At 38.2% G+C, this 138,012-nt stretch overlaps 17 protein-coding genes, 3 long non-coding RNA genes, 2 other non-coding genes and 2 pseudogenes across 27 annotated transcripts; 7 read left to right on the plus strand and 17 right to left on the minus strand.

Moving 5' to 3' along the window:
• Positions 1-4,494: 4,494 nt before the first annotated feature.
• TRNAL-CAA (transfer RNA leucine (anticodon CAA)) lies at positions 4,495-4,578 on the minus strand. The gene has a single exon. It is a non-coding gene; the product is annotated as a tRNA-Leu (tRNA).
• Positions 4,579-4,665: 87 nt separating this feature from the next.
• On the minus strand, positions 4,666-4,738 carry TRNAR-ACG (transfer RNA arginine (anticodon ACG)). Its single transcript has one exon. It is a non-coding gene; the product is annotated as a tRNA-Arg (tRNA).
• A 983-nt stretch (positions 4,739-5,721) lies between these two features.
• Positions 5,722-6,285, minus strand: LOC114825265 (protein SRC2-like). The gene has a single exon (XM_029103676.2). The coding sequence runs from the start codon at positions 6,283-6,285 to the stop codon at positions 5,722-5,724; it is 564 nt and encodes a 187-aa protein (XP_028959509.1).
• Positions 6,286-7,620: 1,335 nt separating this feature from the next.
• Positions 7,621-9,748, minus strand: LOC114825007 (uncharacterized protein At2g34460, chloroplastic-like). The gene is made up of 5 exons (XM_029103085.2): positions 9,467-9,748; positions 9,169-9,387; positions 8,910-9,029; positions 7,987-8,259; positions 7,621-7,880 (listed from the first exon to the last, which is right to left on the minus strand). The coding sequence occupies exons 1-5, from the start codon at positions 9,623-9,625 to the stop codon at positions 7,716-7,718; spliced, it is 936 nt and encodes a 311-aa protein (XP_028958918.1). The 5' UTR covers positions 9,626-9,748; the 3' UTR covers positions 7,621-7,715.
• A 579-nt stretch (positions 9,749-10,327) lies between these two features.
• On the minus strand, positions 10,328-12,004 carry LOC103434983 (uncharacterized protein At2g34460, chloroplastic-like). The gene is made up of 5 exons (XM_029103575.1): positions 11,969-12,004; positions 11,464-11,646; positions 11,218-11,337; positions 10,798-11,070; positions 10,328-10,678 (listed from the first exon to the last, which is right to left on the minus strand). The coding sequence occupies exons 1-5, from the start codon at positions 12,002-12,004 to the stop codon at positions 10,508-10,510; spliced, it is 783 nt and encodes a 260-aa protein (XP_028959408.1). The 3' UTR covers positions 10,328-10,507.
• LOC103434984 (DNA replication licensing factor MCM3) lies at positions 11,793-16,470 on the minus strand. Of its 2 annotated transcripts, none has more exons than XM_008373367.4 (16): positions 16,260-16,470; positions 16,063-16,160; positions 15,734-15,942; positions 15,321-15,451; positions 15,003-15,241; positions 14,670-14,906; positions 14,371-14,525; positions 14,077-14,285; positions 13,781-13,943; positions 13,498-13,700; positions 13,217-13,276; positions 13,042-13,131; positions 12,693-12,871; positions 12,517-12,585; positions 12,258-12,399; positions 11,793-12,101 (listed from the first exon to the last, which is right to left on the minus strand). In XM_008373367.4, exons 1-16 carry the CDS (start codon positions 16,323-16,325, stop codon positions 12,042-12,044), a joined length of 2,310 nt encoding a protein of 769 aa, XP_008371589.2. In that variant the 5' UTR covers positions 16,326-16,470; the 3' UTR covers positions 11,793-12,041. The 2 variants fall into 2 exon arrangements, with proteins under 2 accessions (XP_008371589.2, XP_028958919.1); XM_029103086.2 differs by having other exon boundaries at positions 12,258-12,402.
• Positions 16,471-17,127: 657 nt separating this feature from the next.
• LOC103434985 (3-oxoacyl-[acyl-carrier-protein] synthase I, chloroplastic-like) lies at positions 17,128-20,423 on the minus strand. Its single transcript, XM_008373368.4, has 7 exons — positions 19,742-20,423; positions 18,734-19,165; positions 18,364-18,537; positions 18,165-18,278; positions 17,975-18,076; positions 17,788-17,854; positions 17,128-17,698 (listed from the first exon to the last, which is right to left on the minus strand). The coding sequence occupies exons 1-7, from the start codon at positions 20,201-20,203 to the stop codon at positions 17,631-17,633; spliced, it is 1,419 nt and encodes a 472-aa protein (XP_008371590.2). The 5' UTR covers positions 20,204-20,423; the 3' UTR covers positions 17,128-17,630.
• Positions 20,424-22,291: 1,868 nt separating this feature from the next.
• Positions 22,292-25,371, plus strand: LOC103434987 (high mobility group B protein 14-like). 2 transcript variants are annotated; one of them, XM_008373370.4, is made up of 7 exons: positions 22,325-22,511; positions 22,905-23,074; positions 23,187-23,369; positions 24,116-24,173; positions 24,273-24,317; positions 24,829-24,909; positions 25,020-25,371. In XM_008373370.4, the coding sequence occupies exons 3-7, from the start codon at positions 23,191-23,193 to the stop codon at positions 25,074-25,076; spliced, it is 420 nt and encodes a 139-aa protein (XP_008371592.1). In that variant the 5' UTR covers positions 22,325-22,511; positions 22,905-23,074; positions 23,187-23,190; the 3' UTR covers positions 25,077-25,371. The 2 variants fall into 2 exon arrangements, with proteins under 2 accessions (XP_008371591.1, XP_008371592.1); XM_008373369.4 differs by lacking the exon at positions 22,905-23,074 and having other exon boundaries at positions 22,292-22,511.
• Positions 25,372-25,550: 179 nt separating this feature from the next.
• Positions 25,551-27,961, minus strand: LOC108173472 (uncharacterized protein ycf23-like). Its single transcript, XM_017332522.3, has 9 exons — positions 27,557-27,961; positions 27,320-27,385; positions 27,052-27,126; positions 26,905-26,967; positions 26,686-26,745; positions 26,498-26,587; positions 26,306-26,413; positions 26,010-26,132; positions 25,551-25,763 (listed from the first exon to the last, which is right to left on the minus strand). Exons 1-9 carry the CDS (start codon positions 27,758-27,760, stop codon positions 25,632-25,634), a joined length of 921 nt encoding a protein of 306 aa, XP_017188011.1. The 5' UTR covers positions 27,761-27,961; the 3' UTR covers positions 25,551-25,631.
• A 5,756-nt stretch (positions 27,962-33,717) lies between these two features.
• LOC103434980 (agamous-like MADS-box protein AGL29) lies at positions 33,718-35,647 on the minus strand. Its single transcript, XM_008373364.4, has 2 exons — positions 35,066-35,647; positions 33,718-33,990 (listed from the first exon to the last, which is right to left on the minus strand). Exon 1 carries the CDS (start codon positions 35,629-35,631, stop codon positions 35,104-35,106), a length of 528 nt encoding a protein of 175 aa, XP_008371586.1. The 5' UTR covers positions 35,632-35,647; the 3' UTR covers positions 33,718-33,990; positions 35,066-35,103.
• A 2,331-nt stretch (positions 35,648-37,978) lies between these two features.
• On the minus strand, positions 37,979-38,608 carry LOC103435128 (agamous-like MADS-box protein AGL62). Its single transcript, XM_008373517.4, has one exon. The coding sequence runs from the start codon at positions 38,606-38,608 to the stop codon at positions 37,979-37,981; it is 630 nt and encodes a 209-aa protein (XP_008371739.4).
• A 3,237-nt stretch (positions 38,609-41,845) lies between these two features.
• On the plus strand, positions 41,846-47,917 carry LOC103434981 (tobamovirus multiplication protein 1-like). Of its 3 annotated transcripts, none has more exons than XM_070821441.1 (13): positions 41,846-42,383; positions 43,322-43,372; positions 44,305-44,338; positions 44,695-44,781; positions 44,864-44,915; positions 45,720-45,894; positions 46,031-46,126; positions 46,456-46,516; positions 46,683-46,747; positions 46,917-46,991; positions 47,088-47,163; positions 47,252-47,418; positions 47,528-47,917. In XM_070821441.1, the coding sequence occupies exons 1-13, from the start codon at positions 42,279-42,281 to the stop codon at positions 47,555-47,557; spliced, it is 1,074 nt and encodes a 357-aa protein (XP_070677542.1). In that variant the 5' UTR covers positions 41,846-42,278; the 3' UTR covers positions 47,558-47,917. The 3 variants fall into 3 exon arrangements, with proteins under 3 accessions (XP_070677542.1, XP_070677543.1, XP_008371588.2); XM_070821442.1 differs by having other exon boundaries at positions 47,534-47,917; XM_008373366.4 differs by having other exon boundaries at positions 44,891-44,915.
• Positions 47,918-47,934: 17 nt separating this feature from the next.
• LOC103434982 (mitochondrial ATP-independent inner membrane protease subunit 1a-like) lies at positions 47,935-49,695 on the minus strand. The gene is made up of 4 exons (XM_029103088.2): positions 49,478-49,695; positions 49,145-49,372; positions 48,894-49,004; positions 47,935-48,391 (listed from the first exon to the last, which is right to left on the minus strand). The coding sequence occupies exons 1-4, from the start codon at positions 49,619-49,621 to the stop codon at positions 48,329-48,331; spliced, it is 546 nt and encodes a 181-aa protein (XP_028958921.1). The 5' UTR covers positions 49,622-49,695; the 3' UTR covers positions 47,935-48,328.
• A 7,669-nt stretch (positions 49,696-57,364) lies between these two features.
• Positions 57,365-58,051, plus strand: LOC139196266 (uncharacterized). The gene is made up of 2 exons (XM_070821947.1): positions 57,365-57,631; positions 57,773-58,051. Exons 1-2 carry the CDS (start codon positions 57,365-57,367, stop codon positions 58,049-58,051), a joined length of 546 nt encoding a protein of 181 aa, XP_070678048.1.
• A 12-nt stretch (positions 58,052-58,063) lies between these two features.
• LOC139196267 (uncharacterized) lies at positions 58,064-60,977 on the plus strand. The gene is made up of 8 exons (XM_070821948.1): positions 58,064-58,499; positions 58,579-58,667; positions 58,771-58,895; positions 59,040-59,256; positions 59,408-59,474; positions 59,789-60,101; positions 60,485-60,575; positions 60,627-60,977. The coding sequence occupies exons 1-8, from the start codon at positions 58,064-58,066 to the stop codon at positions 60,975-60,977; spliced, it is 1,689 nt and encodes a 562-aa protein (XP_070678049.1).
• A 7,150-nt stretch (positions 60,978-68,127) lies between these two features.
• On the plus strand, positions 68,128-71,544 carry LOC103434979 (beta-xylosidase/alpha-L-arabinofuranosidase 1-like). Its single transcript, XM_008373363.4, has 7 exons — positions 68,128-68,596; positions 68,800-69,105; positions 69,209-69,378; positions 69,465-69,565; positions 69,687-70,028; positions 70,122-70,529; positions 70,682-71,544. Exons 1-7 carry the CDS (start codon positions 68,138-68,140, stop codon positions 71,290-71,292), a joined length of 2,397 nt encoding a protein of 798 aa, XP_008371585.2. The 5' UTR covers positions 68,128-68,137; the 3' UTR covers positions 71,293-71,544.
• A 12,514-nt stretch (positions 71,545-84,058) lies between these two features.
• On the minus strand, positions 84,059-86,526 carry LOC103438208 (senescence-specific cysteine protease SAG12-like). Its single transcript, XM_070822777.1, has 2 exons — positions 84,918-86,526; positions 84,059-84,790 (listed from the first exon to the last, which is right to left on the minus strand). The coding sequence occupies exons 1-2, from the start codon at positions 85,354-85,356 to the stop codon at positions 84,204-84,206; spliced, it is 1,026 nt and encodes a 341-aa protein (XP_070678878.1). The 5' UTR covers positions 85,357-86,526; the 3' UTR covers positions 84,059-84,203.
• Positions 86,527-88,848: 2,322 nt separating this feature from the next.
• LOC103453737 (transcription factor bHLH144-like) lies at positions 88,849-89,767 on the minus strand (annotated as a pseudogene).
• Positions 89,768-94,212: 4,445 nt separating this feature from the next.
• LOC114824580 (uncharacterized) lies at positions 94,213-96,203 on the minus strand. Its single transcript, XR_011580824.1, has 4 exons — positions 95,939-96,203; positions 95,769-95,837; positions 95,185-95,244; positions 94,213-94,422 (listed from the first exon to the last, which is right to left on the minus strand). It is a non-coding gene; the product is annotated as an uncharacterized lncRNA (long non-coding RNA).
• A 626-nt stretch (positions 96,204-96,829) lies between these two features.
• On the plus strand, positions 96,830-104,914 carry LOC103453734 (beta-xylosidase/alpha-L-arabinofuranosidase 1-like; annotated as a pseudogene).
• Positions 104,915-105,747: 833 nt separating this feature from the next.
• Positions 105,748-113,331, plus strand: LOC139195796 (uncharacterized). Of its 2 annotated transcripts, XR_011580825.1 has the most exons (7): positions 105,748-105,967; positions 106,069-106,137; positions 106,714-106,777; positions 107,549-107,618; positions 107,947-108,208; positions 112,143-112,875; positions 113,016-113,331. It is a non-coding gene; the product is annotated as an uncharacterized lncRNA (long non-coding RNA). The 2 variants fall into 2 exon arrangements; XR_011580826.1 differs by lacking the exon at positions 106,714-106,777.
• A 4,693-nt stretch (positions 113,332-118,024) lies between these two features.
• On the minus strand, positions 118,025-119,421 carry LOC103408954 (senescence-specific cysteine protease SAG12-like). The gene is made up of 2 exons (XM_070821443.1): positions 118,906-119,421; positions 118,025-118,778 (listed from the first exon to the last, which is right to left on the minus strand). Exons 1-2 carry the CDS (start codon positions 119,342-119,344, stop codon positions 118,192-118,194), a joined length of 1,026 nt encoding a protein of 341 aa, XP_070677544.1. The 5' UTR covers positions 119,345-119,421; the 3' UTR covers positions 118,025-118,191.
• A 13,139-nt stretch (positions 119,422-132,560) lies between these two features.
• On the minus strand, positions 132,561-133,046 carry LOC114825178 (secreted RxLR effector protein 161-like). The gene has a single exon (XM_029103576.1). It carries the CDS (start codon positions 133,044-133,046, stop codon positions 132,561-132,563), a length of 486 nt encoding a protein of 161 aa, XP_028959409.1.
• Positions 133,047-136,969: 3,923 nt separating this feature from the next.
• LOC139196560 (uncharacterized) lies at positions 136,970-137,565 on the minus strand. The gene is made up of 3 exons (XR_011581612.1): positions 137,340-137,565; positions 137,093-137,195; positions 136,970-137,014 (listed from the first exon to the last, which is right to left on the minus strand). It is a non-coding gene; the product is annotated as an uncharacterized lncRNA (long non-coding RNA).
• Between the last annotated feature and the right edge of the window lie 447 nt (positions 137,566-138,012).

Consider the following 138,012-nt stretch of genomic DNA (forward strand, 5'->3'; position numbering starts at 1 on the left):
GAAATTAAGGGAACACTACCTCAACTTACATGCTCCACTCACAAAGCTTCAACATACAAGCTTCAACAAAAGAAAAATTCAAAGAACTTAGTGAAGAAGGCTTTGGTGTATTTAACACAATACGTTGAAATGAAACAAAGCTTATTTATCGATATCTCTAAGAAGTTACAAATATGTACATATACACGAGTCAAAATAAACAAACAAGAGGGAGCCTTCACAAAGATTGCTTAGGAGAAGTCTCAGCAGTCGGCAGAGCCCCAGAAAGAGAAGGTACCGGAGGGGGATCATTCAGAGCCTCAGTACTGGACAGCACCCTAGAAGGAGGAGGCATCGGAGGTTGATCATTTGGAGCTTCATTACGCGGTACAGCCCCAGAAGACGAAGGCAATAAAGGCCTTTGGAACAAACCCACAAACCTCTGATAATCATGTAAAATCTGACCATCAGATTCCTTCATCTGGTCAAGCTTCCTCTTCATGTTTGTAGCATAGTCATGAGCAAGCCGGTGCAACTGTTTATTCTCATGCTTGAGCCCTCTAATCTCCTGTTTGAGACTCATCACTTCAGCCGCCAATGATTCAACTTGGCGAGTTCGAGCAAATAGACGTTGGGCCATATTAGACACAGAACCTGCACACTGAACACTGAGAGCCAGAGAATCCTTAACAGCCAACTCATCAGACCGTTTGGAAAGTAGTCTGTTATCTTTGGGAGTGAGAAGGTTCCTGGCCACCACCGCAGCGGTCATATCATTCTTCATCACGGAATCCCCAACGGTAAGAGGACCAGTAGGGGATAAGAAGGATGTGCGCCATATGTTGTCTGGAGAAGGCGTGGCTGCCTCTTCTACAAGGTTCAAGTCAAAACGACGGTCGGAAGGGTCAGACATTTTCAAAGGTGTTGAAGAGAAAAGAGGTCGGACAAATCAAGATCTTAGAAATGCAAGAATGGAGCTTCTACTGGTGGAGATTCAAGTGTGCTTTGGAGCTTCTACTCGATGGAGCTTCAGAAATCGAAGAGGCGCCTGCTCAGAAATCGAAAAGACGTTTGTTTTCTCAAAAGCTGGGCTGCTCAGAGACCACAAGGGCCGATATCAGGAATCAAAGAGGCGTTTTGCTTTCTCAAAAGCTGGGATGCTCAAAGACCACGAAGGTCGATCGCAGAAATCGAAGAGGCGCTTGCTTTCTCAAAAGCTGGGCTGCTCAGAGACCACGAGGGCCGATCTCAGAAATCGAAGAGGCACCTGCTTTTTCAGCCTTGTCAGCACCTGTCACATGCACACTCAACTTTGCGGAAATTACAGGCATTATGTCGAAGATTTCTAGTGAAGTAGAAAGCACGTGAATGTTACTTTTCAATCGTTCACTTTCCACACGCAACATCAGCTCACAGGTACCACATATAACTTTGCCAAAAATCTCTGACAAAGTTTAGACACGTGAAGCTTGCAGCTCCCATTACATCGCTATGACCAAGAAGGGTAAAAGAATAGCAAAGAAACAGCACTAATAAAGTTTAGACACATAAATTTTGAAGGTCTAGCTACCATATTATTACCCACAACGGTAAAGGAACATGACCATTGCTAGATAATTGGAAAGTCCCTGTGGGTCAACCTCTGTGCTCCGTGGCAAGGTAGACTAGCAAACAGGCCTAACCTTTACTCACATTCAAGAAAACACTCCCAACAAGATTGCTTACTTCAAGATCGAAGAGGCACCGTCCTCCGAATCTCGAGAGCCAGACTCCCAACATGATTACTTTCTCAAAAAGCGACGAGACACCGCTCTCCGAATCTCGAGAGCCAGACTCCTAGCAGGATTGCTTTCTCAAAAATCGAAGAGGCACCGTTCTCCGAATCTCGAGAAACAGATCCCCGACAGGATTGCTTGTTCGAAAACCGAAGAGGCACCGCTTTCTCAACTTCGAGAGCCAGATCTCCTTGGATAAAGCTTGTCTATAATCTTCACACGTAACATCAGCTTTCCAGATACCACAGACCACTTTTTCAAAGTGCTCTGACAGAGTTAAAACATGTGAAGCTGGCAGCTCCCACTACCGTGCTATGACCAAGCAGGGTAAAAGAATAGTATTACTCCTTGTTAGGGAGACTTCTATATATGTCGACCTCCATTCTCAACGGACAGGCAGACCTGCAAAAATGCTCAACCCTTCCTCATATCTGAGAGGGCACTCCCAACGAAGCCTCTCGAAATACTCAGCTTTCTTTCCCCCCGAGAATACCTCTGCAAACAAGCTACACTAGAGCAAGAATATCTCATATCATCAGGGTTAAAAGCAAGAGTATCTCATATCATGCTTTTTCCCTGTCTTTTCCTTTGGCCTTATTCTTACCTGCAAGACAAGGAGAAAGAGAGCAATCAGTCAGCACTTGGAATCAAGCTTCCAGTCCGGAACTGACTGCCTAGAACCCCATTGCTCTCGAGTACTCATCTTCAACATCTTATGCTTCCCGAGAAGATACCACATCTGCCTGAGGAACAAATAGGGCAAGTGAGAAGGATACAAGGAAGCATGTGGAGACAAGCGCAACAGAACATGTGCCGATACATCCACTACTTTGTCAACAGCAAAAGTATCCCATATCAGCAGGGTCGAACGTACTCTAGATTTGATGGACTTGTTTTGACCCTAAAATTCTTCAGGCGGCCTTATACTCTAGCGGAAACAAGAAAACCCTCCAGCCCAGTTCAAGAATAAGCCTGTGGAAAGTTACTTCTTCAAAAGCAAAAGTATCTCATATCACATTTTCTCCTTTTCTTCTCTTTATCCTTCATACTACCTGCAAGATAAGGAGAATGATAACAATCCGCCGGAACTCGAAATCAAACTTCTGATCTGAGACTGATTGCTTGGAGCTCTGATTGCTTACCTTGTCTGTCACCTCTTTCAGCAGATCCCCTAGCTCGGCGACTTGGGAGACTCCTACTACATGGTTTGTATCGCGCTTGACCAAGCCTGAAACTACAAGTAAGCGTCAAGTGAAATTGATACATTACCTTGTGCATCTCCACCAGTTAAAGATACCACCCCTGGAGGGAGGAAGAGTACTTCCAAAGAAGATGCCACATCTACCTATGAGACAGATAAGGCAAGTGAAGACGATACCACACTTCGGTACTTAAAAGTTTCGTGATTACGAGATCATTCTTCCACAATATTTCCTAATGTCATTTGTACTAAATCATTCACTTGTACTCACTAAAGGAGAGCTTGAACCTATATACTGTGTAAACCCTTCACAATTAATGAGAACTCCTTTACTCCGTGGACGTAGCCAATCTGGGTGAACCACGTACATCTTGTGTTTGCTTCCTATCTCTATCCATTTACATACTTATCCACACTAATAACCGAAGCAATCTAGCGAAGATCACAAACTTAATATTTAAGATGATATTCTTTGGTGTATGTTTTTCGCAAACGATATAGTGTTGATAGATGAAACGCAGGAAGGGGTAAGCGCGAAGCTTAACCTTTGGAGAAAAGTGTTGGAATCTAAAGGTCCTCGCCTAAGCCGATCAAAGACAGAATATATGGAGTGCAAGTTCAGTGCAAACGGAGGCCAAAATGAGTTAGGGGTGAGGATCGGAGATCAGGAAATACCAAAGAGCGACCGTTTTCGCTACCTATGATCTATCTTGCAAAAGAACGGAGAATTTGATGGAGATCTCACCCATAGAATACAAGCTGGATTGATGAAGTGGAAGAGTGCATCTGGCGTGTTGTGTGACCGTCGTAGGCCACTGAAGCCCAAAGGAAAATTTTATAGGACGGCAATAAGGCCGGCAATGTTGTATGGCATAAAATGTTGGACGGTGAAGCATCAACACGTAGGTGTAGTGGAGATGAGGATGCTTCGTTGGATGTGTGGGCACACGAGAAAAGATAAGATTAGGAATGAGGATATCCGAGGTAAAGTAGGAGTAGCCGAAATTGAAGGAAAGAGGAGAGAAAATCGGTTACGGTGGTTTGGACATATGCAAAGAAGGCCTACTGACGCTCCGGTTCGAAGATTTGACCACGGGACAGAGGTTCAGGGCCGAAGGGGTAGAGGAAGACCTAGGAAAACTTTGGAAGAGACCCTAAGAAAAGACTTAGAGTACTTGGATATAACGGAGGACATGACACAAAACCGAGCGCAATGGCGTTCTAGGATTCATATAGCCGACCCCACTTAGTGGGAAAAGGCCTTGTTGTTGTTGTTGTTGTTGTTGTTGTAAATGGAAGACCATGTAAGGAGAAAGCCGCCAGCACTATTGTGTAGCTATCCAATATTAAATTCTCAATATCTCATTATGTGACTGAGCCTAATCCCGTTAAATTATTGTCGTATAAAAAGAATTACAAGATATTCCCTAGTTTTGACTTTTAAAGGGTGAACTAGACATGAAAATTGCAAAATTGGATTAAAAAAGAGAGCTATAAATACAAAACAAAATTACAAAAAAGAAGATAATTGTCGTATAATGTCAGAAGTGGGATTTGAACCCACGCCCTCTTTCGAAGACCAGAACTTGAGTCTGGCGCCTTAGACCACTCGGCCATCCTGACATATTGTTTTGAGATCTCTTTACTTTATTTTATTTCAAATGCATTGCATTTAAAATAACAAAAAAATAAAAAAAGAAAGGACGACGACGACTCTGCTGGGGATCGAACCCAGAATCTCTGGTTTCGTAGACCAGCGCCTTATCCATTGGGCCACAGAGTCGCTTGTTGATGTTTGTGGTTTGTCCTAGTGATTTATCACTTCGTAACTTGGCCATTATTTTATCTTTATCGTTAAAACTCAAAGTTTTTAAACCCTTTTCATTAGTTTTCCTTTAAAAATAACTTTAAAATGATTGTGAATTGCGTATTTCTTAATACTTTTATTGAAGAATAACCTAATCGTCAAAAAATTATTGGGAATCACGTATTTCTTAATACTTTCATTGAAAAATAGCTTAATCATCCATTCATGTTGTAATATGTGAAAACAAACACAACATGACACGACCAACACATGTTATAATGTATGAACAAAACAAACATCGGATGACATTGTTCTAACAATCTTTCCAATTTCATACAACCTACTAATTAGAGTCTTAAAAATAATAATGTTATTTGAACCACATTTATTCATTTTACCCTTTATTTTGTCTTTATCATTAAAACTCAAATTTTTCAAATCATTTTCATTAGTTTTCCTTTAAAAATAACTTAAAAATTATTGTGAATTGCGTATTTCTTAAAACTTTTATTGAAGAATAACCTAATTGTCAAAAATTTATTATGAATCACGTATTTCTAAATACTTTCATTGAAAAATAGCTTAATCATCCATTCATATTGTAATACGTGAAAACAAACACAAACATGACACGACCAACACATGTTATAATGTTATAATGGCACCAACACATCTTTCCAATTTCATGCAACCTACTAATCAGAGTCTTAAAAAAAATAATGTTATTTGAACCACATTTATTCCATAAAACAAAGAAAGTAATTAATTGTAAAGTAATTAAATGTACGTAACTAAGAAAAGATAAAACTATTTAAACCACATTTACTTACTAATCACCTCCCTAATATGGTGAGAGTGATCCAAACAAGTACTAGTCCATTGCATGCACGAAAAACATAAACATTTGCTCTACGTGTCACATACACTTTTATACAAGTGACACATCGAAAGTTCAAAACCTATGCCTCGTCGCCACCTTTCACCGCCACCACTGTCTCGTCCTCCTCCGCCTCCTCTCTCACACTAAACGACAAAGACTCCCTCCTTATCAAGAACCTCCCCGTCGGCGGCACCCACAGGTTCAGCAGCCCGTGGGGCCTACCCGACGGCCTCCACACCTGCACCGTCATGCACTGTATCGGATTATCCGCCGGCTCCCGTGCGTCCCCGCCCTTCAAAACGTCGCACAGCAGCACCCGCGCGCTCCCCACCGGCTTCTCCCTCACGAGCCCGTGCGCGTAGATATCAACGTTCAGCGCTGCCAGCACGTCGTTCTCCAGCAAGTCTTCCCGGAACTTCACTTTGACGACCTCGTTCCACATGGGGTTGGTCCCGCCGTGCTCGTCCACGCTCGTCCTGGCCGCGTGGTAGTCCTTCTCCACGTACACCACCGCGTACGCCCTCACTTGCGTCACGTGCTTCACGTTCTTCAGGTCCTGCGCCGAGATTATCAGCACTTCTATTTCTCGGAACTTCGTCGTCGCCGCCGGCACCGCTCGCAGATATTTCGGCACCTTACTCATTTCTGTTCTAAATTTCTAATCAAGTTGAGAGAGATGAGAGAGGGAGTGGAGAGACTCCTCTTGCAATTAATTTGTAGTTACATTGGCGTTATTTTTAATAAATATTTGACACGTTAAAACAAAATTATCCGTTTAATAAACGCCAAAGGATGTACATTGAAATTGAAGTGGTCCAGGATTATTCGAAGTTTGAAAAATATACATGTGAAGGTTAAAGATATTTTTAATGTTTAGTACGAGTTCTTTTTATGCCTACCAAGTATTTGATAGGCATAACGTATTGGGTTGACAATGCTCGATATAAATTCTCTCGATATTACTCATCAGATTGCTCAACATTTTGTTGAAATTTGTTGATATGTGCGCAACATCGTTTGGCTGACGACAACAAGCTAACTAAATATTCAAAGAATACCTGAGTGAATAAACTAAAATTTTTTTGCATGCTTCCCGCTCTAAATCCGCCACTGCTTGACGCATGATGAGAGCATTTGTGTTTGTGCTAAAAAAGAATTTAATATCTTTAATAATATTCTAAACCAATCACGCACTATTACAAAAATGCGTAACTTGTTTCTCTGGATGAGTTATGTTTCTCTCCTCTCCATTATGTGGGTCTCAAATTTGAAGGGTCCAACTTCTATCTTCCATTGTGAGCTTCAATTTTGAAAGGCCCAATGTGTAGAGCAATCCAATGACCTCAATATTCAATAATTCGTGGACAGCACATTGCCCACAAACCTCGAAAGCTCACATGCATGCCACTAAAAATGATTCAAATATTCCAAGTAATTGCCTGTAAAGAGATTATATTCTCCTAACCTTGCAATTTTAAACACAGGCCACACCACTCCCAAATCATTTTGTTTGCGGTTAAAGTAACATAATTTGACAGGTGTGAAGCTCCCATTTGCTCAGCTCCTTAATCCCCTACCTATAAAACCCACTTAAGCTTCCTCATTTTCCTCAAACCAAAAGCATTAGCACACTTCTTCCACTTGTGACTTGAGAATTAGTATCAGAAGAAGAAGAAAATATGGAGGGGTGCAAAATGGCCATGGTTTTCACCATCTGCATGATTGTTCTTGTGAGCTTCGCGTCGCTCGGAGCTGCTGAAGATGTTGGTGTTCCTGCACCTGCACCGATGGAGAGCGCCGCAGCTGCTCTAGGTGTTCCTGCTGCTGCACTAGGAGCCATGGCTTCTTTGCTGGCCTTCTTGTTTTAAACTTGTTCATTTAAGTTCCCCATCATGTTTTTTTCCTTGCTTATTTTCTTTTGGAAGTGATGTTCAATTTCTTATGATTAATTAAATTTGGTTTCAAGAAATCAAGAGAATTCTTCATAATTTAGTTTCAATTCTTTCATATAACCAAATATAGGCAAAGCAACATAGTAATCTGGTTCCGGAATGAAACTGAGTGAGTGAAAGATCACCGTTGCTTGATGGAACCGAAAAGATCCTCATAAGAACGCTTAGGGGCATCAGGCCGCGAAACTATCTCCACAACCTTGTAAGACGCTTCAGGATTCCGTAATGCCTCTACAGCCACTTCTGCAACCAGGTCTCTAGAGATGCTGCCTTCCGAAAGAGTGTCCTATCAAGAGGGATCATAGGCAACATCACGTTAAGGCAGCTCGGGTTTTCGTACTTAACAAGATTAAATGGGGAGAGTTCTCAAAGTGTGACAAAAATTGTGTTACCTCTGGCTCCATTACAAGATTTCCGGTTGGAGGGTCGTTTCTCAACCCACCGGGCCTTATAATCGTGTAGTTTATGCCAGACTTCCTGATATAATTCTCTGCCTGAAGCTTTGCTATTAAGGTGAGCCCAAAAACATTGAGGAAGATGTAAGCTGGGTTGAGAATCTGCCCCATTGCTGCTCCATTGACCAAGATGGAACTCACAAGAATAAACCGGTTCACACCAAGTTTACGGCATGCTTCAACAAGGTTTACTGTGCCAAAATTATCAACCTGCACTAAAATAAACCATTTTCAGACATCAAAACATGTTCGAATAACGAATGTTCTTTCCATTACAACCTGGACTAAAATTATCTTATTTCAGATAGCAGAACACGGGGCTAGCCGCTTTCTAGTGTGCATATACAGAACCATCAAATATTTCGTGCCATTCGAGTTGCATTATGTACTGAAGCCAAGAAAAAGTATGAATTCATTTCCCACTCGATGTTCGAATAATGATAGTTCTTTACATTACTAGCCAAAGGCTAAAACTCAGGATTTTAAAGGCATGAATTTGAAGCATCACTCATTTGCTAAAGTAAAACTCAAACAAGAAACTACTTAAAGATTTAACTTAATCAAACACCAATCGAAAATCAACGGTGGACTACACAAAGATAGAAGTAGTATTAAGATTACAGAAAGATGGACTACTGATCAACGCCGATACCATCCCCAACTCAATCACTTGCACAGTCTAGCAGGCATAGGGTTTTATACAAAAGGCCTCGATGCAATTAGCTGAACCACTCGTTAATATATAGTCTATTTTTCGTTTGCCAGGTTTCTGATGTGGGAAGTTTACATTTTTTCAACAAGTTGCTTCACAAAGTAATAGAAATAGATGTTAATTGCACAGATAAAAGAATCAAGGTGACCTTCCATGGAGCAAACACATCCCATCCGTAGCTAAATCCAGTGGCACAAATCACAGCTTCTGAATCATCACTTATCACTTCTGCTAACTTAGCAGAACCATCTGTCACATCTGCCTTCACCTGAACATTCGCAAGAAATCGTTTCATCGAGGACCCGAAAAAATTAAACATTCTCCAAAAAAAAAAACACAAAACGAAAAACCCAATTGAGTTCCCAGCATGAATCAATACCAGCACTTGAAATTCTGAAGAAACTCACAATTTGAAGAGCTGGGTTGTCTGAGGGAAGGCTAGCTTTCGCTTTCTCCAAGTTCCGAACTCCGGCTTTAACTGAGAAACCCTTGGCCAGCAGCTGCTCAACAATTCTTTTACCAGTATTTCCAGTGGCACCAGCCACAAATATTTTCTTCTTCCCAATCACATTGGTCTCAGTTGAACTTATCTCTGTAACTTCCTCTGTAATTTCACCCCCTTCCATCTAAACCAGAGATTGACATGTTAATAGTTAAAAACTAACATTAATGGCATTGGGGAGAGAGAGAGAGAGAGAGGGAGACCTGAGCGGACTTTAGGATGGGAAAGGACCTGGTGTTGGAGGAGGAGAAGGAAACCAGAGAGAAGGGTTTGATGGTGGTGGTGGAAAGAGGAGGGAGGAGGCGGTGAGTGCAGAGACGGTGAGGAGGGTTTCTGAGAAGGAGAGGCAGAGGAGTTGCCATTTGCTTTATCTTGCTCCCTTGAAACTTCTACTTATTTCTTGTCCTCCAAGTCCAACCAACAGCGAGACCCTGTCCTGTCTTGGCTTCCCATTTGCTGTGTGCGACTCTGGGTGGGCAGCTTCCACATCAGTGTTTCTAGGGCCCCTTTCCTCCCTTTATTGGGGTTTTTCTTTTGCCTTCTTACTGGAGATATTTTTCACTGCTGCGACGGAAACACAGGATGATACACTATATGTCATTATACAAATGGTAAGATATGTGTGTTAAAAAATTAATAACTTAAAATATAAAATTTTGCATCACTTGTATAAAAACACATAGTGTACCAATCGTGTTACAATCATAATAAAAAATTTCGCTTCTTATTGAGTTGGCTATGGACGTCTGTTCTTTTTTTAGGTATGTTTATAAAGACGATTTGAATTTTAGTTGTGCAAGTTAAGGATTTAAGTTGAGGATGTCCTTAACTTCATCCTATTTCTATTTCTAGGGTGTTGTTTGACGATCGAAATCGTTTAGTTGAAAGATTTTCATTCAAGCATTACCGATGCAAAGAATCGAATAAATCAACATTTTTTTAGCCATTCAATTGTTCGTAATTTCATTTCAATTTTATCTAACGAACCATGGTTTTTATGCTCGTTTAAGAGGACCGAACATGTTCAGATTTGGATGATTTTTTTTGCAAGGATGATCTTTGAATGAGGTGCTAAAATGTAGACCGTTCTGATCATTGAAGATATTACGGAGAGCCTTAAGAAATATAAGGACATGAGTAATAGGGTCATCATAACATATCTGCATTAATTTTGATCAAGCATGCTATCTGCAATCTCAGAATCAGAAGGCTTCTAAACTAAAACTTCTGTGGAACCAAACTGATCAGAGGTCACCGGCGAGCGATTGAACTAAAAAGTTCGCCACATGAACGCTGGGGGCGTCAGGCGGCGAAACTATTTCTACAACCTTGTAAGATGCTTCAGGGCGGATTAGTGCCGCAACTGCTACTTCTGCAACCTGATCTCTTGAGATTGTGCCTTGATAAAGAGTGTCCTATACCAAGAGAGAGCAGAGATAGAACATAGAATTTGAAGCAACGACTAAGGTTTTAGTACGGAAACAAGACTAAATGAGAAAGAACATAAAGGCTGATGAAAATTATGTTAACATACCGCTGACTCCATCACAAGATTTCCAGTTGGAGGCTCGTCTCTCAACCCGCCAGGCCTGATTATCGTATAGTTTATGCCCGACTCCCTAACATATTGTTCTGCGCGAAGCTTTGCTATCAAGGCGAGTCCAAAAACATTAAGATAGATGTAAGCCGGATTGAGAATCTGGCCCATTGCTGCTCCATTGACTAAAATGGAACTCACAAGGATAAACCTAGTCACACCAAGTTTCCGGCATGCCTCTACAAGGTTGATTGTGCCCAAATTATCAACCTGCAGTGAATTTACCTCTTTCAGAACGCCGGCTAATGTTATGCGTTCATAAATCAGTGGAAAACCAAGTATGCGCAACGTAAAGATTTTGCTTCATAAGCAGAATGGAGATAAAGGTCGACTGCATAAATAGAGAATCCAAGTGACCTTCCAAGGAGCATACAAATTCCATCCAGGGCGACATCCCGTGGCACATATCACAGCTTCTGAATCATTGCTTATCGCATCTGCTAGCTTCGCAGAACCCTCTGTCACGTCTGCTTTCACCTACAAAAAAAAATGCAAGTCATTCTTTCATCCAAAACCCCATACATTAAGCATTCCCAAAAACAGCAGAGACCCGATTGAGTTTCTAGCATGAGGCCTGCACTTGAAATATTTGAAGAAACTCACGATTTCAAGAGCTGGGTTGTCTTGGGGAAGGCTAGTTTTCGCTTTGTCCAGGTCTCGAACTCCAGCTTTAACCCGAAAACCTTTAGCCAGTAGGTGCTCAACGATTCTTCTGCCGGTACTTCCAGTAGCACCTGCCACAAAAATCTTCTTTTTCCCGATGGCACTCCACTTGATTTCGTTGCGCTAATGTAAGGTGTTTGATTTGTAGTGTTATTCAATGCTCGTTGCGCTAATGTGGCCATCGCCCTCACTTGTTTAGTATCCCATCAGCTCATGAATATTATGCAATAGATTATCCAACATCCATAAAAAAATTAAAAAAATAAAAATTATGCAAATAAAAACAGATTACATTAATAAAAACCAGATTCTTAATTCAAGGTCTAAGAACTACAGACAACAAGATACACGAGGCCAACACAGAAGGTTAAATCAGTATTCCCCTCCAGAGATGCGCAACGGGTCAAATCTGTTGCCAAATTTTGCTCTCCCTGGAATTCAAGACTTGGAAGTGATGCAAATCCATCTCAGCAACATACATTCCTAGCATTACATATTGCAGGTGATCCTTTACCAACTCATGATATTATGAACACTGTTCCACCATCTACCATCACTATGTTTCTCTTTCGGAGTTCCTGAACATAATCAAGTTCGTGAGTTAATGCTTATCCTTCCGCAAAAATACTAGCTCGAAAAATAATAATAGGAAGAACTAAAAAGTCAATGATTTTGGTACAGAGATTGCAAGATGCTCGTCCAGTATGTCTTCCGTGAATTTAATGAAAATTTACCTCTAATAGGAAGGTTATCTCTGTACTTGAGTAAGGAACACTTGCTCCGTCATTGACAGCATTCTCTAAGGCCTCAACAGATATGCTGTCGGAGCGCTGTACTGTACGTACTTGATTTAAAACATCAGTAAGTGCTTTTAACCTGCTGGTGCAGAAGGAATAAAGAAATTGAATTGGCATTAGACACAATTGAACCAGATGTGAATTAAACAAACTAGAAAAAAGAAGAGCAACTTGGGTTGGTGCTACTAGGCAGAACCTTTCGGAAGAGTTATCAGCAGCAGCAGATTCAGTGTGAGGGTCGACATCCATGGGTTCAGTTGTTGAACTAACACAGGCAAAACAAGAGAAAACAAGTTAAATGACTGTCGTGAATTTGAGAGCACAGATAACATCAATTTATGGATACAGGCAGTTTCTGCAAAGTACACTTACCCTTCATTCCCAGTACCATTGCCAGACCCATTATCTTGACCTGCGGGATGGTTAGCTCTGCCGTTCCTCTCCAATTCTCGCTCTCTTTCTTGCTCGCGCTCCTCCATGTCAGTCAATTCTTTGTGATAAATTGCAAAATTTAAAACTTTGAGAGCAGCGTCAACATCTGACTTTGAAACCTGTTAAGGTAGATTTATCATTACTTTTGAGTTTGATGAATGTTACAATTGACAGTCACAGAACACATAAACTGATGAAGAAACCATAGTTTTGATTCCACAAATAAATGAAAGAGCAGAATGAACGTGTCCCGTTTGGACTTTATTAATCATTAAAGTTGACAAGGTACCTTTCTGCTCAACTTTAATTTTGCATGAGCAGTTGAGAGACGAATGATGGTTTCTAATGTTCTGGCGGTGATTGGAAGTGTTCCTCCAGTCTGAATAACAAAAATGATATCAGATTATAGTCAGAAAGTCATTGCATTGACCATGCCTAAATATACAATGATGACAAATGCTGACCTTTGCATTTGAACTGGCATTTCTGAGTTCTGCATACGCTGTTGCAATTTGTTCAGAGGCCTGTGGAAAAAAAAATTGTTATTAGCCATCAGACAGATTCATAATGCACTGACCAGGTCAGGAAGACAAGTTCATAAACTAACTGAAAAGGCTCTCCACAAGAAAGATATTATATGGCAGATTGCACAAGTAAGATTCTAAGATAAGCAACAAATGACGTGACCGAGGGAAAACATACGTATATTATTGAGTATATAAATCATCAAATAAAGAACCAGTACCTCATCAGTCAGATCAGGCTCAATCCTATTCTTTGCATAATGAATATACTTTTTAAGAAACTTGATTGTGAGCGTATCACGCTTTCGACCCCTATCAGTTTTTTTCCCATGTAGCATTCGGTTATACTTAACAAACACAGATGAGTCATTATCAGTTTCATCTTCTCTTCCAAAAGCCGAGCTCCCATCAAGCATTGCCTCACCTACACTTATAAATTAGTGAAACTTATTTTGTACTTCTCAAAGATCATAAAACATAAACAGGAGATTTCTGCTTTAGTACCTCCAGTTGCAGAACGATACCGATGCATGCGCAACACATGCTCTGAGACTTGACGGTCAATGTCAGGGTCCATTTGATCCAATACGATAAACAGTAAATCAAAACGAGAGAGCAAAGAGTCTGGAAGTCCAATATTCTTTGTTGGTGTCAATGAGCGATCATACTGCATGATTATTAAAAAAACCAGCGTTAAAAAAATTTGACTAAATTACTTAAATAAAAAAAACGCGACAGTCAGAACAACAAATTGCAAATATGTTATCAAATGGTTGATGACCATTAGCTGTGTCACTTACAGAACCATATATGGGATTTGCAGCAGCCACCACACTGCACCGTGCATTGAGGGATGCATGGATACCAGCTTTGGCAATTGTTACAGTCTGCTGCTCCATAACTTCATGTATGGCAACACGATCTTGATCATTCATTTTGTCAAATTCATCAATACAGACAACACCACGATCAGCAAGAACCATCGCACCAGCTTCTAGCCTTCTCTCCCCTGATAACAGACAGATTTGTATCTTCCTCGTAATAACATCATATAATGCAAAAGTTGAACTGCAAGAGATGGAATATGTTATTACCCGTCTCTTGATCCGAAGTAACAGCAGCTGTCAAACCAACACCAGAAGAACCCCGGCCTGTAGTTGATATTGCCAATGGAGCGATGTTCATAATTGCTCTTAGAAGTTGAGATTTGGCAACAGAAGGATCACCAACCATCATCATGTTAATGTCACTAAAAGAAAAGAAAAGACATTTGTGATCAAGATTCAATTTTGTCTAGAGGAACACTTAGGCAGGGCCTTAGAAAAGAAGGGACTAGATAGATAAGCATTATTAGGATGGTAAAATCCCCGGAAAATTTTGAATCATAACTTACCCTCGTAAGTGAGTACCATTCCTTAAGTTCTTTTCCATTCCACCAAGCATTAGCAATATTACTGCTTTCTTTATCCATGAATGTCCATAAATAGAGGGTGCAATTGAATTCCCAAGCAGGTCAAATGTATCACTTCTTTCTGCTATCTTTTTTATGTTCTTTATGTCATCAGGACTGTAAATTGGTGCATTTGCTTCTTTGTTGAGCAGCGAAACGCTGTTCGCTATGAGAACAGTCCTACACAAACAAGGCCATTAAGTCTAAGTATTAAACTAGAATACATTATTGTTTAAACAAGATAAGAACTTTTGCACTCCTCGTGGTTGAAGCTACCTGAATACTCCATTCACGCTTCCCTTGCTTTTACCAGGAAGAGCTTTGTAAATCCCTACAATCGCCACACGGTCTCCTGGTTTGCATGAATCAACGAGGTCATCCTCAACTATGACATCCACTGTCCGCGGAAGCTGACCAGGAGCAGAGTTCTCAGGAACTTCTTGCATAGATAAAGTTTGATGATCTTTGTATTTGCATAGTCCATACTCAGTCACCAATAAGTTACCATTTTCGTCCTGTGGCAATATATTTTCATAAAAAGTCCCTTCTCCAACGATAAAATAAGATACAATTAAAGCGAAAACTTGAGATTACCCTAGTAGGATAAACTGCTCCCGTAGGCAAACCCATATTGGATGTAATGTCTCGGTATTCTCGAGAGGTGAAGTTTCCGGTACTAGGGCAGAAGTGAACACTCTTAACAACTTTTGGCCTCACAAGAGAACCTACAAATGAGTTAGTTACCAGGTTAGACTCACCCATAGCCAACATTCCCAACAAAAACATATTGATATGTTTCACTAGCTGAACTGAAAGCTAAGCAAACGAAGAATCTTAGGGTTTATGATTTTCTAGTCTAAATCAACACCACTAACCTTGAATTCCCCATAAAATTGTTTCTTTTATTTACGTTTTTCCTCAAATTTTAATCAAGAATGGCCATTTCCGAGACGTAAATCGAGCATGAAATGAAAGCAAAAGTAGAGGGCAGGGGAGGAAGAAGGTACATTTGGTGACAATGCCCTGGACGCAAACCATGGAACCAATGTACTCGGAGAGCAGATCTCTCGGCGTGACACGGCGCGAGACGAAAGCACCTTCAAACCCCACCAGAAGTTGTTCTCCTTGCTTCAGGTACCTCGGGTCGATCCTGTTGGCGATTTCAGTGGCCGCGTCGTTGAAGGATTGCATATAATCACTTGGATTTCTCAGAATCCTGAAAATTGAAAACCGAAGGCAAAATTACACTAGGATTCTTCTGAAATCAATTTGGCGATAGTAGAAGTTGAGCAAAGCTAGCTGTGAGGAGTTTGGTTGGTGAGAAAATTGAATGAACCTGGAGCCAATTTCGCCGTAGGAGTGGAGATCGGAGATGTCGACGATGAGGCGACGGCGGTTGTGGTTGAGGACGGCCTTGATTTCGTCCATGTATATCTGTGCAATACTTTAACTAGTTAGAGAGAGAAAGCAAGAGAGTTGGAGAAAGAGAGAGAGAGGATGAGGATGAGGAGGAGGAGGAGGAGGAGGACATACGCCATCTTCCAAGAAAGCAAGGAGCTCTCGGCGGTGATTTGCCCTAACTTCTTCGCTGATGTCCATTTCGCTTCGCGCTCGAGTTCTGCAGAGAAGAGAAGAGAAGATCGGCGACGACGGCGATTGAGAGTTTGAGATGGCGAGCGACTGCTCAGTGCTATCGAATCCCCTTTTCTCAGTCTAGGGCTATTTATTTTGGCGGGAAAATGATGGAGCTTTACCCTTCCTTTGGCGCCAATATCATCATCCCATGCCACGCTGTCGCTTCCCCTTTTTTTTTCTTCTGAAATATTTTTTCAATTTTACCTGACTATTAATTATATGGTCATTATATTTCTCTTTCCATACGTAATGGAATAAGAGTTTCCTCATTCTTTGTGCACGGGAAATTTTTTCTTATACCCGTAATATAAGTGGTATATTATGTGTTATTATATAATTGATGAAAATTTTTATTTTGTATGCTGTTAACTTTTCAACAAATGAATCTCACTACTTGTATAGAAACACATGATGTATCATCCTATGTTTCAGACGCATTAAAAAATTTCTCATCGTGCGCATGATTCGGATGGATAGTGTAATGATCATATATTAATATAAAAAATGTATCAACATTTCACTATTAATATGACAGGAATACGTCGTCAATACAGGTGATGCACAAATCATTCACACAACCCAACTTCGAGGAATGAAAAAGATTATTCAAAAGCTTCTGAGTTCTAGAAGTTTTATTTTTTGGTCAAATGATAATTTTGATTAAATTATAATATAAACGTCTACATCTTCAACAAGAATATTAAATAAAAACTTCAGACCAAGAGCATCTTAACAGAAAGCACCTTCGCAAGGTAACATATGAGGCTACAGCATAAGCAGCGGCATTTTCATTCCTCTTGACAAACACAAACCTCACCCCTCCTAATTGTCGTCATCCAACTTGAAGGTTACACAAGCTGCTAATACAAAATATGCAGAGAGGCAAATCCACGCATAAGTCTTCATGATATGGTAACGGGAGGACAATTCGAATTTCAAATTTAGATGCGTAGGGGAGAGCACACTGCTCTAGCAAATTGGGCGAAACTTGGCTACACCCACGTCTGCGTTGCCTCTATCTATATTAGTCACACTTCTTACTAACCATCAGATAATTTGAAGAAAGATAAAAAAATATAACATTCTAGTTTTCCTCACAGAACCAGGTATCTAAAAACGACTTGCGTCCATAAAAAAAGAACATTTCTGAATCATTACAAAACTACAGATGGACTCAAATGTAAACTGATGAAGCTTGCCTCCGAAATAAATTATGATCTCCTCTAAGCATCGTTGATGTACTACAAAACTTGAACGCAAGTCGGATGATCAGGGCTTGAACGCAGAGAAGGCGACGACAGAGTTATGTCCACCAAATCCAAATGAATTCGATATGGCTGAAAAAACACACGAAAGTTTATTTGAACGGTATTTGAGCAATTGGAAATGTAAAGGCACTGGGAGTTTCAAGGTTTGGCCTTCTTACCAACATTCACTTCATGCTGCTGCTTTACATTGGGAACAGTGTCAAACTCCACTGAAGGCTCTGGGTTCTGTTTCATAAAGGACATGCCACACATCGGAAACCATTACTATAATGTTTCAAATACGAGAGATCAAACTACCGCTATGCTGTAGAAACCAAGTCCAAAATCATAGCAACAATAACATACAAATTGGTTTATGGAAGGATGCAGCCATCCAGTTGTTATGGCTTTAATGACAGCAATAGCTTCCAAACCCCCAGAAGCACCAAGACAGTGGCCTATCATAGACTGAAACAAAGTAAAGGCAAGAAAAACGTAGTCAGGAAAGAAACATCATATGAATTATAGAGACAGAGGATCAGAGAAGAGAGATTGCCTTAGTTGCATTGATCTTGATATCTTTAGTGTTCGTGAACACCTTCTTTATAGCATTTATCTCGGCAAGGTCACCAGCAAGGGTAGAAGTTGCATGCGCATTGATGTAGTTAACCTGATAAAGTGAGGGAGTTCACTAAATGATGATGAGGAACAATCACTATATAACACAAGAAAGGTTTACGGAAAAGAGAGAATACCTCCTCAGGTGACACACCAGCATCTTCAAGGCATCTCTGTATGCATGTAGATACACCAAGCCCATCAGCTCTTGGATCAGTCATATGATACGCATCACAGTTAATACCACCTCCCAAGTACTCGGCAATAATTGTAGCACCTCGTTTTGTTGCATGTTCCAAGCTCTCCATTACCTGTCAAAACAAATACCCTTCTTATGTTATGATTAAAATCATAAGACCAAAACTGGGTCAACTGCAGTGTATACATTCAACACTTCAGTCATCGTGAATTCATGATTAGCTGAGATAGAATTTTGTAGCATTCTGTCTACTAAAAATTAGATTACATGACCATTTTGTTTCAAAATTAAAATCAACGCAGGCTTACCAATACACCAGCACCTTCGCCCATAACAAAGCCATCTCTATCTCTGTCCCATGGCCTGGAAGCCGTTTTTGGATCATCATTTCTCTGAGACAAGGCCCTGCATGCAACAAACCCTCCCACCCCAACAGGAATTATGGCAGCTTCGGTTCCGCCAGCAATCATCAAATCAGCTTCACCCCGACGAATGTGATTTGCAGCAGCATAGAAGCAATAATTTGAAGTAGCACAAGCAGTTGAAATGGAATAATTGGGTCCCATAAAACCCAGATCAATAGCGAGCAACGCAGACCCCATGTTTGTAATAGCATAAGGAATGAAAAAGGGGGTAATTTTCCTGTGACCTTTCTCTATCAGTGCATGAACACCATCAGAAAAGACGGTAAGACCACCCATTCCAGATCCAACAAGCACCCCAGTCCGCGATTTATCAAGCTGTAAGTGAAGCAAAACCAACTATTTTAGATACTCATTTACACTACTCAGAACACAGAAAAACAAATCCAACAAACATTTCTGCACTGCATGTGTTTAAACACAACCAAATCAAATTATATACTCCGCACATGTTAACGATTCTTCCATGCATGTCCCGAAATAAGCAAACCATGAAATCCCAGATCCATAGTTTCTAACAGAACCCATTACTCTTACGCACAAAACTACATCAAATCAATCCCAGAAATAACCAAATTGTTCAAATCGGCAAATTAGCACATTCTGTTAAAAACCCATCAAGCTAACGAGCATAATTAAACAAATGCTTTCAAATCAAAGAAAGCAATGACCTAGGAGCACTTATCGTTACACATTCTACCGAAAGCCCCTCAAGCTAATGAGCATAATTGAACAATTAAACACATGCAAATAATAAAAAAAAGCAATGACCTTGGAGCGCTTACCTATCTCAGAAAGAACCAAATCAGCAGATTAACACATTTTGCAAAACCCCATTAAGCTAATTAATATACAGAAACCATTAAACACGTGCAAATGAAAGAAAGCAATGACCTTTGAGCGCTGATCGGCGCCAAGATCAGCATCCTCGAGAGCCTTCTTCCCAGCAACAATCGAGTACCGAAGGCAATCGTCCAGCCGTCGATCGTTCTTCCCATCAATGTATCCCTCCGATGAGAACCCGCGGATCTGGCCCCCGAACCGGGTCGGAAACTTGGACGCATCAAACCGGTCAATTGGACCCACACCGCTCTCTCCGGCGAGGAGCTTGTCGTAGTAAGTATTGACGTCGTTGCCGAAGACGGAGACGAGGCCCATTCCGGTGATGACAACCCGCTTCTTCGGGTCCATCTCGCGCTTAGGGGCGGACACGGCGGGGACGGAGGAGGCGGATATGAATGAGATTCGCCTGGAGGAGTTGGCTGTTCTGGTAGTGACATTAGGGAAATGGGGGGTCCGTTTCCGAATCGGGTCGAGCGGAGCGGGCCGGAGAGTGGAGGATTGGAGGGACTGCATGGCGATGAGAGAGAGAAAGTGAGTGCTTAGAGAGAAAGAGAGAGAGTGGGTGGCGACGCCAACGATGTGAGTTACTTGGAGGAGAATTTTGGTTTGGATTCAACTTTTGAGCTGCCTCTATTATCTATGTGATGCCACGTCACTGTGCGTAGGAGATGAATAGCTGCAGCTTCAAGCCTTCAACAACTGAGATTTTCTTTCTATTTTATTTTTTTCATTTATTTTGTTGTCAAACTTCAACAGAGATCTTGACTCTTTGCCACTTTGGTAACTGTACCTCTCCGATTTATTTTCTCCTAATCCATCAAATCATTATATCCGTACGGTTAAAATTTGATCCAACGGCTGAAATTATTATAATTTTTAAAATGGACCTCTCTGTAGTTGTTGAATAAAATTTCAATGGTACATATCCCCTTATTTGGTGGATTAGAAGGAAGGGATATGGAGATGATCCATTTCCCTGTACATGGATAATGCTAGCATCCTCACATTGTCACGTATTTTTTCATCAATAATGTTATTCTTACCATATTTTGTTCCACAATTGTATATCATTTTAGGTGGTATCTGATATAGATAACCACATCATCTAAATGAATTAGCATTTAATTTCAAACTGTTAATCAATAATTAATAAAAAAATTGCTAATTAAATGATGATTGTCGTGTACGAGAGTCTTGTTCTTCCTTTCCCTATCCCTTATGCTTCTTCTTCCTTTCCTTTTCTTTTTCACGCCAGTTTTTTTATTGATTTATGTTGATTTCCATGATTATGGTCAAGCTTTATAGAATTTACTTGTATATCACAATCACCATTGATTTCTATCTCCAACCTCATGCCCCGTAGCCCCAATCCTCATTCCCCTACAAGTATTTCTATCTCCAATCTTCATTGGTACTCCGTAGTTGTTCATCTCGTGATTTTTTTTGTTTTCTTTTCATACATTTTTTTTTGTGGTTTAAAAGAATGATTTCACCTAATTATTTCATTTAGTAATGCCTAGTAGCTTTCATGTGAATTATGAGTCATAATCAAATTTGTCTATCGGATTAAGGTTCATACCCAATTAAGTTACTAACATCAGAGGGAGATTTTGAAGTGTGCAATTTTCCTTATTTAAGTGTTTTAATTAATAAGAAAATTGAAATTAAATGATATAGCTTATCCAACTCATTTGCCACCTAAGATGGTAAAAAAATGTGATATAAAATTATGGTAAGAATAATATTACTTTTTTTCATTTGTGAATAAAATATCTTAATTAAATAAAGTCGAACATCATGAATTTGAAGATTATTCTGATAAAAATAAAATCATTCAATTGAAGATCGTTTAATCAATCAAATGTATCCAACAAATTGATCGTTGATCATAAATATGTAAAAAAGAAGGCATACATACAAAGTTCTTCAAGATAATTGGTATTTTATGAGATTATATTAGAAGACTGTTTTTATTTCATGGATATTATTTTTAGTTTTTCATAACAGGGATATTGTGTTAAAATTAAGTCAATCCGATTCCTAAACCTAAGTATTTATTTTAGTATTATTTGTGTTCACATATGATTAAGAAGAAATTGGCTTGTATTGTTTGTTGCCGTCAACCAAATAATTTACAAAACAAGTTAAGTTTTGATTTTACCTACAAAATCAAAGACAGAAAAACAAAATCCTTTTCCAGTTTATATATAATTATCGTCCAATGAGTTTTGAATTTTAAGCTATCATAAATTGTTGTGCGAAAAATTGAAACAGACATGATTAAATTGAAATATTTATGCCATTGGGTATTACGGTTTGGTAGGATTCCTCTTCACTTGTAAGTGAAATGTATTAAGTTCGATTATCGCTAAAGACGTAACCACATTAATGCTAACCAATTATGAGACTAAATCCACCATTCCCCCTTATAATATCGTTTATTTAAAAAATGCTCCGTTTCAGTGATTTCTAATTTTTGTTTTATTGTGATTTTAATGTTTGACGGTAGAAATTGGGCCCAGCCTAGTTACCTTGGGCCTGATTAAACCACACAGCCCAACTTCCTGGTGAGACTATCACTCGTTAAGCCGTCACATCAACCACCGTACCCCGCCAAAACGTCGTCGTCCTCTCAGAGTGCTCGCCACGGTCTAATCATCAGTCGTCACTGTGCCTGCCCACTTCCCACACCAACCCACTCACCCGACCCGATTCCACGACCGACGCCAAAAGCCCCGAAGCGAAGAAACATGGCAAAGAAAACTAGCAACTCCCAGCAGTCTCCCTCGTCTTCTTCCTCCGCCACAAAAGCTTCAACTGGGTAATTTTCCTCTACTTTATCTCTTTTCTCACCACATGTTCATCGCTGTTCGTTCAATGCTTTCTGAATTTTTGTTGGGTTTTTGAAAAAACCCATGAAATGATAGAATAAAATAAAATGGAAAAAGAAAGCAAAGATCGTTACTTTCTGCTATTTGGTTAATTGGGTTGTGTTGTTTTGTGTTGAAGAATGTGGGGAACTCCGTACTTGGAGTCTTGGACAAGAAGCTAGGTTAAGCTCAGTTGGGTGGTGGGGTTTGTTCTGTTAGTTTAAATTTGAGAAATTGGAAATTGGTGATTTTATTACTTCTAATTTCGTTCGGTTATTCTTTAGCTTTGTACCCTTTTGAATTTCGAGCAATGCTTAGCGTATACAGTGTATACTTACTCTCAGGCTGCTTGCTGAGGAATTGGGTGATAGAAAAGAAAAAGAGGAAATAGAAGAACTAGGAAGGGAAGGAGCTTTTCAGGGTTATGAGTTGTGTAACTTGTGTGGCTCTGAGTTTCACTTTCAAGAAAATGTTTAGTGATCGTGAGAGGCTGGACTCGATGGAGGGTTTTTAGGTCTGTTGTGCTTTTGATGGTGTGACATTGACGGTTGAATTGTTTGTTTCATTCCTTTTATTCCCGGCCGAGGCATCGGTGGTCGTTGAAAGAAATTCTTCAATCTTTTTAGGGAAATGGTGTTGAAGGTCCAACAAAGTGAGGGGACAAGGAGGTCAACAAGGTTAAGCAGTGTAAACGCGGAGGGAAAGAGAATCGTTTCAGTAAAGAAGTCCAAAACCAAGCAGAAGAAGAAAAGTGCAAAAGTTGATTCCAAGATACCCAAGAAACCGCCAACTGCTTTCTTCTATTTCCTGTATGTACCTCTTTTCGTTCCTGTTTAGCTTTTCATTTATGTTTATTACACATGTTTGATTGTCAACTTGCTGTAACTGATTAAATTTCCAACTTGCTCAATGATTTTGTTGTTTGATTGTCTTAGTCCTGCAAGAACACGTCATCCTTTTGGATTGCTGAAATTGAGTATCCAGATAATGAGACTGACCAACCTCAATCACCCCATGGCCTCAAATTTGGAATTTGCCCCCTCTAATAACGAAAGATATAGAAACTGAAGATCTCTCAACTATCCATAATATGAATACTAAGAACCAGAACCATAATCACGACTGATGATGAAAATTGATATTAAGTTATTTATCAAATCTACAAGGTTTCAGTCAATTTCTGAAATTCAATAGTTGTAACTTTCCATAGAAAATTTTCGGTGAAGTTTTCTAAGTATTAGTCCCCTCATTCTTGTTCAGTATTCTTTGTTTTATTTTCATTGGTACTTCAATCTGAAAAAATAAATCCACGGTTTCTTCGTTTTCAAATTGAATTTCCCTTACTTCTCACTACAGTTATTTTGTCAGTGTAAGGTCAGATTAACCAAAGCTGGTTCTTTGTTGTTCTTTATTTTTTTTGTGATTAATTATAATGTATGCCTCAATGAGAACGCTATTTATCAAGCTCACTCTGAGCACCTTTCTCATATATGAAGAACCAACCATAAACATCTTGAGGTTTTGCTGAGTTAAACTGGTTTTTCTTGTGTTTAAGGGAGGATTATCGTAAGGAACTTCAAGAGCAAAATCCAGGTATCAAGCAAATGCGCGAAGTAAGTTTATGATACGGTAATCCGTTTAACTTTTTGCATGTTTTTCATTGTTGCTCATATCATCAGTTCTCTTGTATATGAATATACTTTCTGATTCAGATTGGAAAGGTGTGTGGAGAGAAGTGGAAAACAATGACATATGAGGTTTGTGGTCTCTTTATACTTTAGTTGGCCTTTTATGTTTTCATTATATTTTTGCTTTACTTTCTCTAAAATTCTGTATTGACGACCGGATGAAGTATGACTTTCAAATCGTGGGTTCTATTTAACCTAATGTTCTGACCTATAGTTTTGGTTAAAATATATGACCCATTTACCAGTATGGACTTGTTTGATGTGTATGCAGTTGTCTTTTTTTACTTAAGCTAATTACTATAGTGGATCTCATCTCGCTTAAATACTGACCCGCCTTGGGTTCGTGAGATTTACAGCTAAGTGATACTGGCTGAATCATGCAACGGTTCTTTCCTAATGACTGTGCGTGGTTCTCACCATTTGGACTATCTTACTTGTTGATCATCTAGTGGCATGAAGCTTCAAATAATATTTTAGCTTTTTGACTGTTTACTAGTTTCCCTAACAATGGTGATTTGGCCAAAAATAGCTTATAGAATTTTGTTCTTCGTTCTTTACTCTCTCTTTCTTCTTATATTAGGAAAAGGTTCAGTATTATGATATAGCCACGGAGAAACGAGCTGAGTTTGAGAAGGCCATGGCAGAATATGCACAAAGAAAGGTAAACATGCTTTGAATGATCTTTATAGTTAATAAGCAGAACCTTATCTTACAAGCAATGCCGAGTGGTGCTGAATTGCAATTTACTAAGCAGATTTCGAACATTTGCAGGAAAGTGGCGAGGATGAAGAAACCGAGGATGAGGAAGAGGAAGATTGGTCTGTCTAAGAAATCATGTTTCCGTATGGTGGAAGTACTCTAGTTGTATGCAAGTCATAGGTCCTGGTCATGTGTCTTTTGTAAAACTGTCTATGCCTGTATCATTCTTGTCCATATCTGTTCACAATTCGAATTTAGTGGTGAATTGGGTATGTACTTTATTTAGTGGAAGATGACAAGTCTAAACCTTACTAGGAACTTCTAGTTTTAGCTGTCACCGGGCAATTGTATCGAATACACTCATTGTCGCGTCATGTTCTTGATTCCTAACAGTTTTCGAGAATATATAACTTCTTTTCCTCTCTTTCTGTTGATTTGTTAGTGTAGTTGGCGAGAACTTCTTTCAATTCTTGCGCAGAATAAGATTCGTCGAGGGCAATCTGGTTGAACAAAAAATGTTCTTGCACCCGATGCTCGGGTCCAAATCGTTCTTGTTCTGTGAAGTTCAGTTTATGCTGCCAAGGAAAACAAGACCCAGAAATCTGAAAGAAAACTGCTGCTCTTATTTATTTGGATATTGTTGCCAACAATGTATGTATATTGCTGCGCTATATGATTACTGGATTACAGTTTCAAAACTTGTTCTTCAGCTGCAGTGAGCCTACCAGCTGAAGCTCCTAATGAATTGGAAATACTCCTCACTTCTGCAATCATTGCAACCACATCATTGAGCTTGTTCACGGCTGAGCCGATGCCCTACATCCGAAAATGATGAAACAACCAGTAAGTTAACCACACAAAAATAGCTAGACAACATACTTCAGTGTTGACGGATTTGGACGGCAGGGCAAAGTGAGACGGGAAGTACGCTTATCAGGCGCAAAGTATCACGAATTCAGTTTCAGAGGGTTAAAGTGAGATTCGCGTTGAGTTTGAGAGGGTCAACAAGTAAGCTTTTGATGAAATGTGCATGTTACAGAAGCAGGTTCATGGTTTACATACCACACCAGCAGCTCCTGCTGCTATTGCCATTGGGGCTGTAACTGCACTCAGTCCGGATGAACACATTACCGGAATCTTGACAGCACGGGATATCGAATATGCTGCTGCCAATGTTGGTGTTGCCTAAAACATGAAATACTATCATCAAATGTGTCCTGGAATAAAACTGGTTGCATGTGTTCAATCCCAAGTTCTTGTTTTATATTCTCGTTTGGTCTACTCAGGCTCGTCTGGAGCCTAAGATTAGATTGGATAACTCGTAACAGTTAAGGTATGTGTAGGTTAACTCGTATTACCTTCTCGACCAAACCAAGAACACCTGATTTCGAAGGACTAGTACATTTTCCTCCTTCGGTTTGAATGATGTCAACACCTTCCTGCTCCAGCATCTCTGCAAGCTTGACCTGTACATTGATTCAACTACCTTGGTTAAACCAAATACATCGTACCAACACGCATCGATAGTCACTTTCAGCAATGATTCCGACCTGATCTGGAAGGCTTAGTGTATGAGGTACAGTGACTGATAAGGTCACAGATGGAAGAATCCTCTTGGTCTCCTTTGTCAGATTCAAAATCTGCAAAGGAACTCAACAGAATACAACAAGAGAATCCGATTAGTACACTTATAGCGCTATGTTTTTCGTAATTTGCAAGGTAACAAATGTGGTACCACCTGCTCCGAAGTGAAAACCACTCCCATCTCGTAAAAGGAGTCATAGTTTCCAATCTCAACCTGCAAAAGCCATCAAATTGATCATATCAACACAAACCGAAAAGCGCATAGCAATATTGTTCTGAAACGATTTAGCAGTCCCTCGGAGGGAACCAGGTCACATAATCAAATTCTTGGCCTGAAATGTATGGTACGAAAGGGGTTAGTTTGTAGTCGAACCATCAGTGCTCCTGCTTCAACCGCAGCTGGAAATGCCGCTGGATCCACAGAAGAAACACAAACCTGCACAAGGAAGACATCCTTATACATGCAACCTACGGTTGGAAAATGATGATCACGATACGCTTAGAAAGCATATGAAAATACCGGAAGAGAAGTTAAATCGATAGCAAGCTTCACCAACTCCGGGTCACAGGCTATATCCACATGAGTTGCTCCTCCCTATAGATACAATGACACATGACAACATGACATAAAAAGTTCAACATTTGCTCGGAAATTCGATGATATTTGACACCACAATCAATGTGGTCTAACATATTCAAATCCCTTGGTTCAAAAACATAATCTGTTTTTGTTTAGCGAGTTCATCATTAGTTCATAACTTCATCTATAAACGGAGTAAGAAACAAACCTGCTCAGCGGCAGTAACGACTGATGCAACATTTTCTTTGTCAAAATTCTGCAATCCTGAAATAATCTGAAAAAACACAGTAACATCAGAATTCTTGGATATCAAGACATGGTTATTAAATTGCAGAACCGAAAAGTATTTTTCTTTTTAGCTTCTCCACGTTCCCCAGCAACCAAACAAAGCAAAACACGATAATAATGCCACGGTACAGTCAACGGGAAGTAGGATTCGCTTTACCTTGAGAGCTCTGCGTTCATGAAAGTCCCTGAGGACTGATTCCTTGGTAGCTGACAGAAGTGCTTTTGTGGTTAAAGTGGCTCTTTTTTTGAGAGCCAAACATGGCCTTGAAGGCAGAGAGTTACCCAGAAGAGGGTTGTGGTGGGTAGGTCTGAAACTGGATAGAGAGGGTGGTGAAGTTTGTAGGCAGATTGAGGCCTGCATCTCTACTCTGGCTGTAGGTTTTCAGGGGGTAGAAGTTGGAGGGAAAGGGATAAGAGAGGTTTGGCAGTGGCAGATAAAATGTTTCAGAAGAAGATAATTTGGCTGCCACCTCAACATAAATACTATGCTATGTAATTATTTATACTTATTTAGCTTTTTAGCCTTGGCAATGAAAACTGATAGATGTGATTCTTGAGTTTGTTTACTACTCATTCCGTGAAAAATTTGTCAATATTGTTGTTAAATAGTCATGTGAACGATCACGTGACCACCTTTATAAGAGTATTTTTGTCAAACCAACATCTCTACTTAACGAGGATATTGAAAGTGTTTTCACAGAATAACCAAATGATTTATGATAGACAAACTCAGAATACCACTTCTATAAATTTTCAATGTTAAGTACCACTTCTATAAATTTTCAATGTTAAGTTCTAAAGTGAGAAGTTAAATCAATCTCAGTAATAATTTTAGCTAAAAAGCCTACATATGTTGTATCATTATTTGTATTTATAGAGATAAAAACCACATACATTGGTGGGCCTTAGACCATCTCCAAATGAAATGTCAAATTTTGAACATAAAATTTAAATTTTGATAGTTTATGTGGCACTTTGACATCTTTTAAAGTTTTTTTCTCCAACCGATATGTCAAATTAAATTATTATTTTATTATTTTATAAAATAAATTATTAAACTAATTAAAATTTAATAAATGACATTTAAAGTTTAATCAGTAATCTGTTCACCTTCCTTGATTAAAAAGAAAAAAAAAGTAGGATAATTGGATCGGTCGACTCAACATTAATTATAATAACTTATTAAACTAATTAAAAATTAATAAAAAACATTTGAAGCTGTTGTCAAACCTCTTTTGTTGTCAATCCATGTCATCGCCACATAGGATTTAACATTTTGGTTGGAGAATATTAATCTGATTTTTTTTTGCTGTTATAACTGATATGTACATTTTGACATCTTCTTTGAAGATGCTCTTACCTCTATTAGAAAGATAATACAAATAGGAGATAAATATAATATTACTCTTTAAACGATAGATGGAGCCTGGAGAAGATATTACCAAGTTGACAGGGAAAATTACCATAAAAAAGAAGAGGAGAACGTGACACTCCAATATTTCTATCCCTTATCATATGTAAAATTACATATAATACCCTTGTATCTTCCAAGATAAAATTAATAAAACACTCTTGGTTTGCTAATTTGGTTTTAGAAGATTCATTCTGTTCAAACTAAAATGCGGCAACGGCTTGTAGCTCAAAGAATTAAAAGTGTTTAACTTTACATACGAAGTCCTGCGTTTAATCTTACCCTTGCAATGTATATAAAAAAATTCTAACATATAATAATATCATCCGAGTAACGTTCTATGCTAATAATACATAGATATGTGTAGATAAATAAAAGTGGCACCGACATCCGTAGTCAAGAATTTCTCCAATAGAGTAGGCAATGACATTAAATATGTACAATTCAAAGTAACTTTGCAGAATGACAAAACGAATTTCCTGAATTAAATTGCAGAAAACGAAGTCAGAATTCATGAAGAAAACAAAGAGTTAACTGATCATTAACATTGTACATAAACATAATAAGCATATTAGCAACGCCAGCATGACAGAACCAATATCCTTCCCAGAAAAAGAAAAAAAAAAACCTTAATCCATTTAGCCAGCAACTTGATCTGTCAACTATACCCTTCTTGAAGCAACATAGAAAACCAAGTACAAAGAGAGTCGGAAGAACACCAAAATCCTCTCAAAAATGGCATCCGCAAAACAAGTAGAAGAAACAGATTCTGAGCAGCAAAACCACGGCCTCGAACGCCGCCACGATCTTGAAAACCACATCATCGTAAAAGGAAAGCTGCAGATTCAGCGGCCGGAACTTGAAGGCAGACCCCAAATACTTCCACCTCAAACTCCACGACTCTTTCTTCATCCTCTTAAAGAACAACCACCTCTTCTTTCCCCCACCCGCCATCTTCTGTTTCACTCTCTCTCTCTAGATTTCCGCCCTTCTCTGCCTTCTCCTTTCTGGTTTTTTGGTTTGGGGGATGTGGTGGTTTTATCTGGGGTGGGGAAATATTCGGTTTCTTAGAAGGCAAGTTCTCTAGAAGGTAGGGAGATTGAGGGAATTTTGCGGCGAGGAAAGGGTGTTTTGGGAAAGTTGATGGGGTGTGGGGTAAGCGATGACTGAATTGCTCCGCGTTTTGACGGTCAAGGGGAGTAGAAGACGTGGGGGAGTGGAATTATGAGTTGTATGGGTGCCTCCAGTAGAAAATTATACAATCAAGACCAATCTTAGGAAATGTCTTCATTCCACTCCAAGGAACCCTGGACTAATATATGATGAGCTGTTTCTTGGTGGCTTTTTTTTTTTTTCTTCTTCTTTTTTACTTTTTTTCTTTAATAAAGTTGTGAAAAGATGAGCAACGTCACCATAACGGTACACCGTCACAATGTTATCCAGTGTCAATAAAATATGCAAAAAATTTTGTCTACACATTATAATTTCATACGAAACGCCGCATGGCAATATACTATGTCCTGTAATTTTTTTTTAATGTCTTAGCTCCTCTCCGTGTATAAAAGTACAAGGATTACGATTTCATTATAATTTCTACCGTATACATGAAGGAATTGGCTACAACATTTACATAAATTGAATACAATCATTATTTGAAGGTCAGATAGTAATTAGATTGAATACATATAAATATTGTAGCTGAATCCGTAACGAAGAAAAAAACCGCAATTACAAACCAACGTAGATGAGTAAGGTGTGAAAAGAGAGAAAACATAGTCGGGGACAGAAAATTTGAGTGCATTAAAGAAAAGGGAAATAAAAGGAAAATAACTTCAATATTCATTTTTAATGTAATTAAGAAAAAATTGAGTAGGGTAACAATTTGGGTACCATTTCACGTAAATATAACTTTCAATATAGCACATGAGTTCACCTTTTTGTGAAAGTGGACTCTCTCCAAATGCGATAGAAGAAAGAAGTTATTGACTTAGCTAAGTTGGACAGAGCAATGTGCTTACCTCTTTGTACTCACATTCGATTCTCTTTTCCGTAGATTAGATGAATTTAAAATACATTCTCCTATTGTTTGTAAAACAACCAAATGCAATTGAAAGTTAATTTCTGAAAATTAGTTTAACTCAAAAAATTTGATGGCGATGTTTTATATAGGCCTGGTAAACGAATCTTGTTTATTGTGTTCATGTCATACTCGTTATTTTAATGAGTTTTTAATAGGTGACTCGTTAATAGGTTGTGGTATTTCGTGTCGAATTAACAAGTAGTACAAGAAATTGCCAGAACTAATTTTTTAGAAAAAGAAGGGAAAAGCAGACAGAATTACGTACACAATTGACAATTGGCATGTATGGAACTCCATTCAGTTCGTTCTAAAGTAATTGGGACGGTGGAGTAGGAAACAAATTACTTGGGCGACACATCACACATACTGTCATACATGAAGTAGATAGCTTAACTAGCTAGCCATATTATTCTCTTGGGATCTTATACTCCCGAAAGTGAAAAAGCAAGGGAATTTCACAGCCATGGTATTTGAAATTCCCTTCAATGATTTTTAGCTAGATGTGAGAGGATTTAGATAAACTTGAGCTTAATTATGAAGTTTTTGGGCATGAAAGATTCTTATTTTGCTTAATCTTTAGTTAACGAAGAAAGTTGATGTTCTATTATAAAACTAATTGACAATATGAGTATAGTTCAATTATTTATAAGCACATGTAAGACTTTTTTTTTCTCCGATGTGAGATCCATACTCTTAATAAATAGTGACACATGTCACATAATATTAGATTCGACTCTCGTAAATGAAGAGTTTGATACTAATAATTGATACATTTAGCTTGAATATCTTACCTGTTAATGTAAATATGTGGTCGTATCATAAAAGAAAAGTAGCTAACCACTAATACCATGCTGCCTAACTTGTTCTCCTAGCTAGCTAATCCAGGAGATCAGCAATATAATAACAGGCTAGCAGTAGTTAATTTGTATATTATTTAGATGCTCCAAAATAAACAAATGAAGAGTGTAGTCCAAAATATCTATAAAAAATGAAGTCAGGAAATAGATAGCTAGCTAGTTTGTCCATCCCATTGGAACTCCAGGACATATAAGAAATGCTTACTCTGTTTTGCCAAAAGTTTCAACAACAAAATATTCCGAGTATTCCATGTCTATTTCATCTATCGTCTGCTCATATGCCTGCAATTCCGTTTATATTTTGAATTATTTGTTATAGTTCCCACAATTTAGGTAGCTCCACATGTACGTTTCATTTGCCTTTGTAGGCTTTGGTCTCCCAGTGTCTAAGGGTTGGTTTGGTATTGCTGTGCTTTGAAAAAAAGTTGTTTGTGCTGTGTTGTGAGAATAAACAGCTGTGAAATAAAGCAACAGAGTATTTGGTAAATTGTTTTGTAAAAATGCTTTTGAAAAAAAAAGCAGTATTATAGTGTTTGGTAAACTTTTATGTAAAACAGATGTGAAAAAGTCGGTTTTTCAAAGCTGGGTTTTGCAGCTTCTTGTTTTTGGCTTTTTTCACCCAAAACTGTGAAAAAAAGCTGAAGCTGAATGTTTACCAAACACAAAAATAGCTCCCAGCTTTTTTTTATACCAGCTTTTTTTTTCAAAATCACCTCAGTACCAAACCAAGCCTAAGACACCCAGTTTTTAAAATATTAGTATGGTAAAAATATTGGTATCAGTAAAAATATTGGTATATAAATTTGTAGAAATATCGATAAAATTGATATCAGTTGCATTTGATGGAAATGATGGAAGTTTGCTAAAAAACTTGGAAACTTAAAATGAAAATTTAGGGAATGTCAACACTAGTTTAGAAGAAGTATAAGAGTTTCACTGATATTTAACCAAAATTAAAGATTTTCTCCGATAAGGACTTCACCCCACCTCCTCTCCATATATTTCTCTAATTTTTCAAACACATAAGACACCACATTATCATCCGTACCATGCATGTTCTTTTCTAGATTAAGGTATCAATTAAGAGTTTATATTTAAGTCTATCTTTATTTTGATTTACTATTCATTATATACTTGCTTTTCGAGATACAAAGCTACTAGGTATCTTTTTATTTTTCAATGTTTTCACCATTTACATGGATGATCCATATCTTTTTTATATATAAAGTCTTTTGTTTATTGATATCTAATTAAATTAGACTAAGCTATGGATAGAAAGATTCAAATTTGAGAGCACCACTGGCCTAATAGTAAAATTTTTATTAATATTTTGCAACTATTATATATAGGAAAATTAAGCTTACTAGTCCTTTTACAAATACACCAACAAAAAATAGTCCTGCTTTCAACATGCAATCTTTACTATTCGTCTTCGATGAAAACATTCGATATTGTGTCAATAAGCTATCTACCAATATTGTGTCGTGAATGTATTAATATTATGTCAATAATATACTAATTTAATTAAAGATATTTTTGTCAAAGAGGGCTAGGAAAGGCTGCATTTTTACAGCAGGATTATCTTTGGTTGATGGATTTGTAAAAGGGCCACTAAGCCCAATTTCCTTAATATATGTGAGGAAGAACTAAAAACTATATGTTTAAATAATTAGCTTAACCAAAACAAAAATGGCTTAAATAATTAAAATACATTACAAAGTGAAACATACAAAAGTATCTCTTGTTCGTGGTTGGAATGTAAGGGTATGTGTATGTGTATATATATATCCCACAATTATATATATTCTCTCAAATATATATGTCCAAACCATTACTAGGAGAGTTTTAATGCCATTAATCTCCGGTAAGTATACAACTAATTTACATACACCCGGGCTTATGAGTCTTGTAAGAAAACTCATCACGAGCTCTTATCAAATGATGAGTGCTATAGGCATAAAGATTTACGCACTACTATTTTTTTATTCAGACTTTGCGTCTGCTTATTATGCAGACAACACATATTTATGAAGAAATTATAGTACGGTACAATAGTACCACGTCACTTGTGATACTTCCATTCAAAATCTGACAGCGATAAACAGACACACACATAGGCTTCCCTCATCCTCAGTCTCTCCGCCGGCAAATAGCAGCAGCATCTGCAATCAGCCTTGGTTTGGTTCACTGGTCGCTTGCACGTGCCGGGAAGGTTAGGGGTAAGACCCCGAAGGTCGCCAACTCTGTTTATAAAAATAATTTTATAGGCATCAATCTTTTCTCAATTGAGATTAAAATTTACATAGAAAGAAAAAGATAAACAGGGGGAGACAAAGAGCAGGAGGAGAGAGAGGAAGGAAAAGAGATGGAGAGTCCGGTGTCCAGAGGCAGGTTTTTTACTCTATTTTCAGTTTTTTTTTTATTTCTTAATTTAATTTTTTGAAAGAGACAAAATGAATTTCAAATCCAAGTGTAAAAATAAATTACACATGTCAAAGTATCACATCCACGTGGTGATACTGTAGTAGTTAATAATTTCTCGTATAAATAATGTTAAGGAGATTAAATTTACAAACTAAATGATATGTCACTAAATGAGTAAGTCCAATATCAAAATATAGAGAAAATAAAATATAATATATAAGATTATGGTTTCACTCTTAATAACACCAAGACCTTTTGTTGAAAAGTACTATACATAGCAATAGTAAATAAGTTAGGACACTATTGGTGTGGTTAGGAGTGAGTCAATGACTCGTCTCTCTAAATATCCGACATGGTATCAAAGCGGGTTTGATTGTGGGTCTTGTGGGTCCATGTCGTGCTCGAGTTACTAGGTTTAATGTAACACCATGCTTTCGTGCTTAATGTCCGATGTGAGATTGGTTGCACGTGTGACCACTATGTAGTGATCTCACGTAAGGGGACAAGTTAAATATAAGTCTCACATCAAGGAATTGAGAAAATAAAATACAATATATGAGTGTATGGTTTTACTTCTAATAACACCGAAGACTTTTTGGTAAAACTCAATACTTAAGAATAAGTCATTAAATTGAGACAATATCAGTATAATTAGAAGTGAATGAATGATCCGTCTCTTTAAATATCTGACACCCACGACACAACCCAACAATAGAAGCACACAAAACATTTCTTCCAACAGACAATTGAAAATGATATAATATATAAGCAACCACATATGTCCTTCCCCCCATTTCACATATTAGGAAATTCCATCTCAGGTACAAGCAAAATTAATCTACCTAACACCAGCATCACACAAGCGCAGAAAGACATTCATTCCCTACAGTTTACCTAATTAAGGTCTGTCATTTTTAGCAACAGTAGTCATATCAGTCTCTCCTGTCATTTGCCAGGAGCAGTAGCGAAGACGATGCCTCCACCTCACTGGCTCTTTCTTTCACGGTCTCGCGCAGCGCCTCCAGCGACGCCTTCATTTTTCGAAGATCTGCCCGGCTCAGCTCACGAAAGCTCGGCGGTTTGCTTTTGAGTGGCAAACCCCTTGCTTTCAGTACAGCCTTGTCAAGCACAAGTCCTCTTTTCTTCTCAGCCTCCAACTGGCTGTCCATGTCCTCCAGTTGCTGGTTAAGCCTCCCCGCTTTTTCATCATTCTTTGAAACCCTAAATTTTGATTTAGGGCACTCCTCATTTAGAAACCTATCTGCGATAGACTCCACATTCGGGTGCCCAAACGAGAAGGGCTTACCTCCCGGAGAGAAAACAAGGACGGCAATCTCAGCGCCGCACAGGATGGCGAGCTCGTTTGCTTTCTTGAACACGCCACTCCTGCGCTTGGAGAAGGTCACCTGCCTAGAGCTGCTATCCTCCACCACTTTCATCTCAATTTTTCTCCTCCCCATGGCTAATGTTTTTTTTTGGGGGGGGGGGGGGGGGAGGGGATTTTTATTGAAAAATTTATGGGGAAGTTGATGTAAGTGAAGGAGTATATATAGGGCTTGAGATATAAGTACCCCAAGTAATGATTCAATGTTTCTAATATTGGTTTTTAGCCCTTAATTTTATGAGAAAATTGCTGATATAGAAAGATATTAAATTTTATATTATCTTTCCTTTTTCTTTTTGAAAATTTCCATATTGCCACTTTGGGTTGGCATCATTGAATTCAAATTTTGCACTCCATATTCTGGAATTGAATGAGGAAAAAAAATTTGGATTACAAATTAGGTAAGCTCTCTTTTTGTAGCTATCCAATTGTTTGAGTTTTCCAATATAAATGGCAGTTATAACTTAAAAAGGAAAATGAGATGTGAATTTTTTCAATGACGGACACGATAAACGCACAATTTTTAAAAAAATTCACGTAATTTTGTTGTATTAGGTCCGTTGTTTTCATTTAATTTATCTAATTCAAGAGCCATAAATTAAAAAATAGGTGTAAAAAGTCAAAAAGAGTGAAAATTATCACAAAGTAATAAATTTGTTAGGTCCATGGATAGTGTGATAACGCGTGGCCTCTAAACTGGCAAGGGGAAAGTCCAATGAACATGGTTACCAATTACAATTAACTTACCATTCTTTAATTGCCAACGATGTTTTTCCTTAAATGATATTTCCTTGACTGTCTTATAGTTTTTGGCAGGTGTTTTATTTTAATTTTGTAAATAAACATCTCTGTTTAATATTTTCATTTTATTCTTTATAAAATGATATTAGAAGTGAAGGTTAGGATTAAGCACCCAATGGATCAAAGTAAAAGGAATGTCACTTGGCTGTACTGTATTACTGGTTGATCTCATGTTTCATCTTAGAAACTTACTTTTTATCAACTAAATAATCTAACTGCAAAAGATTTGTAACTTAATTTGTTGGGCTAAAGGTCTTGAGTTCAGTTTCCCCTCCACTAATATTGGTTGTTAAAAAAAAAAAATAGTGGTGCTTTCTCTAGTTGGTCAGATGAGATTGCAATGTGTTTTAAAGTACATATTTTGGTAAACCTAATAAGTCACGTGGGGACCAATCACGTTTACAATATATATTTCTGTTTCATGTGCTACCAAATTATTTGATAAGAGAAAATGTCACTTGAGAGCCTAGAAATTAGACCATGAACCATGATGGGTACGTTCGGTGAAATATTTTCGAATTTCAAGGCATTTATGTAAATAAAGATGAAATGGGTCAGAAAAAAGTTTAACAAGAGGAATTAAAATACACTACATATTACAAAAAGTATGATAGAAGAATTTGGAAATGATTGCTTGAAAGAGTCATTTATAAATCTCTATACATTATTTTGTAATGCTTATACGTGCATTTTCTAATTCATCTATTCTAAAATTTTATGAATTTCTTCTTTGTATAAAACTTCAAACACGGATCCCAAACATCGGAAGTGATGCCCTTGAAACTAGAGTGACATGAGATCATCGATTGCATGTGTTGAAGTCAAGGGAAAAGAGGGCACATAATTAGAAACCAGTGGAAACAAGATCGATATTATGTAATTGGTGGTGGTGGCTTGGCTTTTAACGCTAATTCTATTTAAATACACAAAATAAATATATTTGTTGATATGTGGATATCCACATAAATGGTATGGACAATAAGTATGTAACTTTTGTGTATCTAGCTAAAATTATTCTAAAAACAATAGAAGCATATTTGACATTATTTATGCAACAAATTGGTATTTACTGGACTATATATGCAACAAATAAGTATTTACTCCTTACACGCATCATGTCTGCATGATGGCCTGTTTGTGACTATTTCTCCAAAAGAGATTTTTCTTGATAATTACAGTGCTTATGGATCATGCAAGCGTTTTTTGGAAAAACACATGTGATGAGATGCTTTATGGCAAAAGGCATATCAAATTTTTTTGAAAAAATGTATCCTCTTGAATTTTTTATAAAAATTACAACACTTGTCTCCAATAAAAATATGTTTAGCAAGACCGCTTATGAGCACAAGTCACAAATGTCAAATACATACATTAGTCATTTAATTTTGATTATGTTGAAATATGATCAAGAAACTTCTACTCCTGGTTCAATTACTCATATAACTGAATTAAAATGCAAGTAATAATTATAATTAAACAAAAAGTAAATCTACATAAACTCATGTGGGCGCAACAATTGAAATTACTAAGTAATAAAGGGGGCATTTGGATTTAGTAAAATAACCCACTCATGTGTCCTACTTTGAAAAACCCTAGCTAGCTTTAAGGAGGGTTTTTCAAAATTAATGGCCGTAGCCAGGAGGAAATGCATAAGAACCAGTCCCACTTGGATTTGCATAAAAGTTGAGATTGGTTTGTTGGACAGATCCAGAAGAGGAGGCACCAAAAATATTAGTACTCCTCTCCTTAAGATGGTTGGAGATTGTCATGTGTAGCTCCGCCGAGGATGCATAGACTTGTTTGAGCTCATCCACCCCAAGCTCATCAAGGGGTGCACTCCACCACAGGTGCTCTCGATTCCTCCTTCTCCTGGCTTTCCTTAGGAGCGATTTCTGTCGCTCCCGCACATCTTCTAACTGGTTGATAAGCTCGTCGTACTGTTCGATAGCCTCAGAAATTCTCGTCTGTCGATGAGCCTCCATGAACTGAATAGTGTAGTCATCGTTTTCGGGTGGATTTTGGTCCAGAAACCGATTGATGACATTGTCGACAGATGGATGACCATATGAGAAAGGCTTGCCAGATGGTGAGAAAACCACAATTCCCACCTCACCGCCACATAGTGTTATCATCTCGCTAGCTTTTTTGTAGACGCCGGATCTCCGTTTCGAGAAAGAAACGAGAAGATCCTCTTCGTTTTCGATCCTCTTCATCTCAATCTTTTGCCTACCTCTAGTTTGCTTTCCCTCCATGGCCATTTGGAAAATGATGAAAGAATTGTTTTTCTTGGTAATTGGCTTGTAAAAAGGTTTGCTTGGTTTGTTTTTCCTTACAATTCTTGTGCTTATATAGGATGAAAAACCGCATCTTCGGTCATTCAATGCTGTTGACCAACTAGATATGTTTTTCAAATTGTCCTCTCCCCCCTGTTTTAGAGAAAATTTTAATTGTGACGGGAACACGAGTGTTACACCACGTATTTATATGTAAGTAGTAGAAAATTTTATTTTTTAAGTATTAACATTTTTAACACATATATCCCACCATTTGTATAGTGACACGTGGTGTACCACCTTGTGTGCCGATCACATTGAAAAATCTCTTCAAATTTTCTTTGTTTTGGGTTTTAACTAATTTCCAATTAAATAGTCATATTAGTTTGTTACCAACATTTCCCCTAAAAGCTTTTATTTTTAGGAAAACTAATGAAAATAATTTGAAAACTTTGAGTTTTAATGAAAATGACAAAAAATAAAAGATAAAATGAATAGTACCAAAATTAACTTTTTAGTGTAAAAATGTGATTTTTCGTTAAAGTGAACAATACCGGAAGTTTTTCGTTAAAGTTCCCTATATTTTTTCGATGTATTCCAATATTATTCTAACCAGAAGTTGGACATTTTACTCTTAAATTAATGTGTTATTTGGCAATGCATATGTTGGTGCCACACACCTTAGAGAAAGACTCGTCACATGGCGCTACTGTTTCACAATTCAACCTCAATAAGATTTTTTTTTTTACTTTCAATCATTAGCTTGCGAGAGTAATGTCTTAACTAATTGTTAATATATTATATACTTTATTAACTCCTATATTAAAAGTTGGAATTTTTGTCTTTACGAAAGAGATACAATCACAATATTGTCGTGCGTTAGATGTGCGTCCACATTTTTGAGATCAAAGTTAATTAAATCTATAGATAGATGAAATCTGATAAAATTTTCATACAATGATAGCATGACAACCTAATATAAGCAAGCGATGGATTGTTTTGGTGATGAGAGTCTTATGCTTTAACTCACATCCTAAGTTCAAACATTCTCCCTTTTCCTTAGGGTAATTTACATTAGTAATATTGCTTGTATTAAAAAAAAAAAGAGTAAATTACAAAAAACTACCTCAACTATGGGTTGAACCACAATCTCATGCCTCATGTTTTAAACATTGCAATGTTATTATACCTCAACTTATGAATTCGTTGTAATGTTATACATTTGTTAAGTTTTTTGTTAATTTGGCTGTTAAATGTTGACGTAGCAGGAGTGGGGCCCACTCATTTGCCAACTGGAATGAATTAATTAATTTACAAAAAAAAATTAATAATTTGGCTGTTAAATGATGATGTGGCGAAGGAGTGGGTATCGCTCCAGCCACGTTATCATTTAACAACCAAATTGATAGAAAACTTAATTGAGGTATAACATTGTAACGAATTCATAAGTTGAGGTATGACATTGCAATGTTTAAAACATGAGGTATGAGATTATAGTTTGACCCATTGTTAAGGTAGTTTTATGTAAAAAAATAGTGTGATAGGAACATAACACACTCTTGTTAAATTAGTGCTACTAAATCTATTTACTAAATTTGTTTGCCAATTTGGAAAATCGAAGAGATAAGGCCACATCATTTTATGAACAAATTTTGAGATGCTCTAATAAATAATTGACCATAAGATGGTGTCAAAGTTATTAATGATAAAAAAACTTACTTGTAACGATAATGCTATTTAGACATATCAACCTTCTGCAAAGTTCTGTGACTCTGTCGATATATGGTTTCAGTTAAGATCATTCACACGGTATTGATATCCGTTTGGTTTGGACTTTTTTAGCTTAACTTCCAAGTTTGTTTTGGGATTGTTGTTTCGGTTCTCCCAATTGTCCATGCATGCAGTTGGGGGCACTCCACTTTCGAAATTAGTGGCAGTTCCAATCACCAGACTATTTTTTCTTTCCATTTCCACTGATCAAACAATTTGACGTTCTCAGATTAGTGGATTGTTATGTCTTTCTTTCTTGCGGTTGCAGATTTATGATGAAGGACGAGAACATGCAGATGGAAGCAGTTTAGCAGAAGAGGAGAGAAATGAGAACCGAAAATAAAGAACAGATGAAGAAAATTGTCAAGGATCCAACCTCCAAGAATTGAAAACGTAGACAAAGTAGGGGGTTACAACGAAAATCAATTGGCTGGTGGAGGCTTCGAGGGAGAGTTTGTCAACTGTGCTCTCAATCTTAATTTTACATTCGAGGTTTTATTTGACTATGTAATTGTTTAATCTGTGGACTTTTCATCTACTTGGTTCAAGCAATTTGTTAGAAATTAGAATAGTTTAACACTTGTTTGTGTTCAACTGGGTCTTCATCTTGCGATTTAGTATTATAGTTTAGTAGTATTTCTCTTCACATGTAAGAAGAAGTCTTAGTTTCTATTCTCGCCAAAAGCGAATTTAAATTACATTATTACTTGAACATTACGAGGCTTAGTATACGCCATCAACCCTATAGTGTAATATATCGTTTGTTTATATAAAAAAAAAGGTCCTCATCTTCCATTTTTTTTTTTGGAAACTTCCTCATCTTCCATTTTGATAAGTATATTTTTTAGCATGACCGTATTGTTAGGCAGGAACAAAAGCTTCTCAACATGGCGAAAATTATTTCTAACTTAACTGCGAATAATAGGAATACAAAATGGATATGCTTAGCGGTCGTAATAAATAAAAGACTTTCCACATGTGCCAGTGATGAAAAAACTAATGAACAATAACGTAAATATAAAAGTAATTATCAATCCTCAAGAAAATTATATTTTAAAATAAAAAAAAAGGGAAGACGAAGGCTATAGCTAACCTACTTTAGCAAAACTTTACATACCAAAAAAAAAAATAATTAAAAAAAAAGAAAAAGAAAAAGAAATTATAGCCTTTTTGTTATAGAGGTAGATTGTCTGTCCTTTTTTTTTTCATAGCCTTTCCATCATTTCCTATTTGTACGGTCACGGTTAAGTCACGTCAACATTTTATATTCATATTACCTTTTGTTTTATTATCTTTATTAAAAAATTAGTATAAAATATTGACGTGATTTAACCGTGACCGCACAGATAAAAAAGAATAAGAAAGACAAGGGAAAGGAAAAGGGCGGGCAGACAATCTGCCCTCTTTTGTTATTGGTTAAAATACCAAGTCAAACCCGTGGGAGTCAAAAAGGGCAAAAATTATGATTATGATATGTTGATAATGATACCATTCATGGGAGAATCAAAGCCGCCCGCGTGCGAGAGATTCAGACCGTGTGGGTCCAAACTACCGATTTACCCTCGACGTCGGGAGGTTATTACTCCAAATACCACCAAGATTTTGGTCTGTGAAGTTGGAAGATTTCGTTGTTGGGTTGTGGGGGCAACACCGCAAAAAGATGAAATCAAGGCTGCATCAGAAGCAGCGCACAGATCTGTCATGAAGGATACCGTCAAAGGCACAAAGGGTCCGTACGCTTCTCAGTCCCTAGACTTGCTCTTTTGCTTAACTGTCTAGTTTTTAATTAATCTAGAGCGAGAAAGAGTGGGTTATTGAGGGGAGAGAGAGAGAGAGAGAGAGAGAGAGAGAGAGAGAGAGAGAGAGAGTTTGGAAGAGGATGTTTGGATTGAGAGAAGCGTCTTGCTTTCCAAGGGTGTTGGTGGGAGTGAATGTGAGTCTTGCTCTGGTTGATGGCATTATAGCACTTCTTGCATTTTTTCAGGTTTGCTTCTTACTTATATATTTGTTTTACATTTGTTTTTTAGTTCAGTTTTGTGTGCATTTGAATTTTCCCAATTGGGTTTTGTTTGGTGAGATTTTATTGTGGGAAAGACGGTCAATGTGGGTTTTAAAGGAATGTGCTTTTACTGTGAAACTTGAGGAATGGGATTGGTAGCACTTTCTGGGGTTGAATGTTTTTGGACAAATTTGAAATGGCCATTTTGTTTGATATTTTTTTTCTGATTTTACTTGTCATTTGGTTTTCTCGTTGGACTGGTAATTGGGATTTTGCATAAATATGTGAATGGATTGATTTTAGACCAACCAGTAACCATTTTTGATAGAAAGAATGTGTGCTTCAGAGCAGGTAGTGACCCTTTTTGATTCTTAGGTTCTTGCCCAGGGTATAACTCTTCCTTTCAATACGCATGAACCGATTACAATGGGGAAATTGGAGACAAGGAATTATTTTGAATTCAACGAATAAGATATATAATTAACTGATACATGAAGGAGATCATATGGGATAGTTAAATTGTTCGAGATCATGTTTTGTATAGCTAGTGTAATGAATACAAATACATGGTGCTCAAAACTTTGTCGACCAATTGCTCTTAGCACAGGTTTGTAAGTAATTATACCTATAAATGTTCAGTGTTTTTAGATAAATTTATGTTCAGGATACTTGAAAGATCACATCATGTAGCCTTACTAGTCCTCACTCTGAAGAATAGCTAGGTTATGAGACTTGGGCGTGACTTTAAGATTACTGCTAAATCCCCATTCTCAATCTCCGTAACTTATTATCCTCAAGACACATTCTTATGTTTTAAGTAAATTTGGTAACATCAAACTTTTAAAACTGGGGAAGCCCATGATTGGCGTCTATGAGGTTCTTTTGTTGAAATGATTCTGAGTTTCTTTTCCTTGCTATTTCAGTTAATTAGAATTCACTCGAGGAATTCACAACTTGGCTGGACTCGACAAAAAGTAAGTGATGAACCATGCTTTACCATTCCTTGTTGATTTATTTTTTTGGTCAAGATTACTATTCCTTATTCAAATTCACATTTTATTTCTGTTTCTTTTTGTTTGTTTGTGTATGTTTTTTCTATATATATGCAGGTATGTAATACAAATACATACATATGCTTACATACATACCAACACATTTATAGGAAAACTAATGAAAGGGGCTTGAAAACTTTGAGTTTTAATCAAAAGGACAAAAAGGTGTTGTAAGTGAATAGTACCATGAGTGACATTTTAGAGTAAAAATGTCATTTTCGTTAAAAGTGAACAGTACTGGGAGTGTTTCGTTAAAACTCCCGACAGTTATACATGTGTTTGTGCGTGCGTGCATGCATGATGTAGCTAAATTTCAAAAGAACTTGCTGGATTTACCTATTTGTTCTGGATGTTGTAGTTTGACATCGTAAGGCCTCCTAGGAATCAGTCTTAATGTGAAGAATTTTGGTGACTGTTAGAGAAATTGTGCTGTCGCTGGATACATTAAAGTCATAGGTTGACAACTCCCAAGGTTGAGTCCCATAAAAAATTGCATCTATAGACATTGTTCCTAAGAATTTGGTAGGGAAATTCAATTTAGAACGGATGCATATATGAGGAGGAAAATGATGAAGGGGTACATCATACATGTGCATGATGGCTATACAGTAATATTTTAGTGTTTGGTGCTCCATAAAATGGGGGTAAGGCTAGCCGACATTCACCTCTCCCAGACCCTGCGTAAAGCGGGAGCCTTGTGCACTGGGTACGACCTTTGGTGCTGCATCTGCATGAATATGCTCACTTGTATGCATGTGAATATGTATATGTACTTACGGCATGACTAATCGCTATATTGAAGCTTACTAAAGCATGCTGGCATTGTCTTAATACATACTATTGCCTCGCTGCAGGTTTTTCATCTGTTGATTGGCTCTTCTAATTTGGGTAAAAATTGTTTATTCCCGATCCTGATGCACTATTGCCTTCTATTCTTGTCTGAGATCTGATATTCTCTTTCAAGAATGCTTCGCCCTAATTATGTTGCTTATCAAGAGCCTTGATATTTTGGCTCTCTTTTCCTGACTTTTGAAATCATTTGATGTTCTATGTATGACTGATTTTGCAACAACTTGTTGGTTCATGAGTTTGGACTCATAGCCAGTTGTTACACAACCAAGATACAGAACTGATGATACCATCTTAAGTAATGATTTTTTCCATTAACTTATGACTTCGACAAGCATGTTGTATTTACATCTTGATTCAAACTGATTTAATTTATTTGATCTTGTCTGTGACAGGTTGCTTAATTTATTTTGTATTAACTCTTTTTGCTGCTTGCAAGGGGTGGCAATGTTGGTCTAACTCTTGTGGTTTTACCCTCATGGGTATGCTTTCTCTTTCAATACACGCCATATATCTATCTTCAGTGCTTGGTCAGAGTATCTGAATGGTTAAAATGCTTTGCAGCATTACCCGAAATTCTGTTTTTTGCAGTGTTTCTTCTACTTTTATCGTTCTGGTAAGTTTTCTATTTCCTTTTCTTCTTTTTCATTTTAAACAATCCAAAACTTAGCTCACGAACTTTCATGAAAATGTCGAAAAAAGTGTAGAGATCTTAGCTTTTTTCATCTATCTTGGATACAACCTGCCTTTTATGTTTTCGATCAGCAGCACTGTTTTTTCCATTCGCAAACACAGAGGTTGAGGTGGGACTAGAGATTAAGATGGATGAAATGGAAAAGTGCATTAGGAGTATTGTGTGACCATAGAATACCTGTCAATTAAAAAGTATAATAGTAACATCATACATTGTGCTGGGCAACTAAGCAAAAACACAACCATGGGATGAGGGTAACAGAAGTATGGATGTGAAGATGCATAACCAGCATTACCTGAGAAGTAGTACATACATAACAAATCAACATCTATTGAGACATATAGTGCTCCCATATACTTTTATATTATGAATCAGTATTCAGCATATAGATGATCTCGTTACTTTTGTAGTTTTCTCTTTCTTTGAACAGTTTAGAAATCCATTGCTTATGGATTTGAAGGATATGTGGCTTTGATAGATCTGTGGTGTGCCTTTCCTGTTTTCTTTTCAGGCCATTCTGTTATAGTTAGGATCTGTTGTTGATTACTAATGTCTCTATAGTGTGTTTTTTATGAGCCATCAGAAAATAGAGATCTGGAAGTGCACTTTTACATGAATAAATTAAAGATATATCAACCATTCTTTACCTGAATATTGCCTTTCTCAAGTTGGTACTTATATTGAAAAGGGTGTTTCGTTTGAGCTATATATGACATCTCTCTTTAGGGTTGACCTGTGTCATCAGGCAGATGATGAGGATGATGAGGATGAAGGGAGTTTTCGTGAAGCTTTGTTGGAGCGGACATTCAGCAGACCAGATTCATTGGACAGAGATAGTCATAGGACCTGTTTTCCTCTGCGATTTATTCGTATTGGAAGCCGCCAGAGAATCGTAATTTTGGTATTGCCACAGTTCAAAGTTCCCTGTTATCTACTCATATATGATCTAATATTAGTCCTTAGCGTTGCATGATTTCCCTATGTCATGTTTTGTGAAATTAATGTTAAAATTTATTAACTTTGAGGTTGTCTACCAGGTCACCTTGCTAGTTTTTGTTATAATGATAGCAAGTGCAGTGATAATTTGGATCGGGATGGGACAAAATCCTATTGATTCTGCACTGGTGGCTCGGGTATGAACGCGTTGCTAATTCTAGATTGTTACATGTGTGATCACCTTCTATCTTTGGTATGCTATAGTTCCAGTTTTGCTATATTTAGATGCTAAAAGAAATAAAGTTTTGCTGCCCCAGTTTTGTGTTCAGACCATTAAATAATTCTTCGGCTTGGAACTTGGATGCCGACTGTTAGTAATGTAGTGGTGTTTAAAATGTGTATAATTCCTTTTTGATGATGTAAAGAAGGTTATCACTGTTGTGGCCGAATATGCAGTTTTGCATCGTACTTATTTCTTATTAACGAGTAGTTAACCTGTGGTGCAATGAATTTTATCATTATCCAGGTATATGTAGATCTCTTTGCAATAGCGATACTATTATTAGGAGGAGCATTAGCATGTTATGGTGAGTAACTATCGTTTCACTCTTTTACTTGCATTTCTTTATGTGCAACTCCGCCCTATTTTTATAGGGGGAGGGGCGCGCAATGACTATTTTGGAGTGTCAGTAACACCTCTATATACTTATCCTTCAATCTGAAGCGTCGTTTTGCTTTGTCTTGGATTTTCAGGGCTCCTATTATTCCTGAGAATGAGAAACGTTAGATCTGAGAGAGCTTCTTCTGAGATGTGGAAGGTATACTTTTATTTTGGTCTTTGTTTTCTTGATTTCCATAATCTCATGTTGTATATAATATCATTCATCTGTCCGTTAAAGTATCAGATCATTCGGAAAGTGTATTGTTCGGTGAACATATATCAGTGGCTTATAGTTTATCACTTGCTTCCGTCTTCTTTTTTGACAGGTTGCAGGTTTAGCTGTTGTTTCCGTTCTCTGTTTCGCCTCGAGTTCTTTGGTGGCTCTATTAACTGATATTCCTGTACGTGCTTGATTGTTAGCTCAAAGGTTTTTTTCGTTATTCAGACATCTAAGTCAGTTCAATGACTCTCCGAAACTTGACCATATCGTTCTGCAGATGCTTTACGATTGGCATCAACAGCGTATGAAGGATGCTTATACTTCTGTTTTACTGATTTTATATTATTTCGTAGGTAGGTCGTTCTAAATTCCTTTACTGTTCGTGGTTAGATGAATCCTGTCGTTTTTAGTATCTTTACGATGTTTATATTGTTTTTTCAGGTTCATCAATACCTTCAGCCTTTGTCTTATGGGTCATGAGAGATATACCGCCCTCTGTAACAGCTAACACACGAGAAGAACCGTCTACGTTAACCTTCATCAGCGACATTTCCACGACATTACAAGATCCTCAGAGCTGGAATGCTGCAATGAGCTTGCGGAACCAGGTTTGATTTCGCCGTGGTAGCTAGACGTTACAGTAGCAGACCCATTTGAAATCTCGGTTTGTTTTGTCGATAGTCGTTCAGGTTTGTGCTCACTGAGTTTGGTTTTCAGGTGCAGGTATCAAGAACAAGCCCCGTATAACACTCATCCTGTATGGAAAGTGAGTCTTACTAACGTTCCTGAGTGCGAAGCACGTCCTTGCTCGCCAAATCTATGGAGTGAGCTGGAATCAAAGAACGATATGCCAGACAAGAAGTGCGACACTGAGAGGACGAGATGAAGAGGGCGTCGAGTGACATTCTTGGCCGGAGCTGGAACTTTGTGTACAGCCATAAGTCGCCGTTGCCACGGTTTTTTGACATTTTGGGGATGTAAATAGCAACCATATGCTAATTGAGGGATTCTTTCCGCTCCAAAAGTATTTTGATGTGCTTCATTAAATTTTTGTTGAAGTTGAAATAAAAAGATAACGGCTTTGTGTTTGTTGCGTAAAAGTAAAAAGATTAATCTCTCAAAGATTCACACCGGAGAAAGTTTGTATAAAGAAATGCTCCGATCAACCCAAATCATGAAGACTGCAACCCCAAGACTTCTCAGGAGTCAGGACTACTGAATTATAAGTTTATGCAGAAAGTACGAATTCTTAGAGATCACTTCCATCGAAAGCCAATCACAATCCACGTATACAGTAAACCGTGACATCAATGGAGAAATCACTGAAACGTAAGTTGGTGGTGGATTAAAGATCTAACCACAAAAGTCTAGTGTCTTGGACAAGAATTTATCCGCTCAATGATTTTATCCGCTCAATGATTTAAAAGGAGCTTATACATCACTCAAACAGCAGCTTCAGAACAAGATTGTCTAGTTACAGATGGCTTACTAACAGTGTGCATGTTCAGTAAGTGTACCTCAGGAGTCCATATCCTTCCCTTTGCTTTGCTCCAACGATCCAAAGTCTTTAGGCGGCCATATCTAATGACAAAGTGATCAAACACGAGAAATCTTTAGTACCAAACAAGAAAATAAAACTACTAAAAGACACTTCGTTGTTCATTTCTATGATACCATACTAGTTCTACCACTGCCAGTAAATACATCTTCCAATTCTTCACAGTGAAAAGCATAACGACAATCACTTACGCACATCTTATCCCTTACAATTTTCACCATCACTTGATTTCTAGCTTCTATTGGAGCTAAATTTCATATACTTTCTGCAACAACAACAACAACCAAGCCTTATCACACCAAGTGGGGTCGGCTGCATGAATCATACAACGTCTCTGCGCTTGGTTTTCCGCCATGTACTCTCCTAAAACAAATAATCCTACAACTCACAAATTGAAGGGGCATATCTTCTTCACAATTCCACTCAACATGAATTCCTTTACGCATAGCAAGTCAATCCGAAACCAATCCAAACGATGTATATGCACATAATTCAAATCGAGCTAAAAGAAGAAAACTTTCTCACCCTCCAGAAGATTCTGCCTTCAACAAGCCCGTAAGGAACCGGCCCGAAATTCCTCGAATCACGCGAGGCATAGATGTTGTCTCCCTCCACCCAAACATGTCCCTTAGGAACCTATTACCAACAACAACATTACAATCTCCAAAATCCTTAAAAAAAAAAACCGAAGAACATAAACGAAAATGTCGAAAACCAAAAACCCAAAATCCAAAACAAAACCAACATTGCAAAGTTGAAATGGAACACGAAGATACCACTATAGTCTCCGACCGATCACCGTTCTTAGGGTCGACAACATAAGTAACAGACTGACCCTCCGTTGCTATCAATCTCTTGGCGACGGTCTTCCGAGGAGCCTCAGGCGACCGTACCATGACAATATCTCCGACACCGATTCTGTCGAACCGGGTCGAGATACGTTCAGCCAAGCACAAATTATTTCCGGCCAGGCCGATGGTCGGGAGCATGCTGGGACCGTAGCACTGCACACACGGAATCACAACCCATCCCCGTGTTTCTGTTCATTTTTGCTCTCAGCTCATCGAATTTAACGTAATTAAAAAAAAAAAAAATCAGTTAACAGTTACCAGAGCTACGGTGAGGAGGTGCGTCTTGGTGACTTGGACGAAGCATACGAACTTTACCAGTCTCGGACCGACGTCCCTTATTTCTCTCCCTGTATTTTTGAATGCCTCCGAAGCCAGAAACTGCCTTATGTATCCAAACGCCATGGGAGGAGCAGAGAGCAGAGATGTACAGTGAGAGAGAGAGAGGGGGAGACAGAGAGATGTCTTTTTTACTTCACTGTGTTTAGGCCTTTTGTTTTGGGCTTGGATATGACAAACCAGGAAATGGGCGTTTGTAATGGGCCTATTTTGGATTTTCTAATGGGTCACCGTTTTTGGAATGTTTTTAACTAACTGAGCGACAAGTTTTTGGATGAGCCACCGCTTTGTGTTCGAAAACAGTGTAAATGTAGTTGCGTCATCTTTATTTATTTATTTTATATGTATGAGATATTACCATATTAGGCTAGGAGAGTATCGAACTCAAAACTTTGAAAACAATTTTGATGATATGGCACAACGTCTGTTAAAAATGAAGCACGTCTTAGAGGTGAGCTCGATTGATTCAATATCGATGAACCTGGAAAAATGTTCAATGTTTTTAACTAACTGAAACAACTCCTTGTCGCATCATCATCTTTAAGATGCCAAAACAACTCTTAACTATATGGGTTACTAGTAACTTATTCATCAAATAATTATCTCACTTTTTTAATTTCCATGAAATATCCATTTCATGATGTTGTGGTCACATTTATTTGATGCCATATATAAGTAAAAATGAAATGACTATAGAACCTCTTATTACATGAAGTATGATTGTATAATGACTACCAATTCTTCTAACAATTTACAAGTATATACGTAACTGAGATATTGGCTAACAATTACAAGTACAAGTGTAACTGAGAATCTGAGATATTGGTAGAAACTAAAATATGAGATAATTTTCATTTTCTTAAATTATTTGCAATAACAGTAATTAGAAAAGAGAGATGTATAAAAATTTTCACCCAACTGATGTTTTTAGATAAATAATTCTAACTGAATTTTAACTTTTTTTTGTTTTTTTTGTTTTGTTGGTAGAATATATTGACTGCATATTTTTTTTATTTATTCCAAATTAAAAAAAAATTAGAAACCATGGTAACAAAATGAAAAATGTTGTAGATTAATACAATCCACTGGTAACACTACCATTAAAAATCTTATCATCCTGTCCAACCTGATGCCACCGAAACGAGTTGTCGATATCCATCACATTATAAACTTGCTGCAGATGAAATTCACTTTCACCGCAATCTTCTTTGTACCGCACTTTGTTAACACGATAAGCTTCAACTTATTTCTGGACTTGTTTCCAACTGCATGAAGCACCAAACGATTAATAGGAAAGAACTAAATGATGGCTTGAATTTTCTCTTTTAGCTTCAAGACGGTGTTGTGTTCGGCCTTTTCAATAGAGACATGCATTTTTGGACGTGGGGTCTTCGTGTTGAGCTGGATTTTATAGGCTTGTCCTCCATGATCTTCACATTGTTGTTACAATTACTATTATTCGTCGGTTCATCGAATTCAGATGCGACTAGGAGTTGGATGCGAGAATTGTTGTAGTTGTCAGTATTCAACGTCGCATTGGTCGTGTAGGACTTGGCTATTGAAGACTAGGGTTTGGTTGGAAATGGGAATCGCTTGGGTATTTTTGAACCTTCTCTTTGATCTTGAGAACAGTGTCGAAAAAAAAAAAGTTATGTTCTTTTTTTGGGACAACAGATGAGCCTATCGTTGACGTGGTAAATACTTTGAAGACTTAAAACTCAGAAGATACTCAATTCATGTGGAGAATTCAGACCAAAGAGCACGCCATTCACATGGTAACTAGTAATAAAATTCATAACAGAGAACATAACATTGACATACTAATTAGTAATTGTAGCAGAAAAATAATATCCAAAATAACCATTTGTATGGGAGATTATTTTTGGCTTATCTTACAAAATTGCCGCTATATAGAGTAGATGAATACAAGCCACCTTAGTCCTTACAGACGAGTTTCAATACAAGCATGAAACTGAGATAATGGTTAGGGAAGATAATGCCGGTAAAAAGGGATGGAATTGAAGTCCTTTTGTTTATTCAAACCCCATATTGTATCGCCGCAACTCAATGCCCGATCGGGTTTGCAACTCAACAGATCCTGAGTAGAAAATCTCATTCACCAAAATATATAAAAATCAAAATAAACCACTATATCTTGTCTCTTTCTTATTCTCCCAGTTGCTAACTGGATCAAATGTTATAATTTATTGATAACTGGTTGCCAAGTTATAGTTATAACAGTTTTCACTTTTTTCTCAAAAACACTTTTGATTTTTTCCCAAAATATTGTGCTTATAGTTATAACAGTTTCGATTATAAATAAGATATTTTGTTAATTGGCCAAGTTATAGTCAAGTATTATTCATAACCTTATGCCTCAGTCTAAGAAATTCGGGGGCTGATTGGATGGTCAACCAATCCTAACTCAGGTTAGGCTCGAGTTGTCCAATTTTATTTAGAGAGTCCTAATGAAAAGGGTTCTTCAAACCAAAACTAACCTAATAATTTTATTTAATTAAAATGACTTGCACTTCAATGAAAGGAGGGAAACAACCCAATTTTTGGCGTGCGTGGCTATAAGGCAACCAGCCAGCCAAGTGGGGACCAAGGATTGATTAATTTGTGCTTTTGTTAATATTTTATTATTATTATTATTATTTATCCTAATTATTAAATAAAGTTATTAAAGTGTGTTTGGTTAAGATTTAAAGTTTTAAAACATTTTTCATTATTTTCTTTTTTATATTCAAACTCAATTCTACTTTATATTTAAAGAATTTTTTAAAGTTAAATCAAATCGCGTCAACACCAGTTAAAATTCAATTTGATAAATCACTATCAATCACAATTCAAACTTCAACCACAAAAAATGTCAAAGCCTCAACTAAAAGAAATGCAAACGCCACTTTTATCCATTATCAAATGAAAACTTTGAATCTTGCCATTCTAGAACATATACATATTTTATTTAACATGAAGTGTGATGACCATGAATGATATGTTCTTTTAAACCAAATTGCATTCTTAATCTTTATTGGATGTTGCATTCTTAATCTATATTATCAATGGATATTGTACTAATGTTAAAAAAATTATTATTTACTATGCCTTGTTGTTGAAGTTACCCACTACATATTTATTATTGCAACGATGTAATTTATTTTCTACACCGTGTTGCGTGCTATGTTGCTCTGCACTATTATTTAATTTCCTCAACCAATAATAAAAAATAAAAATAAAGTCTTATATTATTATTGGCCCTTTCATTTGTTTTCCAGTCTTTGTTTGGGTGATGGATTGTTTGGCGACTAATTAGTAAGAAATGAATTACAAAAAAATTTCTCAAGCATCATCATCATTTTTAATATTCTCAACACAACGCCAAATGTACCTGAAACACAGGTGATATATCACGTGTCATTGTATAAGTGGGGAAGTTTTATTTTGTAAGTTGTTAAATTTTTAACATAAGTGTCTCACTACTTGTATTCTAGTGTATCACTTTGTGTTTTGAAAATATTGAAAAATCTCCTCCAGACGTGGGGTTACTTTCCACTGACGCCCCGGTCTGGGCGTGCCATGTGTATTCAGAACATAAAATTTCTCAGTTCTTTAATGCTAAATCATACCAAAACTGAAGTAGCATCCATAACAAATTCAAGACTGACCCCCACAAGGGATCTACTAATTTCCAAGCCTTTCTTAATAATCTTTCTTTTTTACAAGATATAGATGTAGTAATGATATTTAAACACTAAAATATGAACGCCAATCTCTAATTTGAAGCATTCCACTGTGTTTTCAGCGGTCGATTTCACTCTCGGAAACAAGATTTCAAGTCAGAGTCAGGATTGTGAGGTGCGTAAGACCAGTCTCCAAAAGCTCCCTTCTGTTCAAAAGTCTATCAGATGAACAATCTTCTTCCTGATGCAAACAGAGATTGCGTACATTAAATTAAGTAATGAGTCCGACTACTAGCATAAGATTAATTAATACTTCAACGAGACAGTAAAGAAATTTTGAAAATTTAAGGGTAAAGCTGCACATTTTATCGGATGATACAATATTCTACCACTTATGAACTCCTTGAAGATTTTATTTTTTGTCAAACGATAAATTTGTCAAATTAGGGAGCCGATAGGGTTTGAACCCATGTTATGGTGCAAAGGTCAACACTCCTCTCCACCACTGTGGTAGAGGGCCACTTGCCCTTGAAGAAGAACTCTTTTAAGTGCTATAGAATATTGGCCACATACTCTACTCCAAACTTGGCTCAACGCTTTCATTTCTTTTCTAGTCTTTGTCTGGGTGATGAATTGTCAAGTGGTAAGCGATAGTGACTAAATTAGTAAGAAATGAATTGCAAAGAGTTATCGGAATCACCAATTTATGATAAACAAATAAAATAATGTTTAATTAGATTAATAATCCTATAGTGATAGAGTAGTTGGAAAATAGCTCATGAAGTAAAAAACCTAGGATTTAAGCCCATGTGGTGAAGTCTGTTAGAATTTAAACCTAAAATTAAAAATTTCGTCAACTCTTCGTTAATTGGTAGCATATGAGGCTCACATGGGCCTAAATCCTAATAGACTTCACCACATAGGCTTAAATCCTAATTTTTATCACATGTACTATCTTCCAACTACTCTATCCTCATAGGACTAGCCATAAAATAATGTTATATTCAAACTCGAAAATAGAAATCTGCAGCCTGCATATGAGTGAGGCAAACACCAACGTGGAATACAAATCCAATCCAACATTCAAGAAAACAAAAAAAAAAGGGAGAGAGGGAGGGAGAAAACGGAAATCAAAATCGTAAATTTGAAGAGGAAAGAAAACTTACTGCCCAAATGGGAACGAAAAGTTACACACTCACCATTATTCTTGCTTTAATCGTGGACAAAAACAGTTTTTTTAGTTATTGTTCAAATTCCTGCTAAACTCATATCGAGTAATGCTCATCTAAGGGGGGTGTATTCAATTGAGAATGTGAGAGATTTTAATGGATTTATAAATCCATGGATTTTTATGGAGTTTAATTGATTTGTAGAGATTCCATATAAAATTTTGATTCAATTCTCTCGAAATCTCATGGGAAGAGGTGAGATTTGTGGATACTTAAAATACACTACGAAATCTCTCCAATTCCCTCTAATTCTTTAACTTTCTCAAATTCTTTAAAATCAATTTCTAATTGAATACACTTGGAATGTTATAAACTTCTTTAAAATCTTAATTGAATACACCTAGATTTCTAAGGATTTTAATAAACTATTTTGAAATTCTAATTGAATACACCTAGAATTTCAGAGAATCACTTAAAATCCTAATTGAATACCCCTGAAATTATTAATTCCCTGAAACTCTCTCAGAATCCTAATTGAATACACCCCTCTAAGATTCTCATTTTGAGGGTTTGTAAGGTTCCTTTTTATTTAAACTCTTAAATTAATTTGACATCAATAACTTTAATATTATTCTTGTTACACTCAAACAAATCATCTCAATCCCCTCTCTTCCCTACGCATCTCTCTCCCTTCCCCTTCCATCTTCTTCCCCTACGCGTCAAATGTTTTGGGCAGTTGGTTGGACGCGAGAGGCATTCAGCCTTCTGTATGATGCAAATGTTTGTTGAATTTCAATCACTAGGTGCCAAACTACAGATTGTTTCTGCGTTTGCTGTTGAGCACATCAAGGGTTTTGTTCTCATCGAACCTGACAAGAAATCTGATAATAATGAGGTGATCTTTCCTTGTTTAGCCAAATACTATTCTTAATCTTAATATACTAATATATGCACTGCTACTCACACGAAAAGCGTAGATGGAGAGGGAGGGGGAGAAGGGAGAGAGGGATTGATTGAGAAGGTTTTTGTGAAATTGGAGGGAGCGAAACCGTTCAGTTTGTGTTCAATGTTTGCATGAGCCGAAGACTCGTCAATTACAGTGCATACAATCATCTCACAATGGTCAAGCAGACACAATCATGTCCTGTTGATTTCATTTATTGCTAAATTTCACTAATACTTCCGTTCTAATTAAACTTCTATTGAAGCTTAGTTTTATGATTTATCAAAAGGTCACTAGTTTAGCACTCATGAATTCAAAGTCATATCTTGAAGAAAGCCATAAGTAACAGTCCCAAATTTGAGTGTTGAAAACCTTGTGTCAAATGTAGTCTAGTAAAAGTTTGTATCAGATTAATATGACACAGTATAAATGTCTTTGAATTAATTACGAAGGTAAGATATAGAAAATAAAATATTACATTTACTTCAAAATCAAAAGAAGGGAAATTATTTTAAGGGAGACTTTGGATGCGGTCCCTAGTTATGAATAGTCTTTGACTGAAACCTTGTTGGTTTTCAATTTTTGATCCAAGTCCCTGAAATTAATTGATAATTTATTTCTATGTACGTTACTATATTTTTTAAATTAAAAATTAAAATTTATAGTTGTTTATAGTAATGAGATTTTAAATAAAAAACCATAATTTGTGGGATTAAAAATATTAAAATATAAATATACTATTGTGTGTGTGTGTGTAAACATGGGTACATTCATAAAAAATAACCAAAAAATTATTGTATCAAAACATGGGTACATTCTTCAAAATGGGTACATTTAGCAAAAATAAAAATGGGTACAAATAAATAAAAAAATATGGGTACAATACAAATAAAACTTTAAAAAATATGGGCACAAAAAGAAATTAATATATGGGTACAAATTAAAACTGAAAGGAAAATTGGTACAAATTAAAAAAGGGTTGCAAATTAAAAATGGGTACAAACTAAAAATAAAAATATATGATAAAAAATTTAGCCACAAATATAAATATACTAATTGTAATATTTTTAATATTAAATGAATATATTTAGAAATAAAAAATATTTTATTATTGAAATAATTAATGATCTTATTAATACAAAGGACCTTGATCAAAAATTGAAAAGTAATAAGGTTTTAATCAATAGAGTAATAAAAATAAGGATGAAAACCTAATTACTCCTTATTTTAAAGGGTACAAATAATAAGGCTAATTAAGTTAGACAAATTTCTATTTACTTAAATATAGGGCCACAATGTTATAAATTAGAAAACATAAATTAAATTTCACAAAATTACAATTTCGGATATGAAATTCAAGACTAAGTCAGCTTCTATCCATATCATATCCACAGGATTTTAAAAACTGAATTAATAATCTTGATATCCACATCATATATATCCACATGATTTTAAAAACCGAATTAACAATGTTTTCACTTATCTCCGGCCTATGTTTCAAATATTAGTTCATTTATCCCTTATACGTATTAATATATATATATATATATATATATATATATATATGTAAACGTGAGTCTTTAAAAATAAGTATGTAAATATATTGTAAATATTAGGAATCCTTTTTTAGGAAGGATTATTTGTTGTGTCCTTTTTAATTATAGTTTATAGAACAAGGATTGTATTAGTATATATTTCAAGGAAGTAATACAATGAAATTACCCCGTAAAAATTCTATTTGGCATCAAGAGCCAGTGTTGCCGAAACCCTAGTTTTTCCGCTGTGCTTGGTTGACTGTTTTTCTGCAAATCTTCTGCAGAAAACAGTGGTGCCGTGTGTGTGGGTGTAATCTTGCTGGCGTGTGCAGCAGTGTGGGTAGTGCTTTGACTGGTTCTTTGACTGGTTCCTGCACAATCTTGCCGTGTGTCTGCACAGTAGTTCTTTGATTAGTGTAGCAGTGTGGTAAACATCAGTCTTGCTCTTTTTTTTCTTTTTTTTTTTACGGTAAAGCTGAATGGCATCAGAAGGAGGCAATGGCGTGTTGAAGTTGGAAGTCAGTAACTCAATCAATAATCCAGTATTGAATCCTGTCGTTATTCAGAGTGATGCGTCTGCTGTACCAAACACCGTAAAATTAAATGGATCAAATTATCCTCTTTGGTCCAAGGTTTTGGAGATGCACATTGCTGGACGCGGTAGGAAGGGCTTTGTGACTGGGAGTACCAAGGAGCCTGCTGAGGATAGTGCTGAATATATGACATGGGAGACATGGAATGCAATAGTAAAAAGGTGGTTAATCAATTCCATGGAACCTGCTATCATGGGATTTTTTATTCACCTGCGTACTGCTAAAGAAGTTTAGGAAGAGGTGGCTCGGACCTATTATGATGGTTCGGATATTTCTCAAATTTATGAATTGAAGGTTAAATCCTTCAGACTCTGTCAAAAGGGCCGACCAGTTGGTGTGTATTATGCTGACCTCAAGTCCGTTTGGCAGGAGTTAGATCAAAGGAGACCAATCAAGATGAAGTGTGCTGTGGATCTCAAGACCTTTCGAGAAGAGATTCAAATTGATCGTGTGTATGCTTTTTTGGCGGGTTTGGATGATATCTTTGATAAGGTACGGAGTGATATTCTAGGTACTCAACCCTTACCATCTGTTGAGAAAGTGTTTTCTGTTGTTCGGCGTGAAGTACAATGACATGCTACTATGATGGGTGGAAGTAACAACCAAGGTGGGCTGCCATCCATGGCCATGATATCTCAGCCAGCTGCTGTCCCTCGTCCTAATAATTCTTCTAATCACTCTTTAAATTCTCGTCCATTCAATCGAGAAAATAAAGATGATTTGAAGTGTACTTTCTGTGGACAAACCCGTTATACTGAGGATATGTGTTTTGCTAAGCATGGGGTGTCTGATTGGTTTCCAGAATTGAAGAAGAAATTGCATGCAAAGGAGCGTGGAAGTGCAGGAAACAATGGAGGTCGTGCCTCCCTAGCTATAGCCCCACCAACAGCAAATGAGGCCGACACTCCTGGTAATGACCCGAGTCAAACCTTGCTGACTCGTTCTACCCATGGTAACTTGTCATCCACCGTAAGTATTGTAGGGCATGGTCTCTTGGCCGCTGATACTAAGCATCATACAGGTTAGATTTTGGACTCTGGTGTAACGGATCATATGACATATGATAAGAATATGTTTCAATGTATGACAACATCTCACAGGGAATATATTGCCACCACTAATGGTACCCGTGCTCCTGTTATTGGTGCTGGCACCGTGTATCTCACTGCCTCTCTCCCTTTACACCGATGTTTACTTGTTCCATATTTATCACATCATTTACTTTCTATACCACAGGTTACTGAACAATTGGATTTGTTGTTCTAATGTATCTGTCCTTTTGTTTACTTCAGGATATTCAGACCAAGGAGATAATTGGGCGTGGCACTAAGAGAGATGGGTTGTATGTGGATGATGTCGTTCTTGGCAGAGCTCATGCAGTACGAGTGTTCTGTGATAGTAATTTACAAGAAGCATGGTTATTGCATCGTCAATTAGGGCATGCATCCTTTAGCTATTTACGGCATATGGTGCCTAGTTTATTTAGTGGAATAAATGAATCAGACTTACATTGTGAAGTATGTATTCTTGCTAAAAGCCATCGTGCTTCATTTCCTTCTAGTATGAATAAAAGACCTTTTCCATTTGATCTTGTGCATTCCGATGTTTGGGGGCCTTCTCCAGTTACTACTTCTTTGGGAATCCGGTGGTTTGTTGCATTTATTGATGATTGCACTCGTATGACATGGCTTTATGTGTTGAAAAATAAAAGTGATGTTAGTGCCATATTTCGGTCCTTTGCTCAGCTGGTTCAGACACAATATTCTTCTGTTATCAAGGTTCTCTGTTCTGATAATGGCGGAGAATACATCAATTCTAAGTTGTCGATTTTTCTACATGATCAAATGATCCTCCATGAAACCACGTGTCCGCATACTCCACAACAAAATGGGGTTGTAGAGTATAAAAATTGCCATATTTTGGAAACAGCCCGTGCCTTGCTCCTTGGGGCTTCCGTTCCTCCGCGTTTTTGGCCTGAAGCAGTTACCTATGCCTTGTATGTTATTAATCGTATGCCTTCTCGGGTGGTTAGTTTTCAAACATCCTTTCAAGTCCTCACACAGCATGCTCTTGTGGTGTCACATAATACTCTCACTCCTCGAGTCTTTGGTTGTGTGGCTTATGTTCATATTCAGAAAATACATTGTAGTAAATTGGATCCATGTGCATTACGGTGTGTCTTTCTGGGTTTTTCTTCTCACCAAAAGGGGTATTAGTGTTACCATCCTGAAACAAGGCATATGTATGTAACTACGGATGTGACCTTTTCTGAAACGGAATATTTCTACACTTCCGTACCTTCCCATTCAGATCACCAGGGGGAGAACACTGTTGGTAATCTGAGTTGGTTGGATCTAGGGGGAGATGTGATTATTGAACAGCGTGTAGGACCTGGAATTGTTGGTGCCGAATGTACAGTGAGTACCGAGTGTGTTGACAACTCAGATGATGATGGTGATTTGACCGAACCCATAAGAGAGCCTCGGCTAGTTGCTGCCGAGGAATGTCCTAGTGCTCAACAGTCCCTTGCCAAGCCCACTACCCATGTTCTTGCTGAGTCTAGTACGCCCTATTTCTCTAGTTCCAATGTGCCGCCCAATACGTCTTCTCTGAATATTCCTGAGTAAGTATTGTAAATGATTGTGTAACTGATCCAAGTAATAATGTGAGTATTTATAAATTGCCACCGAGACAAAATCAAGGTGTGCCTCCTGATAGGTTTTCTCCTGAAAGGAAGGTAAAGTATCCGATAGCCAATTATGTATCATGTAACAAGCTTGCACCAGAACGTTAGACCTTGGTGAGCAATATGGAGTTTATTCAAGTACCAACTCAAGTGGAGGAAGCTCTAAAAGATCCAAAGTGGGCGAAAGCAATGGATGAGGAGATGTTGGCATTACAAAAAAATAATACTTGGGAGGTGATGATGCTACCTGCAGGAAAGAAGACCGTGGGATGCCGATGGGTATTTACAGTTAAATATAAGGTTGATGGAACGGTTGACAGATACAAAGCAAGGTTGGTGGCTAAAGGGTATACTCAAACATATGGGGTGGATTATCAAGAGACTTTCTCCCCGGTTGCCAAGATGAATACGGTACGTGTTCTTATCTCTTTAGTTGCAAATATGGACTGGCCATTAAAATAGTTCGATGTGAAGAATGCGTTTCTCCATGGGAATTTGGAGGAAAAAGTATATATGGATTTTCCTCCTGGATATAGCAATGGTGGGAATACCGGAGTATGTCGATTGCGTAAGTCACTTTATGGGCTTAAGCAATCGCCTCGTGCATGGTTTGATAGATTTACTCAAGTGATGAGAAAGAATGGATATCGTCAGAGTCATTCTGATCATACGTTATTTGTAAAACGTAAACAAAATAGAGTAACAGCTTTGATTATCTATGTAGATGACATGATTATAACAGGAGATGATGTTGATGAGATGTCCAAGTTGCAAGGAAACCTTGCGGCCGAATTTGAAATGAAGGATTTATGAGATTTGAAATATTTTCTGGGAGTTGAAATTGCTCGCTCGTCTAAAGGTATATTCTTGTCTCAACGTAAGTATGTGCTGGATTTCTTAAAAGAGACTGGTATGTTGGGATGTAAGCCAGTAGAGACTCCTATTGTTGAAAAGCATCATTTGGGTTTGAATCCAAGTCAGAAACCGGTTGACAAAGGTAGATATCAGAGGCTTGTAGGGAGACTTATTTATTTGGCTCATACTCGTCCTGATATTGCCTATGCTGTAAGTGTTGTGAGTCAGTTCATGCATTCACCAAATGTGGATCATATGACTGCTGTTATACGTATCTTGGCATACTTGAAGTTGGCACCTGGAAAATGAGTATTGTATGGGAGACACGGGCATTTGAGAATTGAAGGGTTTACTGATGCAGATTGGGCAGGTGATGTAACTAATAGACGGTCTACTTCTGGGTATTTTACCTTTGTTGGAGGGAATTTGGTGACATGGCGAAGTAAGAAACAGAAGGTGGTGTCACGATCTTCAGCTGAGGCCGAATATAGAGGAATGGCTCAAGGAATTTGTGAAATCCTCTGGCTACGAAAACTTCTTTTAGGACTTGGGTTTAAACCGGAGGAGACTATGAAGTTGTATTGTGACAACAAGTCCGCAAGAGATATAGCTGATAATCCAGTCCAACATGATAGAACGAAGCATGTGGAGGTGGATCGACATTTTATTAAAGAAAAGCTTGAAAAGAAGATTGTATCAATACCGTTTGTGAAGTTAGAGGAGCAACTTGCAGATGTTCTTACCCATGTAGTGTGTGGTCGAAAGTTTGGTGACTCACTTGTCAAGTTGGGCATGTGTGATATCTATGCACCAACTTGAGGGGGAGTGTAAACGTGAGTCTTTAAAAATAAGTATGTAAATATATTGTAAATATTAGGAATCCTTTTTTAGGAAGGATTATTTGTTGTGTCCTTTTTAATTATAGTTTCCTTATAGAACAAGGATTGTATTAGTATATATTTCAAGGAAGTAATACAATGAAATTACCCCGTAAAAATTCTATTATATATATAAAGAGATATATAGATAGTGTTTGTACCATACTTGACCAATCCCGAAACTACTGAGCACCGGTCAACGTTATACCGTCAAGGACCCAGAAGAGCTTCCATTCAACCAGGAGGCCAATCACAATGCGACACGTGTCGACATCAGAAGCCAATCACAGCGCGACACGTGTCAACATAAGAAGCCAATCACAACACGACATGTGTCAATGTTAGAACAAAACTAGAAACTCTCTTCTATAAATAGGGATCATTCTCCCACAATAATCTCTAATGTCATTTTGTACTAAACTATTCACTAGAACTCACAAAATGAGAGCTTGAACCTATGTATTTGTGTAAACTCTTCACAATTAATGAGAACTCCTCTACTCCGTGGACGTAGCCAATCTGGGTGAACTACGTACATCTTGTGTTTGCTTCCTTGTCCCTATTCATTTACGTACTTATCTTCACTAGTGATCGAAGCAACCAAACGAAGGTCACAAACCTGACACTTTCTGTTGTACCAAAGTCCTCGCTGATTTTGTGCATCAACATTTGGCGCCGTCTGTGGGAAGGCGTGGCTGCCTCTTCTCCAAGGTTCAAGTCAAAACGACGGTCGGAGGGGCCAGACATTTTCAAAGGTGTTGAAGAGAGAAGAGGTCAGACAAATCAAGATCTTAGAAGTGCAAGAAGGGAGCTTCTACTGGTGGAGATTCAGGTGTGCTGTGGAACTTAATGCCAGCCTCTATAAAAATCTGCACTCGACGGAGCTTCAGAAATCGAAGAGGCGTTTGCTTTCTCAAAAGCTGGGCTGCTCAGAGACTACGAGGGCCGATCTCAAAAATCGAAGAGGCGCTTCCTTTCTCAAAAGCTGGGCTACTTAGAGACCACGAGGGCCGATCTCAGAAATCGAAAAAGCACCTGCTTTTTCAGCCTCGTCAGCACCTGTCACATGCACACTCAGCTTTGCGGAAATTACGGGCAATCTGTCGAAGATTTCTGGTGAAGTAGAAAGCACGCGAATCTTGCTGTTCAATCACCACTCTCCACACGCACCATCAACTCCTCGGGTACCACATATAACTTTGCCAAAGATATCTGACAAAGTTTAGGCGCGAGAATTTCAAAGTTCCAGCTACCCTATTATTACCCACAAGGATAAAGGAACAGCACCACTGCTTGACAACTGGAAAATCCCTATGTGTGTCGACCTCTGTGTTCTGTGGCAAGACAGGCTGGCAAGAACGTCTAACCTTTACTCACATTCGAGAAAAGACTCCCAACATAATTACTTTCTCAAAAATCGAAGTGGCACCGCTTTCCGAATCTCGAGAGCCAGATCCCCGACGGGATTGCTTGTTCGAAAACTGAAGAGGCACAGCTCTCAGAACTTCGAGAGCCAGATTTCCTTAGATAAAGCTTGTCTGTAATCTTCACACGCAACATCAGCTTTCCAGATACCACATACCACTTTTTCAAAGTGCTCTGACAAAGTTAAAACACGTGAAGCTGGCAGCTCCCATTACATTGCTGTGACCAAGAAGGGTAAAGGAATAGCATTACTACTTGTTATTGGGAAATCCCTATATACATCGACCTCCCTCCTCAACGGACAGGCAAACCTGCAAAAATGCTCAACCCTTTCTCGCATTCGAGAATGCACCCTCAACATAACCTCTCAAAATACTCAGCTTTATTTCCCCCCGATAATACCTCAGAAAATAAGCTACACCAAGAACAAGAGTATCTCATATCATCAGGGTCGAAAGCAAGAGTATCCCATATCATGCTTTCTCCATATCCTTGTCTTCGTCATTGTCCATACCTGCAGGACAAAGAGAAAGAGAGCAGTCAGTCGGAACCTGAAATCAAACCTCCAATCTGGAACTGACTGCCTGAGAACTTTGCCTGGTTGCTTACTTAGCATTGCTCTCGAGAACTCATCTTCAACTGCTGTCAAGGTCATGAATTCCACCGGCAAATACCTCATGACAATTGATCAGATATTGGCTCTTTACATTGAAGCTGCCAAGCGTGGATGAGTCACTATGAAGGAATGTTCTGAAGGACCATTTAAATGCAAAGGTTGCACACCACTTCTGCCATGCAAAATATTGAAGCAGAAGGTTCAACGGTGAGCTGAAACAGATCACTACAGCACGACACCTTTCCATACCACATTCACTATTCCGTCAACAGCAAAAGTATCACATTTCATCAAGGTCGAACGTACTCTAGATTTGATGGACTTGTTTTGACCCTCAAATTCTTGAGTCGGCCTTATAATCTGAAGGGAACCAGAAAACCCTCCAGCACAGTTCAAGAATAAGCCTGTGGAAAGTTACTTCTTCAAAAGCAAAGTATCTCATATCATCTCTTCTTCATTTACTTCTCCTTATCCTGGCAGCTGAATGAGAGACAAGGAGAAGGAAAACAATCAACCGGAAGCCGAAGTCGAACCTCCGATCCTGGGTTGCTTGCTTGGAAGTTTGACTGCATACCTTGTCTGTCACCTCTTTCGGCAGATCTCCTAGCTCGGCGACTTGGGGGACTCCTACTATAGGGTTTGTATCGCATTTGACCAAGCCCGAAACTACAAGTAAGCTTCAAGTGAAATTGATACATTACCTTGTGCATCTTCATCGGTTAAAGATACCACCCATGGATGGAGGAAAAGTACTTCCAGAGAAGATGCCACATCTACATATGAGACAGATAAGGCACGTGAAAATGATACCACACTTCGGTACTTAGAAGTTTCGTGATTACTCAATGGCTTGGATCTTGCAAGTCCCCAACCGATGAGCTTCCCTCACTTGGGAACTTAGGGGAGCACTGTTTGTACCATACTTGACCAATCCCGAAACTACTGAGCACCGGTCAACGTTATACCGTCAATGACCCAGAAGAGCTTCCCTTCAACCAAGAGGCCAATCACAATGCGACACGTGTCGACATCAGAAGCCAATCACAGCGCGACACGTGTCAACATCAGAAGCCAATCACAACACGACATGTGTCAATGTTAGAACAAAACTAGAAACTCTCTTCTATAAATAGGGATCATTCTCCCACAATAATCTCTAATGTCATTTTGTACTAAACTATTCACTAGAACTCACAAAATGAGAGCTTGAACCTATGTATTTGTGTAAACCCTTCACAATTAATGAGAACTCCTCTACTCCGTGGACGTAGCCAATCTGGGTGAACCACGTACATCTTGTGTTTGCTTCCCTGTCCCTATTCATTTACGTACTTATCTTCACTAGTGATCGAAGCAACCAAGCGAATGTCGCAAACCTGACACTTTCTGTTGTATCAAAGTCCTCGCTGATTTTGTGCATCAACAGATAGATATATAGATATATAGATAGATATCTATATATCTTTATTTATATATATATCTATATATCTATATATATCTATATATCTATAGATAGATATCTATATATCTTTATATATATATATATCTATATATCTATATATATCTATATATATCTATATATATCTATATATCTATATATCTCTCTCTCTCTCTCTCTATATATATATATATATATAGATATATGGGGACGGATCTGTGGCAACATGTTTATATATATATAGGGATAGGATCAATGGACAAACATTTTTACAAATATTTTTACACTTCTTTTAAACCTTTAGATTACAAAACATCCAAAGGTCCATATTCATTCATTAAATGACATGGATGCTTAAGTGGATTTTAACTAATATTAAATATAAAAATAAAATTCAAAAATCATAAAATATGGAAGGTAATTAAAATTAAAATTAAAAAGGAGAGAGGAAAATAAATTATACTTTAGAAAAGGAAAAAAAAAAGATTTTTTTAATGGATTCCTTTAAACTTGCAGATGACTTTTAACATGAAAGATGGTTAATCCATCCAAACCCATCATCTGCAGTATTGCCTTCGGTGTTGCTTCTACAATTGTAGACTGAAAGTAGTTCTTTTATCAGATTTTTTTAATAGATTTGGTGTTTTACCCGAGAGTATAGGTCAAGTTGAAGGGGAATCACCATAAGTAATGGAAACAAATTCATTAATTAACTCATGGCTAGAGTGGTATCGAATTTGTTTCCGTTTGTTCCGGACTCGGGTGAGGTTTTGGAAAGTTTCGAACTTGGTTGGATTTTGTTTTCGAAGTTAGATATTGTGTTAGTCTTAGTTGATTAGGAGTTGTGATTTAAGTGCTAATGGCAGCAAGTAAAGGAGCGAGTCTCAAGATATCGATGCTTTGATTTATATTTTTATATCTAATCTTGTTCTATTTCGATGTTGCTTCGAAAGGCTTATCTTTGAGTTTTCTTTTTTATTGCAGGTATTCATGAAATAAGTGCATTGCGCTTGGATGCATGTATTAATCTCCCTACATAAGTGAACAATAATAAAGAATATAGAATTGTGTTTTGCTTACCTAATGGTGATTTTTCTGTAGATATTAGGGAGACTTTTGGCAACAATCTCATCCAAGCTTTGCAGACGCCATTGACAAATTAAGAAGAGATTTCATTGTTTATAATGGTTGAGATGATAGGTTGACAATATGGCAATTAATTTTATTTTTATTTTCCGAAAAATACATATTAAATATAAATAAAACTTTACAATTATAATTTTCTTTCTCTCTCATCTATCTTAATAGACTTTCAACGAATTGGCATAGTCTAATAACCATCTTTGAATTCTCGCTGTCATCTAATCCTATTTTTGGGGAAAGTATTTTAATCAAATCTCCCTCTCTCATTTATTTCTAATAATTGGTGAAGAACAAGAACAAAAACCCTAATTACGTTTCTCCTTCTTCCTATGCAAACCTAATAAGCTTTTCTTTTTCATCATCACTCAATTCATTTCTAATCTATTCTTGTTCAAATGGCAGAGAGCGTGGCACATTTTGCATCAAACTCTTCCTCTATCCCTTAGTATGTGAGATATTATCCTTCTTTCTACCCCAATATCTCATAGAAAATTCTTATTTTGCATTCTGATTAAAAAAATCAAAATTCTCTCTCATAAAGCTTGACGGAAATCGAATTTGTGAAGTCTCAATAACGTTAATAAAACACAACTAATTTCAAAACATTTTTGGCATAAACTTTAACAAAATACACCCAATTTTCCAAACTATGAAAACTGTAACAAAATAGCACAATTAAGTGACTAATTTATCCTACAAAATTTAAACATCATCACTCTCCAAATATTCTTGGTCATCACTCTCCCACATATTAGGAATAAATGAGAGAGTGAGATTTGATTAAAATACTTTCCCCAAAAATAGGATTAGATGACAGTGAGAATTCAAAGATGGTTATTTTGGTGAAAGTCTATTAAGATAGACGAGAGAGAAAGAAAATTATAATTGTAAAGTTTTATTTATATTTAATATGTATTTTTTGGAACATAGAAATAAAACTAAGTGCCACATTGTCAACCTATCATCTCAACCATTGAAAATGGACTAATATAATGGCTAGATACTTGTGTAAAAAATTGTGTAAAAAACATGGTGCCGCGAATAAGATAGATAAGAGAGAAAGAAAATTATAATTGTAAAGTTTTATTTATATTTAATATGTATTTTTCGGAAAATAGAGCGATATTGTCAACCTATCATCTCAACCATTGAAAGTGGACTAATCTAAATAAGATAGATAAGAGAGAAAGAAAATTATAATTGTAAAGTTTTATTTATATTTAATATATATTTTTCGGAAAATAGAAATAAAACTAATTGCGATATTGTCAACCTATCATCTCAACCATTGAAAGTGGACTAATCTAATGGCTAGATGCTTGTGTCAAAAATTGTGTAAAAAACATAGTGCCACGGATAAGATAGATGAGAGAGAAAGAAAATTATAATCGTAAAGTTTTATTTATATTTAATATGTATTTTTTGGAAAATAGAAATAAAACTAATTGCCATATTGTCAACCTATCATCTCAACCATTAAAAGTGGACTAATCTAATGGCTAGATACTTGTGTAAAAAATTGTGTAAAAAACATCGTGCCATGGATCCGCCTCCTATATATATATATATATATATGTAGGTTGGTTCCCTCAATCGTTCATACTCTTAGCTAGTAACCATGGCTACCAATATTGTTGTTTTTCTTGTTACTTTCTCCATTGCTTGCTTTGCCATTTCTTCCAATGCCGGAAGAGTCCTAGACTCGAACAATGTTGCAAGCAACAATGGTGGTAGCAACTTCACTCATGTATGTGATCCTTCAAGGTATTCTGACCTTGGTTTGGACATGTCAGCCTTTGCCTTTTGCGACTCTAAACTTTCGTATGGCGATAGGGCCAAGGACTTGGTAGATAGGATGACACTGGCGGAGAAAGTGAAGCAGCTTGGAAATAATGCAAAGGGGGTTCCAAGGTTGGGGTTGCCAAAGTATGAGTGGTGGTCTGAGGCACTCCACGGTGTGTCAAATGTTGGTCCCGGGACTTGTTTCGATGATCTTATTCCGGGTGCAACAAGCTTCCCCACTGTTATTCTTACCACCGCAGCGTTCAACCGGTCTTTGTGGAAGCAAATTGGTCAGGTATACATTGTATCACTACATTTTTGTCAATGTTTTTGGTTGGAAAAGATGACAACAGTAGACAAAGCTGTGGAAATTACTTTTTATTAATAAAAAAAATGCTCAAAGCTATACTTTTCGTTTGCTTGAATTGTATAAATATATTAATTTATATAATTTGATCTTGTACTAAATGAATTTTTTTTTCTTTACGACTATTTTAGGTTGTTTCAACAGAAGCAAGAGCCATGTACAATCTAGGAAGAGCCGGGTTGACATATTGGAGTCCCAACGTTAATGTAGTGAGGGATCCGAGGTGGGGAAGAGCCACGGAAACACCCGGTGAAGACCCTTATGTTGTTGGCGTTTATGCCTCTAACTACGTCAGAGGCTTGCAGGATGTTGAGGGCACAGAGAATGCTACAGATTTGAACTCTAGACCTCTCAAAGTTTCCTCATGCTGCAAACATTATGCCGCCTACGATGTAGATAACTGGCTCGGTGTTGATCGTTACCATTTTGATGCCAGGGTAAGTCTATAATGTTAGATAATAAACCACGTATAATCAACTAATTAAAGTGATACAAAATGTGTTTCCTAGCATATTCTTATTTCCATTTTGTTATGAAAAGGTGACGGAGCAAGATATGGCGGAAACTTTCCTAAAACCATTCGAGATGTGTATTAAGGATGGTGATGTAAGCAGTGTAATGTGCTCTTATAACCGTGTTAATGGCATACCTACTTGTGCTGATCCGAAACTCTTGACAGATACCATTAGAGGAGAGTGGGATCTTCACGGGTACGTATGCTAATCACCTTTAAAAAATTTCTCCCAAAGTTTTCATGGATACGAATAATTTTTTATTTTATTCGTTTGTCTTGCAGATATATAGTCGCGGATTGTGACTCTCTTGAAGTTATGGTGAACCACCACAAATGGCTCAACGACACCAATGAGGATGCTGCTGCACAAGCTTTGAAAGCAGGCCAGTACTCCTTGCAAAATTTACTTATTGAACCGTTTTTGTTTGGGAAATACTTATGTTCTTGCTTTTTCGTACTTAATTACTAGGTTTGATTAATTAAGTTCCATGTTAATTACTTTAGGGTTGGATTTGGACTGTGGAGACTACTACCCAAACTTCACTCAAAGTTCGGTGAGGCAAGGGAAGGTGAAGGAGGTAGAAATCGACCGATCACTCAAGAACCTTTATGTGGTGCTTATGAGGCTAGGTTTCTTCGATGGGAATCCCACTTTTAATTCTCTTGGCAAGAAGGATGTGTGCTCCAAACAACATATTGAATTAGCAACAGAAGCAGCAAGGGAAGGAATCGTTTTATTGAAAAATGTCAATGAAACCTTGCCGTTGAAATCGAAGAAAATAAAAAAACTAGCCATCGTCGGGCCTCATGCCAATGCTACTGCAGCAATGATTGGAAACTATGCAGGTATTGAATCTAAAAATGCTCTTTGAATTAAGTTCGACATGTCAAACATAATATACTCATCAATTAAACATACAATTCCGATTTTGTGTTCAGGTATTCCTTGCCAATTCACTTCACCTCTCGATGCATTTTCATCCTATGGAGAAGTTAAGTATGAAATGGGATGTGATGGAGTTGCATGTGCAAATGATAGATTCCCTGCCATGAGAGCCGCAAAGCACGCAGATGCAACCATAATTTTTGCTGGGTTGGACTTATCAGTTGAGGCAGAGAGATTGGATAGGGTAGATCTGCTTCTTCCTGGCTACCAAACCCAGTTTATCAATCAAGTTGCTCAAGTCTCCAAGGGTCCAGTGACTCTTGTAATCATGTCAGCTGGTGGTGTTGATATCAGTTTTGCCAAACAAAATGATAACATCAATGCAATATTGTGGGCTGGGTACCCGGGGGAGGAAGGCGGTCGTGCCATTGCAGATGTTGCTTTCGGACATTACAATCCTGGTAAGTACACATAAAGCTAAAAGAATCACATTTTTAGTCCACATTAGTTGATGATAATGTTGCATCATTTAGCATAGTTTTTTTCCTAAATGTATTTCTTAGCTTTTAACTGGATCACCAAACATCTAATGTATATGTTTACTATGTTACAGGAGGAAGATTGCCTCTTACATGGTATGAAGCTGGTTACGTGGATATGCTACCCATGACATCCATGCAATTGAGACCAATTGATAGCCTAGGCTACCCCGGTCGTACATACAAATTCTACAATGGCTCCACAGTTTACCCATTTGGATACGGCCTTAGCTACACCCAGTTCAACTACACTCTGCGATATGCAAAGAGATCTCTGGATATAAACTTAAGAAAGTCCCAACACTGCCGCGACATAGAGTATAAGGATCATGAATACAAGCCACCTTGCCCTGCAGTCCTTATTGACGACTTGCAATGCAACCATGAATTTGGGTTCGGGGTTGAAGTTAAAAATGTGGGTAAGAGGGATGGAAGTGAAGTCATCATCGTTTACTCAAAACCACCAAATGGCATCGCCGCTACGCATGCCAAGCAAGTGATTGGGTTTAAAAGGGTTTTTGTGAAAGCCGGAAAAAGCGAAACTGTTAACTTTGTGTTCAATGCCTGCAAGAGCTTGGGACTTGTCAACTACAATGCTTACAATCTTCTAACATCAGGCAGACACACAATTTCGATTGGCGATGATGTCATCTCCTTCCCTATTCAAGTCAACATTAAAGAGTGAATTTTTATTGTAAATGAACTCCCAATGGGGTATTAGGCTTATTGTGAGTAAATAATTATTTAGTAGAATAATTAGAAGGCTAGCTGCTGATGCACCTCCTTTCCCTTTTCAGATCAGATCAGCTTGTAAACGGTAGCCAGTTGATTTCTAATTTTCATCCACTTCATGTCTAAACAATCTCTCCAAACCCACCTTAGCAGAGCCAAAGAATTTGGTAATTTATATGGTCTTATCCAACTGCTAGTTGTTTTACTCCTGTTTCCTGGCATCGAACGTTTCATAGTTTTTTTCAAATTTCCCAGCTATTTCCTCGGCATTCAAAGATTTTCTTATGAAAATTACATGATAAAATTTTGGGCGAGATTCAGTGAAGATTCATATTATCCACAACACCACTAACTGATGTTAACAGAACTCACCTTATAAGATCTCTTGCGATTACGAAAAACAGAAATATACCATTCAGATAAGATGTCAGTAATTTATGGATAATGTGTTACAACATACAATTAACTAATTTCTTGAGTTTTAAATGATAAACATATGATTTCAGTTAATTAAGTTCCATGCATTCTAATTAATCAGTACAGGATTGGGTTTGGACTGTGGAGCTTACTACCAGAATTTCACCGAAACGGCTGTGGAGCAAGGAAAGGTGAATGTGGTCGACATAGATAGGGCACTGAATTACCTTATGTTTTGCTTATGAGGGTAGGCTACTTTGATGGAAACCCTACTTTCAAATCTCTTGACAAGAAGGGTATATATGCACCAGAGAACATATTGAGTTAGCCAGAGAAGCAGCAAAGAGAAGAAACAATGCCAATGAAACTTTGCGTAGAACTCTGCTAAGTTCAAAACCCTGGCCGTCGTCGGGCCTCATGCCAATGCTACTACCAAGGTCATGATTGGAAAATATGCTGGTATTGAAAATACAAAAAATGTTTCCAAACTCTTACGTGTTTTATAGAACAAATGTGTTACATGTAACATTATTAGTTACTACATTGTGTACGTGTTCCTTGCAGTACACTTCACCTCGTGATGCTTTCAAATCCTATGGAAAAGTGAGGTATGAAGTGGGATGTGATGTTGCATGTCTAAATGAGAGCTTGATATATATTCCCTGCCATGCCAGCCGCCAAGGCAGTTCATGCTGTTGGATTATGTGGCCAAGTGGCCATATACTTTAGAATAAACAAACCAAAAGTTGACAACATGTTTCCTTGTTTTGGGGAAAAGAAAAGGGAATTTGTCTAAAGTTTTCTTGGTCTATGTGGGAAGTCACGGATGAGTTTTTGAAGTAGAAGTAATTGTTACTTTTGATAAAGAGTAGTAATAAAGCCATAAGAGAGGAAAAAACGTAGCAGAAAAAATAGAGCAAAAACAGAGGTGCTGCAGCCCCATTTTGAAGAGAAGAAAAAAAGGTGATTTTCTTTCTTTGTTGGTACTCACTCAATCAAAGTTGTATTTGTGTATTAGCTTTGAGCTTTGTATAGAGAGGAAATTATTCACTATATTTCCCTCTCTATTTGTTTCTTTGGTGAGTGAGAGTTATTGGATGTATTGCGGTTTTGGGTTGTGAGATTGCCAACACTTTGTAAACTCTCATTTGGTTGATAGTGGATTATTGGGTGAGCTCCTACTGCTCCGAGGACGTACTCCAGTTACACTGACTGTTGAGGAACCTCGTTAAAATCTTGGTGTCTTTAATATTTTGTTCTTGCATTTCATTTGATAAATTTCTTGTGGGTTAGCTTGAGTTGGTTCCAACGGGTTTGGTGCTATCCTAGCACAACAATTGGTATCAGAGCACTGGTTGCTCTTGGGTACTGTCTAGTTGCCAAAGATATCAGATGGGCAAGATGAAAATCCTTTTGGAAGCAGCTCCGGGTTTGCAAGAACGACGGTGCAAAATACAAAGTTCGAAGTGGAAAAGTTTGATGGCACAAACAACTTCGGGATGTGGCAATGTGAGGTCAAAGATGTGTTGGCTCAACAAGATCTACTTGCCGCGTTGGGAGAGAAACCGGAAACTATGTCGAAGCCGGAATGGGAAAAATTAAATTTGTGGGCTTGCTCTTCAATTCGGTTATGCCTTGCAAAAACTCAGAAGTATTTTGTGATGCGGGAGACATTAGCAAGTGTGTTGTGGCAAAAATTGGAAGACAAGTATATGACGAAGAGTGCAGAGAACCGGCTACACTTGAAGAAAAAGCTCTACCGCTTCCAATACAAAGAAGGTACAAAAATGATTAGACACCTTGATGCTTTTAATAAGTTGATTGCCGACTTGTTAAATTTAGATGAGGATATTAAGGATGAAGATAAGGCCTTAATATTGTTGAATTCCTTGCCGGACTCTTATGAGCATTTTGTTACCACTATTATGCATGGTAAAGAAACTGTGAAATTTGAAGATGTGTCAAATGCCTTGATGAATTATGAAATGAGGCATAGAGATAAAAATCATGATAGTACCTCTGAAGCTTTATTTGTTAGAGGTAGATCATCGGAGAGGAGATCATCTTCTAGCAGGAAAAAATCACAGTCTCGACCTAGAGGAAACTCTAAAGGTAGACAAACTTTGGAAATGGATGAATGTGCCTTTTGTCATAATAAGGGCCATTGGAAGAAAGATTGTCCTAGGTTGAAGACCAAAGGCAAAGAAAGTTCTGAAGCTAATGTTGCTGAGGTTGAAACAAATTTTTCTGATTTTGCTTTAACCACTTCCTCATCATTTGATTGTGCTACTAAGTGGGTGATGGATACGGGTTGTACTCATCATATGACTCCTCACAAGGATTGGTTTTCAAGCTTGAAAGAGTTTGATGGTGGTGTTGTGTTCATGGGAGATGACAATCCTTGCACAACAAAAGGGATTGGTACAGTTCGTTTGAAGTTACATGATGGCATGATTAAAGAGTTGACAGGTGTTCGGTATGTACCGAATTTGAAGAAAAATCTTATTTCTTTGGGTACTTTGGAATCCAAGGGTTTCAGGTTTCATTCAGATGGACAGACATTGAAAGTTACTTATGATGCACTTGTTGTGATGAAAGCTCCTAGATGTGGCCATTTGTATTTATTGCAGGGAAGCACTGTGACAGGTGAAGCATCTGTAGTCTTTGAAAATATGGGCACATCTGATTCAGATACTACTAGATTGTGGCATATGAGATTAGGCCATGCCGGTGAGAAAGCTCTACAAGGGCTTGTGAAACAAGGTCTTCTAAAAGGTGCCATGACTTGTAAGCTTGATTTCTGTGAGCATTGTGTCTTGGGGAAGCAAACTAGAGTGAAGTTTGGTACTGCTGTACATCAGACGAAGGGCATTCTTGATTATGTGCATTCGGATGTTTGGGGTCCTACAAAGACTCCCTCTTTGAGTGGTAGATATTGGTTCGTGACCTTTGTTGATGATTATTCAAGAAGGTCTTGGGTCTACACTATGAAGCACAAGAGTGAGGTGTTAAGCATTTTCTTGGGTTGGAAGAAAATGGTTGAGAACCAGACTGGGAGAAAGATTAAGATTTTGAGATCGGATAATGGTGGTGAATACACATCCGATCCTTTCTTTAAAGTTTGCAAAGAGGAAGGAATTGTGAGACATTTCAGTGTTCGGGGAACTCTACAACAAAATGAAGTTGCAGAAAGATTGAATCGAACCTTGCTTGAGAAGGTTAGATGTATGTTGTCTCAGTCGGGTTTAAGCAAGTCATTTTGGGCAGAAACAGTTAATTATGCATGTCACATCATCAACCGGTTACCCTCAGCTGCTATTCAGGGTAAGACACCAATGAAGGTATGGACTGGAAAATCTTCTTCTGATTATGACTATATCCGTATTTTTGGTCACCTGCTTATTTTCATGTGACTGAAAATAAACTTGATCCTAGAGCCAAAAAGGCTATCTTTCTTGGTTTTAGCAGTGGTGTCAAAGGTTACAGGTTGTGGTGCCCAGAGATGAAAAAACTTGTAATCAGCAGAGATGTGACATTTGATGAAGAAAGTATGTTCAAAGATTCTGAGAAAAATGTGAAAGATGTCCAACAGGTGGAGCTTGAGAAAGTTGCCTCTGGTACTTCAAATCCTATTTCCGCTGATGTCGAAGCCACTACAAGTGAAGAAGTTGGAGACCATGAGGATGTTGAAGAAGTTGAACTTGAAGATTCTATTCAAGTTGAAGAGCAAGTTTCACCTCAAGAGTCTATTGCCAAGAACAGAGGAAAGAGACAAATTACCAAGCCAGCTCGGTATAGTGATTATGTTGCTTTTGCTCTTCCTATTATCACTGAAGAGATTCCATCCAATTTTGAGGAAGCTATTGAGAGTGAGGAGAAGAATAGGTGGTGCAATGCCATGGGTGATGAGATGAATTCTCTCTTGAAGAACAAGACTTGGGAGTTAGCTAAATTGCCTAAGGGCAAGAAAGCTATTGGGTGCAAATGGGTGTATGCCAAGAAGGAAGATGCTGATGAGAAAAGCAATGTGAGATTTAAAGCAAGATTAGTTGCTAAAGGGTATGCACAAAAGGAGGGCATTGACTACAATGAAATCTTTTCTCCGGTTGTGAAGTACTCCTCAATTCGTATTATGTTAGCTCTTGTTGCACAATATGATCTTGAGCTTGTGCAACTCGATGTGAAGACGGCTTTCCTACATGGTGATTTGAATGAAGAGATTTATATGTGTCAACCGGATGGGTATACAGTGAAAGGGAAGGAGAATTTGTTTTGCAAATTGAAGAAATCACTTTATGGCTTGAAGCAATCTCCAAGGCAATGGTATTTGAGGTTTGATAAATTTATGAGAGGCCAAAATTATTCTAGAAGTCAATATGATCATTGTGTGTACTTCAAGAAGTTGCAAGATGGGTCTTTCATTTATTTGTTGATATATGTTGATGATATGTTGATTGCCTCAAAAAATGTTGAAGAGATTGAAAAATTGAAGAAGCAAATGAAGAATGAGTTTGAGATGAAGGATCTTGGTGAAGCGAAGAAGATCCTTGGCATGGAGATCACTAGAGATAGAGAGAAGGGTTTGGTCAGTTTGAATCAAAGACAATACCTTGAGAAGTTGATTCGGAAGTTTGGAGTTCATGATTCAACCAAACCGGTTAGTACCCCTTTGGCTCCTCATTTTAAATTGAGTTCTCTACAATGTCTTAAAAATGATAAAGAGAAGCTGCAAATGAAAAATATACCATATGCAAATTTGGTTGGTAGTTTGATGTATGCAATGGTATGCTCTAGACCGGATATTGCTCATGCAGTTGGCATGGTGAGTCGATATATGCATAATCCAGGTAAAGAACATTGGCAAGCAGCTAAGTGGATATTGAGGTATCTCCATGGTACTCGAGATGTTGGTTTATGCTTTGAGAGAGATGACTCTGGTATTGGTCATTTTGCAGTTGGTTATGTTGATTCAAATTATGCAGGTGATCTGGATGGAAGGAAGTCTACTACAGGCTATGTGTTTACTATGGCTAAAGGGCCAGTTTGTTGGAGGTCCATTTTGTAGTCGTCTGTTGCCTTGTCTACTACAGAGGCTGAATATATGGCAGTTGCTGAAGCTATAAAGGAGGCCATTTGGATACATGGGCTTATTAGAGATTTGGGGGTTGATCAGAAGCAGGTGGAGGTACATTGTGATAGTCAGAGTGCCATTTATTTGGCTAAGTATCAGGTTCATCATGCGAGGACCAAGCACATAGATGTGCGTTATCACTTTGTTCGTGAAATTGTTGGTGAAGGGGAAATCATTCTCCAGAAGATTCCAACTAAAGACAACCCCGCTGATATGTTGACTAAGGTTGTTGGTGTAGCCAAGTTTGTTCATTGCTTGAACTTGGCTCACATTTTGCCTATATAAAGAAGGCGTTGAGCAGTAGGAGTTTTGGAGCATTTGGCTCGGCATGAGTTGTTCTCTTGCTAGTGTTTGGGAGTGATGTTGTGTGCTAATTGTGTTGGTTGGCTTATCATGGCGTTTTCGGAACTTGGCCAAGGTGGAGATTGTTGGATTATGTGGCCATATACTTTAGAATAAACAAACCAAAAGTGGACAACATGTTTCCTTGTTTTGGGGAAAAGAAAAGGGAATTTGTCTAAAGTTTTCTTGGTCTATGTGGGAAGTCACGGATGAGTTTTTGAAGTAGAAGTAATTGCTACTTTTGATAAAGAGTAGTAATGAAGCCATAAGAGAGGAAAAAACGTAGCAGAAAAAATAGAGCAAAAACAGAGGTGCTGCAGCCCCATTTTGAAGAGAAGAAAAAAATGTGATTTTCTTTCTTTGTTGGTACTCACTCAATCAAAGTTGTATTTGTGTATTAGCTTTGAGCTTTGTATAGAGAGGAAATTATTCACTATATTTCCCTCTCTATTTGTTTCTTTGGTGAGTGAGAGTTATTGGATGTATTGCGGTTTTGGGTTGTGAGATTGCCAACACTTTGTAAACTCCCATTTGGTTGATAGTGGATTATTGGGTGAGCTCCTACTGCTCCGAGGACGTACTCCAGTTACACTGACTGTTGAGGAACCTCGTTAAAATCTTGGTGTCTTTAATATTTTGTTCTTGCATTTCATTTGATAAATTTCTTGTGGGTTAGCTTGAGTTGGTTCCAACGGGTTTGGTGCTATCCTAGCACAACACATGCAACCATAGTTATGGTGGGATTGGACTCATCGGTTGAAGCGGAGGGCTTGGACAAAGTTGACCTCCTTCTTCCTGGTTACCAAACTCAATTATCAACCAAGTTGTTCGCCAAACAAAATGATAATCATAAGTACAAGAACTGTTAATAGAACTGCATTTTTAGACCACATGATGTGACAATTAATATGTTAGCCAATACTTAATTATAATAAAGATGATAGATGTAATAAGTGCATATCAATTGCTTCGTCAAGTGATCACCTAACATCCCAACAATATATGTCGACTATGTTACAGGAGGAAGATTACCTCTTACATGGTATGAAGCTGGTTACGTCAAAATGCTACCTATGACATCCATGCCATTGAGGCCAATCGATACCCTAGGCTATCCTGGTCGTACATACAAACTCTTAAATGGCTCTACCGTTTATCCATTTGGCTATGGCCTTAGCTACACTCAATTCAACTACACCCTAATAGCTGCAGTTGAATCGATGAATATTTTGTTGAACAAGACGCAACACTGCCACAAATTTTAGTACGGCGATGAAACATACAAGCCATCCTGCCCAGCAGTCCTTTTAGATGACTTGTAACACGATCCTTCGGTCAAGGTTGAAGTGAAACATGTAGGCAAAAGGGATCGGAGTGAGGTTCTTTTTGTTTACTCAAAGCCCCCAGACGGAATTGTAGGCACTCATGCTAAGCAGGTGATTGGGTTTGAGAGGGTTTGCGAAAGCTGGACAAAGAATGGAGGTTAATGGGTGAAATATAATTTTTATTTTATTTTTGTAATATTACTTTGATTTGCAGATATGTCATTGCAGCAATACTAGATATATTTTTAATTTAAACAACATCCTATATATTTTCATACTGCATGTCGTGTGGGTAACCTCAAACAGATATGTCAAACATTTTTTTTTCTAATTTGTTGTAGTGTTTCCATTTTTTGGTGCAGAGCTCCATACGATTGGCTAGCGTGAATCTTGGTATCTTCATATGCATGCAATGTTCAGGGATCCATAGGTGTCTTGGGGTACTTATACCAAATGTATAATTTTCGGTTATGCAAAAACTTCAATTCGTTTTATTATTTGTATGGTACTCAATTCCATATTTTATGCTTTACGCTAATGAGTTTCGGTTCTATTTTTATCTGCATTATTCTGGTGATTTGGATGCTTTTGTAGGTGAGATTTGCCACTTTGGATACATGGCTCCTAGATAGGGATGGGCAAAATACTCATGGATTTGGGTAACCGCGGTTACCCGTCCATATAAAGTTTACGGTTATGGTTATGGATAACTGTTTAAACGAACAAACAGTTATTGGTATAACCGTTTATAAGTGAAATTTAAATGGACGGTTATGGGTATTACCCGTGGTTATAATGGGTATCTATCGGTTATAGGTATTACTTGCGGTTATAACTGGTGTCCATTTACCCATTTAACTCAATATATGTAAAATAAAAAATAAAAATAAAAATAAAAAAACTCAGCAGACCCAACAAGTTTTGGCCCTGCTCTAATTCTATCAGTTTAACCGTGGTTATAAATTGAATCCAAACTGACTTTGGATTGGTGCTCCCCTACGTGCCTCCAAACCAGCCCCATTGCCCGTTTCGATTTTCAAGAACGAATCACTGCATCCATTACCCTTTATCTCCATCAAGATTTCATTTTTCTTCTACCCTTCACGCCATTTTTCCATGCATCGTTGTTTTTTCGACTTTTGGTTCCTAAATGGGATACTAATTCAATTTATACATTTCTTTTGTAGGTCTCTTTTGATGGCAACGAGTCGATGAGACTTTATGATTGAACGTGCTAAAGTATTAGTGTTCGAAAGTGTTTAGTTTCGGAATACTTTGAAGCTTTGAATCATCTAGTATTCAAGATAATGACTACTTTTTGTTTTTAGAAGCATTACTTTGTAATCATATGGATTATAATTAAAGTTGGGTGTAGCAGAAAAATATCGTTCGTAAACTATTATTTCAATTATTGGAATTGTATGAGGACTTAAATGATTAAAATAGGGAAATGCATGCTAAAATTTACTTATAACGATGTTTAATTATCAGAAAACGAAAATTACGACAAATTTTTCTTTTGTAATTTTCAAGTTGTTAAAAAAACATGTAGACGGATGAAAAATGAGTAAATGGGTAAAAAAAGGATAAACGGATAAACGGGTAAATGGGTATGGTTATGGTTAAATGGGTAAACGGTTATGGTTAAATGGGTACATGGTTATGGGTATGGTTAACCGTTTATAAACGGTTATGGGTTTGGGTATAACCGTTTATGCAATTACCCAACTGGTAAACGGTTATACGGTTACGAATATAAAAGGTTATGGGTAAATAATCGTGGTTACCCGCCTGCCATAACCATTGCCCATCCCTACTCCCAGAGTTGGTTGCATATATCCAAGGTAAGTACCAATGCTGTTATACCGGCTTCTTTCCATTCTGGTAGTAAGGTCATATCTCTGTCAAGTAAGGTTGCACTGAGAGAGAGAACACCAAGGGCACTCTCTCTTGCCCTCACTGACCCACATTAAAAAAGAGGCACATTATGTTTGCACCCTATTTTCGCATACTTTCATCTTGCTGTAAATTCAGATGTTCTCTCTTTGTTGGTTCGTCTACTTATCATTTTCAAATGTTGGTTCATCTTATGCAAATATTGATATGCTTAACAGCCTGCTGCCTATGTGCAATGGAGCACCACAAATTTCTCTATATTATGGTTGTTAGGACAATTGATTAGGTTGCAGGATGAATTTGTCTTTGATGAAGGCACTCCACCCTATACGTATTCCTTTGCAAGATGGATGATGATCTCATCTTTCAATCTTTCTGGTTTCCGTATTTATAATTTAATATTTCTCAATTTTAATTCGCTAGATGTGGATGATGTTTATTAATTATTTGTTCTTACTTTTCACTTCAGCAGAAACCCCCGATTCATTTTATAGTTCTTTCAATTAATTTGGAAGTTCAAGTTCTCTCTTTGATTTTTTTTTTTTTTTTTTGGTGATAGGTTGAGAATGTGAAAGCTATGCCGGACGTGGAGGTGAGAAATTTAATTTAATTCATGATTTATCGTTGTTGTTGTTGTTTTTTTTTTTTTGGTGATAGGTTAATCGTCTGTTGGCTAAAACCAATTAGTGACCTCTTGATCAACCTGCACAGATTGCTCTTTGGGCACCAAGCATTATGTTTGAATCAAGAGGCATAGGTGGGAGAGAAAACAGAGAGAACCCAGAAAGAAAGGGCAAAAGAGACAGCTTCCTCCATGCAGATTAGGATAAGACTAAGAGACATGCAACGATTATACTGATCGTTTCAAATGGTACATGAATTTCCAACTTCGCCCTTTTTAGCATGTTGCTACAGTAGTTTAATTAATATTTGTCCCCAAATTTTAATTCCTGCGTACGTTCTCATTCTATCTAAAGATTGTTGTATGATTTTATTTTGAACTTCTTCGTTTGTATTTATTCTCCTCCGTTTGCACGCTCTTCTTTCTTTATTCTTCCTATTTCTTCACTTTAATTTGTAATATTTTTTTTGTTTTGAACTTAAGAATTTTGTTTTATGTGATTGAATCAAGAAACTCCACATGGTTGCAGAAAAAAGAATTATTTTGTTTGTTGTAAGTTCATAAAAAAACTTCAAACTCTGTTTTCCTTTTTTTGGGTTTTATTAGTTTATGTGAATTTTAATATATTTTGTAAATGAGTAATGAGCAAATTTTTTTTTTTTTAAATTACCAGTTTAATGCTGGGTTTTATGTTCTAATTGATGGGTTTTGGTCAAAAGGGGTTCAGATATTTAGGTTTGATTGCTCTGTTTTATTTGCTTTTAGGGTTTTGGAGAATTTGAATTGGGGGCAATGGGGTTCAAGGTTTGTATGAATCATTCGTGCATAACATCCAATACATACGAATGAAAGAAAGGTTGATCTTTGCAGTTCGGTGGATTTGCCAGTCTTTGCTCCAAGTGCAGGTAATTTGTTGCCCTCTTAGATTTTGCTTACCAAGTTTTAATTTTTCAACCATTTTTAAGTTGTGATTTTTTCAATGATGTGTTTTATGGTGTTTGAGTTTGGAGACTTTGAACCCGGGTGCTTCTAGACATCTTGAAAAAGCGCTAGGAAGGAGGTTGTTATTAATGATTAGACAAACAATTATCCACATTCTCTAAATAGGATTTCACCCAATATGAAGTAAACCCAATACTTAGAATTGTATACCTCTCGGACAATTGAAAAAAGGGAGTTTTAACGAAAAACCCGCGGTGCTGTTCACTTTAACGAAAAACCACATTTTAACACTAAAAAGTCAAACATGATACTATTCACTTTACCTTTTATTTTGTCTTTATCGTTAAAACTCAAAATTTTCAAGCCATTTTCATTAGTTTTCTTTTGAAAAAAATTGATATCACCTTTGCATTTGTATGTTATCACTGTAAAGATTATTCTTTTGATCAGTTAGATGTCACAATTTTTATAATCAATGCTTTGGTTAGCTATAAATCCACACACCATTTTCATAAAATTTGTTTGATGCCAACATATTAATTTTGCTCAATGATAATGCCATAATTGGATTTTTTTTTTATAGAAATGATGCAATGGGTTAATCTGAAATTCCGAACTTTAGGTGATGATTGAACACATACATGACTGCTACTGCACATGCTCCTCTTTTTTGGTTGTTGGGTTTTATTTTTATTTCATTTTTTGGTAAATACAATTGGTTTTGCAAAGAACTGACTTTCATCTTATTTATAGTTCTCTATGCATGTAGTTTCACATTTTTTGATCTCGAGTATTCGGTTGGCTTTATTTATCAGGCACATAGTTGTGATTTTGGATGCTGACATGATTAACAACATGTTGGCGTTCCTTGAGAACTTGGTGCGGAGAAGTGCAAGCATGTTACATCGTATTATAGGAATATTACTACTACTTTTTTTTTTCCCTTTATGTAAATGATACTAGATTTTAACCAAGACCAGATTGTATTACACAAAAACATTGTTTTTCAATCATATTTTGTATTTTGATTTTCCAGTTAGGGAATTTATATTCAGGTTCATATAACTGCTTTCTAGAACTACTTCTATGTTTTTTAGGAAGCATTTGGACTTGGATAGGAACTTCAAACATGTTTCAAATAAATGCACTTCTAGCAGAAGCGCTTAAAAGCAGAAGTGCTTCGTATAGAAGGGGTTCCAAACTAAAAAGCCCTTTGTTTCATTGCAAGTTGAAGAATTGGTTTTGGATTTCAGGTCAAGCTTTCTAAGTACATTGGGAAGAAGTATGTGATTCTCTTTTTTAACCCATTGCACTTCACATTTGTTTGTCCTGCAGTTAAGTATGTTTTCACAATCAGCCTTTATGCATACAAATTTTGAATCTTTATTAGATGCTTATCTATCTTAATGTGATTGATTTGCTAAAATTTGTGCCCCTACCTTGCAGAAATCACTGCTTTCAGCAACCACCATGCTGAGTTTGCGGAGTTCAACATAGAAATCTTGCATTTTTTGGTTGACACTGTGGTGTGTTGCCCTGCTCCCCACTAGCTTCAGTACCACATAAAAGGGTTGCAATTTTGCGTCCATAGAGTTATTTGTTTTGAAATCCCAAATTGAATGAATTTTGTGTTATATATCTCTAGACAATTTTCCAGGAAATCCCGTCCCGGTTCTCCCTATTCGAAGAAAATTCTTCAACAGGCTTTGATTTCAAAGTAACGTATGGTTTTCATTACCGCTGCATTGCGCTGGGCATTTCTCGCTAGTATCACTCTATTTTTGTAAATAAAAATACTGCGACAAAGTAACTTTTAGACAATTAAGCTAACAGGGAACAGATATGCATAAATAAATATTAGTCTAAGCAGTCAAGAGTAAGCAGGATATGACATGGTTTCCATCAAGCCGCCGTTGCAGATGTGGTTCTGAATTTAATCTAAGTAAGCAAGCGGGGTCTGCAAATTCATTGTTGAAGCCAAATTTCCAGGAATATTTCTCAAGTTGATGACCACAGTAAACTTATGATCAATCAGTCTCGCCCGAATGCAATTCTTCTTTTGTTTTCATTGAGCATATTTTAAGCAAGTACAATAGACAGGCATTTTTTCACAGCCTATGGGTTTTCTTGGTAGTACTTATAGCCTATAGGCAAAGTGAAAAAGCTCACCTCAGCCCTTGATTAATACATTACATAATTGGATAGGAAGCTTGCATAGCGAGGCCACAAACACCTTCTGGGGCATCGGCGTTTCTAAGAATCTTCATGTAACCATTATCACCCCACCTTTCGGCCCATGAGTTCTTGATTAACCAATAGGGGGTGCCATCTTCCGTTGTCCCATACCCAATGATGGTAACAGCGTGGTTCAATTCTGTCCCACAACTATCATCAGTGAACAGGCCCCCGGAATAGAGCTGAAAGGCTTGTGAGGCAGCGATGGCAACGGAGACTGGTTGCACGGATACAGCCTTGAGCAAATCGGTTTCACTGTTGGGAGTTACCCTTGCATAATTAGTTATCTTGGCAGCAGCCTCATTTGCCAGGTTCGTATCACATGTTCCATCCGAACCCTGGTATGGGTAATTTTCTTCACTGGCAATTCCTCCGTTCTGTTGAATGTATGCAAAGGCTTTAGCCATGTCACCACCTTGGCAGCCAGAGTTACTTGTATCACAGTCCACAAGTTGTTGCTCAGACAGTGAGATCAATTGGCCAGTTTTGATTTTGGTAATCCCTTCGACTGCTGCCACTGCAGAAAATGCCCAGCAACAACCTGCATGTACTCAAACAAACAGATACGAATTAATTTCCGTAGGAAAGAATGCATGAAGAACGTAATTAAAAATATATATGTACGAGTAAGCTTGGCCCAATATTAATATGGTGGTTGGTGCTCTTACCACAGTCCCCTTGATCTTTTACAGGAGTAACAGCATCTTGCTCCCTCCAGTCAATGCTTGGGGGAACATCCGTCAGGCTTAGGTTTTCGTGCGTAAAAGATGCATCTGCGGATGAGGTTGATTCAGTGGGCTTCTTGTATCCAGTATGATGTCTGAGAAATTCTTCATGGGTCATATCAGAAAATTGATTGATGCTTAGCTTGTATGTCTTCTTCCCTTCACTGTTGAATTTCTCCACGAATTCCACATTGTTCTTGAATATGTGGAAACGCCTTTCCGTCTCTGCACTGTCCTGGTAAACGCGCCCAAACTCTTCCATCCATTGCTCATGTTTTGCAGCAATGGAAGCTTCGTACAATGTGCGGGACGTGGCTTGAGATGCCAAGGTCCCCAAGGTGATGAGTATGGCAACAATTAAAATGTTTCTTTCAAACGCCATTGCTCACAAAGCACCACTGATGATGAGAGGGGCGTTCTGTATCGACAATGGCTTTGATTTAAAGTTGTGATTGGTGTGAAGAAGCAAGCATGCTATTGCGGGTTTATATAGAAGACGATCAGAACCTCCTGTATGTGCACTTTGATGGAACTCTTAGGATGGGAATTTCGTAGGAGTCTTTTCCCATTGGGTTTTAGTCGCCATGAAATTTCCAAGCACATTTCACAGTTGACGACCACATAAATTTTTTTATCAATCAGTCTGGCCCGAATGCGATTCTTGCTTTTGTTTTCTCCGGGGATTTCACACAAAGAAGTTCGAATGACTCAGTCAACCGATGAATCAAGGGTTGTCTATTGACCTGATGACTACAGGTCCTTTTCTATTTGCCGGAGTCTCTGCCCTTTGGCTTTTAGCTGCCGTGAATGGTGCTGATGACTGCAAGTTTTACAGTCTGCAGTCCTTAACCGTGTACATACCGTACCGTGTTAAGGACTGCAGTCTTTGATGCTTATTTTTGAAGATCAAGTACTAAAATTGGTAAGCCAATGCAGTTGCCCTCCAACTCAGAGTTGCCAAACTAGCTGTCATAGTGTTTGTTGTAATTAAGGTTCCTTTTTCAAAACTAATTTTCTTGAGGTTTGCAGATCTTCTAAATTATTTTATGCTAAACTAATTGATAAAAAGTGCTGTAGAATTTTGGTTTCAAAGTGTTTTCTATTTCATAAGTAATTTTGAATGTACAATGCGGTATGTATAGGCGAGAGGAACTGATGGTTACAAGCAACCATTTTTACATGGAACCCTAGAGACCGGTTAAACCTAGGACACAAGCTTTTCCTTAATTTAAGGTGATTTACATCAAATCCAAGACTAAGAAGTAATCAACAAGTTAAGTGCCTTAAATCAAGGAGTTGGAAAATTGGCGATTGACTTGTGTATCCATGATTACTTGTAGACTTGAAATGAGACGACATGCTAGGGTTGCTGTTGCTAGGGTTTAGTGTGACTGGTTCCAACACTCCCTCTCAAGCTAGATCGTGAAGTGTAGTCGAGCCAAGCTTGCTCAAAAGCCTGTGTAACTGAGAAGAGGGTAAAGCCTTAGTGAATAAGTCAGCCAATTGATCATGGCTTCGAGTGAATTGAGTCTGAATGACTTGTGTTTGAACTTGAGCTCGGATGAAATGGCAGTCCACCTCAATGTGCTTGGTTCTTTCATGAAAAACAAGATTAGCTGCAATGTACATGATAGCTGGTTATCACACATTAGAGACATGGGGGCTTGATGTGAGAACCCTAAATCTGAAACCAACCCTTTAAGCCAAATCGGTTCGCATGCAGTGGCTACCATTTTTCGATACTCCGCTTCAGCACTAGATCGTGCTATAACAGTTTGCTTCTCACTCTTCCATGTCACAAGGTTTCCCCCAACGAAAGTGCAATATCCAGCGATAGATTTTCTATCAATTGTACTACCTACCCAGTCTGCATCTGTGTAAGCATTGATTTGTGTGGACTGATTGTTTGACATAAGAATGCCTCTATCTCTATAGCCAGAGCACTATTAAATGACGCTGGATATGCGAAAAAAAAATTGGGATAAACAAGGCTCACAAGGAAATTTGAGCTTTCATCAGATAAAATATCTTTTTTTTAAATTCATGTTAATTTACAGTAATTTATTTTATTTAATTTTGTTTTCGGACTCGAATGCTATTGTCTTCCGAAGTCCTCTGTAATCAAGGTAAGCAATTTGAAAATTTTGGTGGATTGAAATCAGAGTTTCAATTTACACATTTGTTTAGATTTGATTTTATTGAAGCAAATTTATTCATATTTTCCATCAGTTTTTTCTTCTGTTACTTTGGATAGGTCCTATTGTCTAGATTTTGAGCATCTTCTTTTGGGAGTGATTAATAGCTACCATGATAGGTTAGTTTTATACTCTTTCTAAAAAAAAAAATTTATGCATAGTATTTAAATGTTGTGGCATTTTAAAATTCTTGCTTCTGTGGTTGTGATATGATATTATATATTTGCTTTATTTAATTACATTTTAGGTGTGATGAAAAATTTAAATTTAAATTTCATTATTTTCTTCCCAGCTATCAATCTGTAGCTTGGCATTTACAATTTTTTTGCACATGCTGTGAAAAAGAACTAGAAATAGCAAAAGAAATCAAGGGATACAGAAGATCATACTTCTGACACTGCAAATGGAATAGAAATGTTCAATGAAAATGTTTGCCATGCTGATGGTGCACATGCACAAGGTGATGGCATACTAACAGAATGGTTGTTCTTTTGCTTTGATGTAGAAGTAAGAAGATTGTTTTGCCTCTTATGTATCCTACTTCTACGACATTTTTAGAGCGTCAGTAGCATCTCTGTTTTTATATTACTTACACATGAGCGCGAACACACACACACACACACACACACACATATATATATATATATATATATATATATATATATATGCAAGAATCAATTTCTACCATGAGGAATATTCTTAAGATTATTCCAAATTAAACTTGACAACGATGCAGGCTGAAAAAAGACTTTACGTAAAAGCCTTGAGGTTAGTTCAAATAGTGAAAAAGCAGAGAAATAAGTTACGATTAAGGTAGGTTAAAAGAAATCGTTTTCTTTCAGTATAACAAAGAAAAAACTTTACGGTACAACTAAAAAGTAAATAGTTCCCATGATTACAGCCAACTGAGAATGGATTATATCCAAACGTAAGATCCAAGGAAACATGAACACAAAATTAAGTAAATTTCTTATTCTTTGTTTCCAAAATTTGCACAAGGAAATAAAGTAGATATATGGGTGGGCAAAAAGCCATCAGAAAACAAAGAGAACTGGGAGGGATGATGGATAGGTTAGTCCCAACTTGACCAAAATTGATCGCAAAGAGGGGGACCAAAAAGGCACAAAAACTACCAAGCAAGAAATATTGGGGTAAGTGGGGAAAAGAGGTTTTCAGTGGTGTGCCACTATCCTCACATCTTATTGGAACCTAAGAAATATGTACAGGGATGGGACTTGGGAGGAGGCAATACCTCCATGCATCCATGTCCCCACTATTTCCAGCACCTCAAAAAGCTAATAAAAAAAGCATCCAAATTAGAGTGTATAACTAAATTAAAAAAAAACAAAAAAACAAAAAAATAGTGACAGAGATTTGAGCAAGTCATGCTCACATAAAGCAACCAGTGATCATCTGCAGCTTTTGAGAAAAGCATCAGCTTTTGACCGAATCCAGCACCAAATACAAGTGTGCCACAAACATGTCTGCTGATTGGTTGTGAGGGGAGACGCAAGAATTCACCATGGATGATGCATGGCCATCATGTTCGCGTTCCTGGATTTCCAGCGGATGAATGTGAGAGGTATGGAAAGGAGATAAAACAGTGACGTGTCTCTGAATCATGTGACAGGATTAAACGGATCGTTATGGTTTCGTTTGGTGCCTGGAACTAGATTGGATTGGATTACTAAATATATTGAAAGTACGTTTTAGGAAGAAATGCAGAAATTTAATACCGCTTGAAAATAGAAGTTGAATTAAATGGAACGCATCTTTTCAATCCCGCAAATTTCCACGGATCCGAAGGAATACGTTTGTTTCTGGCGTTTCCTTTCACTGTTGCAGCAGCTGCTGCTACGCCAGAAGACTTTTCAAGTGAAGAACGCAGCCTTTCCTTCTTGGTTTTCAAACCATAACTGGAGCAAGAATCAGAGAATGAGTTCCCATAATTTCCATGAGTTCGTGCTGTACTGACCTCTTCCTCATCATAGTCTTCCAGCTCTTCCTCACCAAGCTCAACAATGCATCAATATCATCGGAATCCTCCTTCAGAGTAGACGATGCTTCTCTATTGTCATTATCTCCCTCGTTCAATCCCAGATTGTCTTGGATGTAAGCTGCACAGAGGTTAAACGCAGGACCAGTAATTTTGTGGGCAATTTCGGGATTGAACATAATTTGACTTCGATGATCAGTCTGGTCGAAGATAATGAAATTCTTTGGGCAGATGCTAGAGGTTTGAAATTCAACATCATGGAAAGGTTTAAAGTGATTTGCCTCATTAGGTAAAACTGCCCCATACGGAGAAGCAACTGGAATGTGCATGTAATTATTACCCACTTGATTTGCAAAGGGCGGAGCTGCCTTGTTGGGGTCAAACAGACGGAGTTTCAACAGAAGTGTGAGATTCTTTGACTTGTAACTGGATGAAGGTTCGCAAAAATAATACGAGAACTGTTCGCAAATCAAGTTATTTCCATTTTGGTCACGAGAGCCACCTATTCCCAACCAAAAGCAACCACAGTAACTACAACTGCCTTCTTTTGTATGAATACTACCAGAGTGAAAGTTTGTCCCAAATCCCAGAGTCCAGAGGTGTTACACCCACCCCTAATTTAAATTGTTTTTTCATTAAGTTTGATTTTATCTTGCATTTAAAATTGTTTTTGGATCTTAAATGGTGTGCCCAAGGGGCCCACCCCTATTTTGTCCCCCGGTTCCCTTTCCCTTTCTTTTATTTTTTTTCTTCTTCTTCTTCTGAAAAGTCTTCCTCTTTCTCTCTTTTCCCTCTCTCCCTTATCACTCTCTCTCGGCTCTCTCTATCTCAGCCCCTCCAAGGGCTTTTCTTACCAACAAACAACACCACAACAACATCAACATCTCCATTAGCACCCTAATGAGCTTAGAATCGAAGAAAGAACACCCCAAACCCTTCTCTTCCTCTCGACTGGTACTGTTCATCATATTCTCCGTCGAGTTTCATATTGTTCCAACGTTGGTAAGCTTCTAGAAGCCCTTGGGTTGTGTTTTAGGGTTATATCAAAGCTTGTTTTAAGTTGTGTATACATTTGAATCGCAGAAAATGGCTTGGAGTAGCTTTTCCAAATTTTCCGACGAGCACCGCCACTTTCAAGGCATTTTCCGGCCAAAACATGGTGAGTTGGCCAGCATGCAAAGTATCAATCTCTTCATCTCACTGAGTACTACAACTTTTCTTCTTGTTTCACCCAATTTCCTTGAGTATTGTTGAAGTTATATCCATTTGAATCTTACCCAGTTTCCAGCTACCTCCGCCGATATCGAGGCATTTTTCGGCCAAACCACGGTGAGTTAGATGTCATGCGTGGTACCATTCTCTCCATCTCGTCAAGAACTACAACTTTCGTTTTTGAATCACTCGATTTCGTTGAGTATTGACAAAGTTATGAGGGTTTAAATTTTGTTCAGATTTCTGGCCGAATTCCTTGGGTCCGGCGACCCATCAAGCATAGGCCTTTTGGGCCTTTCTTGCCGAGCCCAACCCAATCCATTTCTCTTTTTATTTTGTTTAGGCCTTTGGACCTAGAATCCTTAAACCCTTTTTATTTTATGTTTTATTTATTTTTGGTTTTAAATGCCATTGGGTCTTATATGTTAAAGCCCTAAACCTTTTTAGTTTAAAAACCTAAACCTAACCCACCTAAAAATCTAAGCCTAAACCCCTTAACCCTTCCAACCCTAAACCCTAGCTGGCTCAAACCTTTTTGTGGAATATTCCATTAGGGAATATTCCATCAGAGAATATTTCTAATGGAATATAAGGAATATTCTCTAGAATATTCTATTGACGTTTACGAAATTATCCGGGACTCTTTTTAGGGTAATTCGACGTCCTGAATCCGTTTCTGACGTCTGTTTTTCCAAATTCAATTGTTATAATTAAGTTTTATTAATTGGACCCTTTATGTGCTTAGGGGCAATATTTGTGACGTTTTCGTGGTTGCTAGTTGCATGGCTCTTCGGCGGCTAAGTATATATGAGTGGACCCTTTCTAAAATGCATGTTTTAATAATAGAAATGTATACATGGAAAAGCATGATCTAACAATTATGTTCTATGAGACGCTTTGAAATAATATGCTTATTGAGGCTAGTTTGAATTATTACTATTTTTCATATAACCCATGTTCTTATAGAATATCCGATGGATGACGATATGATATTTAGAACATGTTTTGAACACCTCTTTATAGTATAGATGATGAATGACTTTATACTATGAAGTTGCTTTTCAATATATATATGTTCAATTGTTTTGTACTTACCTAGTGGTCATTTCCACTACGGGACGTAGGGATAGATTCCGGTCCGTCTCGGGTGACGGTTTGGTGTTGGCATAGGGCCTGGAGTGTGTTTCCTCTTGCTATTTAGCTGAAACACCCCAACCCCCTTTTTATATTTTAAAATTTGTTTAGTCCTTAATTGGTGAGCCCGTGGGGCCCACCTTGTTTTATTTTATGTTTTCTGGTCTCCCTCTCTCTTCTCCTTCACCTCTTCCGCAACTCTCTCCCCCTCACTCTCTCGGCTCTCTCTATCTCAACCCCTCCGAGAGTTTTTCTTACCAACAATCTTCACCATCGTCTTTATCTCGTCGATACGAACTCAACCATAGTCTTGGCATCTTGAAAGTCGAACCACGAAGCCCCGTACACGAGCTTCGGCGAGCACCGCCCCTTTAGAGGCCATTTCCGGCAAAACCACGGCGATTTGACTGGCGTGTAAGGTATCAATCTCTTCGTCTCGTCAAGTACTACAACTTTCCTTTTCGTTTCACTCAATTTCGTCGAGTATTGAAGAAGTTATACTCATTTGAATCTTACCCAGTTTCCGGCGAGTCTGACGGCTTTCGAGGCATTTTCCGGCCAAACCACGGCGAGTTAGACGTCGTGTAAGGTATCATTCTCTTCATCTCTTCAAGGGCTACAACTTTTGTTTTTGCCTCGCTTGATTTCGTTGAGTAGTGACAAAGTTATAGTCGTTTAAAATATTTTAATATATTGAAAACAATTAATTGTTAGCCTATATTGAGCTATATTTTAATATATCGTATTTTCTATAAAAACCAGGAACTGGTAGACTATCTGATAGATGACGATAGGATGCTAGAACATGTTTTCGAAACCCCTCTTTATAGTATAGACGATGGATGACTTTATACTATGAAGTGGTTATTTATGAGAGACGTAACTATTTGTGCGTACCTAGTAGACACTATGCCGCTTGGGGCGAGGAACTGGTGTTGGTATTTAGGCCGGGAGAAATAATCCCTAGCTACGGGCTGAGGGACATGAAGAGGCATTGGGCCGGGAGTTGGTAATCTCTGGCTACGGGCGCAGAGACAATGAAGAGGCATTGGGCCGGGAGTTATATTTATTCGGTAATCTTACTAGCAGCACACCGCGCTTACGAGATGATTTATGATGCGTTTACTGTTTTGATTTCCGCGATGTGACTTTTGAGATATTTTGGCATGCTAGGATTTTTATTAAATCCATCACTTATTATGCTAGTAGTTTTCATTTATATAAACTGTGGGGGTTAATATCTTGATAACTGTTTTATTATTATTATATATATGAACTTGGTCCACTCACCTTTGTTTTGCGCCCCCCATTCAGGACTTAGGATCAAGGCACCTAATCCCGGCGTCAAGACACTTCCGCAGCAGCATATTTGAGTCCTCTTGATGTAGGACCCACTTCTTTATTCATTCAATTTTATCTTAATTCTTTTTAGTGATTAGGTTTAGTTGTATGCTCTGAGCACGTTCCTTTAATTATTAATTCATAGTATTTAAATTTCATAACCCTTATTTATTTCTTATTTTCAGCTTTTGTATCAATTAATGGCTTTCGTCACCCTCAGGTGTCGGCCGACACGTGTCTATTCTGGTATTCGGGGAATATCAGGGTCGGGGCGTGTCATTAGCACAGGGACGGGGAGCTGGCATGAGACCTGAAGTGTATTTTTCTCTGACTGTCCGCTCAGAGATGGGGAGTTGGCATGGGGCCTGGGGGTTATAGGACAATTCACTAGTGATTATTATATTTAAAAGTTATGATTTGAGACAGTGCATGACATGCTAGGTTTCGGAAAACCTATGTTTATCATTATATATGTGTTTTTATAAAACTTGGGGGTTAGTACGTTGATAACTGTTTTACTATATATATATCAACTTTGTCCACTCATGTTTATTTTGCACCCCCTTCGGGACTTAGAATCGAGGCATAAAATCTCGACGTCAAGGCACTTCCGCATCAGCATCTTTGAGTCCTCTCGGTGTAGGATCCATCATTTGTTTCATTAAATTTTATATTATTCATTTTAGTGTTCTAGTTAGTTGTATGCTCTGAACACGTTCCTTAAATGCTTATTCTTTATTCTTTTATATTTATAAGTCTTATCTATCCCTTGTTTTCAGCATTTGCACTCAATAAATGGCTTTCGTCACCGTCGGGTGTCGGTCAGCACGTGCCTATCCTAGTATTCGGGGAATATTAGGACCGTGACGTGTCAAGAGGGCTTCTGATTAAAAACTACATAACAGGTTTAAGCAGCTGGCGGAAATATTCAGCATGTGAGATCAAATTAGTTTTAATATCTTCATAGTGGTACAATCAAGCATGTACGTCAAGAACAATCATTTGAATGCATATCAATACATAAGTCCTGGTAAAGACAGCACTGCTAGAGGGAATAAAAGTTCAATACAAATTTTGTAAAGAATGCCAACAACTATGGAAGTCCACATGAAACCGTAATGACAATCTTCTTTCATTTTTAATGTAAGTGAATTCAACTGAACATTTTATTGCAGTCAATCGAAGCTGAAAGAAGACGAACAACGACAGGGAAATATGAATATCAGATGTACCTGACAAACTTGCGTCTGGTGGACGTAGGCAATGTGACACGCCCGACCCTGATATTCCCCGAATACCAGGATCGACACGTGCTGGCCGACACCCGGGGGTGACGAAAGCTATTAATTGATACAAAAGCTAAGAATAAGAAATAAATAAAGGTTAGAAATTTGAAATACAATGAACTAACAATTTAGGAACGTGTTCAGAGCATACAACTAAACCTAGTCACTAACAAGAATTAAGATAAGATTGAATGAACAAAGGAGTGGGTCCTACCCCGAGAGGACTCGAAGATGCTGCTGCGGAAGTGCCTTGACGCTGGGATTAGGTGCCTTGATTCTAAGTCCTGAATGGGGGCGCAAAACAAAGGTGAGTGGACCAAATTTATATATAATATAATAATAAAACAGTTATCAAGATACTAACCCCCACAGTTATATAATGAAAACTACTAGCATAATAAATGATGGATTTAATAAAAATCCTAGCATGCCAAAAATATCTCAAAAGCCATATCTCGCGGAAAAACATCGCGGAAATCAAAATATCAAACGTCTCATAAATCGTCTCGTAAACGCGGTGTGCTGCTAGTAAGATCACCGAATAAATATAACTCCCGGCCCAATGCCTACACCTAAGTCTCTGCGCCCGTAGCCAGAGATAACTACCACTCGGCCCAATGCCTCTTCATGTCCCTCAGCCCGTAGCTAGGGATTATTTCTCCCGGCCTAAATGCCAACACCAGATCCTCACCCCAGGCGGCATAGTGTCCACTAGGTACGCACAAAATGTTACGCCTCTCATAAATACCACTTCATAGCATAGGTTACCGATTATCGTCTACGCTATAAAGAGGGTTCAAAATCATGTTCTAGCATCCTATCATCATCAATCAGATAGTCTACCAGTTCATGGTTTTTATAGAAAATACGATATATAAAAATATAGCTCAATATAGGCTAACAATTAATTCCTCACCAAAACACGAGACGATAATCAATATATTTAATCAACAGGCTTCACATAAATCAAATTATAAATCCGTAGGCATGCTAATCATTTATGCAATTACTATAAAATCATGTAATTTTAGAAGGGGTCCACTCACAGTACTTAGTTGTCAAAAGCTGGGCCACTAGCAAAGACGGAAACGTCACAATAATTGCCCCTAAGCACATTAAATGGTACAATTAATAAAACTATATAATAGCAATTGAATTTGGAAAAACGGACATTAAAAACGGATCCAGAACGTCGAATTACCCTAAGAATGGTTTGAATTAAATAAAATAGGGAATTTGGAATTGGATGGGTTGAGGGTTTTAAAGGATTTGGGTTTTTAAAAGAAAAAGGGCTTAGGGCCCTGACTTGGAAAGCCCAAGGGCTTAAAGCCTAGGGTTTTCTGGGTTGCTACTCACGGGCCGAAGGCCCTGTTCCAAATTGGCCCAAGGGCTTTTTTAATAACAGCTTAATTTTAAAACAAAATAAAGAAAATGGGTTTGGGTTGGGCTCGGCAGGAAAGGCCCAAAGCCTTGGGTTTTGGTGGGTCGCCAGACCCAAGAATGAAGAAGGCCGGAATTCGGCCGGAAATCCACACCTACTTTAAACGGCCATAACTTTGTCAAAACTCAACAAAATCAAGCGAGACAAAAACGAAAGCTGTAGCCCTTGAAGAGACGAAGAGAATGATACCTCACACGACATCTAACTCGCCGTGGTTTGGCCGGAAAATGCCTCGAAAGCCGTCGGACTCGCCGGAAACTGGGTAAGATTCAAATGAGTATAACTTCTTCAATACTCAACAAAATTGAGTGAAACAAAAAGGAAAGTTGTAGTACTCAGGGAGGCGAAGAGATTGATACTTTACACGCCGGCCAACTCGCCGTGGTTTGGCCGAAAATGGCCTCGAAAGTCGCCGGAGCTTACTCCATGCCGTCGAACTCGCAGGGCAGGGTCCGGGGTTCGTTGCGAGCCTCTCTTCGATGGTGACTCGGTCGTAGTGAGTCCAGGGGAAGAGAGATGCAAGAGGTTGAGGGAGAGAGGTACGGGAGAGCTGAGAGGGAGAGAGCTAAGGGAGAGTTACGGGAGAGAGAGACGAAGAAGAAGGAAGAGAGAGATGGGAGGCTGGGGACAGAAATCAGGGGGTGGGTCCCCTTGGCTCACCATTTAAGATCAAAAACAAATTTTAAAAGGAAGATAAATTCCCAAACTTGATGAAAATACAAAAATACCATTTATGTATAGTAAATCTCGGGACGGGTTGTTACACAATGACCCCAACACTCATTAAAATCTTCCCGACTTCCTTAACAGCTCGATATTTCTTTACGTTTACCCCAATGTTCATTCTCACTCTTCCAACCACCCCCAAAAATCACCAAATAAAAGGATTCTTCGAAACCGAGTTTTACCTGCAACAGTTAATCAACAAAGCAGCATTGTTAGAATGAGACCAAAAGAGCAGTGCGAAACCGAAATACATCATCAATGCCACACTTGATAAAGAGTACGAAAACATCAACTTGTTCCAAGAACGAAAAGCACAAAGGAAAAAACTTCAGTTCATCATACTGACGTTTTTGTTCCACGATGACAAAATTTTTATAGAAACTATGGCAATCAATCGGTTACATTAATCCTTTACAAGTTTCAATTTTCACACAAATTTTTATAACCTTATAAGCCGAATTGACGACGGAGAACTAACAAAGCAAAATAAACTGTAATCTCACCAAAGTGAAGCAATTTACAGTATGACACGGAAGAACACCACCAAGCGGACGCAGTTCCTGCTGTAATTCACAAAAGAAGACGTCCACGGCATCTTGAATTTACTTCTTCAATTCCAAATCAATAGTAAATGCTCTCACTCTTCCACAGGAAAAACTAAATGGAAACAAAATCCCAGAGCTAATCAAACATTATCCGACACTTGGCACAATTAACACAGAAAGAAAACCCAATTAGTCTAACGAATCAAAATTTCAAAAAAAAAATGAAGATTATTTCATTAGTCGAACAAAGAAAAAGCTCATTATCAATTGACAACACAAAAATCAAATTAAAATAATTTATTAATTTGAGCAGTTTCCTAGCAACATAAACAGAAGCTAATAACACAGAAACACTCACAAAACAGACAATCAGCAGAATTAAAAATTACTTAAACAATGCAAAGGGGGTTCCAAGGTTGGGGTTGCCAAAGTATGAGTGGTGGTCTGAGGCACTCCACGGTGTGTCAAATGTTGGTCCCGGGACTTATTTCGATGATCTTATTCCGGGTGCAACAAGCTTCCCCACTGTTATTCTTACCACCGCAGCGTTCAACCAGTCTTTGTGGAAGCAAATTGGTCAGGTATACGTTGTATCACTACATTTTTGTCAATGTTTTTGGTTGGAAAAGATGACAACACTAGACAAAGCTATGGAAATTACTTTTTATTAATAAAAAAAATGCTCAAAGCTATACTTTTCGTTTGCTTGAATTGTATAAATATATTAATTTATATAATTTGATCTTGTACTAAATAAATTTGTTTTCTTCACGACTATTTTAGGTTGTTTCAACAGAAGCAAGAGCCATGTACAATCTAGGAAGAGCCGGGTTGACATATTGGAGTCCCAACGTTAATGTAGTGAGGGATCCGAGGTGGGGAAGAGCCACGGAAACACCCGGTGAAGACCCTTATGTTGTTGGCGTTTATGCCTCTAACTACGTCAGAGGCTTGCAGGATGTTGAGGGCACAGATAATGCTACAGATTTGAACTCTAGATCTCTCAAAGTTTCCTCATGCTGCAAACATTATGCCGCCTACGATGTAGACAACTGGCTCGGTGTTGATCATTACCATTTTGATGCCAGGGTAAGTCTTTAATGTTAGATAATAAACCACGTATAATCAACTAATTAAAGTGATACAAAATGTGTTTCCTAGCATATTCTTATTTCCTTTTTGTTATGAAAAGGTGACGGAGTAAGATATGGCGGAAACTTTCCTAAAACCATTCGAGATGTGTATTAAGGATGGTGATGTAAGCAGTGTAATGTGCTCTTATAACCGTGTTAATGGCATACCTACTTGTGCTGATCCGAAACTCTTGACACATACCATTAGAGGAGAGTGGGATCTTCACGGGTACGTATGCTAATCACTTTTAAAAAAGGGGTGTGCTATCCACACACCCCAAATTACTTCTCACACACCCCTTGTTAATTTCTGTCCGTTGATCTTCTTCAATTCATCTGATCCGACGGTCGAAAATTAAAAGGGTGTGTGAGAAGTAAAATGGGGTATGTGGATATCACACCCCTTAAAAAAACTTCTCCTAAAGTTTTCACGGATACGAATAATTTTTTATTTTATTCTTTTGTCTTGCAGATATATAGTCGCGGATTGTGACTCTCTTGAAGTTATGGTGGACCACCACAAATGGCTCAGCGACACCAATGAGGATGCTGCTGCACAAGCTTTGAAAGCAGGCCAGTACTCCTTGCAAAATTTACTTACTGAATCGTTTTTGTTTGGGAAATGCTTGTTGGCGTGAGGGGTTTTGTAAAAAGGGCATATAAATATAAGGAAAACTAATGAAAAGGGCTTGAAAACTTTGAGTTTTAATGATAAGGACAAAATAAAGGGTAAAATGAATAGTACCAGGATTGACTTTTTAGTGTAAAAATGTGATTTTTCGTTAAAGTGAACAGTACCGGGTGCTTTTCGTTAAAGTTCCCATAAATATATTGTAAATATTAGGAATCCTTTATTAGGAAGGATTTGTGAGTCCTTTATTGTTACCTTGTAAAATAAGAGTTGTATCTTGTATATATTTTTCCTTTATGCAATACAAAGAAAATTAAACCGTAAAATTCAAGTTGGCATCATAGCCTACCGTACCCTAGAAAAATTCCCACCATACCCGTGTATCACAAAGAGGAAAGCAGCAAGGTTTCTGGGTTGTCGCTGCATCTCTGTAACAAGCCAAACCCTTGTGTGTAGTTGTTGTGTTCTGTGTTGTTGTGCCGTATACAATTTGGCTTAGGCAATAGTATTTGTATCTGCTGCAGTAACTTCAAGTTTGTAACAGGGCTATCTAACGTGTTTTACTGCTGTCTTCAGTGCGGCTATAATCAAAATTGTCGTCTGCGATTGGCTTTAACAAGGAGTTGTTTACTGATGATATGACAATTTTTTGCTGCTTGCTGTCCAGTTTGTTGCAGTGAGTATAACTACAATTCTTGTGTCGTGTTGCACTTGAATTGTTCTCGAGTATCATGCCTTTGTTCCTGTTCTCGAGTAATTGATTGATTCAGCATGTCGTTCCGTAATTGGTGTGGTGTTGTGATTGTCGTGTATTACTGTCTCGTGAGTTATTACAATGACGAATGCAGGTTGGATTTTGGATTCTGGTGCAACAGATCATATGACGTATGATAAAACCTTGTTTCAATCTATGACACATCCTCATAGAAAGTGTGTGGCAACCGCCAATGGTTCTACTGCTGTTGTTGTTGGAGCGGGAACAGTGTCTCTTACACCCTCTCTTCCCATACATAATTGTTTATTGGTTCCGTCATTGTCTCATCACTTATTGTCGGTACCTCAAGTCACTGAACAATTGGATTGTGTTGTATTAATGTATCCTTCATTTTGCTTGCTTCAGGATATTCAGACAAAGGAGATCATTGGGCGTGGCACTAAGAGAAATGGGCTATATTATGTGGATGATGTGGTTCTTGGAAGAGCTAATTTGGTTCATGCATCACGTAATAGTAGTCTACAGAATGTATTGTTATTGCATCGTCATTTGGGGCATGCATCGTTTGGTTATTTGAAACATATATTACCTGATTTGTTCAGTGGTATTGAAGACTCAGAATTGAAATGTGAAGTATGTATTTTAGCCAAAAGTCATCGTGCTTCATTCCCTCCAAGTATGAATAGAACATCTTCTCCATTTGCGCTAGTACACTCTGATGTGTGGGGGCCTTCCCTTATTAGTACTACTTCGAGAATCAAATGGTTTATTACATTTGTTAATGATTGCACTCGTATGACGTGGGTTTATCTGTTGAAACATAAAAGTGATGTTAGTATGATTATTCGGTCTTTCTCTCAGATGGTGGCTACATAATAGTCCTCCGTTATTAAGGTTCTTCGTACTGATAATGGGGGAGAATATGTTAACTCTGAGCTGTCTACTTTTTTCCGTGATCAAGGAATTCTTCATGAGACAACGTGTTTGTATACCCCACAACAGAATGGGGTAGCTGAGAGAAAAAACGGTCATATTTTGGAAACTGCTCATGCATTGCTTATTGGTGGGTCTGTGCCCAAAAGTTTTTGGCTAGACGCCATCACCTATGCCGTGTATGTTATAAATCGCATGCCATCCCGGGTTGTAAAATTTCGTACTCCACTCCAAGTGTTGACGGAACATGTTCCAGTTGTTTCTACCAATACTCTCACTCCTCGAGTATTAGGATGCGTTGCTTATGTTCATATTCACAAGATTCATCGTAGTAAATTGGATCCTTGTGCTCTTCGGTGTGTCTTTGTGGGTTTTGCATCCCACCAGAAAGGTTACAAGTGTTACCATCCTACAACTCGCCACATGTATATAACCATGGATGTGACTTTCTCTGAGTCAGAATATTTTTATACTCCCGTATCACCACCCTTCGATCACAAAGGGGAGAGTTATAGTTGTGATCTTGATAGTGTTTTTGAATGGTTGGATGTACAAGAGGTAACGTTTTCAGGGGGAGTGCATGGTGCCGTGCCAAGTGATATAGTTGATGCTCGGTCTCCTTCTGTTTTAAGAGCCTGTTGTGAGTGGTCAGCATCTTTTCACCGAAGAATAGGCTGCCCATCAAGTGTGTTGGTGTTGCCAAAGAGGTTTGTACTGATGGTCAGCCAGCTGTTGTCGAAGCAGCTTCTTCTCCTTTCTCTAGCTCAACAGTGCTGTTGTCCAATACATCTTCTCTGGATATCCCTGAGGTAAGCACTAGTGATACTCATGTAACTAATGATGTTATAAGTACATATAAATTGCCACCAAGGTAAAATCGTGGTGTACCTTATGACAGGTTCTCTCCGGAGGGAAAAGTGAAGTATCTCATAACCAATTATGTGTCCTGTAAAAACCTTTCATCTAAACACCAAGCTTGGGTGAATAATGTGGATTCAATTCAAGTACTAACTCGAGTAGAAGACGTTTTGAAGAGTCGAGAATGGACCGAAGCAATGGATGAAGAAATGAGGGCATTGCAGAAAAATAATACATGGGAAGTAGTTGAGCTGCCAAAAGGAAAAAAGCCAGTTGGGTGCCAATGGGTTTTTACAGTTAAATACAAGGCTGATGGATCACTCGACAGGTATAAAGCCAGGTTGGTGGCGAAAGGGTATACTCAAACATACAGAGTTGATTATCAGGAAACTTTCTCTCCCGTGGCTAAGATGAATACGGTACGAGTCCTTATCTCACTAGCTACAAATTTGAATTGGCCACTGAAACAGTTTGATGTAAAAAATGTGTTTCTTCATGGTTCTTCATGGACATCTGGAAGAAGAAGTGTATATGGATTTTCCTCCAAGGTATAGCAACGGAGGAAAAATGGGAGTGTGCCGACTGCGGAAGTCCCTTTATGGGCTTAAACAGTCACCATGTGCATGGTTTAGGTGGTTCACTCAGGCCATGAGAAAGAATGGGTATTTTCAGAGTCATTCTGATCATACTTTATTTGTGAAGCGAAGGAACAGTAAAGTAACAGCCTTGATTATTTATGTAGATGATATGATAATAACAGGTGATGATTCAGATGAAATTATCAAGCTGGAGAAGAACCTTTCTGCGAAGTTTGAGATGAAAAATTTGGGTGACTTAAAGTATTTCCTTGGTGTTGAAGTTGCTCGTTCGTCTAGAGGTATTTTCTTGTCTCAATGAAAATATGTTCTAGATTTATTGAAGGAAACAGGAATGCTTGTGTGTAAACCAGTGGATACTCCTATTGTGGAGAAACATTACCTGGGAATTTATCTGGATTAAGAACCGGTGGATAAAGGCAGATATCAGAGACTGGTAGGAAGACTAATTTATTTAGCTCATACTCGTCCGAATATAGCCTATGCAGTAAGTGTGGTGAGTCAGTTTATGCACCCGCCGCGCGTGGATCATATGGTAGCTGTTATGTGAATTTTGGCTTATTTGAAGTCGGCTCCAGGAAAAGGAATTTTGTATAAAAATTCATGTCATATAAGGGTTGAGGGATTTATTGACGTTGATTGGGCAGGTGATGTGACTGATAGGTGCTCTACTTCTGGATACTTTACGTTTGTTGGTGGAAATCTAGTTACTTGGAGAAGTAAAAAGCAAAATGTGGTGTCAAGGTCTTCAGCTGAGGCCGAATTCAGAGGTATGGCACATGGGATATGTGAAGTTCTTTGGTTACGTAAGTTACTTGGTGGTCTAGGTTTTAAAGCAAATGAGGCAATAAGCTTGTATTGTGATAATAAGTCCACACGGGAGATTGCAGAGAACCCAATACAACATGACAGAACAAAGCATGTGGAGGTTGACCGTCACTTTATTAAGGAAAAGCTTGAGAAGAAAATTGTGTTAATACCGTTTGTGAACTCAAAAGAGCAACTCGCAGATATCCTCACTCATGCCGTGTGTAGTAGGTTGTTTGGTGACTCACTTGTCAAGTTGGGCATGTGTGATATCTATGGTCCAACTTGAAGGGGAGTGTTGGGGTGAGGGGTTTTGTAAAAAGGGCATATAAATATATTGTAAATATTAGGAATCCTTTAGTAGGAAGGATTTGTGAGTCCTTTATTGTTACCTTGTAGAACAAGGGTTGTATCTTGTATATATTTTTCCTTTATGCAATACAATGAAAATTAAGCTGTGAAATTCAAGTATACTTATGTTCTTGCTTTTCCGTACTTAATTACTAGGTTTGATTAATTAAGTTCCATGTTAATTACTTTAGGGATGGATTTGGACTGTGGAGACTACTACCCAAACTTCACTCAAAGTTCGGTGTGGCAAGGGAAGGTGAAGGAGGTAGAAATCGACCGATCACTCAAGAACCTTTATGTGGTGCTTATGAGGCTAGGTTTCTTCGATGGGAGTCCCACTTTTAAGTCTCTTGGCAAGAAGGATGTGTGCTCCAAACAACATATTGAATTAGCAACAGAAGCAGCAAGGGAAGGAATCGTTTTATTGAAAAATGTCAATGAAACTTTGCCGTTGAAATCGAAGAAAATAAAAAAACTAGCCATCGTCGGGCCTCATGCCAATGCTACTGCAGCAATGATTGGAAACTATGCAGGTATTGAATCTAAAAATGCTCTTTGAATTAAGTTCGACATGTCAAACATAATATACTCAGCAATTAAACATACAATTCCGATTTTGTGTTCAGGTATTCCTTGCCAATTCACTTCACCTCTCGATGCATTTTCATCCTATGGAGAAGTTAAGTATGAAATGGGATGTGATGGAGTTGCATGTGCAAGTGAGAGTCTGATATTCCCTGCCATGAGGGCCGCAAAGCACGCAGATGCAACCATAATTTTTGCTGGGTTGGACTTATCAGTTGAGGCAGAGAGCTTGGATAGGGTGGATCTGCTTCTTCCTGGCTACCAAACCCAGTTTATCAATCAAGTTGCTCAAGTCTCCAAGGGTCCAGTGATTCTTGTAATCATGTCAGCTGGTGGTGTTGATATCAGTTTTGCCAAACAAAATGATAACATCAATGCAATATTGTGGGCTGGGTACCCGGGGGAGGAAGGAGGTCGTGCCATTGCAGATGTTGCTTTCGGACATTACAATCCTGGTAAGTACACATAAAGCTAAAAGAATCACATTTTTAGTCCACATTAGTTGATGATAATGTTGCATCATTTAGCATAGTTTTTTTCCTAAATGTATTTCTTAGCTTTTAACTTGATCACCAAACATCTAATGTATATGTTTACTATGTTACAGGAGGAAGATTGCCTCTTCCATGGTATGAAGCTGGTTACGTGGATATGCTACCCATGACATCCATGCAATTGAGACCAATTGATAGCCTAGGCTACCCCGGTCGTACATACAAATTCTACAATGGCTCCACAGTTTGCCCATTTGGATACGGCCTTAGCTACACCCAGTTCAACTACACTCTGCGATCTGCAAAGAGATCTCTGGATATAAACTTGAGAAAGTCCCAACACTGCCGCGACATAGAGTACAAGGATCATGAATACAGGCCACCTTGCCCTGCAGTCCTTATTGACGACTTGCAACACAACCATGAATTTGGGTTCGGGGTTGAAGTTAAAAATGTGGGTAAGAGGGATGGAAGTGAAGTCATCATCGTTTACTCAAAACCACCAAATGGCATCGCCGCTACGCATGCCAAGCAAGTGATTGGGTTTAAAAGGGTTTTTGTGAAAGCTGGAAAAAGCGAAACTGTTAACTTCGTGTTCAATACCTGCAAGAGCTTGGGACTTGTCAACTACAATGCTTACAATCTTCTAACATCAGGCCGACACACAATTTCGATTGGCGATGATGTCGTCTCCTTCCCTATTCAAGTCAACATTAAAGAGTGAATTTTTATTGTAAATGAACTCCCAATGGGGTATTAGGCTTATTGTGAGTAAATAATTATTTAGTAGAATAATTAGAAGGCTAGCTGCTGATGCACCTCCTTTTCCTTTTCAGATCAGATCAGCTTGTAAACGGTAGCCAGTTGATTTCTAATTTTCATCTACTTCATGTCTAAACAATCTCTCCAAACCCACCTTAGCAGAGCCAAAGAATTTGGTAATTTATATGGTCTTATCCAACTGCTAGTTGTTTTACTCCTGTTTCCTGGCATCGAACGTTTCATAGTTTTTTTTTCAATTTCCCAGCTATTTCCTCGGCATTCAAAGATTTTCTTTTGAAAATTACATGATAAAATTTTGGGCGAGATTCAGTGAAGATTCATATTATCCACAACACCACTAACTGAAGTTAACAGAACTCACCTTATAAGATCTCTTGCGATTACGAAAAACAGAAATATACCATTAAGATAAGATGTCAGTAATTTGTGGATAATGTGTTATAACATACAATTAACTAATTTCTTGAGTTTTAAATGATAAACATATGATTTTAGTTAATTAACTAATTTATGAGAGGCGTAACTATTTGTGCGTACCTAGAGGACACTATGCCGCTTGGGGCGAGGATATGGTGTTGGAAGATAGGCCGGAAGAAATAATCCCTAGCTATGGGCTGAGGGACACAGAGCAGGCATTGGGCCGGGAGTTGGTAATCTCTGGCTACGGGTGCAGAAACCACGGAGCAGGCATTGGGCCGGGAATTATATTTATTCAGTGATCTTTCTAGCAGTACACCGCGCTTACGAGACGATCTATGATACGTTTACTATTTTGATTTCCGCAATGTTGTTCCACGATATGACTTTTGAGATATTTTGGCATGCTAGGATTTTTATTAAATCCATCACTTATTATGCTAGTAGTTTTCATTATATAAACTGAAACACCCCAACCCCATTTTATTTAAAAATTGTTTTAAGATCTTAATTGGTGAGCCCGTAGGGCCCACCTTATAATTTTTTTTGTTTTTCCCCCGGTCTCTCTCTTCCTTTTTCGTCTCTCTCCCCCTAACTCTCCCTTAGCTCTCTCCCTCTCAGCTATCCCGTACCTCTCTCCCTCAACCTCTCGCATCTCTCTCTTCCCCTGGACTCACTAGGACCGAGTCACCATCGAAGAGAGGCTCGCAACGAACCCCGGACCCTGCCCTGCGAGTTCGACGGCACGGAGTAAGCTCCGGCGACTTTCGAGATAATTTCCGGCCAAACCACTGCGAGTTAGCCGGCGTGTAAGGTATCAATCTCTTCGTCTCGTCGAGTACTACAACTTTCCTTTTTGTTTCACTCAATTTCATTGAGTATTGAAGAAGTTATACTCATTTGAATCTTACCCAGTTTCCGGCGAGTCCGACGGATTTCGAAGCATTTTCCGGCCAAACCCAGGCGAATTAGACGTCGTGTGAGGTACCATTCTATTCCTCTCTTCCAGGGCTACAACTTTTGTCTTTGTCTCGCTTGATTTCGTTGAGTAGTGACAAAGTTATGGCCGTTTAAAGTTAGGTGGTTTTCCGGCCGAATTTCCGGCCTTCCCTCTCTCGGTAAAACCAGGCCATCTGGCCTCTCCCCTTTCCCCCCCCCCTCGGGCCTTAGGCCCATGATGTCTTAAGCCCAGTACCCTAACCCATTCAGTTTTTATTTTTAGTTATATGTTTTTAAAACCCAAAGGGCTCGGGCCCTAGTTTTGGTTGGCCTTGGGCCGGTTTTCAACCAAGGGCTTAAAGCCCTGATTTCTGTTAGGAGGCCTTAGGGCCTTGTGTAGTGTGTGTGTGTGTGTGTGTGTGTTTATAGTATATGTATGTGTTTGGGCTTAAACCCAAACCCCTTTCCTAACCCTAAACCATTTTAACCCAAAACCTTAGAAATCCTAAAACCCATTAAAACCCTAAACCCATCCAATCCCAAATCCCCTATTTTAATTTAATTCAAACCAAATCTTTTAGAAAATCCTTTTATTTATTAATTATACATTCTTGTTCTTAGGTAAAATTGCTAGTAGAGAAATTCTAAATCCTTATTCGCGCGACTCTTCTGCTAAGGAATATTTGTGAGTGGACCCCTTCTAAAATTACATGATTTGATAATTTAATTGCATAAATGATTAGCATGCCTACGGATTTATGATTTGATTTATGTGAAGCCTGATGATTTAATATATTGATTATCGTCTCGTGTTTTTGGTGAGGAATTAATTGTTGGCCTATATTGAGCTATATTTTAATATATCGTATTTTCTATAAAAACCATGAACTGATAGACTATCTGATAAATGACGATAGGATGCTAGAACATGTTTTTGAACCCCTTTTTATAGTGTAGACGATGATCGGTAACCTATGCTATGAAGTGGTTATTTACGAGAGGCGTAACATTTTGTGCGTACCTAGTGGACACTATGCCGCCTGGGGCGAGGATCTGGTATTGGCATTTAGGCCGGGAGAAATAATCCCTAGCTACGGGCTGAGGGACATGAAGAGGCATTGGGCCGGGTGGTAGTTATCTCTGGCTACGGGCGCAAAGACTTAGGTGCAGGCATTGGGCCGGGAGTTATATTTATTCGGTGATCTTACTAGCAGCACACCGTGTTTACGAGACGATTTATGAGACGTTTACTGTTTTGATTTCTGCGATGAGATTCCGCAATATGGCTTTTGAGATATTTTTGGCATGCTAGGCTTTTTATTAAATCCATCACTTATTATGTTAATAGTTTTCATTTATATAAACTGTGGGGGTTAGTATCTTGATAACTGTTTTATTATTATCGTATATATATATAAACTTGGTCCACTCACCTTTGTTTTGCGCCCCCATTCAGGACTTAGAATCAAGGCACCTAATCCCGGCGTCAAGGAACTTCCGCAGCAGCATCTTCGAGTCCTTTCGGGGTAGGACCCACTCCTTTATTCATTAAATTTTAACTTAATTCTTTTTTAGTGATTAGGTTTAGTTGTATGCTCTGAGCACGTTCCTAAACTGTTAACTCATTGTATTTCAAATTTTTAACCCTTATCTATTTCTTATTCTTAGCTTTTGTATCAATTAATGGCTTTCGTCACCCCCGGGTGTAGGCCAGCACGTGTCGATCCTGGTATTCGGGGAATATCAGGGTCGGGGCGTGTCATAAACTGTGGGGGTTAGTACATCGATAACTGTTTTATTATTATTGTATATATGAACTTGGTCCACTCACCTTTGTTTTGCGCCCCCATTCAGGTCATAGCAACGAGGACTACGAGACGACATACGAGGCATTCCCCTACCAGTAGTCGGGGCGTGTCACTTACTAAAGGCTTAATGGTGGTAGCAAGAGCACGACATTGTTGTACGTTGTACCGGTCAAATGCCAAGGTTTTGAAAGGTGAGTTGAATGCTGTGGAGGACTCATCTCTAGACTTGTGGCATAAGAGGCTAGGCCACATGAGCGAGAAAGGCCTACAAGTTTTGGCAAAGAAGTCTCACATTCCCTTTGCCAAAGGTACGTCCTTAAACTCTTGTGAGCACTGTTTATTCGGAAAACAAAGAAGAATTAGTTTTTCTATTCCATCTACAAAGAAAGGAAATTTGTTAGATCTTGTTTATTCAGATGTGTGTGGTCCCATGGAAGTCGAGTCACTTGGAAAAAATAAATATTTTGTTACTTATATTGATGATGCTTCACGAAGGGTCTGGGTTTTGTTGAAATCCAAAGACCAGGTGTTTCAGACATTCTAGGAGTTCCATGCTATGGTGGAGAAGGAAATTGGGAAACCTTTCAAGTGCCTTCGTAGCGACAACGGCGGCGAGTACATATCTCATCAGTTTAAAGAGTATTGTGTGAAACATGGCATACGTCATGAGAAGACAGTTCCTGGAACTCCACAACATAACAGTGTTGCTGAAAGAATGAACCGAACCATCAAGGAGAAAGTCAGGTGTATGCTGAGGACTGCAAAGTTATCTAAGCAGTTCTGAGGTGAAGCTGTAAGGACAGCCTGCTATTTGATCAACTGATCTCCATCAGTACCATTAGGTCTTGATGTTCCAGAGAGAGTATGGACTGGTAATGATGTGTCTTACTCTCATCTGAAGGTGTTTGGTTGCAAAGCTTTTGTGCATGTGCCTAAAGAGCAGAGATCGAAGTTAGCCTACAAAGCTACACTATGCATCTTTCTTGGTTATGGCGGTGAAGATTTTGGTTACAGATTATGGGACCCATACCAGAAGAAGTTTATCCGAAGTAGAAACGTGGTCTTTTATGAAGATCAACAATTGGGGAATGATAAAGAGGCACAACCAGATGGCGTAGTCAGAGGAGTTGATCCATTAGCTTCAGATGAAGAAAGTCACGATGACATCCTGAAGCAGCTGCCAATGAAGTGCCTGCAGAACCAGATAATGCTGATCAGGGGGAGCCTGATCAAGATGTGCCAGATCATGAGATTGCTGATCAGGGGGAGCCTAGTCAAGAAGAGCAGATTCAAGGAGAACCCAATCAGGGGGAGCCTCCAGCCCCGCAAGAGAATGAAATCAGGTCAGAAGATCCAACAGAAGTCGAAGACCGTCTACCAAGTATTCTTCATTAGAGTATATCATGTTGACTACTTATGGAGAGCCCAAAACTTATGAGGAGGCCAGAGTTCATAACGACAATGATAAATGGATGAAGGCAATGGAGTCAGAGATGAATTCCTTATTAAAGAATGATACTTATGAGCTGGTGGAACTTCCAAAGGGCAGAAAAGCATTGAAAAACAAGTGGGTGTTCAAATTGAAAATGGACGACAACATGACAAGGTACAAGGCTCGTTTGGTGGTCAAAGGTTTTGGTTAAAAGAAAGAAGTTGACTTTGATGAGATTTTCTCACCGGTGGTGAAGATGACTTCCATTTGAGTTATCTTTGGTATGGCAGCAAGCATGGATCTTAAGCTCAAGCAATTAGACGTTAAAACTGCATTTCTCCACGGCAACTTAGAAGAGGAGATATATATGGAGCAACCCAAAGGCTTTGAAGTCAAAGGTAAAAAAACTTTGGTGTGCAAGCTCAAGAAAAGCTTATATGGTCTTAAGCAGGCTCCGAGACAGTGGAATAAGAAGTTCAACTAATTCATGGTGAGTAATGGGTACAAGAGAACTCATGCTGACTCTTGTGTCTATATCAAACAATTTTTTGGAGGTAAATTCATCATTTTATTGCTTTATGTTGATGACATGTTGATTGTCGGTCAAGATGCTTCTATGATTAAAAAGCTCAAAGAAGAGTTATCTAAGTCATTTGACATGAAGGACTTAGGGCCAGCCAAGCAGATTTTAGGCATGGAGATAATTCGTGACAGAAAATCCAAGAAGTTGTGGTTGTCACAAGAAAAGTATGTTGAACGGGTGCTTGAAAGGTTCAACATGAAAGCAGCCAAACCGGTAAGCTCACCTTTAGCCAATCATATCAAGTTGAGCAAAGAGTCGTGTCCAAAAACATATGAAGAAAAGGAGAAAATGGCAGTTGTTCCCTACTCTTCAGCGGTGGGAAGTATCATGTATGCAATGGTGTGCACACGGCCAGATATTGCTCATGCAGTAGGTGTGGTGAGCAGGTTTCTCTCTAATCCAGGGAAGGACCACTGGGAAGCTGTTAAGTGGATTCTTAGATATTTGAAGGGGACTTCTAAGATGTGCTTCTGCTTTGGCTGTTCCAAACCAATCTTAGAAGGATTTACAGATGCTGACATGGGAGGTGACCTGGATGGTATAAAATCTACGTCTGGGTACTTGTTTACTTTTGCAGGGGGAGCCGTGTCTTGGCAATCCAAGTTGCAAAAATATGTTGCCTTGTCCACAACTGAGGCTGAATACATAGCCGCTACAGAAGCATGCAAGGAGTTGTTGTGGCTAAAGAGGTTTCTCCAAGAGTTGGGTTTGAAGTAGAGTGATTATGGCGTTTATTGTGATAGTTGGAGTGCTCTGGATTTGAGCAAGAATACTACATATCATTCACGCACTAAGCACATTGATATTCGTTATCACTGTATTAGAGATGCTATCGAGAACAAGTTGTTACAACTGAAGAAGATTCATACCGATAATAATTCTTCAGACATGTTGACAAAGGTAGTCACAAAATCAAAGTTGGAATTCTGCATTAAGGCTGCTGGGATGGACTCCAGGTAACTTGGAGTCATGATCGGAATTCCTCCCTCATGGACTGGAGGGGGAGATTGTTGGTATATGGTCCAGCCAATGATCAATGTTCTAGATTATTCTAGTAAGCAAGTGAGGTGGCTGGAGCATGCTAGACAATTCTAGCATGTTATTAAGTTGATGGAAGAAGCTAGAGAGTACTAGCTTCCTTGGTTGCAAATGGAAAGATCTAGAAGCTACAATTTTGTGGCCAGTCTAGAATTATCTATGCTAGAGGTTTGAAGAATACACTAGAAACTAGTAGAATGCCAAACCCTCACCTATAAATATGGGTGTGATGTTATAGTGAAGTAACCAATTAAGAACCAAGTGTGAGTAGCAAAGGATCAAGTCCAAAGCTAGAGCTCCACTCCAAGAGTGAGAGTGAGAGTGTTCCACTACACATTGTGAGCGAAATTTAGAGTGATAGAAAGTGTGTGTCATACTTTCTTGTATCCATCAAACCTTGTCTTTGGCTTGGTAAGACTACTCTTGTTGTACTCATCTTTTTCATATAGTGAAGATTGATCCTTGTTTCGTGGTCGTAGGCATAATTGCCGAACCATGTAAATTCTTGGTGTCCATTTTCTACTTTACCTTGAGCATTCTCTATCTTGTAGTACCGACATTCCTAACAAATGAAACCTTGCGTAGAACTCTGCTAAGTTCAAAACCCTGGCCGTCGTCGGGCCTCATGCCAATGCTACTACCAAGGTCATGATCGGAAAATATGCTGGTATTGAAAATACAAAAAATGTTTCCAAACTCTTACGTGAACAAATGTGTTACATGTAACATGATTACTTACTACATTGTGTACGTGTTCCTTGCAGTACACTTCACCTCGTGATGCTTTCAAATCCTATGGAAAAGTGAGGTATGAAGTGGGATGTGATGTTGCATGTCTAAATGAGAGCTTGATATATATTCACTGCCATGGCAGCCGCCAAGGCAGTTCATGCAACCATAGTTATGGTGGGATTGGACTCATCGGTTGAAGCGGAGGGCTTGGACAGAGTTGACCTCCTTCTTCCTGGTTACCAAACTCAATTATCAACCAAGTTCTTCGCCAAACAAAATGATAATCATAAGTACAAGAACTGTTAATAGAACTGCATTTTTAGACCACATGATGCGACAATTAGTATGTTAGCCAATATTTAATTATAATAAAGATAATAGATGTAATAAGTACATATCAATTGCTTCGTCAAGTGATCACCTAACGTCCTAACAATATAAGTTGACTATGTTACAGGAGGAAGATTACCTCTTACATGGTATGAAGCTGGTTACGTCAAAATGCTACTCGATACCCTAGGCTATCCTGGTCGTACATACAAACTCTTAAATGGCTCTACCGTTTATCCATTTGGCTATGGCCTTAGCTACACTCAATTCAACTACACCCTAATAGCTGCAGTTGAATCGATGAATATTTTGTTGAACAAGACGCAACACTGCCACAAATTTTAGTACGGCGATGAAACATACAAGCCATCCTGCCCAGCAGTCCTTTTAGATGACTTGTAACACGATCTTTCGGTCAAGGTTGAAGTGAAACATGTAGGCAAAAGGGATCGGAGTGAGGTTGTTTTTGTTTACTCAAAGCCCCCAGACGGAATTGTAGGCACTCATGCTAAGCAGGTGATTGGGTTTGAGAGGGTGTTTGCGAAAAGTGGACAAAAAACGGAGGTTAATGGGTGAAATATAATTTTTATTTTATTTTTGTAATATTACTTTGATTTGCAGATATGTCATTGCAGCAATACTAGTTATATTTTCAATTTAAACAACATCCTATATATTTTCATATTGCATGTTGTGTGGGTAACCTCAAACAGATATGTCAAACATTTTTTTTTCTAATTTGTTGTAGTGTATCCATTTTTTGGTGCAGAGCTCCACGATTGGCTAGCGTGAATCTTGGTATCTTCATATGCATGCAATGTTCAGGGATCCATAGGAGTCTTGGGGCACATATACCAAAGGTATAATTTTCGGTTATGCAAAAACTTCAAATTCGTTTTATTATTTGTATGGTACTCAATTCCATATTTTATGCTTTACGCTAATGAGTTTCGATTCTATTTTTATCTGCATTATTATGATGATTTGGATGCTTTTGTAGGTGAGATCTGCCACTTTGGATACATGGCTCCCAGATAGGGATGGGCAAAATACTTATGGGTTTGGGTAACTGCGGTTATCCGCCCATATAAAGTTCACGATTAGGGTTATGGGTAACCGTTTAAACGAACAAACGGTTATGAATATAGCCATTTATAAGTGAAATTTAAATGGACGGTTATGGGTATTACCCGGGGTTATAATGGGTATCCAACGGTTATGGGTATTACTTGCGGTTATAACGTGTGTCCATTTACCCATTTAATTCAATATATGTAAAATTAAAAAAAAAAAAAAAAGCTCAGCAGACCTAACAAGTTTTGGCCCTGCTCTAATTCTATCAATTTAACCGCGGTTATAAATTGAATCCAAACTGACTTTGGATTGGTGCTCCCCTACGCGCCTCCAAATCAGCCCCATTGCCCGATTGGATTTTCCGGTACGAATCACTGCATCAATTACCCTTTATCTCCATCAAGATTTCATCTTTCTTCTACCCTTCACGCCATTCTTCCATGCCTTGTTGTTTTTTCGACTTTTAGTTCCTAAATGGGATACTAATTCAATTTATATTTTTTTTTGTTGGCCTCTTTTGATGGCAACGAGTCGATGAGATTTTGTGATTGAACGTGCTGAAGTATTAGTGTTCGAAAGTGTTTAGTTTCAGAATACTTTGGAGATTTGAATCATCTAGTATTCAAGATAATGACTACTTTTTGTTTTTAGAAGCTTTACTTTGTAATCATATGGATTATAATTAAAGTTGGGTGTAATAGAAAAATATTGTTTGTAAACTATTATTTTAATTATTGGAATTGTATGAGGACTTAAATGATTAAAATAGGAAAATGCATTCTAAAATTTACCTATAACGATGTTTAATTATCAGAAAACGAAAATTACGACAAATTTTTCTTTTGTAATTTTCAAATTGTTAAAAAAACATGTAGACGGGTGAAAAATGAATAAATGGGTAAAAAAAGGATAAATGGGTAAACGGGTATGGTTATGGTTAAATGGGTACACGGTTATGGGTATGGTTAACCGTTTATAAACGGTTATGGATTTGGGTATAACCGTTTATGCAATTACCCAACGGGTAAACGGTTATGCGGGTATGAACATAAACGGTTATGGGTAAATTACCGCGGTTACGCGTCCGCCATAACCATTGCCCATCCCTACTCCCAGAGTAGGTTGCATATATCCAATGTAAGTACCAATGCTGTTATACCAGCTTCTTTCCATTATGGTAGTAAGGTTATATCTCTGTCAAGCAAGGTCGCATTGAGAGAGAGAACACCAAGGGCACTCTCTCTTACCCTCACTGACCCACATTAAAAAAGAGGCACATTATGTTTGCACCCTATTTTCGCATACTTTCATCTTGTTGTAAATTTCGATGTTCTCTCTTTGTTGGTCCATTTGCTTATCCTTTTCAAATGTTGGTTCATCTTATGCAAATATTGATATGCTTAACAGCCTGCTGCCTATGTGCAATGGAGCACCACAAATTTCTCTGCATTATGGTTGTTAGGACAATTGATTAGGTTGCAGGATGAATTTGTCTTTGATGAAGGCACTCCACCCTATACATATTCCTTTGCAAGATGGATGATGATCTCATCTTTCAATCTTTCTGGTTTCCCTATTTATAATTTAATTTCTCAATTTTAATTCGCTAGATGTGGATGATGTTTATTAATTATTTGTTCTTACCTTTCACTTCAGCAGAAACCCCCAATTCATTTTATAGTTCTTTCAATTAATTTGGAAGTTCAAGTTCTCTCTTTGATTTTTTTTCTTTCAATTAATTTAATTCATGATTTATCGTTGTTGTTGTTTGTTTGTTTGTTTGTTTGTTTTTTTTTTTTTTTTTTTTTTTTTTTTTTTTTTTTGTGATAGGTTAACTGTCTGTTGGCTAAAACCACTTAGTGACCTCTTGATCAACCTGTACAGATTGCTCTCTGGGCACCAAGCATTATGTTTGAATCGAGAGGCATAGGTGGGAGAGAAAACAGAGAGAACCCATAAAGAAAGGGCAAAAGAGACAGCTTCCTCCATGCAGATTAGGATAAGACTAAGAGACATGCAACGATTATACTGATCGTTTCAAATGGTACATGAATTTCCAACTTCGCCCTTTTTAGCATGTTGCTACAGTAGTTTAATTAATATTTGTCCCCAAATTTTAATTCCTACGTTCTCATTCTATCTAAAGATTGTTGTATGATTTTATTTTGAACTTCTTCGTTTTTATTTATTCTCCTCCGTTTGAACGCTCTTCTTTCTTTATTCTTCCTATTTCTTCACTTTAATTTGTAATATATTTTTTTTTGTTTTGAACTTAAGAATTTTGTTTTATGTGATTGAATCAAGAAACTCCACATGGTTGCAGAAAAAAGAATTATTTTGTTTGTTGTAAGTTCATAAAAAAACTTCAAACTCTGTTTTCCTTTTTTTGGGTTTTATTAGTTTATATAAATTTTAATATATTTTGTAAATGAGTAATGAGCCAAAAAAAATTTAAAAAACATTACCAGATTAATGCTGGGTTTTATGTTCTAATTGATGGGTTTTGGTCAAAAGGGGTTCAGATATTTAGGTTTGATAGCTCTGTTTTATTTGCTTTTAGGGCTTTGGAGAGTTTGAATTTGGGGCAATGGGGTTCAAGGTTTGTATGAATCATTCATGCAGAACAGCCAATACACACGAATGAAGGAAAGGTTGATCTTTGTAGTTCGGTGGATTTGCCAGTCTCTGCTCCAAAGTGCAGGTAATTTGTTAGCCCTCTTAGATTTTGCTTACCAAGTTTTAATTTTTCAACCATTTTTAAGTTGTGATTTTTTCAATGATGTGTTTTATGGTGTTTGAGTTTGGATACTTTGAACCCAGGTGCTTCTAGACATCTTGAAAAAGCACTAGGAAGGAGGTTGTTATTAATGATTAGACAAACAATTATCCACATTCTCTGAATAGGATTTCACCCAAATATGAAGTAAACCCAATACTTAGAATTGTATACCTCTCGGACAATTTAAAAAAGGGGGTTTTAACGAAAAGCCCGTTGTACTGTTCACTTTAACGAAAAACCACATTTTAACACTAAAAAGTCAAACCTGATACTATTCACTTTACCTTTTATTTTGTCCTTATCGTTAAAACTCAAAGTTTTCAAGCCTTTTTCATTAGTTTTCTTTTGAGAAAAATTGATATCACCTTTGCATTTGTATGTTATCACTGTAAAGATTATTCTTTCGATCAGTTAGATGTCACGGTTTTTATAATCAATGCTTTGGTTAGCTATAAATCCAAACATCATTTTCATAAAATTTGTTTTCTGCCAACATATTAATTTTGCTCAATGATAATGCCATAATTGGAATATTTTTTATAGAAATGATGCAATGGGTTAATATGAAATTCCGAACTTTAGGTGATGATTGAACTCATACATGACTGCTACTGCACATGCTCCTCTTTTTTGGTTGTTGGGTTTTATTTTTATTTCATTTTTTGGTAAATACAATTGTTTTTGCAAAGAACTGACTTTTCTCTTATTTATAGTTCTCTATGCATGTAGTTTCACCTTTTTTGATCTCGAGTATCCGGTTGGCTTTATTTATCAGGCACAGAGTTGTGATTCTGGATGCTGACATGATTAACCACAGGTTGGTGTTCCTTGAGAACTTGGTGCGAAGAAGTGCAAGCATGTTACAGCGTATTATAGGAATATTACTACTACTTTTTTTCCCCTTTCTGTAAATGATACTAGATTTTAACCGAGACCAGATTGTATCACACAAAAGCATTGTTTTGCAATCATATTTTGTATTTTGATTTTCCGGTCAAGGAATTTATATTCAGGTTCATATAACTGCTTTCTAGAAGTGCTTCTATGTTTTTTTAGGAAGCATTTGGAATTGGATAGGAACTTCAAACATGTTTCAAATAAATGCACTTCTAGCAGAAGCGCTTAAAAGCAGAAGTGCTTCATATAGAAGGGGTTCCAAACTAAAAAGCCCTTTGTTTCATTGCAAGTTGAAGAATTGGTTTTGGATTTCAGGTCAAGGTTTCTAAGTACATTGGGAAGAAGTATGTGATTCTCTTTTTTAACCCATTGCACTTCACATTTGTTTGTCCTGCAGTTAAGTACGTTTTCACAATCAACATTTCTGCATACAAAATTTTAATCTTTATTAGATGCTTATCTATCTTAATTTGATTGATTTGCTAAAATTTGTGCCCCCACCTTGCAGAAATCACCGCTTTCAGCAACCACCATGCTAAGTTTGCGGAGTTCAACATAGAAATCTTGCATTTTTCAATTGACACTGGGGTATGTTGCCCTGCTCCCCACTATCTTCAGTACCACATAAAAGGGTTGCAATTTTGCGTCCATGGAGTTATTTGTTTTGAAATGCCGAATTGAATGAATTTTGTGTTATATATCTCTAGACAATTTTTCAGGAAATCTCGTCCCGGTTCTCCCTATTCGAAGAAAATTATTCAACAGGCTTTGATTTCAAGGTACCGTAAGGTTTTCATTCCCGCTGCATCGCGCGGGGCATTTCTCGCTAGTATCACTCTATTTTTGTAAATAAAAATACTGTAACAAAGTAACTTTTAGACAATTAAGCTAACAGGGAACAGATATGCATAAATAAATATTAGTCTAAGCAGTCAAGAGTAAGCAGGATATGACATGGTTTGCAATATATGACCAGAGGAAAACAAATGCAGGAAAGAACACAATTGAGTTTCATTGTCCTTTCTTTCTACTTTTAGTAGTTTGACTTCTAGCACTCGCGTTCATCTCCTTAGTTATTTGTTGGTTTAGGTACACACTGTGTATTACATGATATGTACTTGCTCCTCTGTTTTGCTTTATCTATTCAAAGGCATATTCCATCAAGCCGCCGTTGCAGCTGTGGTTCTGAATTTAATCTAAGCAAGCAAGCAGGGTAGGCAAATTCATTGTTGAAGCCAAATTTCCAGGACACAGTAAACTTATGATCAATCAGTCTCACCTGAATGCAATTCTTCTTTTGTTTTCATTGAGCATATTTTAAGCAAGTACAATAGACAGACATTTTTTCACAGCCTATGGGTTTTCTTGGTATACTTATAGCCTATAGGCAAAGTGAAAAAGCTCACCTCAGCCCTTGATTAATACATTACATAATTGGATAGGAAGCTTGCATAGCGAGGCCACAAACACCTTCTGGGGCATCGGCGTTTCTAAGAATCTTCATGTAACCATTATCACCCCACCTTTCGGCCCATGAGTTCTTGATTAACCAATAGGGGGTGCCATCTTCAGTTGTCCCATACCCAATGATGGTAACAGCGTGGTTCAATTCTGTCCCACAACTATCATCAGTGAACAGGCCCCCGGAATAGAGCCGAAAGGCTTGTGAGGCAGCGATGGCAACGGAGACTGGTTGCATGGATACAGCCTTGAGCAAATCGGTTTCACTGTTGGGAGTTACCCTTGCATAATTAGTTATCTTGGCAGCAGCCTCATTTCCCAGGTTCGTATCACATGTTCCATCCGAACCCTGGTATGGGTAATTTTCTTCACTGGCAATTCCTCCGTTCTGTTGAATGTATGCAAAGGCTTTAGCCATGTCACCACCTTGGCAGCCAAAGTTACTTGTATCACAGTCCACAAGTTGTTGCTCAGACAGTGAGATCAATTGGCCAGTTTTGATTTTGGTAATCCCTTCGACTGCTGCCACTGCAGAAAATGCCCAGCAACAACCTGCATGTACTCAAACAAACAGATACGAATTAATTTCCGTAGGAAAGAATGCATGAAGAAAGTAATTAAAAATATATATGTACGAGTAAGCTTTGCCCAATATTAATATGGTGGTTGGTGCTCTTACCACAGTTCCCTTGATCTTTTACAGGAGTAACAGCATCTTGCTCCCTCCAGTCAATGCTTGGGGGAACATCCGTCAGGCTTAGGTTTTTGTGCGTAAAAGATGCATCTGCGGATGAGGTTGATTCAGTGGGCTTCTTGTATCCAGTATGATGTCTGAGAAATTCTTCATGGGTCATATCAGAAAATTGATTGATGCTTAGCTTGTATGTCTTCTTCCCTTCACTGTTGAATTTCTCCACGAATTCCACATTGTTCTTGAATATGTGGAAACGCCTTTCCTTCTCTGCGCTGTCCTGGTAAACGCGCCCAAACTCTTCCATCCATTGCTCATGTTTTGCAGCAATGGAATCTTCGTACAATGTGCGGGACGTGGCTTGAGATGCCAAGGTCCCCAAGGTGATGAGTATGGCAACAATTAAAATGTTTCTTTCAAAAGCCATTGCTCACAAAGCACCACTGATGATGAGAGGGACGCTCTGTATCGACAATGGCTTTGATTTAAAGTTGTGATTGGTGTGAAGAAGCAAGCATGTTATCGCGGGTTTATATAGAAGACGATCAGAACCTCCTGTATGTGCACTTTGATGGAACTCTTAGGATGGGAATTTCGTAGGAGTCTTTTCCCATTTGCTGGAGTCTTTTCCCATTGGGTTTTAGTCGCCATGAAATTTCCAAGCACATTTCACAGTTGACGACCGCATAAATTTTTTTATCAATCAGTCTGGCCCGAATGCGATTCTTGCTTTTGTTTTCTCCGGGGATTTCACACAAAGAAGTTCGAATGACTCAGTCAACCGATGAATCAAGGGTTGTCTATTGACCTGATGACTACAGTTCCTTTTCTATTTGCCGGAGTCTCTGCCTTTTGGCTTTTAGTTGCCGTGAATGGTGCTGATGACTGCAAGTTTTGCAGTCTGCAGTCCTTAACCGTGTACATACCGCACCGTGTTAAGGACTGCAGTCTTTGATGCTGATTTTTGAAGTTCAAGTACTAAAATTGGTAAGCCAATGCAGTTGCCCTCCAACTCAGAGTTGCCAAACTAGCTGTCATAGTGTTTGTTGTAATTAAGGTTCCTTTTTCAAAACTAATTTTCTTGAGGTTCGCAGATCTTCTAAATTATTTTATGCTAAACTAATTGATAAAAAGTGCTGTAGAATTTTGGTTTCAATGTGTTTTCTATTTCATAAGTAATTTTGAATGTACAATGCAGTACATATAGGCGAGAGAAACTGATGGTTACAAGCAATCATCTTTACATGGAACCCTAGAGATTGGTTAAACCTAGGACACATGCTTTTCCTTAATTTAAGGTGATTTACGTCAAATCCAAGACTAAGAAGTAATCAACAAGTTAAGTGCCTTAAATCAAGGAGTTGGAAAATTGGCGGTTGACTTGTGTATCCATGATTACTTGTAGACTTGAAATGAGACGACATGCTAGGGTTGCTGTTGCTAGGGTTTAGTGTGATTGGTTCCAACACTCGCTCTCAAGCTAGATCGTGAAGTGTAGTGGAGCCAAGCTTGCTCAAAAGCATGTGTAACTGAGAACAGGGTAAAGCCTTAGTGAATAAGTCAGCCAATTGATCATGGCTTCGAGTGAATTGAGTCTGAATGACTTGTGTTTGAACTTGAGCTCGGATGAAATGGCAGTCCACCTCAATGTGCTTGGTTCTTTCATGAAAAACAAGATTAGCTGCAACGTACATGGCAGCTGGTTATCACACATTAGAGACATGGGGGGTTGATGTGAGAACCCTAAATCTGAAACCAACCCTTTAAGCCAAATCGGTTCGCATGCAGTGGCTACCATTTTTCGATACTCCGCTTCAGCACTAGATTGTGCTATAACAATTTGCTTCTCACTCTTCCATGTCATAAGGTTTCCCCCAACGAAAGCGCAATATCCAGCGGTAGATTTTCTATCAATTGTACTACCTACCCAGTCTGCATCTGTGTAAGCATTGATTTGTGTGGACTGATTGTTTGACATAAGAATGCCTCTGTCTCTATAGCCAGAGCACTATTAGATGACGCTGGATTTGCGAAGAAAAAATGGGATAGACAGGGCTCACAAGGAAATTTGAGCTTTCGTCAGATAAAATATCTTTTTTTTTTAATTCATGTTAATTTACAGTAATTTATTTTATTTAATTTGGTTTTTAATTCTTTTCTTGTTGTTTTATGATTATGGGGTTTTGTTTTCGGACTCGAACTCTATTGTCTTCCGAAGTCCTCTGTAATCAAGGTAAGCAATTTGAAAATTTTGGTGGATTGAAATCAAAGTTTCAATTTACACATTTGTTTAGATTTGATTTTATTGAAGCAAATTTATGCATATTTTCCATCAGTTTTTTCTTCTGTTACTTTGGATAGGTCCTGTTGTCCAGATTTTGAGCATCTTCTTTTGGGAGTGATTAATAGCTACCATGACAGGTTAGTTTTATACTCTTTCTAAAAAAAAATTTATGCATAATATTTAAATGTTGTGGCATTTTAAAATTCTTGCTTCTGTGGTTGTGATATGATATTATATATTTGCTTTATTTAATTACAATTTAGGTGTGATGAAAAATTTAAAATTTAATTTCATTATTTTCTTCCCAGCTATCAATCTGTAGCTTGGCATTTACAATTTTTTTGCACATGCTGCGAAAAAGAACTAGAAATAGCAAAAGAAATCAGGGGATACAGAAGATCATACTTCTGACACTGCAAATGGAATAGAAATGTTTAATGAAAATGTTTGCCATGCTGATGGTGCACATGCACAAGGTGATGACATACTAATAGAATGGTTGTTCTTTTGCTTTGATGTAGAAGTAAGAAGATTGTTTTGCCTCTTATGTATCCTACTTCTATCTATGACATTTTTAGAGCGTCAATAGCATTTCTGTTTTTATATTACTTACACATGCGCACACACATATATATGCAAGAATCAATTTCTACCATGAGGAATAATCTTAAGATTATTCCAAATTAAACTTGACAACGATGCAGGTTGAAAAAAGACTTTACGTAAAAGCCTTGAGGTTAGTTCAAATAGTGAAAAAGCAGAGAAATAAGTTACGATTAAGGTAGGTTAAAAGAAATTGGTTTCTTTTAGTATAACCAAAGAAAAAACTTTACGGTACAACTAAGAAGTAAATAGTTCCCATGATTACAACCAACTGAGAATGGATTCTATCCAAACGTAAGATCCAAGGAAACATGAACACAAAATTAAGTAAATTTCTTATTCTTTGTTTCCAAAATTTGCACAAGGAAATAAAGTAGATATATGGGTGGGCAAAAAGCCATCAGCAAACAAAGAGAACTGGGAGGGATGATGGATAGGTTAGTCCCAACTTGACCAAAATTGATCGCAAAGAGGGGGGTCAAAAAGGCACAAAAACTACCAAGCAAGAAATATTGGGGTAAGTGGGGAAAAGAGGTTTTCAGTGGTGCGCCACTATCCTCACATCTTATTGGAACCTAAGAAATATGTACAGGGATGGGACTTGGGAGGAGGCAATACTTCCATCCATCCATGTCCCCACTATTTCCAGCACCTCAAAAAGCTAATAAAAAAAGCATCCAAATTAGAGTGTATAACTAAATTAAAAAAAAAAAAAAAAAAACAAAAAGATAGTGACAGATGAGCAAGTCATGCTCACATCAAGCAACCAGTGATCATCTGCAGCTTTTACAGAATCCAGCACCAAATACAATTCTGCCACAAACATGTCTGCTGATTGGTTGTGAGGGGAGACGCAAGAATTCACCATGGATGCATGCATGGCCATCATGTTCGCGTTCCTGGATTTCCAACGGATGAATGTGAGAGGTATGGAAAGGAGATAAAACAGTGACGTGTCTCTGAATCATGCGACAGGATTAAACGGATCGTTATGGTTTCATTTGGTGCCTGGAACTAGATTGGCTTGGATTACTAAATATATTGAAAGTACGTTTTAGGAAGAAATGCAGAAATTTAATACCGCTTGAAAATAGAAGTTGAATTAAAGGAACACATCTTTTCAATCCCGCAAATTTCCACGGACCAGAAGGAATACGTTTGTTTCATGTCAAATCCCTTCGAATCTTCGCTAAATGCAAAATCATTATGTCATCGATATAACTAATATTTTGCGATATATCCAATTCAAATCCATCCCAGGGACCGAACGAGTATAAACAATAATGGAACATCAAATATAACTAACAGAAGCAAATTGAGTTATTAACCAACAGATGCTGCTGGAGTGCATGGTTACATAGCAGTCGATAGCTGCAACTTGCCGTACGAAATTAAGTGAAATACAAGAAAATGAGCATGCATACTACAAATCATAATACAAATAAAAAAGAGGTCTGGAATACACTTCAGGAGCCGGACGAGAGAGCTCCAAAAACCAGATTCAGAGTGACAACAGCACAGCCATTACGTTTAATGGCCCAATACGAGTTTCCGTTATTACCACCATAGCTCAAGTGCACGTTCAGTCGTTCAAATTCTCAATTCCAATCTTCTGCAGCTCAACCTTGAGAGACTTCAAGTACTGAACAGCTTCGTCCAGAACAGCAACGGTGTTCGTTTCATTCCCACCAGGTACAATCCCTCTCAGCGCCCTCACCATCTTCTTCGTTTTCTGGCGTTTCCTTTCACTGTTGCAGCTGCTGCTGCTACCAACGCCGGAAGACTTTTCAAGTGAAGAACGCAGCCTTTCCTTCTTGGTTTTCAAACCATAACTGGAGCAAGAATCAGAGAATGAGTTCCCATAATTTCCATGAGTTCGTGCTGTACTGACCTCTTCCTCATCATAATCTTCCAGCTCTTCCTCACCAAGCTCAACAATGCATCAATATCATCGGAATCCTCCTTCAGAGTAGACGATGCTTCTCTATTGTCATTATTTCCCTCGTTCAATTCCAGATTGTCTTGGATGTAAGCTGCACAGAGGTTAAAGGCAGGACCAGTAATTTTGTGGGCAATTTCAGGATTGAACATAATCTGACTTCGATGATCAGTCTGGTCGAAGATAATGAAATTCTTTGGGCAGATGCTAGAGGTTTGAAATTCAACACCATGGAAAGGTTTAAAGTGATTTGCCTCATTAGGTAAAACTGCCCCATACGCAGAAGCAACTGGAATGTGCATGTAATTATTACCCACTTGATTTGCAAAGGGCGGAGCTGCCTTTTTGGAATTTGAACTTGAAAGCGGGAAAGGAAGCTTGTGACTTTTGCCTAGAGGACAAGAATGACATAGAGCAGAAGTCACATGGCCATGAATTGGCAATTTATTTCTAGCAACTAAAAACTTTAAAATAGAAGAAGAGGGATGCCCTAATCTAGAGTGCCACACGGCATCAGAAACGCGACCACCATAAAATGCAAAAACGCCATGTTTATTGTTTGATGAAAGACTGGAAAAAGGATAGAAGCCGTTCTTACTCCGGCCTTGCAAAAGGGTTTTCCCTGTTGTTAAGTCCTGAACACGATAAAAATGGGGATATAAGGTTAGGGAGCAGTGGTTATCCATAGTAAAACGATTGATAGAAATAATATTGGTAGAAGCATTGGGACAATATAAGGAGTTGGAAAGATTAAAGGTATGGAAGGGAGTGCGAATATGTGAGTGACCAACTTTAGAGATATGCAAACTTGTGCCGCCAACTACACCATTCACATGGTGATTTCCATTGTACTCTCGGGGATCAACCACTTGTGTCAGATCATTCGTAATATGAGCATTAGCTCCAGAATCAAAGAGCCAATTTTGAACTTGAGGAGGAGCCACGGGGAGATGGTCAGGAGCATGAGCAGCGGCAGTAAAGGCCTGAAGCTTGGGCGCAGAAACACGACCTTCGTATGCCATGTTCGTACGATTGTAGCAATTGATAGCAGAGTGACCAGGTTTGTGGCAGATTTGACACTGAACACGACCATTGGGATTAAAGCCATGACCTTGCTGAGGGCCAACACCAAGGACACCATCATTAGGAGCACGAGGTCCTGGTTGTCGAATCACGCCACAACCACCTTGAAAAGGACCAAGGCCGCCAAGACCCGCAGCAGCCTGAAAACCATGACCACGACTAGCACCGGCCTGAAAACCGCGCCCTCCACGGCTAGCAATGAGGGCAGTAGGGGCAACATCAAGATGGACCACCTGACTCATCTTTTGACGGCGTTCAGCACCGAGAAGCAAGGCCTCCAAAGCACCATAGGAGATGGCATCCTCTCGAGCTTGAGTAGACGAGACGGTGCTTTCATACGCAAGACCAACGTTGTTGAGAACAATGGCTACCAAGTCCGAGTCTGAAACAGGAGACCTCGAGAGAGATAGAGTGTCAGCGAGAGAGTTCACACAGTCCAAAAAATCAGCAATGGATGAATCACCACGATGCGTGTTCATCAGATCACTCCGGAGTTGCAAAAGACGACCAGTTGATGTGGAAGCATAACGCTCACGGAGAGAAGTCCAAGCGGAGTGAGAACTAGTTTTGCCAATAAGAGTGGCCAAAACAGTGGGGTGAATGGAACTGTTGATCCATGATATAACCATGACATCCTGCTGCATCCAGAGTTCGAAAGCGGGGTTAACAGCAGTGGTGAGATTGCCGTTAGTATCTTTGAGAAAAGCTGAAGGACATTGACTAGTGCCATCAACGAAGGAGACAAGGTTCCTGCTACGAAGCAGGGGGAGCATTTGCGCATGCCAAAGAGGGTAGTTGGTACGATCAAGCTTGATCGTCAAAAAATTGGAGACATTAGGGATAGCAGAAGTGGGTAGGGCAGAAGAGGAGTCGGAGGAGGAAGACGCAGAAGAGGCCATGTCGAAAAAAAATAATAATTTTGCTAGGGTTGTCGTGAGACTTTCTTAGCTCTGTGATACCATAAAGGAGAAATAATCACACATAAGATTATAAAAGGCTTAAACAGCTGTTGATGCTCAACTCAGTTGAATCTGAGAGAGGTTGTGTGTTTGTATTTATAGGAATGAATTACATCAAAGAGTTACAAGTCAAACTGATTACAACTAACTAGTCTATATAAATCCCGAAATATAAGAGATAATACAAGAGTATATTCCCAACTCTTAGCAGCAGCATCTGTAGTGGAAGAGTCACAGCAAACAACCAACTTATGGTTTATCACCCAACACTCATTAAAATCTTCCCGACTTCCTTAACAGCTCGATATTTCTTGACGTTTACCCCAATGTTCATTCTCACTCTTCCAACCACCCTCAAAAATCACCAAATAAAAGGATTCTTCGAAAACCGAGTTTTACCTGCAACAGTTAATCCACAAAGCAGCATTGTTAGAATGAGACCAAAACAGCGGTGCGAAACCGAAATACATCATCAATGCCACACTTGATAAAGAGTACGAAAACATCAGCTTTTCCAAGAACGAAAAGCACAAAGGAAAAAACTTCAGTTCATCGTACTGACGTTTTTGTTCCACGATGACAAAATTTTTATAGAAACACATACGGCAATCAATCGGTTACATTAATCCTTTATAAGTTTCAATTTTCACACAAATTTTTATAACCTTATAAGCCGAATTGACGACCGAGAACTAACAAAGCAAAATAAACTGTAATCTTAACAAAGTGAAGCAATTTACAGTATGACACGGAAGAACACCACCAAGCGGACGCAGTTCCTGCTGTAATTCACAAAAGAATACGTCCACGGCATCTTGAATTTACTTCTTCAATTCCAAATCAATAGTATATGCTCTCACTCTTCCACAGGAAAAACTAAATGGAAACAAAATCCCAGAGTTAATCAAACATTATGCGACACTTAGCACAATAAACACAGAAAGAAAACCCAATTAGTCTAACGAATCAAAATTTCAAAAAAAAAAAAATGAAGATTATTTCCTTAGTCTAACAAAGAAAAAGCTCATTACTAAACTGGAATCAATTGACAACACAAAAATCAAATTAAATTAATTTCTTAATTTGAGCAGTTTCCTAGCAACATAAACAGAAGCTAATAACACAGAAACACTCACAAAACAGACAATCAGCAGAATTAAAAATTACTTAAACAATGCAAAGGGGGTTCCAAGGTTGGGGTTGCCAAAGTATGAGTGGTGGTCTGAGGCACTCCACGGTGTGTCAAATGTTGGTCCCAGGACTTATTTCGATGATCTTATTCCGGGTGCAACAAGCTTCCCCACTGTTATTCTTACCACCGCAGCTTTCAACCAGTCTTTGTGGAAGCAAATTGGTCAGGTATACATTGTATCACTACATTTTTGTCAATATTTTTGGTTGGAAAAGATGACAAAACTAGACAAAGCTATGGAAATTACTTTTTATTAATAAAAAAAAATGCTCAAAGCTATACTTTTCGTTTGCTTGAATTGTATAAATATATTAATTTATATAATTTGATCTTGTACTAAATGAATTTTTTTTCTTTACTATTTTAGGTTGTTTATGTTGAATTGTAATCTTGTCTTGGCCCAAAGATAATGGATCTAGCCCATGCACAAAGAAAGATCCATGCACATGCTAGAAAATTATAACAAAGTTCAAGTTGGTGGAAGAGTCTAGAAGAATGGTGAGGATTCCACCAACATACAAGATTAGTGTAGATAATTCTAGCATAGGAAGGTAGTGGAATTATCTAGATATCTCTAGCATAATGCTTCCATGCTTCTCCAAGGTTCCATCCATGCCTATAAAAGGAGAAGGCATCCACACCATTTGAACCAACCAAGAGAGCAAGTAGTGAGAAGTGAGAAGAAGCAACAAAGCTTCTAAGAGTGTTTGAGTGTTTCCTCTTGTACTAAGTTTGTGAGTGAATAAAAATCTTGTGTAATACATTGAGTGTTCTTTCTTTCTCTTGCCTAACAATTCCTCTGCATTACATTCTTCTTTGTGAGATAAACGTCTCCAAAGTAGTGAAGTCTTTTTAAGCCCCAACAAAGTGGTACCAGAGTTATGGCTAGCAACGCTATGGCAGCCTTCCAAGTTCCAGTGCTCGACAACAACAACTTCGATAATTGGAGTATCAAAATGAAGGCCCTTTTAAGAGCACATGATGTATGGGAAGTCATGGAGAAAGGCTACACTGAGCCAAAAGATGAAGCTACTCTGTCACAACCAAAGACTCAAGAAAGAGAGACAAGAAGGCTCTCTACCTCATCTACCAAGCATTAGATGATAATGGCTTTGAGAAGGTCTCGAGTGCAACCTCTACCAAGCAAGCATGGGAGAAGCTTCAAACCTCTTACAAAGGAGCCGAACAAGTGAAAAAGGTTCGTCTTCAAGTATTAAGAGGTGAGTTCGAATCTCTACATATGAAAGGGTCTGAATCAATCTCTGATTATTTCTCAAAAGTCTTAGTCGTTTCCAATCAATTAAAAAGAAACGGAGAAAAGTTGGAAGATGTTAGAATTATGGAGAAGATACTACGTTCGTTGGACCCCAAGTTCGAGCACATTGTCGTGACGATTGAAGAAACTAAAAACTTGGAAGAAATTAGTATAGAGCAATTAATGGGTTCACTACAAGCATATGAAGAGAAACATGAGAAGTGGCAAGGGAATGATGAACAGCTGCTCAAAACGCATGTCCAGCCAAAGAAGAAAGAAGAAAGCTTCGACAATGAGAGTAGCCATTACAAAAAAAGTCGTGGTCGATGACGCGGATGTGGACGTGGTTGGAACTTCAACAACCATAGTAACTACGAAAGAGGAGAAAGCTTAACAAAGGTGGTGGAAGAGGACGCTCAAACTTGAGGTATGAAAAATCTCAAGTTCAATGCTACAATTGTCAAAAGCTTGGGCATTATGCTTGGGAATGTAGAGCTCCAAGCAATAGGCCTGATGAGAAGGCCAATTATGTGAAAGAAGAGAAAGAAGATAATGGCGTTATGCTACTAGCATGCAAGAACAATGATGGAGACCAAGATTATACATGGTACCTTGACACCGGTGCCAGCAACCACATGTGCGGAAGAAGAAGCATGTTCGTAGAGCTCAATGAATCGGTGAGTGGCAACGTTTCTTTTAGAGACGAATCCAAAATACCCGTCAAAGGAAAAGGTAACATCCTAATTCCCCTGAAAAATGGCGGTCACCAATTAATTTCAAATGTCTACTACGTGCCCAATATGAAAAGCAACATTTTGAGCTTGGGTCAACTTTTAGAAACAAAGTTATGATATTCACATGAAAAATTATAGCCTTTTTTTTAGAGATGACAAAGGAAGATTAATTGCCAAGGTGAAAATGTCAAAGAATAGAATGTTTCTTATGAATATTCAAAATGATGTTGCAAAGTGCCTCAAAACATGTTACAAAGACACATCCTGGCTTTGGCATCTTCGTTTTGGGCATCTTAACTTTAGGGGACTGGAGTTATTATCCAAGAAGGAGATGGTGAGAGGCTTACCGTGCATCAATTGCCCTGATCAAGCTTGCGAATGATGTTTACTTGGGAAACAGTTCAGGAAAAGCTTTCCAAATGAGTCAACCACAAGAGCCCAGAAGCCACTCGAGCTTATTCACACCGATGTGTACGGTCCAATAAAACCAAGCTCTTTGGGTAAAAATAATTCTTTCCTTATCTTCATTGATGATTTTTCAAGGAAAACCTAGGTATATTTCTTGAAGCCGAAATCAGAGGTATTTGGAGCATTCGAGAAGTTCAAAGCCGTTGTAGAAAAAGAAAGTAGTTGCAAGATCAAAGCCATGAGATCTGATCGAGAAGGAGAATTCACTTCGAAGGAATTTCAAGAATTTTGTGAAGCCAATGGAATTCGTCGACCTTTGACAGTTCCAAGATCTCCTCAACAAAATGGTGTGGCGGAAAAAAAAAATCAAACCATCCTAGACATGGCTTAAAGCATGCTCAAAAGTAAGAGATTGCATAAGGAGCTGTGGGCAGAAGCTGTAACATGTGCTGTCTACCTATCCAATCAATCTCCAACAAGAATTATGTGGTGAAAAACTCCGCAAGAAGCATGGAGTGGAAGAAAGCCAGGTATCTCTCATCTAAGAGTTTTTGGAAGCATAGCCCATGTACATGTTCCAGACGAGAGGAGAACCAAACTCGACGATAAAAGTGAGAAGTTCATCCTCAATGGCTATAACTCAAATTTAAAAGGCTATAAGCTGTATAATCCAAACAATGGGAAGACAGTGATTAGTCGAGATGTGACGTTCGATGAAGAAGGAGAATGGGATTTTGGCTCTCATGCGGGTGATATTCACTTCTTTCATCAGTTTGAAGAAAAGAATGAACAAGGGATGATGGAGCAAGCAAGAGAGGTTCAACAAGAATCCACTACTCCACCTACTTCACCAACATCAACCAATCATGGTAATTCACCAGCATCAACATCATCAAGTAGGAGTCTAAATGAAAGAGAAGTACCACACACAAGAAGTCTACAAGATCTCTATGAGGTAGCTGAAAGACTCGATAATCCTACATTTTTCTGTCTCTTTGCTGATTGTGAACCAGTTGACTTCCAAGAAGCAATGCAGGATACTAAGTGGAGGAAAGCAATGGATGAAGAAATTGAAGCAATCGAGAAGGATGATACATGGGAACTCGCTATTCTTCCGAAAGGACACAAAGCCATCAGAGTCAAGTGGGTGTATAAGACAAAGAAGAATGCCAATGGAGATGTCGAAAGATACAAGGTGAGATTAGTGGCGAAGGGCTATAGTCAAAGAACCGGAATCGACTATGATAAGGTATTTCCACCCGTTGCTCGGTTGGAAACTATACGATTACTAATTTCTTTGGCAGCTCAAAACAAATGAAAGATTCAACAAATGGATGTGAAGTCCACTTTCCTAAATAGAGTCTTTGAAGAAGAAGTCTACATTCAGCAACCGTCAGGTTATGAAATCAAAGGGCATGAAGACAAAGTTCTGAAGCTAAAGAAAGCCCTCTATGGGTTAAAACAAGCACCACGAGCATGGAATAGTCGCATTGACAAGTACTTCCAAGAAAACAACTTCACCAAGTGCCCTCATGAACATGCTCTTTACGTCAAAGTCAAAGATGGAGATATTCTAATTGTGTGCTTATATGTGGATGATCTAATCTTCACCGGAAGTAATCTAAGCATGTATGAAGAGTTCAAAAGAGTGATGACCAAAGAATTCGAGATAACCGACATTGGGTTGATGGCATACTACCTAGGCATTGAAGTCAAGCAAAACAAAGAAGACATTTTCATCTCCCAAGAATGCTACACAAATGAGATACTAAAAAAGTTCAAAATGAACGACTGCAAACCCATAAGCACGCCAGTGGAGTGCAGAGTCAAACTAACTAAGCATGACAAAGGAGAAAGCGTATGTCCAACATTTTTCAAAAGTCTAGTTGGAAGCATGCACTACTTGACTTGCACAAGACCATATATTCTCTATGCCGTCAGATTAGTCAATCGCTACATGGAGAATCCCACAACTACACATTTGAAGACAGCCAAAAGAATTCTTCGATATCTTAAAGGTACTGTTAACTTTGGCTTGTTATATTTAAGTTCTGATAACTACAAACTTGTTGGATATAACGACAGTGATTGGGCAGGAGATTCCGACAATAGAAAAAGCACTACTGGATTTGTGTTCTTCATGGGAGACACTGCATTCACATGGATGTCGAAGAAGCAACCGATTGTCACTCTCTCTACAATGCTTACAATCTTCTAACATCAGGCAGACACACAATTTCAATTGGCGATGATGTCGTCTTCTTCCCTATTCAAGTCAACATTAAAGAGTAAATTTATATTGGAAATGAACTCCCAATGGGGTATTATGCTTATTGTGAGTAAATAATTATTTAGTAGAATAATTAGAAGACTAGTTGCTGATGCACCTCATTTCCCTCTTAAGATTAGATCAGCTTGTAAACGGTAGCCAGTTGATTTCTAATTTTCATCTACTTCATGTTGGGGCTTAAAAAGACTTCTCTACTTTAGAGACGTTTATCTCACAAAGAAGAATGTAATGCAGCGGAATTGATAGGCAAGAGAAAGAAAGAACACTCAAAGTTTTTTTACACAAAATTTTTATTCACTCACAAACTAGTACAAGAGGAAACACTCAAACACTCTTACACTTCTTTACTCTTTTCTCACTTCTTGCTCCCTTACCTAGCAACACACACACATACACCTATTTATAGGTATGGTTTTGCCGACTTTCCTTATTGCACCGACTTGAGCATTGCTTAACAGCCACACAAATTGCTAGCTTTGGTTTTTCTAGAAAAAGGCTACATTAGATATAGTTTTGATATTTCCAGATGGCTTAACCGACTTGGGCTTTGCTGGATTTTAATATGTATGCATTCCACCGACATGCTCTTGTTAGAATTATCTAGCATTTGTAACCATCAATTAGCTTGTGTTGCCTTTTCAACATGGGCTGGACTCGGCCCAAGACTAGATTAGAATTCAACACCCCCCCTTAATCTTGTCTTATGACGCCGATTGAATTTCTCAATCTGATAAAGTCTTCTTGTTTGAGTGGCTTGGTGAATATGTCCGCGATTTGGTCTTGAGACTTCACGTATTCCACTTTCACATCCTTTCTTGCAATACACTCTCTTATGTAATGATAGCGGGTATCTATGTGTTTGCTCCTGTCATGGAATACTGAATTCTTTCCTAGAGCTATTGTATATTGTTGTCGACATGGATCTCTGTTGGCTCTTGTTGTGGCATGCTTAATTCTTTCAACAAGTTTCTCAGCCATATTGCATGACAGACATATGAGGTAGTAGCTACGTATTCAGCTTCGCAGGTAGAGAGGGCGACAATCGGTTGCTTCTTTGACATCCATGTGAATGCAATGTCTCCCATGAAGAACACAAATCCAATAATGATTTTTCTGTCGTCGGAATCTCCTGTCCAATCGCTGTCGCTATATCCAACAAGTTTGTAGTTACTAGAACTTGAATAGAACAAGCCAAAGTTAACAGTACCTTTAAGGTATCGAAGAATTCTTTTGGTTGTCTTCAAATGTGTAGTTGTGGGATTCTCCATATAGTGACTGACTAATTCAACGACATAGAGAATATCTAGTCTTATGCAAGTCAAGTAGCGCAAGCTTCCAACTAGACTTTTGAAAAATGTTGGATCTACATTTTCTCCTGTCATGCTTGGTTAGTTTGACTCCGCACTTTACTGGCGTGCTTATGGGCTTGCAGTCGTCCATTTTGAACTTTTTCAGTATCTTCTTTGTGTAGCTTTCTTGGGAGATGAAAATGCTTTCTTCGTTCTGCTTTACTTCAATGCCTAGGTATTATGCCATTAGCCCGATGTCGGTCATCTCGAATTCTTTGGTCATCACTCTCTTAAACTCTTCATACATGCTTGGGTTACTTTCGGTAAAGATTAGATCATCCACATATAAGCAACAATCAGAATATCTTCATCCTTGACTTTGACGTAAAGAGCATGTTCATGAGGGCACTTGATGAAGTTGTTTTCTTGGAAGTACTTGTCGATGCGACTATTCCATGCTCGTGGCGCTTGTTTTAACCCATAGAGGGCTTTCTTCAGCTTCAGAACTTTGTCTTCATGCCTTTTGATTTCATAGCCTGACGGTTGCTGAATGTAGACTTCTTCTTCAAGGACTCCATTTAGGAAAGCGGACTTCACATCCATTTGTTGAATCTTCCATTTCTTTTGAGCTGCCAAAGAAATTAGTAATCGTATAGTTTCCAACCGAGCAACGGGTGCAAATACCTCATCATAGTCGATTCCAGCTCTTTGACTATAGCCCTTCGCCACTAGTCTCGCCTTGTATCTTTCAACCTCTCCGTTGGCATTCTTCTTTGTCTTATACACCCACTTGACTCCGATGGCTTTATGTCCTTTCAGAAGAATAGCGAGTTCCCATGTATCCTTCTTATGGATTGCTTCAATTTCTTCATCCATTGCTTTCCTCCACTTAGTATCTTGCACTGCTTCTTGGAAGTCAACTGATTCACAATCAGCAATGAGACAGAAAAGTGTAGGATTATCGAGTCTTTCAGCTACCTCATAGAAATCTCGTAGACTTCTTGTGTGTGGTACTTCTCTTTCATTTAGACTCCCACTTGACGATGCTGATGCTGGTGAATTACCATGATTGGTTGATGTTGGTGAAGCAGGTGGAGTAGTGGATTCTTTGTAAGAGGTTTGAAGCTTCTCCCATGCTTGCTTGGCAGAGGTTGCACTCGAGACCTTCTCAAAGCCATTGTCATCTAATGCTTGGTAGATGAGGTAGAGAGCCTTCTTGTCTCTCTTTCTTGAATCTTTCAAACTCTCATTCTGGGGTTGGGACAGAGTAGCTTCATCTTCTGGCTCAGTGTAGCCTTTCTCCACGACTTCCCATACATCGTGTGCTCCCAAAAGGGCCTTCATTTTGATACTCCAATTATCGAAGTTGTTGTTGTCGAGCACTGGAACTTGGAAGGCTGCCATAGTGTTGCTAGCCATAGCTCTGATACCACTTTGTTGGGGCTTAAAAAGACTTCTCTACTTTGGAGACGTTTATCTCACAAAGAAGAATGTAATGCAGCGGAATTGATAGGCAAGAGAAAGAAAGAACACTCAAAGTTTTTTTACACAAAATTTTTATTCACTCACAAACTAGTACAAGAGGAAACATTCACACACTCTTACACTTCTTCACTCTTTTCTCACTTCTTGCTCTCTTACCTAGCAACACACACACATACACCTATTTATAGGTGTGTTTTTGCCGACTTTCCTTATTGCACTGACTTGAGCATTGCTTAACAGCCACACAAATTGCTAGCTTTGGTCTTTCTAGAAAAAGGCTACAGATATAGTTTAGATATTTCTAGATGGCTTAACCGACTTGGGCTTTGCTGGATTTTAATATGCATGCATTCCACCGACATGCTCTTGCTAGAATTATCTAGCATTTGCATGAACCATCAATTAGCTTGTGTTGCCTTTTCAGCATGGGCTGGACTCGGCCCAAGACTAGATTAGAATTCAACACTTCATGTCTATTTGATCATCTATTGGCGCTACACGATGTCTAAACAATCTCTCCAAACCCACCTTAGCAGAGCCAAAGAATTTGGTAATTTATATGGTCTTATCCAACTGCTAGTTGTTTTGCTCCTGTTTCCTGGCATCGAACGTTTCATAGTTTTTTTCAATTTCCCAGCTATTTCGTCGGCATTCAAAGATTTTCTTTTGAAAATTACATGATAAAATTTTGGGCGAGATTCAGTGAAGATTTCCATATCATATTATCCACAACACCACTAACTGAAGTTAACAGAACTCACCTTATGAGATCACTTGCGATTACGAAAAACAGAAATATACCATTCAGATAAGATGTCAGTAATTTATGGATAATATGTTACAGCATATAATTAACTAATTTCTTGAGTTTTAAATGATAAACATATGATTTCAGTTAATTAAGTTCCATGCATTCTAATTAATCAGTACAGGATTGGGTTTAGACTGTGGAGCTTACTACCAGAATTTCACCGAAACGGCTGTGGAGCAAGGAAAGGTGAATGTGGTCGACATAGATAGGGCACTGAATCACCTTATGTTTTGCATATGAGGGTAGGCTACTTTGATGGAAACCCTACTTTCAAATCTCTTGACAAGAAGGGTATATATGCACCAGAGAACATATTGAGTTAGCCACAGAAGCAGCAAAGAGAAGAAACAATGCCAATGACACTTTGCGTAGAACTCTGCTAAGTTCAAAACCCTGGCCGTCGTCAGGCCTCATGCCAATGCTACTACCAAGGTCATGATCGGAAAATATACTGGTATTGAAAATACAAAAAATGTTTCCAAACTCTTACGTGTTCTACAGAACAAATGTGTTACATGTAACATTATTACTTACTACATTGTGTACGTGTTCCTTGCAGTACACTTCACCTCGTGATGTTTTCAAATCCTATGGAAAAGTGCGGTATGAAGTGGGATGTGATGTTGCATGTCTAAATGAGAGCTTGATATATATTCCCTGCCATGGCAGCCGCCAAGGCAGTTCATGCAACCATAGTTATGGTGGGATTGGACTCATCGGTTGAAGCGGAGGGCTTGGACAGAGTTGACCTCCTCCTTCCTGGTTACCAAACTCAATTATCAACCAACTTGTTCGCCCAACAAAATGATAATCATAAGTACAAGAACTGTTAATAGAACTGCATTTTTAGACCACATAATGCGAAAATTAATATGTTAGCCAATATTTAATTATAATAAAGATAACATGTTGTGCGGAAGCGTCAAATATGAAACCAATAAGCAACAACGGCAAAATATGATAAGACAAATAATCCAAAACACAAGGATTTATACTGGTTCGGCGTAAGCCTACGTCCAGTTCCGAGACGGCGAGGAAATTCCACTAATATCAAAAGGAGATTACAAATAGAGGTTTAATTCTCAAACCCAAATCCCACATACAATCAATAGCTCTCACTCAAACTAAGAAACAAATGGAGAAGAAGAAACACATATCAAAATTCCTTCTCTCCCAAAAACCACAAAATGTAGCACAAATATCTTTGATTGAGTGATCACTAACAAAAGGGGATTACAAACAAATGGGAAGGAGCATCACTGTTTCAAATGGGAAAGCCGAACACTCTCCCTGGTATGGCTCTCATCTGATGCCGCTCCCCCCTCATCTCCCACATTCGGATGCAACATTTATCCATAAAAAGCATCCAATAAAAAATCCAAAGTAAAGTAATAATCATTCCTTTACAGACATCATTATGACCTTTCTTTTTCTTTTCAACAAACATCATCATTGGTCTCCTCATAATGATGTTCCTACATCATTATGTCTTTCATTTTTTATTATATGTTTTTGGCCACTTTACCACTAATTTGGCCACCATCCAACAATCTCCACCTTGGCCAAATTCCGAAAACATCACAGAGAATCGAATCAACAATCACCATAAGCACCCAAAGTACAAACTAAAGACAACGGGAACTAAATCAAATTCTCCAAACTTTCGGTACTCATAATGATCTCCACCTCGACTCAAATTTTACCAAAGCCAACAAAAGTAGAGCATTTCTCTACCGTCTTCTCCAAATTTGCAAACCATAAGTGCCTTGATCAAAACAAAAGGTGATTCAAACGAAGAACGAAATTCTTCAATATCGCCAACAAAAGATCAAGCACACCATACCAAAGTTGGACACACAACGAACTCCACCTGCTCACAAACACCATGGTCTTAAACTGCACCAATAGACTCATTCACATAGCATGGCACATTCTCCAAGTCAAAACTGATTACAAATTTGGCAATAAGGCCTCACATACCACATACAAAAAAATATGCCCTTCACTCAAGTTTACCATCATCACATGAGCACCAACAGGACAACCAAAATTTCAAATTCAAATAATCAGTAGGAGATCCAAAACCATACCTCAACTGGAGTCTTCAAAAAAGCTAATTGCAGATGATGGAGACCAACAAACCAAATAGCAGTGGCAAACAAATCCAACCAAATGTACATAAACCAAACAAAGTTAGAAAGCATAACTTGCCTTCTACAAGAGGGTTCCACACAAATGTTCCGCATTAGGTGTCTCCAAAATAGTGTGATGTCTCACTATCCAAACTTGCAGAACTCAACAAATTGGCCCTCACAAACTCCTCCAATGTTTCCATCAACTTGCTCCAAAGGCAACTAGTGGGAGTGAAGAAAAACTTCTCTACCATTGAAAAAATGCCAAAGAGAAGAAAACTTAGCCTTAGCCTTTTTCCCTTTTCTTTCAGCCAATAGCATCATTTGTCATCATGATGTCCTTCTGCCAAAACAAATGCCGAAAGAAAAAGAACCAACATTTTCTTTTCAATTTTCAACTGCTTCTACCTTTTCTCCTTCCCACTCAACTCGTCGACAACAGCCCACAAACACCTCCGGTGCAACGATGACCAACGGAAAACCCACCAAAAGCAGTACACTACACCTGCAGCCGTCGAACACCAACACTTCAACAACATCAACAACAACATTGCAGCAGACACGCTGTTTCCGAAACCATTCTCCAATTGACCAAATACCAAAGTCATTCCTCCTGTCGAATTTTTTCAAA

Source organism: Malus domestica, chromosome 05, assembly GCF_042453785.1.
Source record: "Malus domestica chromosome 05, GDT2T_hap1".
Lineage (NCBI taxonomy): Eukaryota > Viridiplantae > Streptophyta > Magnoliopsida > Rosales > Rosaceae > Malus > Malus domestica.

What these genes read in the sequence shown, in the direction of transcription:
- LOC108173472 (XM_017332522.3), bottom strand. Translation starts at nt 27,760, where the DNA reads ATGCAGGCCTCAATCTGCCTACAAACTTCACCACCCTCTCTATCCAGT. An exon ending in TCGATTTAACTTCTCTTCCG is followed by an intron (nt 26,968 to 27,051) that starts GTATTTTCATAT and finishes TTCCTTGTGCAG; the next exon opens with GTTTGTGTTTCTTCTGTGGA. An exon ending in TTGAAGCAGGAGCACTGATG is followed by an intron (nt 26,746 to 26,904) that starts GTTCGACTACAA and finishes TGGCTTTTGCAG; the next exon opens with GTTGAGATTGGAAACTATGA.
- LOC103434987 (XM_008373369.4), top strand. Translation starts at nt 22,441, where the DNA reads ATGGCAAAGAAAACTAGCAACTCCCAGCAGTCTCCCTCGTCTTCTTCC. An exon ending in GTATCAAGCAAATGCGCGAA is followed by an intron (nt 24,174 to 24,272) that starts GTAAGTTTATGA and finishes TTTCTGATTCAG; the next exon opens with ATTGGAAAGGTGTGTGGAGA. An exon ending in CAGAATATGCACAAAGAAAG is followed by an intron (nt 24,910 to 25,019) that starts GTAAACATGCTT and finishes GAACATTTGCAG; the next exon opens with GAAAGTGGCGAGGATGAAGA.
- LOC103434981 (XM_070821441.1), top strand. Translation starts at nt 42,279, where the DNA reads ATGTTTGGATTGAGAGAAGCGTCTTGCTTTCCAAGGGTGTTGGTGGGA. An exon ending in ATTCTGCACTGGTGGCTCGG is followed by an intron (nt 46,127 to 46,455) that starts GTATGAACGCGT and finishes ATCATTATCCAG; the next exon opens with GTATATGTAGATCTCTTTGC. An exon ending in GATTTTATATTATTTCGTAG is followed by an intron (nt 47,164 to 47,251) that starts GTAGGTCGTTCT and finishes TTGTTTTTTCAG; the next exon opens with GTTCATCAATACCTTCAGCC.
- LOC139196267 (XM_070821948.1), top strand. Translation starts at nt 58,064, where the DNA reads ATGGGTGGAAGTAACAACCAAGGTGGGCTGCCATCCATGGCCATGATA. An exon ending in CTCTCTCCCTTTACACCGAT is followed by an intron (nt 58,668 to 58,770) that starts GTTTACTTGTTC and finishes TGTTTACTTCAG; the next exon opens with GATATTCAGACCAAGGAGAT. An exon ending in AGTAATTTACAAGAAGCATG is followed by an intron (nt 58,896 to 59,039) that starts GTTATTGCATCG and finishes ATTTCCTTCTAG; the next exon opens with TATGAATAAAAGACCTTTTC.
- LOC103435128 (XM_008373517.4), bottom strand. Translation starts at nt 38,608, where the DNA reads ATGGAGGGAAAGCAAACTAGAGGTAGGCAAAAGATTGAGATGAAGAGG.
- LOC114825007 (XM_029103085.2), bottom strand. Translation starts at nt 9,625, where the DNA reads ATGGCAACTCCTCTGCCTCTCCTTCTCAGAAACCCTCCTCACCGTCTC. An exon ending in ACAACCCAGCTCTTCAAATT is followed by an intron (nt 9,030 to 9,168) that starts GTGAGTTTCTTC and finishes GCGAATGTTCAG; the next exon opens with GTGAAGGCAGATGTGACAGA. An exon ending in ATGTGTTTGCTCCATGGAAG is followed by an intron (nt 8,260 to 8,909) that starts GTCACCTTGATT and finishes ATTTTAGTGCAG; the next exon opens with GTTGATAATTTTGGCACAGT.
- LOC103408954 (XM_070821443.1), bottom strand. Translation starts at nt 119,344, where the DNA reads ATGGCTTTTGAAAGAAACATTTTAATTGTTGCCATACTCATCACCTTG. An exon ending in AAAAGATCAAGGGAACTGTG is followed by an intron (nt 118,779 to 118,905) that starts GTAAGAGCACCA and finishes GAGTACATGCAG; the next exon opens with GTTGTTGCTGGGCATTTTCT.
- LOC103434985 (XM_008373368.4), bottom strand. Translation starts at nt 20,203, where the DNA reads ATGCAGTCCCTCCAATCCTCCACTCTCCGGCCCGCTCCGCTCGACCCG. An exon ending in GCGAAGGTGCTGGTGTATTG is followed by an intron (nt 18,538 to 18,733) that starts GTAAGCCTGCGT and finishes TTGTTTTGACAG; the next exon opens with GTAATGGAGAGCTTGGAACA. An exon ending in TCAAGATCAATGCAACTAAG is followed by an intron (nt 18,077 to 18,164) that starts GCAATCTCTCTT and finishes ACTTTGTTTCAG; the next exon opens with TCTATGATAGGCCACTGTCT.
- LOC114825265 (XM_029103676.2), bottom strand. Translation starts at nt 6,285, where the DNA reads ATGAGTAAGGTGCCGAAATATCTGCGAGCGGTGCCGGCGGCGACGACG.
- LOC103438208 (XM_070822777.1), bottom strand. Translation starts at nt 85,356, where the DNA reads ATGGCGTTTGAAAGAAACATTTTAATTGTTGCCATACTCATCACCTTG. An exon ending in AAAAGATCAAGGGGACTGTG is followed by an intron (nt 84,791 to 84,917) that starts GTAAGAGCACCA and finishes GAGTACATGCAG; the next exon opens with GTTGTTGCTGGGCATTTTCT.
- LOC103434979 (XM_008373363.4), top strand. Translation starts at nt 68,138, where the DNA reads ATGGCTACCAATATTGTTGTTTTTCTTGTTACTTTCTCCATTGCTTGC. An exon ending in GGAGAGTGGGATCTTCACGG is followed by an intron (nt 69,379 to 69,464) that starts GTACGTATGCTA and finishes TTTGTCTTGCAG; the next exon opens with ATATATAGTCGCGGATTGTG. An exon ending in AATGATTGGAAACTATGCAG is followed by an intron (nt 70,029 to 70,121) that starts GTATTGAATCTA and finishes TTTTGTGTTCAG; the next exon opens with GTATTCCTTGCCAATTCACT.
- LOC103434982 (XM_029103088.2), bottom strand. Translation starts at nt 49,621, where the DNA reads ATGGCGTTTGGATACATAAGGCAGTTTCTGGCTTCGGAGGCATTCAAA. An exon ending in ACCTCCTCACCGTAGCTCTG is followed by an intron (nt 49,373 to 49,477) that starts GTAACTGTTAAC and finishes CCGTGTGTGCAG; the next exon opens with TGCTACGGTCCCAGCATGCT. An exon ending in ATCGGTCGGAGACTATAGTG is followed by an intron (nt 49,005 to 49,144) that starts GTATCTTCGTGT and finishes TGTTGGTAATAG; the next exon opens with GTTCCTAAGGGACATGTTTG.
- LOC103434980 (XM_008373364.4), bottom strand. Translation starts at nt 35,631, where the DNA reads ATGGGGAGGAGAAAAATTGAGATGAAAGTGGTGGAGGATAGCAGCTCT.
- LOC103434984 (XM_029103086.2), bottom strand. Translation starts at nt 16,325, where the DNA reads ATGGACATCAGCGAAGAAGTTAGGGCAAATCACCGCCGAGAGCTCCTT. An exon ending in GAGCAGTTTATCCTACTAGG is followed by an intron (nt 15,242 to 15,320) that starts GTAATCTCAAGT and finishes ATATTGCCACAG; the next exon opens with GACGAAAATGGTAACTTATT. An exon ending in ATGCCAGTTCAAATGCAAAG is followed by an intron (nt 13,132 to 13,216) that starts GTCAGCATTTGT and finishes TTTGTTATTCAG; the next exon opens with ACTGGAGGAACACTTCCAAT.
- LOC103434983 (XM_029103575.1), bottom strand. Translation starts at nt 12,004, where the DNA reads ATGTATGTTGCTGAGATGGATTTGCATCACTTCCAA. An exon ending in ACAACCCAGCTCTTGAAATC is followed by an intron (nt 11,338 to 11,463) that starts GTGAGTTTCTTC and finishes TTTTTTTTGTAG; the next exon opens with GTGAAAGCAGACGTGACAGA. An exon ending in ATTTGTATGCTCCTTGGAAG is followed by an intron (nt 11,071 to 11,217) that starts GTCACTTGGATT and finishes AATTCACTGCAG; the next exon opens with GTTGATAATTTGGGCACAAT.
- LOC114825178 (XM_029103576.1), bottom strand. Translation starts at nt 133,046, where the DNA reads ATGACAGGAGAAAATGTAGATCCAACATTTTTCAAAAGTCTAGTTGGA.
- LOC139196266 (XM_070821947.1), top strand. Translation starts at nt 57,365, where the DNA reads ATGGCATCAGAAGGAGGCAATGGCGTGTTGAAGTTGGAAGTCAGTAAC. An exon ending in GGGAGACATGGAATGCAATA is followed by an intron (nt 57,632 to 57,772) that starts GTAAAAAGGTGG and finishes TATGAATTGAAG; the next exon opens with GTTAAATCCTTCAGACTCTG.